Raw genomic sequence first — 126566 nt, 5'->3', positions numbered from 1 at the left:
GCAGAAAAAAAAAATATATGCAATGTACATCTACAAATGAAATGAGATATACAATTATTTGAACAGATTACCTATCCACTTTAGGAACATCAGGGAATGGCGATAATCAATATTCTTTATACTTCAAATACATCGAAGGTAAAACATAAACAAAGATATACTTTATCAGCACATCTATCGTCTATCTGTCCATTCGTGTACTAGTACATTATGGATAATGTGCAGATACACTATATAATTTGTAACTGATTGGAATTACAGGAATATATAGTCATATCTTCTGGTTGTTGAAAAATACATTTCTACTTTCATCGACAATATGTTGAGAAATCTCAGAAAGATTTCCTGCACTACATCCACTGTGCACACTGAGGATACATTGTAAAAAGAAAAAAAAAAGGACCATAAAATAAAACCTGCTGTGTCCCGACCTTCTGCTATTAGGATATCATGTGCAAAAAAGGGGTTAGTTACCCCGGAAAAGGAGCATGCCATGAAGTAGATGATAGCCAGCGATGTTACCACAAGGAAAATATGTTGCTCATCTTCTTTTTCTGTTTTTTTTGTTGTTTTGTTTTGTTTCAGGAAATAAGAAATTCAAATTTGTAATCACTATGTAACACAGGGTAATCCAATTGATGTCTTTGGACAACAATGACATCTAAACAGTCATTGTTAGATATCACAGGCACAGTCAGCTGATATTCACATCACAAATAAACAATCAACAGTCATATAATGTGCATGCTGCAAGGTGAAAGCCTAATAAATCACACTATAGATACATAACATATCAATATGCTACACAAAATACATCTTGTTACATGAATGACTCTAAAACAGTATAATCTATTTAAAAATAGACAAATGATAATCTATGCCAATGAGGGGATTCTACTGAATTGTGACCACATGTATTGTGTAATATGTCAATACAGTTGTATCATCCATGCGTGGTATAATTTGCTTCCACAATTTTACAGTGTGTCAGACATAACGTACTATTGAAAGACAGCAATATGGGGAGCCAAGAGTGTAGAAATAACATAGTTTGGAGGGTCACCATCTACTTTTTGAACAACCTGTTCAATATGGGCAGAAATGAGGGTTTTCTACATGGGCCATACACTACAGGAAACTGTATCAGAATACTTAAAGGCAGACCTCCCAACCTCCCAAACTGAACAACAGGGATGATTTGGCTCAAACGTAGGAAAGAAAGAGCAGTTCCCATAGGAGTGTGTAGTAAAATTATCAAGAAATAATAAGAAACTCCTATTGAAACAAGCTGGGAAAGGTCGAAATTTAGATTTCTTCCTAAGAATTCAGAATGGTTGGGAGGTCTACTTAAGGTCACAGAAGACAAGAATCTAACAATTGTTGTTTTCATTAAAGGAGAGGCATGTAAGTCATCTGAACAACTTTTTTCCTCTCATATAGTAATACATACAAGGGGATGCTCTTAGATATTGAAGGAATAGGTGCCTCTGCTAATCGGATATACTGTATATGCCATATATTTGGCGAGTCTAATTTCTCACAAATCAGGACTTCTCAACAATTTTGCAATCTGGATGTACAGTAGTACCATGAGTGGATGGAGAAATGTATGCATGCATCTTGCATTTATGTTGGGATCAGAGATTGATAATATTTGCGTGTTGTTCAATTTGCAAATACACCCGGCTCATTCAATTTGGGACAATAAAAACCCTGTAAAATACGTGGCATACTGGTACACAATCATTTTTTTAAAAACTTTTACCAACATAATGGAATGCTTTCTAATTAACAGATAATTTGTACATACACTCATGGACTGGTTGCTCATCTTTACAGGCCTAGGAACCTAAAAACAAAGGAGATGATATTGAGTGGCAAGCTTCATCAATATCTGTCAAGTCTACTCTATCTGGCAAAATGTCTTGATAAAGGATTTTGGTTTATTCGCAATTCCATGTTTTACAACGTTAAGTGGGTTTCACTCTGGAAAGGACATGTGCTCTTTAAAGGGATCGTATAGTTGTTTTGGTTGAGACCTAATTTCAGGTTTCTAACATTTTTTGGTGAGATGATGAGAGACCTCTTGTAAAATACGAAAGAGCGTGTAATTCCACAAGGAATTCAACATTTGATGACAATTGGTTTTGAAATGGCTGAGATATCTAAAACAGAGCGATTCTAGTAAAGTGTGGGACCCACACTTTATTACGATCGCTTTGTTTTACCTTTGGTTTATTCGCAATTCCATGTTTTACAACGTTAAGTGGGTTTCACTCTGGAAAGGACATGTGCTCTTTAAAGGGATCGTATAGTTGTTTTGGTTGAGACCTATTTTCAGGTTTCTAACATTTTTTTGTGAGATAATGAGAAACCTCTTGTAAAATATGAAAGAGCGTGTAATTCCACAAGGAATTCAATGTTTATTTGATGACAATTGGTTTTGAAATGGCTGATATATCCAAAACAGAGCGATTCTAGTAAAGTGTGGGACCCACACTTTATTACGTTGCTCTGTTTTACTTTGTTTTTGGATGTTTCAGTCATTCCAAACCCGATTTTCATCGAATAAATTTGAATTCCTCCTAAAATGGTATGCACTGGACTATTTCATAAGTGTTTTCTTGTCAAAAAGTCAAAAGCCCAATTCTCATCTCCACCGATACTGTACCATCCCTTTAAAGTTTGAATGATACATTCAGTGACACACGAAAATCTTGACACATTAACTCTTAACGTGCCATGGTCGCCGAACGGCGACCTTAGTCCTGACGTGCCATGGTCGCCGATCGGCGACTAAGAAGAGCGAGAAAAGCATTGATCATTTAAGTTCTTGTGATACCATAATGTGTTACACCAAGAAACTGCCAATGATATGTACTGGTAGCTGATAAGCATAGCCATCGTTTCCAATAAAAATATGAACATGCTTACATTGGAAAATTTTGAGTAAATACATGATTTTTCAGCTAGATGTATTTTTTTCGCGTCGGGGAAAATCCGCAGCGAGCGCACCCTCTGCGAGATGTGTATGGATCAAAAGTCTCATTAGTAAACCACGCGTGTGTATGCAATTGAATCTGCGTGTATTGTCTATGCGGTTCCACTCGCATTGTTCCGCTTGGACGCTGTCCTGCGGGAAGCTGCTTTCATTTTGTCCCTCAAAGAGGGTCAGCTTTCGTTCGTCGGTCAAGTGTTTCATCCTTTTGTTTTGGTAAACGTCACTAATGGTCCCCATGCTAGCATAGGAATTGCACGCGGACAAAGGCCTGCCGATTTCAATAGAGTACCCCCCTCCCCCTCCCCCCCCCCCCAACCCACGATCCGCTTAGACAAAAGAAGGATTAGTAGGTTCTTCCTTCTCAAGTAGACAAAAGACACTCTTCCAGAGCCCGGGACAATTACTTTAGTGTCAAATACAGGATCTGGGACTAAAGGACTCAGATTTGGGAATGAATTACTGCGGCAGAAAGAGAAATTGCTAAGACAAAATAAACTGCTAGTATCCTTGGAATCATACAATTCTAGAAGGCAATTTTGTTATCATTTGAAAGAGGAGATGTTGCTCTGAAACTTTCTCACAGAGTCAAGGGAGCGTTCTATTGAAGGAAAAACACGACTGACTCTTTTTTCCATACTACACAAAAATTTTTAATAATTTTTTTGATGTATCAATTATTTCTGTAATATTTCAGGTTCAGATAGATATTATGGCAAACTGACTACATGACACGAAAGAACAAACATTTCTTGATATATGTTGTGTAGACCTCAATTCAAAACAGTCAATAGTTTCAGAGATATAGCGGTTTTAAATTTCATTGTCAGTCCAGTATCAAAACGTTCTGGCGTTAGGTAAAAACCTCTGGCACGTTAGGGGTTTTGGGCCTGGCACATTAAGAGTTAATGGACTCCATTTCAACAACTCTTAATTATAGAATGCATAAATGGGACAAACTTCTCATGATACAACTAAAAACAATCTCAGACAAACAAGTGGACACAAACAAATTATTGTCTTCACAAAGAAATATCCATGTAACAACTACAATTCAGAGGGGGGAAATTACTGTGTTAGGACAAATAGTCATGTGTGTGTGGGGGGGGGGGAAGGGGCTGTTATGATAAAATCAAACTTGCATTTCATTTGACATTGATGTGAATACTCAATGTGTAAGAGTGGCTGTAGCAAACACAAGAGGTTTAAACTAACTCTTATACTGTATTTTGATCCTTCAGCTTAGATTCTTAATGATAGGAAATATGTCAGGAATGTCCACACAATCACATTTTAATTTTCAGTACTGCATACTACCTTACAAAAACAATCATTTCATGAAGTTTAATCAGGCTCATTTGATGTTTAAAAAAAAAACTCTGCCTGTAGGCATACACCCATGTCAGCAAGAACCTACACTGTAGAGCTGACATGATTTAGATATGTACATGTGTATACACTCATGTCTGTATGAGAACATTACACTGTGCAATAAATATCACTGAATGAAGAGAATGTTGCAAGACATGATGCAAAATTATTATGCTTAGGCACACTAGGACTACACTAGACAATGCCTTCTTTGAATTCTACATGCAAGCAAACATGACATGATTACATTTCACCAAAAATTTTCTGAATTATTGCTTGTAAGGTGAAAGTTTGGCCTAAAACTTTGACCAGCAACCTCTGACTTCATGACCTCAAATTTCATTCCTTCACCAGTGTATGGTCAGTTAACTAAACTAAATATTATAACAATACTTCAACATTCGCATGTAATTTTCAAGTTTAATCATTACGACACAAAATACATAAACTAAAATATATTCCACATGAAGAGGATAAATCACTGTGTGACAGAAGCATAAAATGATAAAACATACATGTCTTTCATGATGATTCGATGCATACTTATAGTCTACACATAGGCCTTTATCAAATGTCTCAATATGAGCAAGGCCTACGGTGTCACAAACATGAAGCAATATTCCCTCTCAGACTAAATGTCTTCATCCCTGCACACAAATGGAATAAGCTTACAGTGAAGATACATGTCACCAATAATTGGAATCACATGGAACTTTGAAATACATGTACCACGGATGAGGATTCTTCTTGCCAGGTTCTAATTCTATCTGCCACAGGCCTTTCCTACACTTGGTGAGGAATTCAATAATTTGGAAAACAGAAAAGCAATGACTATGCTATGAAAACAGTGTAGTAAAAACATGCTACTCACTGTACAGACTTTTAAGTGCCCTTTCCAGTCATTTCATCTGTGAACATGTACACCAACCCTTTGTGGCACATTCAATACAATTACAAACATGTTTGCAATCTAAATCAAGAAGGCATGTAGTACATTGTATATATGCAGCAGGTTGATATAGATGGACACTGAATAAAGTAGTCAGATCTGTAATAATAACTCATGATTTGTATGATAGCATATAGAGCATATATAGCCAAGAGCATAGAGATGTGCTTGAGGTTCCATACACAAACCAACAGTAAAACAATGGTGCAACATACGTGTAGAAAAATAAACATGCGCATTCAATGCACACAGTGCAATATTGGAGTATATTTTATGTTTATTTGTGAAGTCTGTTATCAGATGGCAGACACAGTAGCAAATTTACAAAGATTGTATATACTAAGAGCAGTATAAAGAACACCAACATACAATACTGGCTGTGTGGCATCCCCACTGGGTGTATGGGGGCCAGTGAACTGGCCTAGGTGTCTAACAATCTCATTAAAAGAGAGAAAACTTTTTTGGGCACAATGATTCGAGGATCTCAGAGCAGTTCACGTGGCTTTGTGCATGCCATCTTACTATTCAGTATGCACAGTTTGATGTATTTCAAGCAGACACTGCATCTAGAGGTCAGCAAACATGACAGGCAGACAAACCCACCTTATACTGAACTCATTCACTCCAATACGCCAGTTTGTAGTTAGCCTATATGCATATTTTCCAAATAATCCTTCTTCTTTTTTCTCAGTTGGTTAGGCAATTCATTCATTTTCAAAATGACATAATGCATAAAGCTTGCCTAATTTCTGGAATTCATGTTCACACAAAGAATGAACATGCATAAATCAGGTGACAAGAACCGTCTGCCCATTTACACTTTTGAAAGCATCCATTTCATCATTTGCATTCAATGCATTAAAAAAACTTTTCTTTTCCTATTATCAATGTCAAATACTAGTCGTAAATGACCACTTTGTTGCTGTTAGCTGGATGTGCTGGCAAGCACCATTTATAAGGATGACATGCCAGCATACATGCAATCATTACATTACAGATGACTTACTCCGTGAATTTGAAGACCAACATGCCTGTTGTTACAAACGATCTTCTTCTGCTAATGCGTAAAGTGGAACTACGAACTGGCTTACTGTAACCGATTTCAATACTACACATCCAACTCACCGACACAGCCTCTTTCTCACCATAACATTCTGCACTCCACTGTGAATATTTTAATGCACTAGCAGTGATGATAAACAGAGGATTTACTTTTACTAAGAGGTGGACAGTGATGAGATTTTGTATTGTTTTCTAAAAATTCTGCATAAGTAATGTTTGTAAACTTATAATGCGCACGTCTCTTTTTAATTGGCAGTTTGATACATTAAAGGTTTCAAAAAGTACTTATAGTAATCAAACAAAACGTGGTCCCACATCTGGTGTACAATAAACACATGAAACTACTTCCCAATTCATTTCAAAAGTTTCTTTACACTTGATGACACTCTCTCCCACTGGTTAAGCAGGAGTGATAACATCAGGTTTTACTAAATTCTTGCATGATCCCAAGCATACAGGACAACTTGATTTTGATTTGTTTTAATTATCATGAGATAATTAATCAATAAATAATAAACAAACCCCTCCCTCCAGATATGCTACCTTCTGAATGAATATCTTTTCAAACATTTTGATATAAAAACCAACAAAAACCCTTCTCATACGTATTACATACTCTGAAAGCAGCTCGACATTGGATAAATTTCCTATTGTAACTGAACTACATTCACAAATCATTATTAAATGAATTTGATTGGTGCATTGAATAAAACAAAAAAAGCTTAGAGTCTGCATGGATATGCAACACTACTTTACAGGAAAACACATTGAAACATATCAACAGAATTTAGCACAGTTCAGCTAGGCTCCCAGAACTACCATGTACTTTACACAGAGAGAAATGAACACAACTGTCCAAAACTTAAAATTAGAACAAAAGACAAAACCAAAATCCAGCGGAGAGAAATGTGCGAAACGCTAAAAAAAACTGAAACGAGGCTACGTTCGGTCCCATCCAGCTCCAGATTGTCGCTCAAGTCTACGTGGTCAATACTTGCTGGTCATTATCAGGTTCTTTGGCTCCCAAATTCCTACAGTAATGAGGTCACATCACTAAAGCAACATTGTCACACAGTGCCGTCTTTTCCTCCACAAGAAAATACGGGGGAAAATAAAGGAAAATGAAGAATGTCCACTCACATGAGTTTTTAAAGAACACTGAAAAGTACCCACAGGGAGAGGAGGCAGTCCTGCTTTTATCCAACTAAGCAGCCTTCCGTGTTGTATAGCGACTGTTGCTACGGGAGATGGCCGAACATCGCTCTTCAGTACTTGGACTCCCTGTTGAGTCAGGCTCTCTGTGCAGGTTATGAGGACAGTCAGAGAAGTGGAAACAACGTCAAAATTAAACCACACATTCACCTACACTTAGCCCGGCAAACAGACAAAGTTCTATATGTGTGTATGTTTAACTATCACAGGAAAAAATATTACATAAGAGAGAGATAGTCCCACACATGCTAAAATTCTGAAATACACCTGGTCGTAACAAATGGCACACTACATGTATCTATAGTCATGTTCACAGTTTGAATTGTCCAATTATCTATGAAATAATATGGCTGATGAGCATCATTCTATTAGCGTCGATTGTGAAATCAACGATAACTTTGATCAACTTAAAGTCGGCTACAACTTTTAATCAACTATAAGTTTCCGTTTTATGAAGAGACTTGATAGTCGATTATCGTTATAGCTGATCACCATGACTTATTATTGATTTAGTCAAAATAAAAAATCACAGGACGAGGCTGGTTTCCGGTACTGTCTGCTTCAAAACAATACAATACATAAAGCAAAACAATAAACAAAAACACGAATGTACATGATTGTTTGCCACGGCCACGGAAGCCTAGTCTGCTAGTGTGCTGCAGTGTAACACTACAGCCGCTGAATTAGAAGTACGTTTGGAACAGAACCGCAAAATACGCCGTTTTGTGTTGCATTGACGAAAGTACTGAGTAGGTCGATAGATCTAGCACATCTCGAGCTCAACGAAAATCTGCGTACGCAAGAACCGTGAAGATCCTGCACATACATAGGATCTTAGATCTAACGTCATTGATGGATAATCTGACACAGAGGATTTCTGCAGTGGGACTGTCCAAGGTGAAGGTCGTGTATGCATTGTGTCAAGTCTTGTGTGTTACGTGTAGGATAATGGAAACTTGTGAGAGTGTGGTGACTAGCTTTCTATGCTTCTGCCACGAAGTGGTGCCGGAGGCATTATGTTTTTTTTTTTTTACATCTACGGCGCAGATCGGCTTTGTAAAGAATAGATCTCCAGTCTACATGTCGAAATTCTAGACCTAGTAGACGCTCTAGTCTACAGTGTATGGTAAGTACAAACGACCCGCTGTAACGTTACTTACGCCTAACTGGTTAGATAGATCTTACTGTTGTACTAGGTGCTATAGAATTAAACTCTTTATTTTTTGTATAGGCCTACTAAACTATCAATTAGTATCTATTGACGAACTAGCTCTATGTAGGCCTACGCGCGTCAGAAATCACTGGTTTCCTCGCATATTCTTTGGCAAGATATGCATTGCACGCAGACGCAGTTCCAGCGCTCGGTTACTTGCCCTTGCTGGCGATGGCTTGATGGGCGGGCGGGCCGAGGTGCCGAGCGCGCAGGGTGGGATTGAGACTGCTGTCTAGGTGTCTGCGTGCAGCAGTCGCATAAGCAATGCATGCCGATTGTGAATTTCATGCAAGAAAAGACCATAACTAGATGAAAGAAACGTAACTAAATGTTAACAGACAAAAATTTGTGACAAGACCCCAGCTAGACTAGGAAAGTGTGACACTCATCTTTCTTCTGCAAATTGCCTTACAATTGAGTCTACCTAGACTGTCTATACTTATAGTTGATTTTTAATCAACTATAAAGTTATCATGGATTTGGAGCGGTTGTGAAAACTTAAAGTTGATTGGAGAGGAAGTTAAAGTTGATTTAAGGACTTAGGGTTGATTTGAGAGATAATCATTGATTATCTCGACTTAAAATTAATTTCATCTTTTGATAAAATGGGGCTCCTGATCTCGGCCGTCAACTGCGTGATCGCGACGAAAATTGGCACACACATTGCCTATGACGTAAATTTTTTGAAAAATTATAATTTATGCTAAATTATGCTAATTTATGCATAATGATGTATGAAAAAAATTGTGTAATCGCAAAAATTTCTTTAATAAGTATTTTATTGTTTTCTAAATTATTAATGTATTTCTCTGTATTTTCGACTTGATGTTTTCCATTGTTTTTTCAATGAAATTTGTCTGCGACCTTGTTCCAAAAAAAGAAAATATGTTATTAATTGATTTTAATCAATAAAAACCCAAAATAATCATGCTTTTATGAAATTTGCCTGAAGCACAGTTTGCATTGAAATTGTACACGAATTCACGTTTTCGAGCAATTTTTGGTCTGACATGCATGTACATATTTATGTGCAACTTCAGAACCGCGCATCCGGGCATCATAGATTTGGTGTCAAAAGATGCAGGAGATTTGAAAGAAAAAAGTCATGTAACATCTCAGCGATAGCTTTTCGCAATAGCGATACATCGCATGGAACGTCGACACCATCTTAAGAGGAATTTAAAGTTTATTTGATGAAAATCTGGTTTGGAATCAATAATAAACTTTAGCCTGTCAGTTGAGTCACCTCTACCACACAAGTTCAAAAAAGACAAATAAATTTTATCCCTTCTACTACCACACATTTATAACGGAAAAAAGATCCAATATGTCATACCATATAAATCACATGTACTTGGTCACTACACAGATATAGTTGGTTTAGAACTGGACCCATCCACCACCATCTGCAGACCTGGTGCAGAGAAAAAAAGAGGGAGAGAATCAAAATAGTTGGACAAATAAAACAAAACAACAAGCAGTGATATCCACTACTTAAGGACAGTTAACCCGCTGAGGACGGACTGATTTTGCTACAACACCCATTTCCCATTCACACCTGCCCGAGTATACTTGGACTCACCTCGACGGGTTAGTAAGTGCTTCAGACATTCAGTAGATCAAGGACTACTATGTGACATGCACATGAAATGGCATCCACTTACAAATCTAAAGAGAAATGAGCATCAGTGCACACAGCCACACTCTTATCTCTAGGTACTTGGTATTGGGTCTATGGAATACTCCTAATAATGTTCACATTCCCTGACTTGTGTGCAAGTGAGCAGTATCAACCTTGGGAATATCTAACATGGCATTTTTGCATACCTTGAACTGTGTCACAAATGCATTTCTGTTTCTTTTAAATTAAACTTGGTGATATCACATTAAATATCAAACAATAAAAGCTGTAAAGATCTCATCATAAGACAGCTATAAACAGGTATCACAGTCAGATAAGATGTTTACTGACACTTTATGGTAATCACTTCCTTTTCATTTGATGATGCTGTATCACCTCTTTTGCTTTTGATGCCATTCATCTACTCAGAGTAACATTTTTGAGGGAGAAAATTTCCCTTCCTTCCCTTCAGCATTTGAGGCTCACATGCCTTCTGATGCATCTGCGATTGTGTTTCTCATTCTTACTGTGAAATGGATTTTAATGTTATGACTTTGGAGAAGGGAACAACTTTCTGAGCTTACTGCTGTGCGCTTGTGAACTCGCCCCACTCTGATCCGGCCGTGTTTGTGTGTTGCTGCTGCTGGGCAGCTGGGGGTGGGGCGCTGAAGCCCCCTAATAAATTTGCTCCTTGCTGCTGGCCCTGGGAAGCACCGAATCCTGCTGGGAGATTAGAAGGGAATAGTCTGGTAACAATCAAAAGACAGTGTAGGAAGCAATATGTAGGGCCTACTAACATGCTTATGGTCTAGCCAATTGAAATACTTCACTCTACTTACTGCTCACTGAACACATTACACACATGTAGGTATGATGAATGTACACCATCTTTATACCCTGAACATAATTCCTTGGCTGCTCTCTTGGGCTTGGTTAAGATGAATCTGTGCAATACCCATGCGTTCTACATAACTATGTACACACGTACTGGTATATGCCCGGGCAGAACGAAAGAAAGTGTGTACTCACTGAAAGAGCTGGCAAATTTGTTGCAAAACCCATTCCTGATGAGGTGTGTATTCATTGTACACTGTAATTACTGCAGTTACCTAGCAATCAGTCTTGGTTGATTGCCTGTCATAAGCTGTGCTGATAAAAATAAAAATAAAAAGAAGCAATCTTTGCAATTTGTCATTGCTATAGAGTGCATCATGTAATGAGGCTCTGTACCTCTTGATGCACGTACAGCTTTAATATTGCATTATAAGCAATTGCCTGACCTTGCTAAATGACATACTCATTAACACAGTAGCACTTTAACCACAAAGTCAAAGTCAGTAGCAGCATTGCTCTGGCCAGGGTATTGGGCTACCAGTGTCCTCTGAAAATATGCCAGCCAGTACTACAATTCTACTTGTGCCATCACAGTCTATCACATTCGTCAAATGAGCATACGTGGTCACTGCCTACGTACAACGCAACCACTGTGCTGATGATCACGATGTGTGAACTGGCTAGCGCGATCGCAATTGACCAAGTTCACGTTCATTTTAGTTTTGTTCAGTACATAAAACAGATATAGACTGCTTTTATTCAGGGTATGATTGATATGAGTTGTCCCTCGGGATCTCAACTCCATGCTATGACTCTTGGAGCAAGCTCCTCGGGTCTTAGCATGGAGTTGAGATTCCTTTGGCAACTAATATCAACCATGCCCCAAAAAGCAGTCTACATCTGTATAATATGGAACCTCTCTACTCTGGTACAGTAGTAGCTCCAGGTGTATCTTATTGGCAGATGAATCATTATAAAATATTGTGGCCAGAGGGTTTGAGGGAGAGAATTTCTGCTCACCTGGTACGTTATTACTGGACTGAGGCTGTACTGGTTGTGATGGTTGGGCTGCTGCTCTGCTGGGAGGAGGAATGACTGGTACCCTTGCCCCTGCCCCTGGGGGTGGTGGTAGTAAGACAGGTGTGCCTCCACCCCCACCCGATGGCTTTGGTCTTGATTTGGCAGGCTTGTTCTGTTCCATTCAGTGTCAAAGGGGAAAAAAATAAAATAAAACTCATCATGAAATACAAATGTATTATGCCCACCAGCTGAATGTGGAGCACTAATGCTCCATTTTCAATGTGCTGTCTACCATGCATTGAAGATCAATCATGCGCTGAAAAACAGTAATATTTTTTAAAACCCTTGTGTTGTGGTATAATAGGCCTAATAGGCGCGGACTACATTGTTCATCGCGCATTTGTACTACTAAGTAAATGGTTTCACAATGTGATGTGTCCGACTTGGACACACTGGATCCGGCAGTCAAACAATAAAGCCTTACATCTCCTGTGCTCCGATGTTTTAACCATAAACATCCTTGTACTTGTGGTTATGTCCAGTGTCTTGTAGTTATTGCCAACCACGAAGTACGACATGGTGGCAGGGGTGGGATCAAACAGCTCAAAAATTTGAGGAAATGGACATTTTCCGGCAACGAGTTTACACTTTGACCGCCCAACGCAACTACGCATAGCCCGGGTGCAAAGCTGCATGTACGTAAACTGTGTGTTGTAGCTCAGCAGGTACATACACGGAATCCAGCGCTACTGATATGCACTAGCGCTAGCACAGATCAACTCTATGCCTACCTGGCGGCTGAGATATCGCAACTAACTGTTACAAAGCAATGACACAAGGTGATTTGGCCCAAGCCATTACTGTATTCACCTTCACTAGGGAGAGGATGGATAGCCACTTCATTTCTCTGACAATGGTCCACAGTTTGCAGGAGCTGCCTTCCAGCAGAAGCATGTCTTCGCCAAGATATCCACAATCGAATGGCTTGGTGGAAAGGACAGTATGCACTGTCAAAAGCATCATCAAGAAGACTACGGCAACCAGACAAAGCACTGCTGCTGCTCTGCTAAACTTTCGGTGTACACCAATCGATAATACACTTCCTTCGCCTGCGGAGTTGATGTTCGGTCGTCAGGTCCTAAGTTCACTTCCAACCTGGATTCTAACACCATCTACAAAGGGCAGAAGAACCAGGAGCATTTGGAACAGCACAGGAATCGTATGAAAGAGGACTTCGACTTGTCTGGACGCAGGCAAGATCTACACCCTCTCCGGATTGGACAGAGGGTCCGAGTATTGGATCAAGTGTCCCACATCTGGATCCCTGCTAAGGTGACAGACGTATGCAATGCCAGATCATACATAGTCACCACTCCCAATGGCAACACGCTCAGGAGGAACAGAGTGCATTTGAGGGATGTTCCGCAAATGCCTCTGTCGACCTCAAGTCTGCAAAAAGACGACCCTGAGCAAAGTGAGGGTGATGCCCCACTAGAGGAAGTGGGAGGTAAGGTACAACATCGCCAGACTTTAGACACCAATGGTTCCTACATCACTCGTTTCGGACGTGTCAGCAAAAAACCTTCTCAATATCAATACTAGCAAGCAGTGCGACCAAAACAAAAACACCTTGATTATAAATTATTTACTAGAGATGTGTACTTTCAAAAGTCCAGGGAAACTATTGGTAATTCTACAACCTTGTTTGATTCGGATCTCTAGAAGTGCAAGAATTCTATTCATTTATGTCTGGTTATATGTACCATCAGTTTATTTACAGATCTGAATGAGGCATAGCTTTGTATGCTATATAACATGCAGTTGTGATCTCCCAGCACACTATATATTTATTTATTTGTTGTTGTTGTTGTTGTTGGAAAGACAAGGGAGATGTTGTGGAATAGGCCTAATAGGCGTGGACTACATTGTTCATCGCGCATTTGCACTAAATGGTTTCACAATGTGATGTGTCCGACTTGGACACACTGGATCCGGCAGTCAAACAATAAATCCTTGCATCTCCTGTGCTCCGATGTTTTAACCATAAACATTCATGTACTTGTGGTTATGTCCAGTGTCTTAGTTATCATCAACCACATAGTACAACACCTTGTATCCAAAAATGATTTCACATACTCATTCCCTTGCACACAAAGAAATCACACAACACTTCAAGAGTATGCGATCACATCAGAACGTCTTAGATATAGCATACTTGCAACTACTACCCCATCCCGACTATCCACAGCTTGTGTACTTACTCCGATGTTGATTGTAATGGTTTGACCTTCTTTGAAGCCAAGATCCAGCTTTGGTCCTGGGTTTTTGGCAGCATCCTGCTCTTCTTTCTCTAACTCTTTCTGCTGTTTCAGCAATCTGCAACATACAATGAGTAATACAAAGACAAATTGGACATTAAGAATATACAAATACGAATATAAAATATTCATAATCAAAACAATGTCATTGAGATAGAATTACTCTTTAACATATTACGCTTGCTGCTCCTTCAAGAATATAAAAATCAATGAAAACAGGTATTTGCAATACATTTTGATGCATGATGTACTAATTCATTTTTTCTCTCATTAAATTGAGATAGACATCACTAATGAAGGCTCAACAATTCCCTTGGTATTTGGGACTAACAGACACTAGGATGCAATGTACTCACTTGAAATGGTCTTGAAGGGCTACATTGAAGTCAAAGGAATCCCCGCGATCTTGGAAACCGATACCGATGAAAGCTTTGCGACCTTTGTGTGGAAAGCACAGAAATGAACATGCTGTGAATCATCTGTACTAAAGGAGAGGATATATGTCTTCAGAATGTGAACAAAAAGCTTCTTGTACATTTTGTCAGTTATAAAAGTTTAACCACACAAACATCATCTTGTAAGTTCATCAACTAAAAGGGATATACAAACCAAAATCTTGAGAGATCTAATGGTAATGACAAACAATATGAGTCTTCAAACGAGAACATTTCATTGAATTGAAGTATTTATTCTGCTAGAATATCCAAGGATCATACCATGGTCATCAATCTATACTTCTGAATTACAATCCCTTTACATTTTTTTTTTTTGTGTGTGTTTGTTTGTTTGTTTGTTGTTGTTTTTTTTTTTTTTTTGCATGCATGCAGTCGTGTTTATCTGGCATGTATTCCTTGCACTTAGAAAAACAAAGTAACTCACCGGAATCATCTTGTATTCTAATCACAAAGTATCGGCTTGAGTCGAGAACTGCTTCCACCTCAATTCCAGGATATGACTCAATGGGAGCTTGAGCAAACAACTCCCCTGTCACAAAGGAAGGAGACATTTACTCCCATAAGTGAGGATATATATTATACATATATATATATATATATATATTTTTTTTTTTGACTGTCAAAAATAGCAGAATGATGTGAAAGAGAAATACACATGTCCCTGATGCTTATGCGAGAGATTACATTTGAATTGATTCAATTATGTGATGTGTCAGAAGCAGAACCTTGCAAACTAGTTGAAAGTGGGACCAGAGTACAAAAGCTGTAGGACAACCCTACACAATAAAAACTAACACAGTATCAACGCTTTCATGAATCAGCTAATACATCTCCCTTTAGATAAAATAGGAGATTCAACTGATCATAAACTTACATACTGTATAGACAAGGCAGTGTCATTCTGCATGTACCTGGTAGCAATATTAGAATGCTGTTCTGCAGCCCTACCACTCATAAACTAGAAACTAACCTGCTTTGTCTTCGAGTTTGATAAACACATTGTTTCCTTTTGTCACGATCCGCAGCCTTCCTGTCCAGTCTGGAGCATCCAACTTCCAGTCTGCTGCTCTGTTAGGGCAAAATGGGAAATACAAGAGCTAAATGTCTCATGAAGCAGAACAGTATGTTTTCATTTCTCTTTTCGGTGGTGGTGTGTGTGTGTCACTGTGTATTTCCCCTTCCTTACTTGCTAGATACAGCTGTACCTGGAAAACAAACATCTCATCGAAACGCAAGGCAGTGTCAATGAGGCATACTTTAACCCGTTGAGGACAGGCTGATTTTGCTACAACATGCATTTCCCATGAACACTTGCCCGAGTTTACTCGGGACTCGTCCTCAACGGGTTAACGTGGACATAACTGCATCATTACTATATTCACATGATTTCTGTGGAACATTAATACTCTTCTCTGCATTTCACAACGTAATTCTCCTTCTGTTCAAATCTGCCACTGGCTGCCATTTTGCATGGAACAATCAGACCATATGAGGTTATTCAACCAATCATGCAAAGATTCATGACAAATATGCATAGTGTGGAAGACAGTGAGATACTACCAATTCACACAAAAAGTGATAAATGAATATATTATAAGATTGTAAAGAAAACATACAGAAAGGAGGAAGAACAAAAATCAAAGTTAGCAACTTTTCTAGCTTACTTTTATAACTCACTCATAGTATGTTTTATCTAACAAACACTAATTGTTAGATTGAGTTGGGAATCCCCCTTTCCTTCCGTAATTATTAAAAAAAAAAAAATCACGGCGAGATTGCGTCCGTATAATAGAGAGATCCGGATAAAGGGAGGCCGGATAAGAGAGGTTCAACTGTACTGCAAAATTTTGTCTCCAACAACAGTGAAAGTAGGAATGATTCTCAGCAGCTCAATGAACTCAAGAAAAACTAATACACTTCAATCAATAAAAATGTCTGATGGCGCACTTAAAAAAGGATCTTGACACCCAACTGCTCATCATGCGACATTTGCCGAAGAGAAGGCCTACATGTACATTTGTATGTACCACTGCATGCTATCAAGAGCACAAGTAACATCAAGCTGTTTGAATAGTGCATATTATATAGTGACCTCGTCTACAGCCACTATGTCTATTTTCCAATTGGTCTACTGGCATATCGTCTATTACCGATTCGTCTAATACCCATTTGGTCTACAACTCGTTTTGTCCAGTACCCATATTGTCTAATAGTCACTTTGCCCACTACCCGTACTGTCTAATACCCAACTCGTCTAAGGAGCATTTCGTCTACAAAACAATTGATCTAATAGCCAAATCGTCTACACTCACAATGTCTATTTGCCATGTCGTCTAATATCTATTTTGTCTACTACTAGTTAGTCTACTCCCACCTCGTCTACAAGTCATTTAGTCTACATTCACTTTGTCTAGTAACCATATCGTCCAACCCTTAGTTTGTCCATACCCAATATGGTCTATACCCATCTGGTCTACTCCCAACTCGTCTACTCCCAATTGGTCTACTCCCAATTGGTCTACTCCCAACTGGTCTACTCCCAATTGGTCTACTCCCAACTGGTCTACTCCCAATTGGTCTACTCCCAATTGGTCTACTCCCAATTGGTCTACTCCCAACTGGTCTACTCCCAATTGGTCTATACTCGTCTATACCCAATTGGTGTACTCCCAACTGATATGCATGTAGTTTTACTCTCAACAATTTACCCAAACTGATCATTTCCATCTGGTCATGCTAATAATGAATATACCACTTTGTCTAGTGTCCAGTCCGTCTCACTGTCATGAACTATTCATATTAAACCCTGCCCTTGATTAGCACAAAAATCAATATTAGACTATTCTAGTTGTTAATTATTCCGCACATGCTGAATATAAAGACATACTAATCAATGGTGAGACATGACTATCCAGTCTACATTCTGGCCGTAAAATAACTAAATGATGATAAACTAGCTCAGTTACAATCCTCCATCACAAACGAATTGTCAGTCATACGAAACAGAATTACATTTCGACCGACCACCCCAGCCCAACCGTACCTCCGTGCGCATGCATGCAGCGATCTTGGCGGGATCCCGAATGAGGAATTATCGAGTACGAGTGTAATTTGATTTTCATTGCGTTTGGTAGTAAATTACACATCTACCACAAAAATAACAGCAAGTTTTTCACACTGTGACATCTTTTTTTCCTAAAAAATTGTCATAATTAGAACATAAAAATTCAAACCAAATGGGGCACCAAGAGCGTTCAACCTATTTCACTGGGAAAAAAGAAACTGGATGAAGTAGACTTAAATAACAACAAAAAAAAAAACTATAACTAGTAGTAGACCAGTTGGGAGTAGCACTTTTAGTTGGCAGTAGACGAGTTGGCAGTAGATGAGTTGGCAGTAGACGAGTTGGGTGTAGACCAGTTGGGTGTAGACTAGTTGGGAGTAGACGAGTTGGGAGTAGACCACTTGGGTGTAGACGAGTTGGGAGTAGACCAATTGGAGTAGATGAGTTGGGAGTAGACCAATTGGGTGTAGACCAGTTGGGATTAGACCAATTGGGAGTAGACCAGTTGGCAGTAGACCAGTTGGGAGTAGACTGACTGGTTATTAGACTAATTGACTATTAGACAATGAGTTGTAGACCAATTGGCTATTAGACAAAATGACCTGTAGACTATTTTATTCATAGACCTTATGATTAATAGACGAAATGGTCAATAGACATAATGGGTGTTAGACGAAATGTGACTTAGACAAATTGGACATTAGATAAAATGGCTAGTAGACGAAATGACAATTAGACTAATTGGCATATAGACAAAATGGTTGGTAGACGAGTTGGTAGTAGACGAAGTGAGTTTAGACGAGATGGCATTAGACTAGGTGGACAGTGGACAGGGTGGTTGTAGACGAGGTGCCAATTTACCCATATTATCAGGTATTGTTAGATAACTGGCAAGCAATATTCATGTAAATCTGTGGGTCTTAACCATCTCCCAAGATCTGAAAATTGTACATTCCACCAAACACACACACACACACACACACACACACACACACACACACACACACACACACACACACACACACACACACACACACACACACACACACACACACACACACACACACAAAGGCTTTCAGTATTATGAATGAGTACAAAGCCTGATAGCTTTTGAAGTTGGAAAAGTACACTTCAAATACATGCCAAAGAGGAATAATACAATGTGGCTATTCGGCATGGTGCTAATCTTCCACAGGACTTTTGATTTAAAAGAAAAATGTTGGTGAAGTGCACTCTCACTAATAAAGTATCCCGTTTGGTTTATCAATGTTAGCTTTCATCCTGCCTCACTGTGTGCCAGAGGTGACTGAATTTTAAAATGATGCATGGAGACTTGAAGGAGACTATTTCAAATGTACACACAGTGTGTGAATAAGAGGAAACAATAATAGTGTCTGACCAGTTTTGATAAAATCAGACAACTACAAAAACGTAGCAGGAAGTTATGACTACATGATATCGGAAGCCAATAAAAAGCACTCAGTGGGTCAGAGTATTTGTGGTCATGGGACTGTGATGGGTCGTTAAATCAACTCGCCTATCTTGCTTTGTTTATTTGAATATCCGTCAGTTTATTTTTCATCAGAAGACAATGTCCTGTTAACACTGTTTTGTTTTGAAATATCACTCATTTTATTCATTCTCAAAAGACATCTACACTCATCTACACTCTGTTTTAGTGGTGAAATAGTTTATCTAGATTACTTTAAACAGACTCAATCGACTAATACTGCAAAAGTGGAAATTGTGTGATGTGGAAATTTCAACTAGAAACTAGCACTAAAATAAAAGCATGTGAATATTTTTGCGTGCCAAATGTTCCAGTAGTTAATGTCATGCACACACTCAATTCAAAAGCTTTCACCTCTTATCGTGAAGTTAATTGCACCGTATCGCTGGGCCTGTAAAACAAATATACCAGGCCATTGTTCAAGGCACCAGTTTAAACTGTGTGCCTTTGGTGACTTCAATAGTACTATTTTCTTTGGGGCTGTGCCCCTCAGAAAATAGTGCGATTAAAGTCATGTACTCCTGCACATTGTTTTAACCAGAACTGCGTGAATTCTCAGGCATGGTATATTTGTATAGTGTATTCATCCAGAAAAGATTTTTTCTTAATTTTTTTAAAATTTATACAAGTGTATTTGTACACATTTTTCAAGACAGCTGCAGAACACAATGATTTCATGATATAAATGTACCGAAGAAGATGTGTGTGTGTGTGTGTGTGTGTGTGTGTGTGTGTGTGTGTGTGTGTCTGTGTCTGTGTCTGTGTGTGTGTGTGTGTGTGTGTGTGTGTGTGTGTATGTGTATGTGTGTCTACCACCTCAGAGCAATTCTGTGCAGGAAACGATGGCCATATTGCCCAGACAGCGTACATGGAGGTTGCAATCAATTTAGACTATCATTTGTTACGGGAGGTTAACTTGGCTTAACGAACCATCATAACCACCAAAAATACCCAGACTCTCAAACAAGGTGTTTGGTCGATCTCGGTCATCTTGTCGAACTCCTTTATTTACATATTCCTCCGCGGAACGATAAAGTGCCCAGAAATGATAATACAATGCACATGTATCCATAACACAAGGCATCTCATTCCATTGATCACTCTCTTCAGCCTTGAATTGGAAAGCGAAAGCCATGCCTAATCTTGTTTGAGATGTTCTTTATATGTTTGTTCCTTGTTTGCATGAGCGTTTAATAGAAATGCTACATGGAGGTTGCAATCAGTTTAAATATTAAGGTGTCTCATTCCAGTGATTGCTCTCTTCAGACATAATTTGAAAAGCGAAAGCCGTGCCTAATCTTATTTGAGCTGTTCTTTATGTTTGGGTGAAGATCTGCAGTGTTTACTGTAATGCCATGGAGAGAAAGCTCTCGATCTGTATGCCTCCATCCATATTTGACTAATGTCCTTCGAAACATGATCACACATTCTTGATTAGGAGATATAATACTAGTAGTCTGCACAAACATCTGTGTGTTACTATATTCCATCCTAACTTTGCCATTAATAATCACTTGAGTTATAGGTCTATGTTACCCAAACTCCAAACAGATGGCAAAGGACAGTCATGCACACTTATTACTTTGATTTAAAAGTGGTAATTGTAATTACAGCACACAGAAACAAAAAAAGAAATGGTTGGGTTTCTTGCGTGTGAGTGTTTGTGTGTTTGTTGATATAGTTCTGAGAAATCTTAGTTTATTTGATGGCAGTTTTGATGTTTTTACGCAGATACTCCCAACCTTCACTTTTTTTTCTTCAATGAAGTAAAAATCATCGATGTTGATATATTATGTTTCTAATCACTACCATCATCTCCTTTTAGGAAGGGTGGAACTGTCTGCTCGATTAGTGACTAATTAGTTTTTATGCCTCCGCCACGAAGTGGTGCCGGAGGCATTATGTTTTCGGGTTGTCCGTCCGTCCGTCCGTCCGTCCGTCCGTCCGTCCGTCCGTCCGTCCGTCCTTCCGTCCGTCCGTCCGTCTTTCCGTCCGTCCGTAATGAATTTTGTGGACAAGGTAACTATCAAAAGCTGTTGAGGTATCCTAATGAAACTTGGCATGTATGTGTATTAGGAGGTGAAGTTGTGCCTATCAACTTTTGGGTGCACGTGCTCAAGGTCAAAGGTCAAAAGGTCAAGGTCAAATACATAAAATTTCACTATCTCCACCATATCTATGCAATGCCTGAAGATATTTTCTTGAAACTTAGTGCATACATGTATTACCCAATTTAGATTCTCTGGTAAAAGTTTGGGTCATGAGGTCAAAGGTCAAAGGTCAATAGGTCAAGTAAAACTATTAAAACTTCTTTTTTTTCTCTGTAAATTGGAAAATTGTTCAAGGTATCTTCATGGAACATAGTATATACATGTACTGACTGGCAGTGATTATCTAGAGAATGTAGGGTTCATGGGGTCAGAGGTCAGGGGTCAAAGGTCAAGTGCGACACTTCAAAATTTTACTATTTCCCTCATGTTCATGCAATGCCAGCAGGATTATTTTTTTTTTTTACACTTGGTGTATGCATGTGTAACCTAATAGAAATTCTCTGGAGAGTTTTTTTTTTCTTTTTTTTTGCCTCAAAGGTCAAAAGGTCAAAGATCAAGTGAAAGTGCTGAACTAACTTTTTCCTCCATATCTCGGAAGTGGCTCAATTTATCGTGAAATTTACTGCATATTTATGCATGTTCTACCTGAAAGTGATTATCTTATGAATTTTAGGGTCAAAGGCCAGATGAACATGGTAACAATGTACTATTCAGTACAGAAATTGCACTTTTTCTCCATACCGGTACCATGAAAATTACTCAATGCATAAATGTATGAATGGGTCAAAGTCAAGTTAAAGTCCTTAAATCCCCAAATACATGCTCTCCTATTCATCCAATTAAACCAAGGTCAAGGAAGGTGAACATTCAACACATTTGTGACAAACTTGTCATTTCAATATTTTGCCAGTTTTGTGAAAGTGTAATCACACATTGTCCACATGTACTATCTAGACCTATTAGGAGAATCATGCATTATGGCGGAGGCATACCAGTCGCCATAGCGACATTTCTAGTTTCCATCATGAAATGGATAATGCCAAAAGGTCACATGTATGCATTCCATTTTTTTTTTTTGTGGTTGTTCTCCTGTATGAAATGTACAGAAAGAATTTGACATCGATCACAAATCTATACAGATGTCATTTCTTTTAATAGTAACTTCAGTTCAGCATACAGGGATTGTATAGTTTTGGTTGAGGCCTAAGTTCAGGTTTCTAACATTTTTGGGTGAGATAGTAAGAAACCTCTCATGAAATATGAAGGAGCATGTAACTCGAAGTGAAATTCAGCGTTTATTTGATGAAAATTGGTTTTGAAATGGCTGAGATACCCAAAACAGAGCAATCGTAATAAAAGATGGGACCCACCTTTTATTCAGACTGCTTTGTTTTACTTTGTTTTCGGATGTCTCCGCCATTCCAAAACCAATTTTCATCAACTAAACTTTGAATTCCTCCTGGAATTGTATGCTCCGTACCATTTCACAAGTGATTTCTTGATTTCTCGCGAAAAGTTGAAGGCTCATTTTTTATCTTCACTACTGTACCATCCCTATAACATTGGGGGCCAATCACACAACAGTGATTCGATCTGTGTGCTATTTTTACCATGAAGAATTTTGATATTGATATTCATGAAGGCCCTAATTGCGCTTGAATATTGTTGGCAGATGTAAAGACCCAATGCAGTCATCACCATCAGAAAATTCTTCTTCACACAATGTCAAAAGCATTTCGAGATGTACAAGGGTAGAGAGTTTAAAGGCATAATTTACCATTTGCAGATGAAACAAAATCCCAGCATTAGTGCTTCAAAATAGTTCTAAAATGTGAGATAGGGATAGAAACAAGCACTGTAAAAATTTGAATCCGTATAATCGATGATAAGTACTGTTGAATATACAAAATGTGAACAATAGATATAATAACATTGTTTCCAGACTAAACCGTCTACAGTTATGATTTAATGAGAAAAACAGTGATATCTACCTATTTTTAGATTTTATTGCAACATTTTCATATGATAGGATGTTTTGTGATACAACTGACCTCCACATATGCATTAAATGTGATAACTCAAAAATTTTTAAAATCACTGCTCCAAAATGCACTGTCTCTTTAACCCATTCCATACTGGATTCTAAAATGCCCATAGACGTAATATACATGCCACCAGGTTCCTGTACGGAACAGATTAAAGGGATAGTACAGTTTTGGTTGAGATGAGAAATAGGCTTTCGAATTTTTGCAAGATACCAAGAAAACACTTATGATATAGCACAGAGCATACCATTTTAAGAGGAATTCAAAGTTTATTTGATGAAAATCGGGTTTGGAATAACTGAAACATCCAAAAACAAAGTAAAACAAGGCGATCGTTACAAAGTGTGGGTCCCACACTTTATTAGAATCGTTCTTTTTTGGACATCTCAGCCATTTCAAAACCAATTTTTATCAAATAAATGTTGAATTCCTCATGAAATTGCATGCTCTTTCATATTTCATATGAGATTTCTCATTATCTCACCTAAAACTGTTAGAAACCTGAAATTAGGTCTCAACCAGAACTGTACGATCCCTTTAAATGATATAATGACCACTAGGACTTCATTTTTTTATTTACAGGAGCTCGTTGCAAATTGGCACCACAAACAGCTGAACACCTTTGACCCTGCGTGGCTGAGGGACTTCCAGGATTCCTCTCACCAGGTCCTGTCGACCATCAACCTATCCCAGAATTCCCTCTTCTCTGTCCCCGAGGGGCTGCTCTGGGGGATGCCCAACCTGCGGCGGCTCAACCTATCCCAGAATGCTCTGTGCAGACTTCCGACGCCAAAGAGCCACCGAAACTTGCAGGAGTATCGGTAGGTAATTTTTAAGTGAGCAATGAATGAACGAAGGAAGGAAATAGGGAAGGAAGAAAGGAAGCATGGTTTTTAGATTAGTTGCTTGATTGATTGATCTATTGAATGGCTAAGTGATTTTATGACTGAATTGATGGAATAATGGGCTAATAACAGGTAATTGATAGAAAATTTATAGCAAGGTTAATGTATTAGTAGGTACTGGTACATGAATACTTTGATTTTCTTTTTTTTAATAGTAGCTGGGCAAATAAATCACATTAGTATCAGCCCACATATCATTCATTTTGAAATCAAATATTTTGCAACTTATGTGCTATCTGCCGACATTTGAATATATACAATGTAGTCATTTATACTTTCAAAGTTTCATCTTTGCTGGAGCAGTTTTTGTGAGACAAATTTTATACAGTTACGCCAGCCGCAAACTAACGAGGTTACAAAGACTACAATATGCAGCAGTGTGATTGATAAAAGTTTGTAAATGCACAGACTATATGTGATGGTACACAGTCCATTACAGCCTCAATTGAACTTTGGGGAAGCAGTCAATTGCTTGCATGTGCTGGATATCTCTTTGGAATAGAAAAGATATATATGTTATCATATTAAACATGAGGAATAGCCAAACTGGAATTTTCAGATCCAATTGCATGACACATTTATTGGGACTAGTTTAGGATCAGACAATATATTTCTTTCACCTTTTCTATTTATTTGTTTTGGTTTCATTTTTGTTCTCCTTCATTTGCATAGTTATGCTCTTATCTCATTTGTTGTAGCACTTTTTAACGAATAGGCTTTGCATTTTATTGCACTAAGGTTAGTTAGATATAAATAACAATACTAGTGAACACTGCTGTGGCACAGCAATCCATGAAAGAGATGCCCACAGTGGTTTTAGAAAAGACAGGATTTTTCCTATGGCATATCAAACAGATATGTTTTTAGACATGTTTTAAATGATTCCACTGAGGGTATATTGGCAAACAGTGACAGGGCTATTATTCCAAACATTTGGTCCAATGTGGGAAAATGAGCAAGTTCTCCATGAATGCTTAACTTTAGGTACATGTGTATTAAATACAAAAGAACTGTCTGGATGATTGAAGCTTGCCTGGAGTGTGATAACAATACCAAGAATTCTGAGATAGTTTGGTGTAGTTGAGTGGCATACATGATGAACAAAAAGAGCAAATGTGAAGATAATTCATTTTTTTTTTAATGGGAAGTCAATGGAAAGGATATAACACTGGTGTGATTTGAACAGTATTCCTTGTTTTGGTCAGTGATCTTGCAGCAGAGTTTTGAAGACATTACATGTAGTTACAAGTATGTTCAGATGGTTATCCTTAATTGTGGATAAGCTACCTTTGAGGATAAGCTGCGCCTTGTGAATGCGCATAAAAAAAATCCAAAACCAAAAATATGTGCATGTCACTGCATGACTCAGTCGGCATTACTAAAGTATGCAATTGTGACATCATTGAGCATGATTACAGCAATTAAGCCTCAGTCACGCACATATCTCCGAGTGGTCATTAGTCTGTGGTCAATGGTAAAACCATTAGGCAACATGAAAGACTGGTTACGTGGTTGCTCTCAGCCAGTTATTTGTTTGATTAGGATCCATTATAACCATTTTATAAGTGTGTCTAGATCAGCATCCATTCTGTTGTTTCCCATCCCATTCAGCCTGGCTTCCCTCAGTCTTTACCAAAACCAACTAGACTCTGTGCCAGTGGAGGTTTTCATGTTGCCAGCGCTGGAATTTCTCTCCCTTGCCCGCAACTGTATCACCGACCTTATCCAGCACACCAAAGGAACAGGTGGAGGTGAGTCTAATTCTGCATTTACTTGGACAGCACTTTTAGCAGGGGCAGCATTGTGTGGCTCCCAGATCTATCAACAGTCCCCTCCCCCCCCAAAAAAAAAAAAAGAAGATGCATTGTTTTGCTATAAATGATATGTTAACCCCCTGACAGAATTTTGCCTGGGCAAATTAAGAACAATATTCCGTATCTAAATAATAGGAAATTAGTGGTATGTCATATGCAATGTTTTGTAGACTCCCTAAGAGAGACTATTTTCCCATAAAATTTGTTATTTTTGTCATCATTTGAGAGAGTATAAGACTTGGCTTCTCTTGATTTCAATAAATTAATTTTGATGAATGTTTTATGCCACCAAGACGACAATACCAGGATATGGCGGTGTATCTCCCTGGGCAACCTGGATCTTTCCCAGAACTCACTCTCCCGCCTGCCAATGGAAATTGAAGCCTGCACCGCACTGCTCACCCTCAATCTGTCTGACAACAAGTTTGAGGAGGTGCCCCACCCATGGGCGTGTCCACTGGTAAGCTTATGACATCATCATTCTGGTATCCTGTTTCTTTCAGGCTCTAAAGAAAAAAACAAACAACAAAACACCTCTTTAAACTCAAATATCATGAAGTACGTGGATTAATAAATGCTAGATAATGTCATCTCCCTTCCGTGGGGAATTCATCATGAATGCAAGCATTACCATGGTAACAGTGTGTATACAACTGGAAAATAATGTGCCGGCAAAACAACCTTCACGGAGATCTAGCCATTGTTTAGAACAAAACAAAACACACATTTTAGCACCTTCGGCTGTTTTTTATTTTTCTATGTCTTCCATGCTAATTTTTGGACTTGTTTACATATAAATAATCATACTGTCAGTGCCTGATTTAAATCCATGAATGGCCATGATATGAAATGTGAAGGCCAAGACAAATTTAAAATCTTTTGCATCTGGACACTGTCACCTTGATTGTGGTCATGGTACAGATCAAATTGAAGCAAATGACAGTAGCGGTCCAATATCCTTTGTTTCGGCGATGAGAATTTACACTGATGGAGATGATGTGGTTAGAAATGCACTGAGAAATGTAGGGAGTATCCTGTCACTAATGGTATTGTATCAAATGTTAAGGTTTGATGTAAGAACTTGCTAATCTCTCTGATTTGCAATAATTTTGATTGGTGTGCTTTCAATATCACAGGAAGTCCTCAACATCTCAAAGAATAAAGTTCAGTCGGCCCCGCCGGATCTCCCCAAGTTCTGGCGACGTTCTCTGCGCTTCTTGAACCTGAGCAACAACCGGCTGACAGAAATTCCGCCTTCGGTGTGCCGCCTGGGCAGTCTGTCCGAGCTGGATCTGTCGCGGAACTTTCTGCGCAGCTTCCCGCTACCCCAGGCGTGGGATATTCGCCGCCTCCAGCACCTGAACCTGTCTTATAATCAGCTAGTGCACCGAGAGGTCCAGAAGGAGCAGCCAACAACTAGGATAGACATGTGAGTAAAGGACTGTACTTTGTGGAAGGAATGCTGTATACATGTATGTCATATATTAACCTGTTGAGGATGAGTCCCGAGTATACTCGGGCAGGGGTCTATGGGAAATGTGTGTCGTAGCAAAATCAGTCTGTCCTTTATGGGCTAACCTGTTACGATGTTCCCTGACAAGTCAGAGACACCAAAGCCAGGCAAGATGCAAAAATAAGAGATATGACTGACAATTAAAGAAGAAATTTGATAATTATTCACCAGTAGAAAAAATATAATAATTCTTTGCCTCGTTTTCAAACTACAAATTCTATGAATAAATTGTAGATTAAAAGCTGTTCGGGTTTGGAGTGTATGACTGTGATGACATGATTTGAGTCCAATCTCGTGCATACAGTGAACCGATATGGCTGCTCTCCCCAAAACTGCTGTGGTAGTTGTTTTTAATATTGAAGTGGAAAAAATATATATAGCACTGGACGTCTTTCATTTCATTTCAATTATTTGTTTGTTTCCATATCCAAATAATACAAAACAGAGTCTAAAGAATTAAATCAAATAAGAGTCTAAAGAATTAAAATAATTATTATCAAAATCAGGAAATCTGTGTCCTGTGACTTCTTTAGGGTTTGAATGACATTTGATTCCAGCATCACCACCAATTCATGAAATATCACTTTACCTTGCATTCTGTCCAGGGATTACGAAGATGAATTTGTGAAGGAAAACTGTGAACGTCAATATTTTCGTGGGACTAATTTTTCGTATTGAGCAGCTCAAAAACATATTTGCGGGTTCGTGAGTTTGCGGTGCACAATTGTCAATCCATTCAAAATGTGCAAAGAATATAGTGAAGATATTTTCACTGGTTTTAGAATTTGCGCTAGCCAGAAGTAGCATCAAATACGCGAAAATTACTGAACCACGAAAATGTCTGTATTTACAGTACGAGCAGGCAGATATGAACAGAAATGCTTGGATCTTGGTTGAAGTGTTGCTAGATACACTTTGAAAACTGTGATATGTCATGCTGCTGTATCAATTACGTTTGTTTTCCCAAATCATCTTTTTCTTTTTGTATCAAACAGACCTAATAGAAGCCCAGTGAAGAAGAAAAGAGGTAGCGATCCACCACTGCTCGATTCCAAGGCACCAGCACCCCGGACAAGCACTGCATTCTGCACAAAGATCAGGGGTCAGGCAGCCAAATCCCCATCGAAAATTATCGATGCCCACAGCAGGAGCGTCTTCTATGCCACACCGCCAACCGTGGCCGACAGGGGCCCCATGCTGTGGGAGCGGATCGAGTTGCCCGACAGCTTCGCCCAGAGCCTGTACGTGCTGAAACTCTCCCACAACGAACTGGAGGACGTGCCACCGAGCATCTGCAAGATGGAGACTTTGTACGACCTGGATCTCAGCAGGTAAAAGTCATGTCACGTGTTGCCAGATGACTGATTTCTTGTGATGTTTTCATCATTTAGTCTGTATATTGCATTCAGTTTGATTGCAGTGTTCTTATCGGCCCATTCCATGTGGTGTTTCTTTTACCTTCCCCAATCTTTTCCCCCTCCTGCTGGCAAACAAACAATCAGAAACCCAATATTACACCAGGCATGCTTCCTACTTTTACCTCTCCCCCACCCCCTCTCCCCCACCCCCCCCCCAAAAAAAAAGAAAAAAAAATGCACATAGTTTATTTACAGTGTTTTGATTGACAAGCACAATTTCCGTTAGGCCAAACTAGGTTGATGACTGAACCACGGTGAAGGAAACATATAAAATGAGAATAACCCTACCAAGTTTAATAGCAAGTAATGAGAACGCGTTCAATTTGCCAACCCAAGAGTTGAAGCCTTTTTATGGCATATGTGTCAATCATTCTATTGTATTTGGGCCAGATTAAATGTATATATTATAATTGTTGATATGAATGGAAGGAGGTGTTGGATTCCAGCCCCCTACAAAAGTGGCATACACTTTAAGACTGCTCTCCAGTTATTCTTATGACTAAGTGCTGCATCTTCGTTGTGGATAAAGAATGCTACAAGTGGCGACAAGGATGTTTTTTTTAACATTTGCTCGATTATGTTTACTGTTTTGATTGCTTGTATTGTCATCAACCTTTTACTATCTTAAATTACCTCGATCTTTGCCTTTAATCAAAATTTAAAAATATGCAAACATCTACACATAGCAGCTACGGCATAGTCTTTGATAGGTAAATATGACTCCTTTACATTTTTTTTTTTAGACGTGTATTTGTTTACTCATTGGAAAAATCACACACATGACTATCAATAAAGGCAATATCATCCTATCAGATCATCCTTAGACTCTATCTTTAACAAAAATTGAAATGCATACAAAGAAATCTACATCAGATCAATCATACTGTGTATTTTAGAGGGTCTAGTTCTTTGCAGATTTGGACTTCTGAAAATTTCCCGAGTGGTTAAATTTGTGATCATGGAGTACAGTGAAATGATAGAGAAATGTACACGTGCATGTCGCAATCATGTCGGGATCAGAGTTGATATCTATGCGTCTTGTAAAATTTGTAAATAGCACCCAACTTGCAAAATTCAGGAAATTAATAAAACCACTGAAATATGTGGGGCATACAGCAGTCTGCTATAACATGCCTTAAATTCATTCATTTTGGAGTGCTGTCACAAAGCAAGAAATATTGGCAGCACGTAATTTTGCGAATTGGAGCCAAAGGCCTCTTTTTTTTTTTCCCCAGAATATAATTTTTGAAAATTGCTACTGGCATCCAATGCATTATAGTGTAGACAGGAACTTTCCCATGCATTTTAATTTTGCGAATCTTGGTTCTCAAAAGAATGTGGGTTTCTACAGTACCTTTACATGTCAGAGTTGCTTTATAAAAATTGTCAATGTGAATGTCTGTATACGACGTCTGTCTTTTCGTCATGCTGCAGCAACCCGGATCTTCATCGTCTCCCTGAAGCGCTCAGCACCCTCAAACATCTTTTCCACCTCAAGATAGACAGTCTGGACATCACCAGCCCGGTGGAGGTCAGCCAGTTGACCCCAGATGAGAGGTCAAGGTCAGGTCTCGTCCTGAGAATCCTGCGAGAGAAGCTCCTCGACAGTCAGCCGTATCACAGCATGAAACTCACGATTATGGGTCCTGCAGTGAGTCACCATTTAAAGGACAAGTCCACCTTCATATACATAAGGATTGAGAGAATGCAGCAATATTATTAGAACACATCAGTAAAAGATTGAGGAAAATTGGACAATCCGTTCAAAAGTTATGAATTTTTTAAGTATCCGCGCAGTCACTGCTGGATGAGAAGACTACTACAGTGTTTGATGTCACATGCGTACAACGATATAAGGAAAATGAAAAGAGAATTTCACAAAACTTTACCTTTTGAATAAAGTGCACATTTCTTCAACTTGTTACTGAAGTATAATATGGGTGATATTATTCCCCCTGCCTTCTGAAAGAGAGAAGTTGAGTGTTCTTTTGTTATGCAAGAAAAATGGAAATATGTTCGATTTTCTTCATTCTTTCTTTATGTCGCTGTACACATGTGACATCACAAGCTATAGTAGTCTTTTCATCCAGCCATGACTGAGCAGAAACTTCACAAATTAATAACTTGAACGGATTGTCCGATTTTCCTCAAACTCTCACTGCTGTGTTCTACTAATATTGCTGCATTCACTCAACCCACATGTCTGTGAAGGTGAACTTGTCCTTTAAATATATTCATATGCTAGTATATCATTATCTAGTCATATATACGTAAAAAGAGAGATAGAAATAGATAAATGAATAGATAGATAGATAAATAGATAGATTGATAGATAGATAGATAGACAGGTGGATAGCTAGATGGATTGATAGTTGTAGGTGGATAGATAGGTAAATAGATTGGTATTTAGACTGATAGACTGATAAATAAATAGATGGATGGGTCGACAAATAGAGAGATACAATGAAGATGAATAGATGGATGGACAGAAAGACGCACAGACTGACAGACAACAATACCGAGAGAGGAAAAGATGTATGCACTAAGATGTTATAGTATGGATATCGTTATTCATGCACGTATTCACAATTCCATGTGTGTATTTCTGCTTGATGAATAGAAGTTTTCACATAAGAAGAATTTGGTATTATTGTCAAATGCAAAAAGAATGGGTGAAGATACTGGGGTTTACTTGAGAACATGACCTCAATGAGTTCTTTACATATCTTTAATACTTCAATATGACTTGGTCACATGTGACAACCTTCTTCACTAATGTACACCATCTCCACAACAGGGGGGAGTACCCCCTATCTGATGCCAAGGGTCAGATAAATTTTGCATCCATACCCGAGAAGGTATTTACTGATGTACCTAGATAGAGAAAATTAGTATGGATGAAGTTTTCATTGGAACAAAGCTCCTATAAACTTCTGTCTAACAACTTGCTGAAATTTACCTCCTCCTTCTCAACCATCCCCTCCCCCCGGAAAATGATGTCATTCGTCGCACTTCTTGACTCACACATGACATTTGCCCATATTGTGTGTTTATATAAAGTTCAGATACAGTAAGCTACGATATAGGGCTACATTTGAAGGTGTGAGGTTTTTTGGTTATTTGCATGGCAGAACATATTTATTTTGTTCAGCATTAAAAAAAATATCTCTCTTCTTGCTCAGTCAAAACATTGACCTGTCCCCAGGGACCTGTCCCCAGGGACCTGGTCCCCAGGGACCAGGAAACGGTCCCCAGGGGACCGTTTCATGAAACTTTTTGTCAGTGATTTACACTGACAAATGTTAAAAGCTACTGAAATCCTTGCGTCTGATTGGCTGATAGCAAATTTGTCGGAGAAAACCTCCGACGAACTCGTTGATGAAACGCCCCCCTGGAGACTACAGTCATACAAGGGCTTAAAAACCAGCATGATATCAACCTTTATGTAGTATGAGACCAACGTCCTGAATCACTAGAGGCTAGACTCGTCCTCATTCTCGCCCTCCCAGAAAAGCGGCAAGACGACCCTCCTGAACAGCCTGATGAAAGTGAAAGACACTCGTCTCTTCGACGCGGGAATCCACGTCACGGAATGGGAGCTGGCCGATCCCTTGGAGGAAACCAAGACTCAGAGTCTCACGGACAAGTTTATGAAAAACTTCCTCAAGGTTTGTCTTGCCATTTTCTCATCCTTTTTCTTACCTTTTTTGGTGGTATCACATCATGTACAGAGCTGCCAAATCTCTCTGATTCTGCAGGTGTCTCCCTGAAAATGTCAAAATCTGTTCATGTCTCAATAAGAATATTAAAATTGCCCTGATTTGGGAATTATTTTCGCCCATTGAAATGCATGTAACACACAGATATCTCCCTGATTGCTGTGCGAAATCTCCCAGATATGAAAGTGGGAATGTTGGCAGACCTGCATGTATTTTGCAGGATTTTATTTTTATTTTTTGCAAATTTTGCATGTGGAGTACTATTTGTGAATTCAAGAACATGTGAAAATATCAACTCTGATCCTAACATGAATGCGACATGCACACATACAATGTACTGGTAAGGCATGCTTTACGCAGTACATGAATACAGTACAAATATGTGTAGTACTAGTATCATAGAATGGGAAGTGAAAATCCTGCTATCTCATTGGTCGAGAGCTGTGTATTAATTTTTACTGGCCACACACTGCCTCACAGAGGACAGCCATTGTAAGCATGTTATCCCACACTTGTAGGAAGAGTTCGCGCACTTGGCAAGCATTCACGCACTCAGCAAGTGACGCCTATTGGCTAGCAAACCATGCATCCAGTAAATTTGCCATGTATCCAGTAATTACTGTATGCATGGTTTTTAAGTAGTTGATGCATAGTTTTTGTCTCTGGCAAGCAAAAGGAAAATGCATCATGTAAATTTGCTTCGATACATATAATGATCAGAAAATGGATTTCTGGTAAGAAAACAAAAATGTCCCTTGTTCTATAAAACAGATGATGCACATGTATTTTCATGTGTCAGTAGGAATAGTGTGCATACTATATGGACTCTAGCCTAAACCCACTCATCTTCGTCTCGTGGGTTGAGCATTCCATTGTTGACTTGTTCGCACAATTCTGACTGATGCATCCAGACCTGTGCATCATTTGTATACTGTACTCCACGATGGCAAATTTGAAAACTTGGGAAATTGTCAGGAAATCCCAATTTGAGAAAAATTAGACTCTCTACATTTAGATATGTGGCATATATACAGTAAACATATTTTCCATCCTTGGTGAGTTAATGGCTGAAGAAATAAGGTGTAATGTGTGATTGTGTTTGAAGATATACACGTTGTAGGTAAACCTATGTTTGTGGATGTACTCCTCAGTAATTCATATGTTGCCTGTTTGTGGATATAGAATGCACAGGATAAGGAAGTAGTTGAGAGGCCGTCGATCACATTCTTTGCGTGGGACATGAAGGGCGGCGACCTCTATGAGAACGTCCAGCAGTGCTTCTTCACCTCCAAGACCCTCTACCTCCTGGTGTGGAACATGACCGAGGGGCTGGAGGGGGCCAAGAAACTCTCCTCTCTCCTCCTCAATATCAGCGTAAGTAGTAGGAGAGTGGATCGTATCACCAGACGCTTTTTTTGTGTGTGTGTGTGTGGCTCTGAATTCTGTACTCAGAGGATGAACTTTTGGCCAAAAATAGCACCAGTTACTCACAAAGTCCTGAAAATTACGAATTTGGCAAGTTATGATAACAATTCACTCCGATTTTGGGAAAATAGACTTCAAATACACCCCTCTTAAAAAAGTTATCTTTTTGCGCGGTGTAAAATTGCATAATAATTCCGGACACGATTTTCGTAATGGAATAATCAACGTCTTTCGCACCTTGTCCTTACACCAGAATCACAATTCATACCTACGATTCACTGTACACATTCTTACCGAGCGGACGACAAAGAAAAAATGGGCAAATGAGGCTCAAATTTCGTATTTTACGGTAAAATGTTTAACTTGAACATTTCGAACAGTTCCCCAGATAAAACCTTGTGATAAATCGTCATCTTCTTCTAAATCTGAGGTGAAATGTGAATTTCTCAGTGTTTTTACATTTTTATGTCACATTTTTTGCGATTTCGGTCCATTCAACGCTCTGTGAGGCTAATCTATGAAGTCCCGCGCGTATTGAATGTCATTAGTATGCAAAAATGTGCACATCTGGAATTTTCATGCTGTCCGGTAATACCATATCTGTACATATCCATGTCACCTAAGCATCAAGGCAATGTGCTTGTTTGTTTCATTTTCCATCTGAGAAGATGGCTGGATAGCCCATTCAGCTGCATTTACTGGTCTTCCATGGGGTCCAGTTGGATGTGAGGTTGACCACTTCACTGGGTTATGCACCCTGCTCTCTTTTGATGAATAAATAAAAGCTGGATCTTGAGTGCTCTGGCTCTCTCTCACACGGGATCTCCATTTTATGTCCTGTCCAAGGGACAGAGTGTTTTACCTCTTGCTAGAGGGGATGGTATATAACACACAACATTGCTCAGCTAGACTTGGTAATCAAAGCCGGGTCATTTGGATTTGGAGGCAGATGCGTTACTGACCGAGCCAAATCGCCGCTTTCACCAAGATTGGTTTAGGTGACATTAGTCATTCCGCAGCACTGCAGAGTTAGTTCGGTCGGTTGAGTTGATTTACACACTTGTCCAGCCACAAAAGTATTGTTGTTATACTGCCGTGACATATGAAGTTTTGGCCTGGCACCCATTGCCTGTTGTTTTCAGTATTCAACATCCTTGTGTGTACATAGGACATTAAATCAATGGAATTGTTCCAGCGCGCCAAGAAAATCGAGAATGGGCGGTTGCATGGGAGAGTGAATTAATCACTAAAATCAAATGCTATGTACTCTTTCTTGCATTTGACTGCATACAAAGCATTCTGCCAGAATGCATGGTCCCTACACACTGGTTTATTCAAAAGAGCAGTGCTCCTCTCTTGGCTCTCACTGAATGCTTACATTTTCTGTATTTAAAGCAGTAGTGTAATGGAGAACTGTGAGTGTTAGTGGAATCTTTCCCTCTTTGAAAATCCTGGAGGAGTTGAATTATCTTTATAGATTAGAGCATGTGATTATGTCGTATTATTATCATAATTCATCGCGTTCAGTCACGAGCATCAGACTTTGGCATCATCATCATTGGGACCCACTCCGACAGCCTCCAGAGCTCCCCCTTAGAGACCGTCGATCTCCGCAGCCAGCTGCAAGAGATGCTGGAAATGGGGCCGGGGTTTCCCCCCGTCGCAGGAATCGTGGAAGTGGACGCCATGAGCAGCAGCAGTTGCGGCATGACCGAACTGCGCCGCATCATCTTTGAGACGGCCCTGCAGATCAAGATTCGCCACAAGCGGCCGACGTCCACCGAGCCACTGATTGGGAGAAAGGTGAGAGAGATAAACGTGTCCAATGTGTCCATGCTGCTGTTGTATGATATAACAACCATGGCCTCCTTTGTCTATGCTGTTTTTAAATCAAGCATTTTTAGTGATTTTTCTCAGAAATATATTTCTCATCCTTTGTAGTGAGTGCGGTCTGAGGATTGACACTTAATTGACATTTAACTGTATCTAATATCTCAGGGCCTCATTTTATCAAAAGATATAATCGACTATAAATTTCCTTACTACAGTTATACAGGCTGCCATAGACTTAACATAGAAATTAACTACATAATCAATGATAACTCTTCAAGAAACAGGGTCCAGGTCTATCAAGCCCACTATTGCTTCTCACTTGCATTTCACTCTCCTAATTTGCCCTGACTTTTTGCTCTCTCTCTCTCTCTTTTGCCTTGTCGCTCAACAGGTCCCGCTGTCATACTTTAACCTCAAGAAGCGCATCTTGAAGGAGGTGGAGGTGTGTCGCCGATCTGTCCCACCTCTCCTGCCCATCATGACTGCCACAGAGCTGGCCAAGATTGTGCAGCTCATCCCACACAGCTTCCTGGATTCGCCTGAAGACTTACAAGGAGGTGGGGCTCTGTGCCTTTTGTTGCATTGTAGGAATACTTCAAGGAGAGTTTGATTTCCATAAAATTGGGTTTCAAATGGCTGAGATATCCAAAAAAAGTAATAGTAATAAAAGGTGACAGGCCACGCTTTTTATTAGGATCTCTTTGTTTCACCTTGTTTTTGAATATCTCAACCATTTCAAAACCGATTTTCATCAAATAAACTTTTGATACCCCTTAGAATTGCATGCTCTTTGACATCTCATAGAGTGGTTTCTGAATGTCTCGCAAAACGTTAAAAGCTAAATCCTCACCTCAACCAGAACTGTACAGTCCCTTTAAAGTCTGCAAGTTTGTTAAGGGTAACATGGTGGTGGGTCAGAAGTGATTATTTCATCTATTTCCTTTGACCTACCTGTTTCCTTTTCTGACCCCAAAGCCGTGGACTTTCTGCATGAGATTGGCTGCATCGTCCACTTCACTGACCACATGAGCAGTCTGAGTGACCTGTACTTCATAGACCCCGTGTGGCTGGCAGGAACATTGCAGAGGGTCAGCATGGTCAGCACCAATCGCATGAAGGACGGCAAGGTGCACCTGGACACTCTGAGGGAGCTGAGTCGTGAGAGCGACATCCACGACAACCGCTTCGACCAATACCTCCAGCTCCTAGCCCGCTTTGAGATTGTGGTGCCCATCTCTCAATTCTGGTGAGTATATATGTGACCCAACACAACAAAAGGATCTGAAAGTCGCTGACGGCTGAGCCGAGAAAATAGAGTTTGAAGTCAGATCATCAAAATCGGTCAAAACCATTGAATTTCAGTTGTTGGTGTACTGTTTTAGTCTATCATCTGCCGAAATTTTGAAGCTAAATGAACAAAGGAAAGGCAAGATATTAGGGTTTTTCTGGGCCATAATTTTCTGACTTTCAAAGGAACAGCAAGGTGTCCAAAGATTAAGATTTAGCGCCACAGATAGACTCCGACCCTAGCAGTGAGGGAGTGATCTTGTTGGTCAGTGCGTCACATTCTGGTTAATGATTGGTCGTGCGTAGACCGCTGGCGCTAAGCTTTAATGAACATCACGAAGGTTGCTAGGAGCGAACCTTCTATTGTCAAGAGGGGAAAGCTGACATGCCTCCCACTGATCACAATTGCGTCGAAAAGAAAACTTTGAAGGCTGTTTTCTCAAAACGCTGATTACCTAGACCACTCAACATGGTCTCATAAAATCATCAATATCCATATTACCGCACACTTTTATACATCATGAAATTAAAGTGGAAGAATAGGGGAATAATGTCTTGTCAATTTCAGAAAATCGACCTCCCTCGACTTTTGGATCCTTTTGTTGTAGCAGGTCATATATTAGCAATGGTGAATGAATGGCAGCATCATGAAACCTTGCCCTGCATATATGCACAGACTATAAGAGCAGTGGAAAGAATAGAGTTTTGTAGCTTTTATTCTGTTTCGATGGCAAAACTCTCCTTCTCTCCTTATCTCAGTTGGATTAAACCATTGTGAAGTGACTCTGAATCACAGTTCTCGATCGGTTGCCTCTCCATCAAAGTCTCTGTTGTGTTAATTGTCTGCAGACTGACATTCTATGTGCGAGGACTTTCGATGAGTTTCTAATATGTTGGGTCTGTGCTGCTTGGGTACTGATCCCAACCCCAAATCTGATGTTGTTTACTGCAATAAAAATGAATGAAATGTTGTTGATGTGATAATTCACTGGCCTGGCCACACTTCTCTTTTCTCTAGCTTATTTCAGTCTCATCTCTTACTCTTTGGCACTGTGTGTCAGTAAGGTGTGTTTATACTGTCAATACAAATCGATGTGAGTTAAATTGGTCAAACAAAAGTGTTTTAGAAGGGTTGAAGTATCCTTCAGCATTGTGCCAACAATACATATCAACCACAAGAGCAAAACCACTACGAAAGTTCTCTCAGGAGGACACATACCTTGGTAGTCCTCTATAGAAAGGAAGTACATCAATTATTATGTGATGAATTGAAGTACCTTAAAGCATTATCTCAACAATACATATCAATCCTTAGAGTGATACCACAATGAAAGTCCTCTCAAGAACACACACTATCCTTTACTGAAAGGAGGTACATCAAAGCTTCAAGTGATGACATTTGCCTTGTAATTAACGTTAATTCCTACACAAAACCTGAATGCTCTTAAATTCGTGCCAGTGTCACGCCCAATAAGTGTGTGCTCCCTCTCGAAATGATATGGTGCTGAAACATGTAAGAAATATGAATCAATGTCATTCCTTCTTCATGGTTGCGTTCAGTTTGTTTATTGACTCTTTCTACTCCCTCTAGGGGTATGAGAATATGGACAAGATCATATTTAAATCATATACAGAGTTACATGTAACATAAAATGAGATAAAATGCATCGACTTTGATATAATCAGTCAAAAAAAAAAACACTAAAACTAAAGTACACAATGCTAACAGAACATATGATACAAGTTTAGAATTTTGGATGAAATTATAAACATGAATGATATGTTATGTCAAAAACTATAGACTTCATTTACAAGTTGGCTACTCTACCACTGTAAGTTAAAGTTGAGGTATGAAAGGTACATACACATAATTATACAAAACAAATTATACAAAACAAATTATACATGTTCATGAGGCGAGTTGTGAGGTTAGCTTACCTGCTCTAGCACTACAAGTAACTGCTTCCTTGCATATTAAAGAATCTTGAATTGTACCTTATTCTGTTTGATAGAGTATAATCCTGAGAAATATGTTGTACAATATCTGATTAGTTTTATGAGTTGCTTGAAATTGCAAGTTTTTATTGGCTTTGCCCATGTCTCCAATTGTTGCTCCCATTTTTAAAAGGTTCCTAGTTCCATCCCGGTTGCCAAGGGACAAGCCGGGCATCATGTCCACCAAGCCAGCATCGTCCCCTGCCCCATTCCACTCCCTGCGCAGGGTGTACAAGATGCCCTACCTGCCTCCGGGGTTCTGGATCCGACTGGTCTCGCGCCTCATGGCGGACCTTCACATGCACGACAGCAGGGTCAAGCTCAGCCCGAAACGACTCACCAGCAGAAGGCACCATGGACACACGTGAGAACTGCTGGGGTTTTCAGAGAGGGCTCTAGAATAGAGAAATATTGAGATGTGAATTCTCATTTCAAAAAGCAAAAAGCAAACAAACAAAAACACTTCAGAAGTACCACTGACAGACCAAATAAACTGGACAATCTGATCGGTATCATTGGTGAATTTGTCAATGATTCAAGGATACAACCTTTATGTTAAATTTTATAATACTTCATCTACAGTGCTTTTATGTTTTGTCTGTTTCACTGAATATCAATGCATGCTTATCACCGAGGCATTGAGTCCTACCCATAACCTGAGTACCATCTATTACAGGATAAGCTTAAATAGCAATTCCAACAAAATGTTTGATCTGATGACACAATGGAGTAATCTCGACAGTTCTACTTTTGAGATTTCGATACCTGTTCCATTTGTTTATTCCCAGTCGCTATTCATACATTAGAAGAAAGATTATTATACATCATTATGGCAGTACCAACATCTTGTGTCACAATTCTGTGTTAGATTATCACCTCTGATCAAAGGACTCTTTAAACGTCTTTCTTCTCCGCTCCATAATCGTCAAGGGTGAGAAAGAGCGTAGACCGGGGCATCAAGTTCCACGACACAGTGCTGTCATACTGGCGGGAGGGGGTCTCCTTCCGCCACCGAACTGGTCACATCCTGGTGCGCTCGGCCGTTTTCCCGCCGTCGGAGCCGTCGCCGGGCGTCGACATCTCCATCAGCTGCCAAGAAGGCCATTTCGCTGCCATGGGGTGTGTGGTGGACCACATCGAGGGACTCATCAAGGACTGGTATCCAGGTAGGATATTGATAGGATGTCAAACTCTACGAAGGATTAATGGTGGGAGGAAAGCTATTGGCAAAAACCATTGATATTAAAGTCAGAGAACATATTCTTAGCCAGGAATTGATAACTTTATTTTTTTTTTGAGGGGGGTCACTCTGGTGTTTGTTCTTATGGGGTATCTGACCAGTTCCACAATCCCTGTATCATATATACATGTCAGCATGTTCGTCTGATATAAGGGAGTTATCGGTTGTGATTTGCGCATGTGCAAAACAAAGGTCAAATGAGACTGTCTGTGTATTTGCCACTGACTTTAAAATGAATAGAATCCTTGGGCAACTGGGAATCTGAATTATGTCATTACAATGTATGTGTTTTAGACTGAATTAGAACGTACAGGTGTAAGTAATTCATTCATCAACACTTCAACAAGGAATTCTTGATCACAACACATGTCCATGTTTGAGAGTCTGTGGTGTAGGGGTCAAATGAGACACGCGCTAACCATGAACTCCCTTATTGTGCTCATGTATTCATGACCGTCCATGGGCCCTACATCTGTGTGTTGTATGTGTAGGTACACTTGTATATGTTTGTGTGTACAATGTATGTGCGTAATCAGTTTAATTAACATTTGAATCTTTCCATTGTATCTTCACATACTACCAATTTATGAATTCTTTTGGTCAGCGAAGTATAATCTGGTAAAACAAGATGCATTATAATTTCTGTTTCCAGTTTGGTTTGTGATAAAGACTGCGCAGTAGTAGCAGAAACTGATGTTAAAGAATCTGTCTGATGGCAGCGTAAAGCTCCAAGCCATTTCTGAAATCAATTTTCAATCACAATTTTCCTCTGAAGAATGACATAAATGTGCTCATTCTAATGATATGCTAAATACCGTAACTTGTTGCCCTATATCTGCTCTGGAGGAGAATGCAAATGTATTTCTTATATCTACAAATGCAAGTATTATGAGCTTTTTGTGAAGTAGTGCTAATGCCTTATTAAAGATCACAGTGAGTTCCCCACATTTTAACAACAATACTTCTTCTCACATGATTATGCCAGGACTGTGCTCATCGTCCTGTGACACCAACGTTCCCAGGATCCAGAGGCTTGTACCGTGTCCCGTATGTCTCAGTCACGGCATGGACGACGTGCTGTGCGAAGCAGCCACTGAAACACTGCCCCACTGCTACACGGTGGAGGAACTGGTGCACCGCCTGGTCCGTGGGGAAACTCAGCTCCCGGCCTGCGCAAATTCACAGGAGAAGCTGATTCCCATTGACATGCTGATCCCGGACATGTTCATGAAAGACCTCCCTGTGAGGCACCTCAGAGAGGAAGACTTTGAGCTGCACATGGTGTCCAAACACTCTCTTGGCCAGGGTGGCTTCGGTGAAGTCTTCAAGGCCAAGTATCTCAAAGAAACGGTGGCTGCCAAGACAACGCTGTCATCACGCTTCCTCAGCTCCATCTCCTTCCAGAGCGAAGGATATGGATCGGGCGGATCGTCAGTTTCCACGTTGTCGCTGGAGCGCAACGATTCCACGTCGTCGCAAGACAACCTATACCCCGACACAGAGGCGTCCATGCTGATGGACAGCTTCCACAAGCTGCGCAGCGAGGTTGCCATCATGTCCAGGTTGAACCACCCCTGCATCGTGCGACTGGTGGGAGTGTCGATACAGCACTTGTGCTTCGCAATGGACTTCGCCCCGCTTGGGGACCTCCAGAGCTACTTGTATTCTGAGCAGCGCAATGCCCTTCCCTTCTTCCTGAAGAGCAAGATTGCCCTGGAGCCAGTACTGAGCAGGACTCTCACGCACAGGATTGCACAGCAAGTTGCCTCGGCCATCAGATATCTGCACGGCAAGGACATCATTTACTGCGACCTCAAGACAGACAATATTCTCCTCTTTTCTGTGGACGAGAATGCAGATGTCAACATTAAGCTGACAGATTATGGCATCTCCAGGACGTATGACCTCATGGGGGCCATGGGACTAGCAGGACCACCCGGATTCTGTGCTCCAGAAATCCTCCAGGGGCTGGTGTTTGATGAGAAGGTACTAGCGAGGGTGTTCTGTGGATGCACTATAATGATATTATATGCATTTTTCTTTTCACTCTTCAAATTGCCAAATGCTTAGTTTGATTCATCACTGTCTGTTCATGAAATATAAGATGTGGGTAAACGATGAATGTTCACATAATAGTTGAAGGTATCTTAAGGGTTTCCTGCTCCTATCCATTCCAACTCGGCTTTCTGCAGGATGATCAGGGTAAAACAAAGAAAAAAAAATAGCAAGAAAACAGGAAGAACAGAGATGTTGTGTAGAGTGTCAGTCATACTTTTGATGGTTTAAACCCACTGCGGATGGGCTAATTTTGCTACAACGTGCATTTCCCATGGACCCCTGCCCGAGTATACTCGGGACTCCTCCTCAATGGGTTAATACCTCTAGTGACACTGATGAACTCTTTGTACATATCATATTAGGTTGACTGGTTCTCGTACGGGATGTTCCTGTACCACCTACTAACTGGCCTGTGCCCCTACTACGACAAGCACAGCCGCCTGGAGATCCAACTGGCCGTCAACGAGGGGCGCAAGCCCGCCTTCCACTTCCAGGACTACTCCATGCCCCCTCAGCAGGTGTTCCCCGCCATGGGCGCACTGATGGAGGCGTGCTGGCAGGACCACCCCGGAAAGCGCCCTCACGGCAGGACCATCGAGTACCTCCTGCACGAGCCCAGTTTCCTGTGCCTGCGCAGGGTGGTGGAGGTGGAGGACAGTGAGGTCACCACTGCCGTTAGTGTTGGGGAGAGGGATGAGGTAAATGGACTGTAAATCCTGCTATTATGACATCTGATATTTTAATGTTAGAATTCTTCCCCAGCCAAATTCTCAATTTTTTTTCTTCACAAAAGTCCATCTACAGATTTGCACTGGCTTGAGATCACTGTTGAGTCCAGTCACGCCCAGAACTGCTGCGCTTAATGTGGTCACAAGATACCAAGATCTTTTTAAGGGCTACCCATGCATTATACAGAATTTGTCTGAGTGAGAATTTGGGTTTAAATTAACCAACCATTCCATCTAGTGAAGTGGAAGAGATACATTTGAAGATGATTCGAAGGTGAATTGTTACAGATACAGATTGGATGCATCCCTTGACATTGCTCTACCAAGCAGCACCATAGTTCTCTCATGTGAGAACTGTCTTTGTGTGTGCACTGTTACAATCAACAGTGTACTGATACACATCATTTGGACTCGATGAGGAGTGTACTGTGTACAACACTTCTTCCCCCTCTCAACTTGCTTCCTCTATTCCTTCTGTTTCGTATCCTCTCATCCCATCTTTCTGTCATCATGTGGAACTTTAGTTTTAGTTGTAAGTTTTTTATACCATTTTGGTTATATATTTTGTTGTTGTTATATATTTGATTGATGGTTTATTACGATGTGATTTATTTTTTCATTTTTTTGTTGTTGTACATTTGTAAGTAATACAAGCTGTGCTTTTGATTTAGGCTCCCCCACTTTGGTTCTTGTGATTACTGTTTATTTATCAATCGTTGCAAATGTGCTGAATATGTTATCAAAATATGTGTCCTGATTATTTTTTGTACATGTATGTCAAATAGACAAATTGTTATTGTATGATCATTGTATTAACTCACTTATGCTTGTTTTTTGTTCCTGTGAACACAAAGTTTAAATCAAATCAAATCAAATCAAATCAAATCAAATCAAATCAAATCAAATCAAATCAAATCAAATCAAATCAAATCAAATCAAATCAAATCAAAGGTATTTCATCATACTGCATAAGTGGACATTTGCGCAGTGTTGAAATTTTCGTGCATTTGCAGATATTTTCGTGCATATGCAGATATTTTTGCTTGCCATATGTTCCAGTACGTGATGTCTTGATTCTGTGGAATTAAAAACATGCAAACTCTTCTTACCTGTCTGAGCACGAAAAATAAGTCGCATGAAGATAACTACTTTTACAGTATTTGAAAATGGATAACACACATCATTAAAAGTTCATGATTTTTAGCCAAATAATTTGTGGTTACCCTATTTCCCTCACTCTAGGAGAATGTCATACATCTGATAGCAGAGACTGGTCAAGGTACCTCGCTGAGGTCATTCTATGTCAATGAGGATGGGTCATACAAGTCCAGCTGCCAAAACGACCTTCGGTGCCCCATAATTACGACTGCCACTTCAACTCCATGCGGCACAAATCTCATAGTTGGAACAATGGTGAGAATTAAGTCTCCTACAGGATCTAGAATTTGTTCTTTTGTCTAATTCTATATATTCCTATGCTCCATTCCTGTATCTCTATATTTCAGTCTGTTACCCATTCTCATATTCTGATGTATATATATAGTGTCTGTATCTACTCTGCCAGTAGGCAGCTGTGCTAATTTCTGGATTGTATTAAATGGTGTGTCCATTTGGTTCAAATCTGCTTAAAGAAGATATGTCTGCTGCACATTTTCCAGAAACACCAGAGCCTGTCATCCTCCCCTAGAGTATCTGAAAATGTTGATATATTGACATTTTTTTTTTTTTAGCATTTGGTATATGAACATAACTTCATATGAAGAATATATGACATATTATTGAATACATATACATGAGGTTATTTGAAGATATTGATTGATTAAAAGAGTGGATTATTTTTTTGACCAAACATATATATGCATCCCCCATACTTTGGTACTTTGGTACATGCTGTACAGTGTAGTTATTGTCAGTGAGTGCTTGCATTTTATAGCAAAATTCTGCATGTCTCACTGTACATTGCTCAGCAACCCTACATATTTACAGAAATAATGCAAGCCAATGTATGATCTGTAAATTTAGACATTAAACAATGTTTTTTTCTATCCAAATGTGATGGGAAGAGCGAACTCATTCACCTACAGATTGCTCATTTAGGTAGATTTGCAGATCGGCCAAATATGTCATAAACCAGGGAGAGTGACCTCAGCTGAGCCAGTCTAGCTGTTGCAGCAAACACAAACTTGTGACCTCTTTTCTATTAACATAATATGGTATTATCATTATGTCTCTTAGCAATAGAAAAAAAAAGAGCAGAGTCATCAAATTTTGATAGTTTGATGAAGATAGTTGTCGTGTTATGTGTTCATCTCTTTCTGTGCCAGTTGATGAGCTTTGAATGTGTTGCATTCTGAATATCTCTTGAATATACCCACAGGGTGACTTTGTCCAGCTGTACCACCTACCCAGGTCTCAATCATCCTACCCCAGCCTCCTCCAAGAGTGCAAAGTCTCCGCCCAACCAACATCTTTACTCTATCTTCAACAGGTGGGTTATACTAGTCTGGACTACAGACAAGGTGTATTGTACTTAAAATTTTCCAATATAAAGGCAAGTTCACCTTTAACATACACTGTACATGTGGCCTGAGTGAATGCAGCAATATCAGTAGAACATGTCGGTGAAAGTTTGAGGAAAATTAGACAATCTATTCAGAAGTTATGAATTTGTGAAGTTTCTGTGCTGTCATGGCTGGATAGAAAGACTACTCCAGTACATGCTTCAAATGATGTAAGGAAAATGTGAAGAGAAATCCATGAATTTTCATTTTTTGAAAAGAAATAGACACACAACCCAGGTAGATTTGGAGCATTACCACAGTCATGAACTTTCCTATAATCTCAAGATCAGGGGGGCATTTCATGAAGGAACTTGTCGGATAAAATATTTGACAAGTCAATTATATCCGACAAGTTTTGAGAAATTCTTTAGTCTGATTGGCTGATTTCTCTGAACTTGTCGGATATAATTGACTTGTCGGACATTTTGTCCGACAAGTTCCTTCATGAAACGCCCCCCAGATTACCAAATATGGAATAGCGTAGTGGTACTTGTCAGGAAAGAGTACCGACATGAAGACAAGTTATATTACCTCACAAAAAGTGTCCTAATTAATAGACTCAATTTTGTATATGGCAGAGAAATTATGAGAAACTTTCATGTGTAATGAAAATTGTACAGGGCTTGTTTAAGAGAAGACGCTAGAGTGCAAACATGTCATAAATGCTATGAAAAGAATCTCCGTAATGTTCTGTCTCATGTTTTTATTCTCTGCTTATACCCAAAGCCCACCGGCCAAGAGGACCCCATCCTTCTAGTGGGTCAGGTCAATGGGATGGTGACTGTCTTCAGTCACCAAAAGGAGGAAACCCAAAACCACGAGGTAGACAAACTGAGACTGTTGGCGAGATTGCAGCTCAGCAAGCATGTCCTCCCGACCACCAGTCTGGTGGAGGTGGTAACCAAGCGAAGAGGTCGTTCCGTCTCCCGGCTGAGAGGGCAGTTTGAGAGCAGCGCTCCCGGCATGGGGTCTGGCATTGAGGAGAAGGAGGTGACGGAAGGACATAGGTCTATCGATGAAACAAATGGACAACCCAATGGGGAGAGATCAGAATGCAATAGGAGAGAAGGACACAGACAAGAGATCTGGGTGGGATGCGGTCCCACCATCTGCATCATCTCCCTGCCAAGCCTGTCGCTTGAACCCGATGTCATCCGTGTTGCGGCAGGGGTGGACGGGTCGGTGGAGAAGTTGGTGCTGGGCCACGGAAGCATCTGGTGCTCCACGTCCAGTGCGCACCACATATACCAGTACGACGTCGAGACCAGGCACTGCATGGCCATCCTTGACGTGCGTGAGAAGATCATCAGCCCCAGGGCCCTTCTCACTCTGGAGGCAGAGGAGAGGCAGGAGCTACGTAAGAGCTGGGAGGAGAAGGAGAAGGCGCAGGAGCTGGCCCATGCTACGGCCGTCTGCGAGGCCAATAGCAACAGGGACGGAAGGTTCATTACAAAGGGTGAGAAGGAGTTTCAGGAGGAACTCAGTATTGTGGACGATCACTTCAAGGCTTCTATCCTCGAATCACCCTCACAGACAACTCTTAGCATGCAGAGGAGCAAAAACACGAGGAGAAATCGTCGCAACATCCAGAGCATTGTGTATTCACACCCATGTGCCAAGCCCCAGGGTGTCCAAATGACATCACTGCTGGCCGTGGACCGGCTTCTTTGGGTGGGGAGGTCAAGTGGCGACATCCTGCTGGTGAACATTGAAAATGGAGCTGGCACTCCGGGCGATGCTTCACGCTTCGACTTTGGCGAGGTGGTGACGGTGCTAAACTCCAGTTCCATGGTCAACAAAGACTTTGGCAAGGTCCGAGAACTGCATCGGATCGGGCGCGACAGGGTGGTTGCATGCCACTCTGCCGAGGGCAGCATGGGCCAGACTGGCCAGATTGGACACCTGCTGCTGTGGGCCAATTGGGCCCAAGAACAGGTGGTGGAATACCAGGGCACCAAAGACAGACTTAGGCACTCCTCAAAGGACCAAACAGCTGGAATGGCATGATTGTTGCTCATACGGTCTTGTCAACTTTTTTTGTTGTTGATGAGTGGACAATGTGAACAAGCACAAAAAGACAAACTGTACAAGACAGCTGCTCTATGAGAGGAGTTTGTATTCATGTGCTCATTAAAACTTAATAAACTCACATTTGGCACTTGCACTCTCAAATCTTGGCTAGAATTAAACAATTTCATGTTCTAGCTCACCATTTCTTTTAACTACATATATTGTCCAGCATTACCTGAATTTTCCCAAACTGGTTTAATTTCTATGTGTAGAATTTCAGGTAGTCAGTAGAGGCGGTGTATACATCACACCGTTTTCTGGGGAAGTGTGTGAACTGACTCTACACATTGTAACACAGCTTTGTGTTTCGTAGTACTGTATATGAACATTTCAGTAAGAGTCCAAAAAACCTATCATCTTTTTGTTTTCATAAAAAAATGAGACATTTTATCGTGTTGCAACATTAACACTTGTACAAATTGTAGCATTCAAAAAAGAATTTAATGAGGTAATCATATCAATTCAAAATTTTGTTTTGCCTTGTGAGGTGAATTACATTTGGAAAGCTAAAGTTTTGCCTCTAGTTGACAGTCATGCACTGAACAGGTTAAACAAAAAACAGCACAAAAACTGCGACTTTCGGTAGCAGTGGTTTGTGAGTGTCAAAATGTGATTCATAGTTCTTTATGTGTAGCATCATTATGCAAGAGAGTGAAGCGTGAGATTTGTCAAGAAGTGATGTACATTGTACAATCCTACATTCCACATCTTGATAATATCATTCCTAAAGTAGTCCATCCTATGATTGTTCATGTGCATGCATGAGGTCTTGTTAGACAATTTTCCAGCTCAGATAAACAGGGACATCGTGTAAGCTTAACCTGTTCCATTCTAAAATCTGAAATCCCCATAGACTTAATACACAGGCCACCAGGTTCCCGTATGGAACGGGTTAACAAAGGATAAACCATGATTTTCTTCTTTAATCTTTTCTTCTTTTTGTTTATTGAACTTCATGAAGTGCTCATTGTATTGACATAGATTCTTTGTGACACAAAAATACCAAGGATGGTGAGACCAGGGTCCCCTACTTGTATCAAACAAGGCAATCAAACATAAATCAGAAAGTCAAATGTACATTTGTAAGTCGGGTATCAGGCAATCAGATTTGAATATTCAGAGACTTATGTTTGATTTTCTGACTTACAACTGTATATTTTGTTCTCAGCTTTTATCAACAGGGCCCAGATTTCTGTTTATAACTTCCAATATCCCACAATGCACCTCACAGTTTGACCTATCCTGTCTTCCAGCTCACTTTATACACCTAGGATGTAAGCACACAAAATGTACCTGGTGCCACTGGTGTTTAGCATGTGTGTATTAAAGCCTGCTCACAAACTGTGTACTGTATCTAAACCTGTGAAATGTGAATTGATTTTTATCAGCCTGTTGACATAATGCACATTAGATAGAGGATGCAAATGTATCGGTTATCTTTCTTTTTCCTCAAGAAATTCATCTACCTGCTTAAATTGGATGCTCTAATGTATCCAAAATGCCTTGATAGAAATAATTTGTCATAAATCATACCAAGAGTAACGTCCTATCAAAATGTCTTTTGGATGTGCCTTATACACTTTTTCCCTAAACTCCTTAGCAGTTGTTTGTGGGACATTAAAAAAAATACTGGTAATACTGATAAACTTGCAGTTTATGTATTCAAGATGTCTCCTTTCATAAAGATATGTAATGAAAGCATCAGAAGTGTTAATTTCAGTAAACAAAAGTTTAGATACCCAGGTATTGCCGAAACCAACCAGTATTGTAGTTTAACTGAGCCTCACATGTCTTCTTAATGGTGATCCTGCCAAGTCAGTGGTGGATTGTTTTTTGAAAAATGACACAGTTACTGTTTTGCTGGTTTATTCTTCAGTGATGAATTCCTAGATACCCTCTCATTCTTTGCATTTCTCTTTCCCCAAGAGAAGTAAGTCGCCAAAGTTTAATGTATCAAACAAATAGTATATCCCAATGCCAGTATTTGTCCTTGCCATGGGTTTAACGCTCCAGGACCTAGGGTACTTATTGCCATGTATTGCGTGTAATTAATCTGACATGCGCCATGCAGTGTATTAGGACCCAGGGAGTGAAACATATGGAAGGCATGCATGCATATGAAATATAGCACCAGAGCACCATTTTTTTTCCAGAAAAAAAAGGCACTTCTAGCACATTGCTCAGAGTTCATTTGACTGAAAGCCAGTGAGATATTGTAAACTCATCCGAAGAGGGACTAAACAAAATGGAAGATTTGCATGCATGCTGATGCCAAGATTATCTGTGTAGGGTAATAGTCTCTCTCTTTCTGTATGTGTTCCTAGGACCATAAACACAGTGTCAGGTTAAAATGATTTCTGACAAGGACTACTCCAGTGGAAGTGAAGGTGATGCACCAGTGCACATGCAGTGAAGGGAACTTAGATGTAGCGATAAATGTCGGAATTAGGGTTGTGTTCGTGAAGTGCTCCAGGCAGCACCAACAGTACTTAAAAAGCGCTTAACAATCAAGAAAATATCGTAAATGTGTCATCATGAATGTCTTAATCAGAACAGTGATGATGGCGGTGATAAAAATGACTACCATTATCATCTTTTTCATCAGATTCCAGTTTTGAAGATTATATTTTATCATCAACAAAGTAGATAGTAGTACCAATGTTTTAGTCCCCAAAATATTCTATTGATAAAAGTGTAAATGAATACATTTTTTTATAAACTGCTAATTGGACAGCACACTTTTTATCTATTTTTTAAAACAAGTACATGAGTGCCAAACTGCCCATATGTGCCACATGAACAATTTGTATCTATTGATCTTGTGTGACAAGCTGTGGACATACACATACACTTTTTGATTCTCTTCTTCTGGAATGATATGAAATGTTATGAAAAAATGAACCCAGAATTTTGCCTTGTATCAGTCCAATGCAAACACACTACAGTTCGACCTCGATTATCCGGCCATGTCGGGACCGGCACTCATCCGGATAAGCAAATTGGCTGGATATGGGAGACACAATGTTAACGTATATAGCTGCCGTCCAAGCTGCCGTCCAAGCTGCCGTCCCAGTGCACTGGCAGCTAGGCAGGTAGCGTACCTCGCAACGGTGGTCTAATCTATGCTAGCCTGCGCAAAATTGTAGTTCCTTCTTCACAAAAGTAGAGTATATCTTTATGTGAAAATCATACATGTTGTACCTCATTAGATATTGAGAAACCTATCATGCACATCTTATGAAATTAGTGAAATAGATCCATGAAAAGATGTTAAAGTCACTGTTTTTCTGAATTTTAGGATGAAATAAAAAGTCCTTCACTGCGTGAACATGTCCGGATAATAGAGATTTCCGGATAAAAGGAGGCCAGATAATCGAGGTCGAACTGTATCTGTAATTTGCTGTATATATATATGTGGTGTGATCTGTCTGCCAACTTATTTAACTGATCCATCTACAGTGTATGTATATATATTCACATGTATATATACATACATTCTTTAAAATATCTGTTATAGCAATTCCATCAGCAGAAATACATGTGTATATCATGCATCCTATCTACAGTGACAGTGACAGTGACAGTGGCAACTACAAGATTCTTTCACATCTTGAACTTGTATTCTTGATAATACAGTGTAGTCCTTCATATCCATGGGTTGAATTCTGGACCATGGTTGAAACTAAACGTACTAAATTTGCACAAACCTGACCCTCATAAATTGGTAGTTGTTTGTGATATTTTAGGTCTGACAAATAAATCTTTTTTAATTCAAGTTTTTGAATGGATGTTATATTCTGAAATGATCGAAAATGCATTTTAATATTTGTATGTTGTGTGTTACACTGCCTTTAATATCATTTATAATTTTGTAATGTTTTTATAGATATCATACTGTACATTAGCATTGGAATAAAGAAACTGTTCTTTATCTGCCGAAATAAATACTTCTCTCCATTTCTTTGTTATGTGCAGTAGGAGTTTTCTTCTCAGTCTATACCAGAGGCATTATTTCTTTTTGAATGGTTGTAATATATAGAGCTTTATATCTCAAACCATTTTGGGGTCAGGACAGTGCATCCTCAATTTACTCTATCAAGTGTCTTTGGCATAAATCTCTGTTGAAAAGTACATTATTCGTTACATCCATTCACACACATTTTTTAGCTTTCTCCTTTTTACTGAGATTTTATTGAAAATGTGAGAATCATGGAGATAACATAGCAGGAACCCAAATGATATATACTCCTGGCACTAATTTAGCATAATAAAAAAAAAAAATGAACGCTAGGTACCACACACAGACACGCACATACATGTACTGTATATGGCAAATATTTTGCGAGGTTTTTATATTTGCAAATTTCATGAGTTGGGCGCTATTCGCAAATTTAAAAATGCAAAATACTAACTCTGACCCCTACATGACTGTGACGTGCATGCATACGTTTCTCCGTTCAGTAACTGTACTACAACATCACAAATTTAACCACTTGGAAACGTGAAATTGTCTGGAAGTCCCGATTTGCAAAACAATTAGACTCGCAAAATACATGTATATGGTGTATACAGTACACACACTCACAAACACATACCAAAACATACGATAGACGTCACACAGCCACAACAATACATAAGAAACCACAGAGATTCACATTTACTTAGTATACTTAAAAATGTTTTAATTAAAAAATAGCTGTTCCATGAATAGGTAGTGATAACAACGTGCATTATTTCTCCACAAAACCAGCACAATGTCATAAATGTACCGTTGTGTTTAGTGTCAATCAATACTAGCACTGCTGTACAGGCAGAAAAAAAAATCCTTATAAGATATGAGACTTCCCGTGCCTGAGTTGCAACAGTTTAAAGGGATAATACAGTATTGGTGGAGATGAGAATTGGGCTCTTAACTTTTTGTGAGATACCAAGAAAACACTTATGATATAGTACAGAGCTTACCATTTTAAGAGGAATTCAAAGTTTATGTGATGAAATTCGGGTTTGGAATGACTGAAACATCCAAAAACAAAGTAAAACAAAGTGAGCGTAATAAAGTGTGGGTCCCACACTTTATTTGAATCGCTCTTTTTTGGATATCTCAGCCATTTCAAAACCAATTTTCATCAAATAGACGTTGAATTCCTTATATGATTACATGCTCTTTCATATTTCACAAGAGGTTTCTCATTATCTCACCAAAAAATGTTAGAAACCTGAAATTAGGTTTCAACCAAAACTGTACGATCCCTTTCAGCTTTAACTCACATGGCATACACATACATTGCCCTACAATCTGTACTTCCATGGGTGTGTAAACTACACGCTATATGGGATGCATTATATTCAACTTCAAAATTCAGGACATGTTTTAGAGGAATATTACGGAGAGCGTGTGATGTACACAATTTCATTCACAATTTTGAATATTTCATTTTACTTTGCACTTTTAATATAAAATGAGAAAATTGACAGTGTAAAATGTGAAATACTGAGAATGCTACTGTTGGTTAACCATTAGCATGGGGAAACATGTGCGGTCCGATTGAATCGGTCTCCATTCGCTGCTCACCGGGGTACATTTGAATCCATGAACAGCACCTGTCAGTTACCTGTCAGCGAATATGTGCAATGAAGCACAATTTTAAAGGGGATGGCTAGTAACTGATCAGTAGGAATCATGCAGTGGGAATCCTGGGGGATGATTGTTCCAATTTTTTCTTGAGGGATTCGTTTAAGAGTACATTATATATCTAACGTTGTGTGAACATTTTTTGCTTCAGAAATGGTCTCATATTCAAGTAATGTGCAGTTTAATGTTTCCAGGCTAGGATGCCTGTACAGTGATGGGGCATTAAACTGCATGTTACTTGAATATGAGATCATTCTGAAGCAAATAATTTTCACACAACAATACATGGATTATCCCACAAGAATTGGAACAATCATCCCCCAGCATTCCCACTGATTCCCACTGATCAGTTACTAGCCATCCCCTTTAATTTGGTAACAGTCAACTACAGTCAAGATTCTTCGGCTGTGTGTGTGTGCTTACATAGAGATCAGTGATGAAGGTCTACACAATCTGATATAGGGATTCTAGAACATAATATGCAAACTAGGCCCACCTTCCCACTCGATAAATCCCCACGCTATGAGGCCTTTATAACATTCAACCAGGATGAGCGCTTGTTGCAGCACCTAAAATTGTATGCGGATATTTAATAATTGGATTCTAATATTATCATTTAAGATTCTATATATACAGCTGCAGTGAAAAAAAAAAAATCCACATTTATATCACAACCAACTGTGTCATATTGTGGAATGCCATGATAATATTCATTGGGAGTCACTCCATGCATTTCTGAAGAACAAGAGTGCTGTACATGTAGGTCACTGACCTTGACATTGATGCACGCAATATACCTTTGGTGTATTCAGTACTTTTTGTATATTCAGTAGCTCCTTTAAAAGACTTGAATTTGCAGGTTTGAGAAAGTCAAAATACACCCATATTCACCCCCCGCTGTGCTAAGTTTTATTTCTAAATTCACTGCGAATCCCAAAGAATCTTGTCAAAATAGACGAGAAAACTAATGTCACATCTACTCCAGTTGCAATCAAACACATGCATGATTGGAACTGTAGGTACACTCCTACGGTGTAGTTTTCTTTGAAGCTCAGCTCGAAACTTTGATATTCATGCATAAACTTTCACAGATAAAGTTAAGACTTACATACTACAGTGTACCACCTACGTGAACAGACTCATTAAAGATGAATACTATAGTAAAGGAGCTGTGCAATACTGATATCAACAAGACGTTTAGATGGATCACGTATGAGACATCCAGTCATGTTTATAAAATGATACAGAGTTCATGGGACAAAGATGACACAACAACATCCTTACACTCCACGAATAATTTGGGCTGATCCACCTCTTCAGCTGTCTACCAGTATCATGAAAAATGTGTGTGGGAGGTGTGCAAGCATGTCTAGCCCACCCATAGCTTTATAGTAAATAGGTCAAGGATAGTATGGGCTGTGATTGGTTAGATTGCATCACATGATCGTGCAAAAATTTCAGTATAGTGTACGGTCGTGATGATACCGAAACACTTATGGCACAACGACAATTTAATCATCTGTGCAGCAATACACAGCGGGGGGACATGGGACTACGTAAAAGCCTTTCAGGGTATGGGTAAAGCACATCACAAAAAGTACAGTTTATACGCAAGTCCGCTCAGCACTAGGCATACACGGCTGTACGTAAGCAAGATTATTGTTATACTCTGCTTGCACAAATTCAGCAGCAGAGTCTAGATCTAGTAGGGCCTTGACCTACGCAAAATGCATGCACATAATATAGATCAAAGGGTCTACTGCACTATAACAATCAGTGCACGTTCTATTCATGCGTCGGTACTGGACTCCAAATGCTAAATTATTCCTTGTGCAGTTCTATTTCACCTTAGCTTGTGGCCTCGGTGAAACAAAATGACACTCGGGATAATTTAGCATTTGTCATTCTACAATCCAGTATAGTGCACCATAGAGCATGCCCTATTTGTATATTATAAAATGGGTTCAAGAATGTAGCCAATAGGAAGCGCTGAAATGAGACACACCTCCTTCCTTTACTTCAGTACAACTGCACTGCCTGTAATCCTATGGTAGATTGCCGATCGTCTGTGCGCGCGGCGGCTCCTTTGATGAATTGCATGCATACGCGTACGCGCTGTCAATCCTGTAAACAACTTCTAGTTCGGGCTGCCGGCCGGCCGGCCTGTCTTCCCTTGTGCATAACATAATACGTGGCGTACGTACGTATACTGTACTATACGAACACTTTGTACAGTACAGTAGACCAAGCGTTTTGGGACCGGACGCGTACATGGAGTCACTTTGAAGAGCAAATCCAACGATTTAGCAGGTTAATTCTCACGCCGTTTTCAGAGTATGTTGTCTAGTAGGCCTATATGAGGAGTCTATATCAAGTCTTTAAGGTAAAGGGTGCATATTCTATGTAAAATAAGTAAGTTTTCATGCGGGTGTCCGGAAACCCAACCCCCCATTATACTTATACTGTATGTGCGGGACTTCCGCGAGTGCGACGTGCGTAAAAGTTTGGGACGAACATCTTCGGACGTCTTGACCCACAAAGGTACGTGAAAAACGCTGAAAAATGATGTTAGTTTTCGAATTTTCGACCCATTTTATAAAACAAATGATGCACAGGATTATTTCGTGGCGTTAGTGTAGGCGTAGCTCACTCTCGGGTATTTACAATGTAGTGCAACATGCACTCGGCTTCGCCTCGTGCATGTTTCACAATTGTAAATACCCTCGAGTGCACTACGCCTACACTAACGCACTCTATCCTGTGCATCATTTGTATAATAGTAGTCAAAAGCTGGATCATGGGGATCGGGGGGCTTCTCGGCTGAGATGTCAAAAATAGGCAACATAACCGAAGATGTGTGTGCAAACACCAATTCACATAAAACGGGCATTCTTGGTTGACAATAGGACATACCTGCTCTTGCTTGACACTTGTGGCACAAACTTTGTCCCCCAAAACCTCATCACCTTCACTTTCCTGGATCTCTCACTCTCATCCACCCTTGACTCATTCCTCCATCGAAATGTTCCATTAGCTACATGGCAAAATTCATATCATCCTCCCTCTCCCCATCTTTCTTCTATCTACTCTCTCTCTCTCTCGCTCTACTCTCCTCTTTTCATACCTTTTCCACTTTCTCTCTCATTCTCTCTATCTCAACGGACACAATTCATCATTCTTGGCCTTCAAAGACACACCCGTTTGCATGGACTGCAATGGAGGGTTAAAGGTCAACTTACCCAAGCATGTCAGTCACCCACGGCTTATTTCTGACCAGCTTACATGCTTGCTATCATACATTTGGCACAAATGTAAATTTTTGTACATTAAATGCTACATGCACAGCTACAGTGTATGCAAGCTATGATCCCCACAGATTTGTTCAGAGAAGGTGGACACAAAGCATGTCTGGAATCTACTCAGATCTGTGCCTTTGAAGCAGAGTCAAAACTTGATGAACGCGCCGCGTCCGTGCTGCTACAGTTCCTCGAGCCTGCTTGCTAGGTCCGCCAGGCTTGGACGGTTTGGCTTCTTCACTACCCCCTCATGGTGGACCACACCCGACAACCCTCTCCCCCTGCCCCTCCCTAGGGGGATCCCCTGGGGTGTGCACGGTCTTGGGACGGAGGTTTCAGCCCCGGCAATCCCGTCTCTCAAATGCGCTGGCCCTACGGTCTCAGCATCCCACGACTCCAAAGATTCACTTGGGGCAACGTTTCTCTCATTCACATTGAATTTGAGCCTGCTTCCACCTCTTCCCACTAATTCCGGTGAGATACTGTCAATTGATTCTGCATCTGAGCTGGATTTGTTAGCGTTGCTGCCTTCATGATCCTTGGACAAATTTGACTTGGACTGTGCATTTTTTCCTTTGCCTGAAAACAACAACAATAACAAAAAAAGAAAGAAACAAAACAATGAAGATGTACATGACAGTGGAAAAAATAGCAATTGCAAATTTCACTTCCCCTTAAAAGGCTTTTGTTTCTGGTCTTTGCAAGCTGTCTACCCACATGCAACATGCACGGAGGCTTTCATGTATGAAAGTAGAAACGTTTGTGCTCTAAATGTTCATTCACATGATCAGGGCAAATTTCACTGATCCCCACTTGTTTATAATTTCACTGACAACAGTATTTCTGTTCAAACATAAACATCTGAAAACAACAACAATTCAAGTACTCACATTTCCATTTTCACAATAATTCAGTTGAGTGCAAAATTACACAAATTCCCTCACCACAAAATATTTGAGGTTTATAGTAGTATGAAAGCTACACAAATTCCATGTCACAGGACAGACACTTGAAGATCTTTGCATGACTGTCATCAAAACTGATGAAAAGAGAACTTCATGAGACCATCTACTGGTTTGTCATTTTCAGTTCACTTCCATCACTAGAAAGTATATTGTCTATTATATACCTCATATATACTGTAAAACATGATATATTCGCGAATTGGAGCCGACAGCCTTTTTCGTGGCATGACATTTTCGCGAATTGCCACTGGCGTTCAATGCATGTAGTGTAGACAAAAACTTTCGCCTGCATTTTAATTTCGTGAATTTTGGCGCTCGCGAAATTCGCCAAATTAAAATGCACGCAAAAATTCCTCGTTTTACAGTAGATTGCTCTCATCTGATTGGTTAAAAGTGGAGTCATGAAAATAGCTGTGCCCCATTTTTGATCAAAATGACGTCATGATTTACTGTGCCCAGGGCATAGAATCAACTGTGCCCTGTAAATAGGTTTGGAGACAGTCGCAACCCCGTACACATAGATCACTCATATGTACGCACCAATGATACGACCGCCGTGCTGTCGATCAGCGTTGATTACGAGTGCTGTAAAATAGACTAGAATCTATATTTTCGGTATCTATATTTCGGAATCTATATTTTTGGTATATAAAACAAATAATGACAGCTCGATATTCGGGGCACAGTTAAAATTATGTAGGCCCTCGGTGATGTGAAAACCACATCACCTTGGGCCCATAATTTTAACTGTGTCCCTCATAGCAGTCATTATTTGTATACTGACATACAGCTCACTGTCAGAAATATGTATACCATCTATTTTACTCCCCATTGCTAAAGATAAAAGGGGCATGCAGAAAGTATTCATGTTTTCCCTAGGGCAAAGCCTTGGATACAGACATACATGCACACTAACTGATACACAGATATATTGCATACATATTCAAACACTAAAGTGCAAGCAATGATTGCAAACAAAGAAAAGATCCAACACAAAGAATGATGAAATCAACAAACACGAAAAACATAACTATAACTCAGCTGCCTTCCCCACCCCCACCCCAAAAAAGATGTGTCTGTGAAGTAATGAAAATTGCAGATACTTGTATAGGCTGTTATTTTCATGTAAATATTTTTGCAGATTTCACATGTGAAATTCGCAGTCCAACAGTGATTCACAAAATTCACAAAAAAGAAACCCTTACCAAAATAACAGCTCATACAGTAAGGTTTTCTTTTGGGAGTGGGGTGCAGAACTATAACCCTAGCACCTTCAAATCCCAGAGAACATCCTTCTTTAGATTCCTAAATATCTTGAGACAGGCACTTTTTAATTCTGCAGACCTTTTTTCCAGCTCCCGTTCTTCTTCTGCGGTGATGGACTAGCCGTTGGGATTCCATTGTTCGCTGGGCGCTCCTCTCTTCCTGGCGTCTTGCGCACCTCGTCTCCTCCCTGCACGGACCCCTTGAGCTCAATGCGGAGCTTCCTGTCCCGAAGGTAGGAGCCATTCATCGATTTCATGGCGCAGCTGGCATTGGTGATGCAGGAGAAAGAGACTGAGCCCTGGGTGCTGGCGAGAGAAAAAGAGACATTCGTTTCTCTGCACTGCAGTCTGCATCATGGCAAGTGGCGTCCAAGCTTGACACAATACAAGAGAGATGATTTCTTAGACTAATCCACATGTACAACCTTTCAAATCTTTTACATACCCCGACAAATCCACCGAGTACAAATTGGACCCAATGAAAATCATCTTAATCAATGCTGCCTTCAATGCTGCCATTAAATCAGATGTGTACATGCCCAGTTTTTGTCATCAAGAACATGGTATGGGCAATATGGGTGATTAGCATGAACTCGGACTTGTGACTACACCAGTCCCACATACTGCCTTTTTATGTTGAAAAAGCACTAGCACCCCTCCCTCCCCCCCCCCCCCCCCCCCCCCCAATATGATGCATGGTCGGATACTCACCATTCGTTCCCATCCTGAGCCTTGCTGTGGTAAACATCGGCCCTCACTGGTTCAAACATTGAAAAGTGTTTCTTCAACTCCCTCTGTTAAAGACCAAGATGAGCGAAATATCATGAGCATGTCATATACTGAGATGAACCCATATCAAGATGACTTTACCCTTTACAGCAAAGATATATCACAATCTCACAGACCTTCAAAACAATGCGTACAAGAAAATGATTTCATTTTTCAAGATAATGTGGATCTCTTTGAAAGATTCACAAAGTATACTCACAGAAGAAATGGCATATATACTGAATATCACCGGCTTTGACACAGACATACATATATATATATATATATATACATATATATATATATATATATATATATATATATATATATCCACGATGACTACAGACTACAGACTTTAAGACTGTGTTCACTTGTTTTGATTACTTCTTGATATCAAAGACTCTGTTGCCTCTGAGAATCGTGAGCTGCCATTTTTTTTTCCATATCTTTATTTGATGCTTCAAAAATTCCAAAAATATATTGAAGACAGTTCACAGTTTTGCTTTGTTTTTATTTCAGTATGGTTAAAAAAACAACAACACTATCAGTCTCAGGGATGTTTTTCAGTGAAAATGTATATTAGTGTACAGCACTTAAAACAACGATATGATACCGTGACATTCACAACAAGAGAAATAACATATTTGAAAAAACAAACAAACAAACAAACAAACAAACAAACAAACAAGAGGTTGATTAAAGCAAAACAAAAAAGTTGTATTAATAAAAAACAAATGAAGATAAAGAAAGGAACATAATTATTTGAGTCCTGACGCACTATCAACAAAGGTTTAAACTAACTAGTTGTAAATGATTGAGCCTCTGCAATAATCATCCACACATGGAGACAAACATCTTCAAATGTCAAAATCTGGAACAATCCAAACTGGAAAAAAAAGGTGACATTATGCTCCTTTCTAAGTGGCTTCGCTTTGATGAAGATTGTATATCCTTCTTTCAAACATAAGACATAGCGGTCACTAATTCTTACACAGGTATAATCAACACACGCTCAAACATATCCACGCTGAAAGAATTTACTTACCCATGTCGTTGCCTTGTCCAAGTTGCTGACCAAAATGTCAACCAGCTTGCTTTGCATCGGCGGTTTTTCGAAACCTAGCATGAAGATTATGGACATGTTAATACCATATGGTGGATTGTCTTATTATTATTATTTTTTAAAATATATACCTTTATCCAGGGGTGGATCCAGGATTTCCGTAAAGGGGAGGCTCCTTTACAAAATTAAAGGGGGGTGAAAGACCCCCCCCCCCCTATTTCTTTTGTATAAACAAAAAATAAAGAGGGGGCGCATGCCCGGTACGCCTCCCTCTGGATCTGCCACTGCTTTATCTACATATTGATATTCTATAATAAAAACAATGATCAGTATTTGCTGCAGCTTATTGGATGTGTCATAAAATTAATCGTCAGTCGACGAAATCGCGAGGAGAAATGAGCTATTTTTGTCTAGAAATGAGCAAGAAATTAAAATTGCATAATCCGTCTGTACCATTTTGCAAGATGACCTCCCCTCCTTGATCTTTCTCCCTCGTTCTATCCTGCAATCTGTTGTTGTTCTGTCCATCCCCCATTCTGTTGTTCTGTCTATCCGCCATCTTGGGATTGCCACCTTGACCGCGGCTGGGTGTCTCCTCTGACTTCTCTTTCGCTGGCAGGACGTTGATGACGGTGCCGCTGCGCAGGAGGCGGCCGTTGTACTTTTTGATGACGGCGATAGCTTCGTCCTCATTGTGAAATCGGAAGAAGGAGAATCTGACGAGGGGATGGGCGTGGCAATTTGGATGAGAGGAGAATAGTTAATGTAATAGCAGGTCGTGTGTGCTGTCATCCAACTTGGCATCTTTACGACTGAGCAAATTCTACGCTTGGTGATTGAAACTGTAACTGACCTGTGATTACAACACGTTTTAGCACACACAAATGCTTACAACTATGAAGATCACGAGTTGAAATCACGCTGGACTGTCCAACTAGGATCTTACCATCAACGACTTGTGATTTTTGATCAACATCTGAGTGCCTCACTTTAATAGTAACAGAGGCTGACAGCATTGTGCTGCAGGTACAACAACAGCCTATCCAAAACACTGTACAATTTGCGTTCCTCTGACTTGTAACACAACCAGGGCAATGCTTAGCCATGAGGATGCTGGTGAGGAAATTAAAATAAAACCCAACAATTATAGACTATTACGATTTGGATTTCAGTGAAAGGCCAGGAAGACGTCACATGGTATCAGATAACTCATCACGCTTCATACGGGAAGTGTGTAGCATGAAGAATACTTCCAAATGGGTAAATTCCATGATTCAATGTCATTAATGTCCACCACAGCAAGGCAACGTTTTTAGACAAGAACCGTGATGTAATCCTAACTGGAAAAGAATCACATTTAAACCTATTCATGTAACAACCTTGCTATTAAAGTAGCATGTGTCCCTTTGACCACCAGAGAAAACCTAAGAATCTCAATACATACTTTTAGATGATATTTCTAAATAGCATGATATTGTGCTGAATTTATCCTTCTGGGAATTTCATTAAATGTTACTCCTCATATTTCACAAAGGAAGAAAGCAAAACTTCATACACTTAGAGAAAGAGAGAGGAAAAAAAGAAGAAGAGAGAAGCAAAAGAGATATTATCATTTGAATTATGGTGAGACATCTGGTATAGAATTCAATAGGAACATTTAAATAAAGAAGTAGCAGTCTGAGTCACAGGATTATAGCACCACTTGGAGAAATAGTCCTGGCATGCTCATGCATATGAAATGGCATCTTATTTCACATCTTCTTGAAATAAACAGTCTTGTTTCCAGACTCACTTTTTGGATATACTTGTCTCAATGACATCCCCTTGCTCTGCAAACAGTTCCATTATTTCCTGGAAGGAAGACAATGTTGGCATGGCACATATCTATGAGATCAACGACCAACAAATGCATCACACAGTGACTGGAATAAAGACTAAATATAATTATGTAACAAGCAGCACCCATCCTTTCTCTAGCCGTAACAAAAAATACAAAATGTTTGACATGATAAAATTTGGGTGTATAGGTAGGTGTATTTAATAGGTGCAATTTGGGTGAGATGTACTTTAGCACCTTTTTGGCTGTGATATGGTATACCCCAAAACTCAATATGATTTACCATAAATCTTACAAAGAACTCTCTCTCACTGATATTCTGACAGCAGGTTGGATAATCCTTTTGGTTGCCATTATAGCATGGATTTGTGGAAATTGTATGACTGTCGGCTGAGCTCTGATCAAATTGACCCTGTGGAAATGTCATGACATGAAACTGTAGAGGAGGTTTTCAGGAGCCTTGATGTGAATTCAAAGCTCTGGCAAATGGCAAGATGAGACATCATTAGATGTTAAAACTATACCTGGCCACATTTCTCGGTGATGCTTTCACATAAGAGATGTGTTAATATCACATACTAATGCTGCTGTAATGACATTGAGGATTTTCAAGGTAGGATTTGAATTTCTCTTCTGTGAAGGTTAACCTTCCTGCAGTTACACTAAAGTAAAGTTTTCTCTCGATCACACCTTATACCCAACAGTATTCAATAAAAGAAATCATCACATCATTACCTCCACCAAGGAAGGAGGAGGTTAATTGATCATCGGCGTTGGTTTGTCTGTTTGCAAAATAACTCAAAAAGTTGAGTACGGATTAAAACGAAACTCGATACTGACACAAGGAACACCTCTTTCAATTTTGGTAGTGATCTGGGAATTTTTATGGATTTTTGAAGGATTTTTCATCTTTTGGCATATAAGGTCAACAAACTTGGGGTTCAAGCTGTGCGTACTGGAGGTTTACATACGCGCACTAAGGTGCATGCTCTGCTCCGGCAAGGCACCGTGCAATGACGTAAACAAAAAGCTTCTGTTTGGGGAAATTTCATGTGTGTACGTGTAATGGTGGAAATGAGTTGCTGGCTTGGCGGAAGTCTGTGCTCTCCGAGTGCTTTTCTAGTTCGCATAAGTCATCACGCTCACATGCTATTTTCTGACCTATAGTGGAACATGAAAATAAGCTCTCTGACCTGGAAATGTGTTGTGTAAAAACAAAGAAGCCCATGTGAAGTTCAATGAGAGACAAAAATAGAGGTTGAACAATGACTTGACTATGTAAAATCATGAAGAGAGGTTAGCAGTTCACCATGTGGATAGTCCAGGGCGGCATTTCATGAAGCATTTTGTCAGATTTTTTTTCTGACTAACTGTTATAAGCTACTGAAATCCTTGCATCTGGGGTACTGGCTGAGAGCAAATTTGTCCGACAACTTTGTCAGACAAAATGCTTCATGAAATGCCCCCCTGATAAAGACTGGAGAAAGAAGACAAAAGGAAAGCGAAAGGATAGCCCTAATGACATCCTTATTTAACCTAGATTCTGATGGTGATCCATCTTTGCAGGACTCATGACATAAGAACATTTGAAGACTCTAATCTCCCTCTCTTATCTTTCCACCTTTCTTTTTGCCTTCACCATTTCCTCTCTCTTCATTCCTTATCGCGGCTATCTACATGGTGAACTGCAAACCTCTCCTCACCTTATTCTCACCACCATGCAAACCTTAATGATCACAAAAATAACTAGACTATCGCTCATGTTCTCCGATCATGCAGTAAATTTAGAAGAGGCAGAGAGAATTGCATGGGATGACCTTCTCGACTTGTATTATAGCATGAATCCATGAATGAAAGTAATATTCCCTTTTCACACAACAGGCAACACATTGTAGCTTGCCTAGCAGACAAGCCCTAGAAAGGATTGAGGGCTCAAAAAATCACACACACAAAAAAATGATGATCACATCATATGACAGAGCTTTCAAAATATTGTCAAATTATGTCACAAACAAAAATTTTGTGCTAGGGCCCTTCTGCCGGGCAGGTTACAATATGTGTATCCTTTTATCCGTCTTGGATATGGAATACCCGCATATTCTTTAATACCTATTCCACTTGAACACTAAGTGGTAAATCTCAAATGCAACATACTGTAAATGGGTTCCATTCACCCAGGCAAACATATGCATGCACTGGAACCATGCATGACACACTATTTGATGGAGAGATTTAAAAAAAAAGGGGGGGGGGTAGCTGTGGATACTCTGTTTCACACAACAGTGAAACTCAAGGTTTATATATATATATATATATATATATATATATATATATATATATATATCAAGAGAGAATAAATGAAATCAAGACCAGTTTGAATGCTTACTTCAATCGTGTCTGGTACTTCATGCTCGTACATGGAGCCACTGTACTTCACACAGACTGTGTAGAGACCTTTCTTGTTTTTTGGAACTCGCAGCTCTTCATCTGCTCCACAGCTTTCTCCATCATGTCTACCATCACCAGTCTCCTGGGAGTTGTCACTTTTAGCCTTTTCCTTGCCACTTGAATTATCTGGGGAAAATTAATACATATAGATATACATATACATACAACGTGTATATACATTAACATTGAAACTTTGCTCCATTATTGCTCTTAAAAAAACTACAACAAACTTCAAACACAGAGTAATTAAATATGTTTATGTACTTGTCCCTAGTAACATAACTTAATTCCTCAGCAATTTAGATTCTAAAACACAAGATTATATCAACAAGTGAGGAACTACCCGGTACTTAGAAATTAAGAAAATAAGTTGACATTTAGACTACACAATACACTTAATAATCATATCAGCCATACTTGTAGTCATTGTTAAATTTATAATTCTTGATATGATTACGATGCAATTTACATCAACATACAGGCTGCAGGTTTGTAACAGCTGGGGAAAAAAAAAATGTGTTGATGCAGTTGCAAATCATCCATGTACAACATGTGGTGTGAAAAGGAGATCCATGAAACACCATGAGCTACTAATCTAAAATCATGCATCAAATAAGATATCACTATTTGAATTAGTCACAGTAAACTGCTCTATAATCTCCCCATCAAAACAAAATACACTAAATCGATATACTGCAGCACAAAACCTGTTGTTTTCAATATGCAATATGCCATCAACTGTTTGAATAACAGGAAAACTGCTTAGCCCCAAAGGAACAAAATACAGTATGTACTCACCGTGGTCATTACCTTGATTCTGCTTATTTTTGTTGCCTTTCTTTTTATTTTTCTTCTCCTTCACACCTGTTCAGGAGAGAATAAAAAATGAAACAACATAGGGTGATCATTTTGAGTGCCAACAAACATGACGACTCTTCATGGCAACCAATCTGAACTTAACATTTGAAACCTCATTTTCAATTATAGATCTTATAGATGTAGCTTTAGATACTTATAGAGAGCAAGTTGACGAACATGGAAGTGCGATGGCATCAACTTTCTCAGAGGTGCGAACTGTAAAAAAAAAAAGATTTATACTTGAACGTATCAAGGGAAAATGACTGTTGAACAAAAAAATAAAAAGAAGATGATAATGTTACATACTTTTTGAAGGCCAATATTTGCTCTTATAAATACTTCATCATGAACAGTAAAATGAATAATGACAGTAATTACACAAAGTGGCGAGATGTGTAAAAGTCATCACCATCACCATCACCAAGGATGATGCAATACTTCTATTCAGTACTTCACAAAATTGACTATGAAAATTTACTTCATGGTGACTTCTTATTACTATCTTTACAACAGAAACACAAAGCAATACTATCTTAAATATCTCAGTAATGTAGAAAAGCTCATTGCTGAATATTCAAACTTGTACTCACTTATACCCTTTTTGAAGTGGCTGCAAGATCACACCACAAAGTGGTTAGACAAGGTTTCTTTCCGTCAGACACGCAATAAGAATAAGCACAATTTCAACCATTTAAGAGATTTATAACTAAGCATGCTTTTATCATGGTTTGTCAGAGTACAAATGCATAAACATGTGTTTAGCAACAGTGCAGCTGTAATACTATATACACTGTACATTTATCATAACAAACTGTAGCAGCTTGCTGTTTCAGTCACTAGACTTAAATCATCTTTGGAAGAGCCTTGAAATGCCATTTTTCTACATGTCAGGTTCTTAGGAAAGTACACGCATGCTGTGAAATTCATTGGATACATTTACAACATGAGAAGCAGTACATGCACAATACTGTCTCATCCCTCCTCTCTTCAAAAGCAAACATTTTTAAACACTTCTTTTGCCTTTCACAATGTTGTATTCAGCCATAAAAAGAGATCCACTGCATCACACACATATTTATCTACATCACACAATCATTTATCTATTATGTCCAACCATGGTAAGAGGACTAAAAATAATAATTTCCATGTTGTCAACCTATGAGGTGAGCCTACTGCCTTCTCCCAGTATGATGCTGGTGACACATCAACTTGCGAATGAAATATTAAAGAGACAGAGAACTTGCCATCATGGGGCCGTGGAATTTGAGCCTTCTTGGCAGCAGAGCTCATGAAGGAGTTTGGGTCTCCGATTCCGTATAACATCCAAATACCTGCCTCCTCGCTATACTCAAACCTGTCGGGAAAAAAAATATGAATAGTGAACCAACCGGTAATCAGTGATAGTTCATCTCCTTGGAATGTAACAGAACTTATATGACTCCTTACAACAATGGAGGAGAAACTTCACAAGTGGAAGGCATGTGATATGTACATGTCATTTTCTTCCCGTGTACCCATTTGGAATTTCACAAACACAAATAGAATATTTTCAGCTCTACACAACTAAAATCCCCTCCCCCCCCCCAAAAAAAAAAAAAAAAACAAAACAAACAAAAAACAAAACCTGAATTTATTCATTTATGTATTTATTTATTCATTCATTCTTCCATTCATTGATTCATTCATTCACTCATTCATTCATTCTTTCATTGATTGATTGATTCATTCATTCATTCACTCACTCATTCATTCTTTCATTCTTTGATTGATTCATTCATTCACTTATTTACTCACTCATTCATTCATTCATCCATTTTTTTTTTTTTTTTTGGGGGGGGGGGGGAGAGGGGGATATGCTTTTGATCATTATCATTAGCTGCAGCAGCATCAGTAGCAGTTGCATACCTTTTCAACAATGCAAAGGAAAGAATATAATAAGGAAACATGAGGGCAAAAAAAGATTCTGATTCAGGTGAGAAGGGTGCCCGAGTGGCAGGTAAGACCTAACACACAATGTACCCAATGTTCATGACCTGCAGGTCCTCAATCCTCGTACACCCCCTCCCCCATCAAACTCCATGCACTGAAACGCAAAACAGAAATGATTGAGGTTCAAGTACAGGGATTATATTGAGGTTTGTTTAAAAAATCGGAAATCAAAATTTTCAGGTGATTTTGAGAAATGGAAAGAGCAAAATGTGTGTAGACTTGATTTAAAAAAAAATCTGAAATCAGATCTAAATCTACAGAACTTCATGCCTGAAGTAGCAATAGACATGAGGCCAATGGACAGGGAAAACTGATGATGGCTTAAAAGTCAAGGTGCCCCAAGAAAACATTTTAATCTCACCTCACTGCATCTGGTATTGACCTCAAACACATCTTAAGTGAAGGGAATCCCAAGTCACTGTATACCAGGGGTTTCCCGGCAAGCCTTCTGTAGTCCCGGCAAAAATTTTCCAGCGACACGCCGCCGATTTTGGACAAGAGAACAGCCCGGATGTATTTCTTTATCTCTTCTGGAACTGTGCAGGGTTTAGGTGAACCTTCCGCCATGGTTTTCTCACAGACAAGCTTCTCTGCCCTTGAAAACTTTCACTTGATGCATGAAATAAGCAACAGAAACATGAAAACCATGGAAGTCAATTAAACACAAAGTCCATTCTTTAACTGTGTAATTTTGGCTAAGATTGTATGTTGAACTTTAGAACTTGATGTTTGGGGTTGTATCATCAATAGCCATAGGCTAGTGATGAATGTCTATCATGTCTTTTACTAGTAAAACAAGATGGCCGTAATTCGACTTCAACTCTGCCCAAAATGTGACCGTCTGCTACACATAGAAATCTGTGGTGTAGAACCATGCCCTTGCACATAGTCAAACATTGGCAAGGGGGGTCAAGCCTGGATTGGTGCGGGTGATGATACTCACAGGAACTTTAAATAGATTTCCAAGTTCAGAAAGAGTCAGTGCACTGTAAACATGAATTTCATCATGAAAATTGCTCCAGTCTAGTAGAACTGTTTTTTACATCAAGAACCATGTTAGAACCTAGAAATGTACAATCTAGTCTAGGTAATGGTCAAATTCTTGGAATCAGTGCCTCTTCCTGTGACAATTTTATGCACTTTACGGCCCCATATTATCGGCACCTCATTCCCCGTGTGCCAAGGTGATACCCCATCAACCACCACACACTGAGCAGCCGGCGGGCTCCTCTTGCTGTATGGAACGTCATTTGACAAATTCAATTTAATTGTGATGACGCCACCAGAGCCCTCCTCATCTTGCAATTTTGGGCACATTATACTGCGCGATATCGCATATCTTTGTTCTCTGCTGAGGGATTATTGAGCTTTACATACAATGTTGCATCACAGAAAATTGCCATGATCACGGCGTAAAGTGTGACTCTGTGAGGAAGTCTACTATAGAATAGCTTCCATTTTGAACATCCTAGCTACACTTGTAGCCTAAACAATTACATAAATACAGTGTTTTCATCAATATAAGGCCACCACAAATCGCGCAAAATACACAGCCCTGGATGCAGGATAGAGAGGCTTGTGATGGTTGTGTGTGTGTAGTGGCTGCCGTAAGTAAATCGGTAAACTGTTGAACAGTAACAAACTGGCGGATCGGAAAAAATCTTTTATGTGGTTTTTTTTTCCATTACTATTTCACAGAATTTTGCCTAGGACAATGGTCATACACGCTCTGCAATAGGATAAGGAGATCCCCTGCTTGAGATATAACAAGGTATCCATTAATTTAAAATGATGACTGAAGGACGAAAGGTAACTACTGTTATTTGAGTTGCGTTGCATGCCATGACCCTGTCCGCGTAGGGTATCAATGAGAGCATACCATAGAGTCGTGTGGTGTGGCGTACCTAGGTGCTTTTATAATGCACACACATTGACACAAGCAAATCACCGAAACACTCACTGACACACATCTCAATGCAACGAGAGATCCCACCCACATGCACACACTGACGCAGTACCACACCGACACACGATGTGACATCGACCTGCGAGACGACTACGAAGTACTCTAGCTATTGCACTACGGTTTGCACTCCCACCGTTCACGAGCGATGACGTCATGTCTCCCTCAGTGCACTGCACGTACCATGCCGTTGATCCCTACAATAGCAGACGACAGCAAGCTAGTTTCGGTTGATGATCAGCTTGCTATCACTTTGAATTATGAAAGGTTTTCCCTCATTGGTCGGCATGCTCTCCCACAATGCCTTACGAAAATGACATCATCGCTTTCTTCCATTCATAAGCTTTACGTTGATACAATTTTTACCATGTACACCTCAGTGGCTTATTGGAAAACAACAGAGATTTTCCGTATAATTTCGCCCTATATCATGGAACTTTCCAGCAATCTGTGCCAGGAATATGTCATCAAAGGAGTAATTTTGGTCATTATACAATTTTTTTTTCATCTTTGTTGTATTTTTTGATGAATTCTCGAGCGATTTATCTGTATTTTGACTACTTTTAACGTGTGCAAGTATGTGCTATGTATGTGCGAGGATGTTTGAAGTGCATAGATCAATGTTTATAATGTTAGATTTCAGTAGCGAGTGACATACCCGATACCAGCGGTGCGCTGCGAGGCTGTTTGGGTACATACAAACGGGTTACGAGAGCGGGATAGCGTGCAGTGACTACATGCACTGTGCATGCGCATGCTAGCGATGCAGCAAGCGAGACACAATGCTCACAATACACATGGCCAATGCAGTCGTGGCTCAGCCAATCAGCAACGAGGTAAGACCTGGCAAGCGCATCGCGGAGCAGAGAGAGCCCGCGAGAGAAGAGGCCAAGATATTTTTAGCTCTCTCATTGCTGCGATCGCACAGCTGATAGATTAGTCGAGATATCAATATTCTGTACGCAATCCGGAGTTGAGTGGTGGAGCGGCAGGCATTCTCAGTGGGTTCTGGGCGACATGAATTATGCATGTCAGGGATCTGCGCTTGCGCTGTGTTGACTGAGGCTAACTATACACAGCCCAGTCGCTGTAAGTAGCGCGACAGGGCTGTACCAACGGACCAACAAACACAAAGAGAGTTCAACAATCGCAGGGCGATCGCTATGAATTTTGATACTTTAGATCATTTTTTGTCATCTCAAACTCATCTAACGAACAGAATAATAATGAGACTTCATACCTATGCTATCAATATTGAAATTCACATTTAATAACTTACCGAAAATGATGATTTTATAATATGCAGCATGTACGAATGGTACCAGGTACATCTGATAATCGGCAGTTCACTCGATCTGTCGACCGTGCGTGCTGCTACCATAGAGCGCACGCACGTAATAGATCGCTGCACTTCCAGCCACGCATACGCACGCATGATTTGCTGAGTAGTCACTCGCCATTTTTGAATTCTGCAACGATGAACCCCGACGGTCGGGGACTCCTTCGCTGTTCTACTGCGCTAGAAAGTGTCATTTTTTTGTTCAATGGACTTATCATGAGGGCTCTCTATGGACTTATGAACCTTCTGTAATACAAGCATGCACTTAACGTGAGTAACATATACATTTTTTTATAAGAAACGTATAAATTTTAATAAGTTTTGTAGTCGTGTTGTGGTTCCCCACTCTAGAGTAACTGCGTCAGTAAGCGGCCGTGCAGCCGTTCGCGGCAGGTACAACATACACGGTAATATACAGCTAAACACAGCATTGCACTGTTACATGCACTCTACACATATACTAACACACTAGCAATCAACAAAAACCAACCGATAAAATGGGCACGATCTCTGACGAAAGTGAAATTTTCTCACCTAAATGACAACATATCGCATCCAAAATGAAATTTTCGGTACTTCTTAACATAACAGTTAAGAAACAATGGTCCAAGAAACTGGATTTTTTGTCATTTTCTCGATGTTCCTCGATTTTGAAAACATATCCTCACGTAAAATAGAATTTTCGCGAGCCGATGTGGGCCGCCATTTTTTTCGGAAAGTGGATGTTACCATCGAAAAAAAATGAGAAAAACACGAGAAAGACATCAACAACACCGCCAGAATAGCGATCTTGTTTGCGGCCAAATGCATGTGCGCACGCTATTTTCACGTGCTTTCGCAATGGGAATTGGCGCTTACGCAATGTTCGCGAGACATGTGAAGGCGTTCAGCCAGAGATCGCGGGGCACGCGCGTATTGCATAGGGATTGTACATCGTGCCGCAAGCAGAAATACTACGTCGCATATCGCCTTTATCGGCGAAAATTGTGCCGGGTTTTGCCCTGGTAAATCATGAAAACTGCGTTGGTCAATGGTAAATTTCTTTCATGAAAACAATTGCGTTAATGAATAATCTTGTCTATGATATATGAAATGGTTGAAAATAATTTGCCTGATTTGTTTACAAGTTGGAAAAACTCTTAACAATGCTTAAACTGCCGCAAACGGGATATTTTACTCTATGCCTCGTTGCGTTGGTCAAAAATGCTGTATTCGCACAGCGTACAGCGTCTGGTCGGGCTAACTGAGGCGCTGCTTAAACTGTGTACATGGCCTATGGCAGCCAGAGCGTAGCTAGTGTAGTGCCAGTGGTAGTGACACTATAATATTTTATATGGCTATGTCTAACCAGATGACAGATCGATCCGGCAGAATTCAGAAGATGTGTCAACAAGGCCCGTTCTACGAACATGAAATTGAACATGTGGGACCGTTGTATTTCACTCGTACCTCGTAAGTAAACTTATCAACTCACCTTCCATCGAGCAAACCAGTCCCATTGATCCAGACCTGTGGACCTTTGCTGCTCGCTCAGTGATTTTCAGTATACTATCCAGCTTAAACGCTGTCAGTAACAGCAATCATAAATAGTTTTATTCGTCGGTTTCATGCAACTTCCAACTTACTGCACATGTTTCTCGCAGGGGTACGACAATGTACGGGTACGGGTATATACGTTTACAGCAGTTGATAGCAAATTGATAGGATACTCAGCATGCAGAAAGCCCAGCATAGCGCGCGCCCACCATGTGAACCACATGATATGAGCAGAGCCAGCATGTGCGTGCAAAATCATACACAGTCAGCATTGCATAAATGGCATGCAGCCATCATACTCGCTCACAAACTAGCGTGGGTAGGGCCGCGCACCTGGGCTTTGTAGCTTTTTAGCAGTGCCTTGGAATATCGCATGGAAAGGTATAACTTGGCTTTCAACCTGTATGTCAATCAAAAGGGAAACTTTACGCCCGAGTGAACATCTTTGTTCTTTTCTTTCAAGGAATAAAAGTAAAACTTGCACAAATAAGCAAGTTGTCATTTATGAGTTTAAGTGCTCTCCCATGTAACGATAAGATCAGAATGACAAATTTGACGCAATAATAAAAAAAAAAAATGCAAAAATAATCCTATGATCTCTTAATACTTTTGGGGCCCAAAAGATCAATATAGGTTAAAAAATGACGGAGGGAAATGAAGAATCTTTTGTTACATTCAAATTCAAAGTCAAATGAAATGAGAGAAGAAACAGTGTTAACAAAAATGTTAGGAATTTTGATTGATATCTCGAATTGGGAAAACTACAAATAATATTGGGTTCTTGAATTTGTCTCATGAATTCTTCAACTACTGAACTAAAAGAAGTATAATGTAAAAATATTATGTTCATTTAATCATCTTCAGTACTTACTCCCTATGTCATATGAATTTGAGTTGACAGAAAATTCTAATTTTCCCCCTTTGATTTTATTTGAGGTTATAAAGAGATAATGAGAACGGAAACTTATCTTTGCTATTTCTCTTATATCTCTCATTGTTTTAAACAGGTCCTTGTTATCATCGTTACCTTGATGTGCATTAGAAAATGAAAGACACGGCAATTTTTGCAACTGTTATTTTTGTGCCTATAGGAGGACAAATATGAATGTGTTCACTCATGCATAAAGTTTCCCTTTATATTAACCTACTAGGTTGATAGCCAATAAAATTACCTTTAAATGGTATATAAATACTTTCTTCTTTTTTCTTTGCAGAGTGTAGGCCTATATGCATAACTTGTGTGTGTGTGTGTGTGTGTGTTTGGTGAATGTATGTGTGTGCATGTCTGCACCCATAGATTCATTTTTTGTGCATATATGTGCGCACATGGTCATGTATGTACATTGCACGCACTTCCGAAGTGTTCCAGAATAATACATACGGTACATGAAACAACTGTAGGCCTACTGGAAAATATACTGTACTTAATTCAACAAATCAAACAAAACGCAAGTAATGAAATGGACGTTTATTCACATACGAATCATAATACATTTTATCACACATCATATACACTATATACAGTTTCAGAGAGATTAGTGTACAAATTTATACAAAAACGTTCAGTTCCGCATTCACTTGGAGAATTGCTGTGGTATACTTTCAGATACTAAAATATACATGAATGTGCTGGAAAGTTGTGAATGTTTCAATTACAAGCACAGGAATAAATGCTTTTAAAATGAGTAGTGGGCATATTCCAAAATTTCAGCAGGTACATCCAAAAAGAGCCATTTATTATGCCTTCAGAAATACAAAACATGAAACTCTCTGGTAGCTATTCTTTGTTGAGTACTATGACGGAGAATGGAATTTCTTCCACATTCTCTAGGTCACTGATCACACTGAAATAGAAAAAAATGAAAAAAAAAAACTTACCGCCACATCTAATGCTATACCCTCCTCATGTCTTCATTTGCCTTATCCATTATTTTACCAGTATTCTTAGCTAAAACTTTTCGCATTTTCACACAACTTTAAAACCAGAAATATCTGCGGTGTGATATTTTTGCAAATTGGAGCCGATGGCATTTTTCGCGGCATGGAATTTTTGCAGATTGCCACTGGCATTCAACACACATAGACAAGAGCTTTTGTGTGCATTTAAATTTAAGAAACTTGGCTCCATGAGAAATGTGCAAAAATTTCTGGTTTTACAGTATTTTCCTTTACTCTCTTAACCCTGATGCCTAATTCAGTAAATCTCCAATATGTAAGCTAAAACACTGGCTTTTATTCATCTTTTACAGGTAAAATAGAAGGATGTAGTTTCCTAAACTGCTTCATGAGTGTATCATAGACCTGGAAATAGATCAGGGAAGCTATTTGATCCTTGACTTTAAAAATTTGTAATGCAAACTCATTTTTTTTTTCAAAATTTACATAACTTAATTGAATCTCATCAAATACATCTTTGCTCATATCACAACATACATATTTTGGGGCATTCATCTCCAATTTCATCCAATGCTTCAATCAATTAAGTAATGCATGACGAGTGAACTTCAATCATTTTGATAATCTTGTTCAGACACGTTCATTCAAAAACAATTGGAAGAGCTTTCTCTCACATTGTGAGCTGCTTCTGCGGATGCAATGGATTTCATTGAAAGAACATTTCAACATTGCACACAAACATCTGAAAAGTATTGCACTTCTAGTATTGTAGCAAGGGAGATGTGCTGAACACGTCCTTAAAATACACAAAGTCAACACACACTGCCTCCTCCTTTTGACATGTAGTAAATAGGACAAGAAAGATGGCAAAATAGGAAAAGAAAAACAACTCACAAATAATGGGCATAAGAAATTACCAAATGTAACTTTTATTACCATTTGACACCCACTCTGTATGGAGTAGTTATGGTCTAGCAGATGGTGCCCTGCACTGTAAGCAAACATTCCAGGTTTCAAGCCCTTCAAAGGTACATGAATCCTTGAGCAAAACACTTTGTCCATATGGCTCTTTTGTATGCAGATGTATAGATGGGGGCAGAAACCACAGTATTTCTTTTAACACGTCCCCATGAGCATTGTTATAAGATAGAATAATGCCTCACTTATTCCCTTTTACCATCATTACCTCCACCAAGGAAGGAAGTTATGTTTCATCAGCACTGGTTTGTTTTGTTAGTTAGTTTGTCTATGTGCAAAATAACTCAAAAAAAAAGTTGGGGGCAGATTTGGATGAAACTTGTGGGGAAAGCTGATAATGACAGAAGGAAGAGATGATTAAATTTTGGCAGTGATCTGGGATATTCTACGGATTTCTGAAGAATCTTTTTGAATATCTTTTTGGAGATACGATCAATGAACTTGGGGGTTCAAGCTGTGCGCATTTGAGGTTTGCAATTCCTATGCGCTCTAAATCACATGCTCTTCTCTGGCGAGGCGCTGCGCAGCTGGAAGCTGGTGACCTAACAAAAGGCTTCTTTATTGAGGAATTGGACAATATTCAGCATGTGTGTATGGGTGGAAATCAGCTGCTTGGCAGAGGTCTGCAATCTCAGATTGCTTTTCTAGTTACCATTGTTTTAATAAAAAAAGACATGAGGCACGATGACATGGAGAAGGTGCTTTTTTAGGACAATTAAACTGAGAGCAAGAGACTTTCTTTTACCATTTAGAGATAGTCTCCACATCTAGTGTGACTATTACAAACAGAAAGAACTAGATATGTCGCTATGGCGACTGATGCCTCCGCCATAATGCATGATTCTCCCAATAGGTGTATAGTACAATGTCTTCACAATGTGTGATGACAGTTTCACATAACTGGCAAAATATTGAAATGACAGGCTTGTCAGAAATATCTTGAATGTTCACTTTCCTTGAACTGGGTTTGCTATAATTGTCTAAGAGTGCAGGTACACATATTTGGGGAATTGAGAATTTTTACTTGACTTCTGACGGACCCTTTTATAAGTTTATGCATTGAGTAATTTCCAAGGTATGACGAAAGTGTAATTACAGTAAAAAATAGATTTTTTTTTTTTTTTTTTTTTTGGGGGGGGGGGGCATTGAAACCTGGCCTTTGACCCTTAACCTTTGACCTTTGACCTTCTGGCTGGAAATTTCCGGGAGAATCTCCATTAGGTAATGCATGCAGGTATATATTAAGTTTTAAAACTAATAATGCAAGCATTGCATATACTAGTATATGAGGGAAATAGTAAAATTTTGAGGAGTTGACCTTGACCTTTGACCCCTGACTATTGACCATGACCCCTAAATTCCCTAGATAATCCCTGCCAGTCAGTACATGCGTATGTACCAAGTTCCATGAAGATGTACATTGAACCATTTGCGAGAGAAGTGATATTGCAACATTTTCACCTAACCTTTGACCTTATGACATGAAACTCTCTCTGGAGAATCTTTACGCAGCAGTACATGTCCACACTAAGTTTACAAGAAAATACCTTTGGGCATTGCATAGATACGGGGGAAATAGCAACATTTTCAGCATTTGACCATGACCTTTTGACCTTTGACCTCTTGCCAATGTCACTTAAAGCTACTCAACTAATTGCCCCATCATACATCATCCTTGGACCAAGTTTGGTGAAAGCTGCTTCATCCAGTTTTGAGTTATCACGTGAACAGATAAATTTTAGGATTTGACCTTGATCTTTGACCTTTGACCTCTGTCCAATTTCACTAAAAAACTAATCAAGTAATTGTCCCATCATCCTCCGACAAAGTTTGGTGAAATTAGCTTGATCCAGTCTTGAGTTATCGCTTAAACGGATACAATTTCATGATTTGACCTTGACCTTTGACCTTTGGCCAATTTCACCCAAAATCTAATCAAGTAATTGCCCCATCATACTTTATACTTGGACCAAGTTTGGTAAAATTCCGGTCAATATTATTCAAGTTATCATGTAAACGAAAGCGGACGTACAGAAGTACGGACGTACCTACGGACGGACAGAGAACCCGAAAACATAATGCCTCTGGCACCACTTCGTGGCGGAGGCATAAAAATTAGTGGGGGTTAACAAAGTGATATACATTTTATCATCATAGGTCCTTTCATGCGCTCTCCTCATAGTAAGCTGGGCTGGGGGGCAGTCGTAGGCATAGGTCATAGGTCATCATCTGCCTGAAGATCCATTGTCCTGAATCGCTGCAGCAAGTGGTAGAGACCAGCGCCCTCGCTTGACTGGCCGTACTTCTGCTTCAGGGTCTTGAGGCTGGACCCCAGGACTTCCACGTCATCCTTGAGGGTAACCAGGGAGTTGAGGGGGCTGTCTTCACTCCACTGTCTTACCTCCTGTACGGCAAAAACCCAAAGACAGCTTTGAATCGCAAGAACTTCATTCTAAAACATCATACTATTTCAGTTCATTCCTGGGCGTTGTTTCATGAAAGTTGCCAACCCCGACAAGTTGTCTGCCTCTGACAATTTCCATGAAATCTTTGGTTTTGATTGGCTGAGAAGCTCTGGTCACTCATTGTTACTATGGCAATTGTCAGGGCAGACAACTTTCATGAGACGGTGCCAAGTTATAAAGTACATGGCTCTACCGAAAATTTTGATACAAAGAAACAAAAATCTTGATGCAATGAAGTAAAAATTCAGGTCTTAAAATTATCATCAACATATTCTTATATAATTTATTGTTTAGCCAAGACTAAATTTTGATATAATGAAAGAAAACTGCTGTTACCAAGGACTTAGTGGTTTAATGGCACTTGCCTGTATTTGCCCATAAATAAAACTTAGTGTAAGTGGAATGTGACATACCAGGGTATATCAATTCACAAACCATAACCATATGCTCACTATTTTTGAAAATATGAGAAGATTTGTATTTCCACCATTCAAAGGCTTTGAAATTTTTGACAGGATGTGCTGAAGATATCAAACTTTTAATTTTTCAAGCAAATGCAAGGAATTGCTGTTACAACAAAACAAAATTTTGGCACATCGAAGTACTAATTCAGTTCACAAAATTATTATCATTAAAGTCTATGGTGCAAAGTTCCCTTTGGTTAAAACGAAATATCAATATATCATAACGAAAGAAAACTGTCAGTTCCAAGGACTTTGTTATAATGGGAGTCACCTGTAGCTACCTTACAAGTTTCCAGCCAGTTGTCTCATCTTGGACGTTTCTCTGCTGTGAAGTCTGTGACTTCATCAGGGCAGCGTGTTTGAGTTACAATGTATGTATAAACATTGTGAAAAACGTAAACAGGTTCTCTCACCTGTACAATATTTGTCTGCAGTGTGCTGCCCTCTTCTGTCCCCGCTGGGCCAGTGCCTTGGTGAAATGGACAATTTGCTAGAAGTTCCAGTCGAAGGGTGTGGGGGTGGGCCCGCGATGTTTGGATTGAAACGCCAACCTAGTGCAGGAGGGAATGATTACATATCATATGCAACATCTAAATCAAATCTGAGTCAAGTTTTCCCACATCAATATAATGATATGACAAATGAGGGAAAAAAACGTACGTTCAAATCATAGATACCCCTCCTATCTGATGGGTTGAGAGTTAAAAGTACACAGTTGGTTTGTTTTACTGACCAAAAAATCATGATATCTGTGTCAATGCACCACTGATGTAGTGACTGGAATGAAACAATGCCATAGCAATCTGTTGAGAGCAGGACAGAGGCAATGTGAACTGTTCTGTGATATGGATTGCCCTCTGGGGGTAATTGCCCGGATACGATAAAGAGAATTCAGACGAGTAAATGGGTAGATAAACACATGAACACAAAAACACAATATTTCCGGCAAACTTCGTAAGAGGTCAATGTTTGGTTGCTATTTTGATTTGTGACTGGTTCCTGTTTTACATTGGAATAAAATACATTGCCACTGTTTTTCTACAAATTAGAGACAATTAATGCAAATACGTTCATTAAAAAAAAAAAGGTTGAGAAGAATCTGAGTTTTGTTATTTTAGTTTTTGTTATTTTATGACTTTCCACGGTACAGCTTTCAGAAATGACAATTCAATTTCATCATTTACTGCCCCTTCAAAAATGCCCACAAGGAACACAAATAAACATGCAAGCAGAATAATACATTGATAAGCACACAAATGCATGCAACAACATTTAAGAGATTCAAGCGTCCTCTTACCGTCACATGATCAAAGAGTCTGAAAACAGCTTGGCTTCCAGCAGCTTGCACAGCAACGGAGTGTTCAGACCTTGCCAGAGAACCTGAGTGGCAGTAGGAACAAAAGAAATGCATGAGCTGTTGCTGTTTCTGTTACAGCATCTAACATCCACGAAAACATAACATATCAACACTTTCTATGATGGCGTTTACAGCAAAAGATTCATAAGCAGACATGGAAAGAGAATAGGCACCTGTTTTATAACTGCTCAAGATGACAATCTGTACGAATGAAAGAAACAAACATGTATTTCATTTCTCTTCTGTGAACTGAGATGAAAACAAAACTACACATATGATTAGTATGTATTTTATGTCATCACAACCAATTACTATGTCATCATAATCAAGTCACCACCACACAAATATGAACAAGAAAAACATTTACAAAACCAGGAAGAGGTAAAAGTCATATCATTCTGATGCTTATGAATAACTGGATGTTGTGCTGGCACACAACAATACCAAATAAATGATAACCTTTCATCCATCTCGGTTTCATGGGTGATGAGCTGTCACACACGAGGCCTTCCTTGTCTCGTAGGTACACTGCTCCCTTGATGCCGTACCTTGAGGGAAGACAAAAATACATCTAACATCAGTTTTTACTTGACTATTCATGCAATCATATTGAAAGAGAAAACTTAGAACTTGAAGCCAAAACAGCAAATCATTCGGGTTACTTGAGTTATCGCTCATTAAGATGGGTGATATCACACCTAACACAATCCTGCGTGTAGTTTTAAATAACAAGATTACAGGTTTATCTGGATCTCAACATCGGTGTGTTTGAAGTACATTTATTGTGACAGCATCCTTTGTTCCCATCTTAACCCTAATCAGGCCGGGCTTTTTTTGGCTATGCTAAAACCAGGGGGGCGGATTCTGCCCCCCACCCCCCATGATCTCGGCCATCAGTGGTGTGATCGCAACAAAATTTGGCAAGCGCGACATCCACGTCATAATCTATAAGATCATGTCATGAAATTGTTTGAAACAATCAATTTCTAATTTTAATCAATTAATTATGCAAATTAAGGTTAAGATCATATTTTAGCCTAATTAAAAGCATTGAGAGTTTACTTTTTGGTCTGTAAATCTGTTTTAGCATATTCAACAATTGTACATCACAAAAACTTCCAAAAGTCATTTCAATTCTTATGTAGTTCATTGTTTTCAGAATTTTTTATATATTTCCTTGTTTTTGAATTTTTCTTTTTTCCTTGTTTTGTATTGGAAATTGTCACTAACCACTTTTTACTATAATTAGCATAAAATTAATAAATGAAAGTGATTAATTGTAAAAATAATCAGGTTTTTATGACTTTCATGACAGAGCACTGTTTTCCATAGGAAATGTACACACACGTAAGCACAAAATTGTGCCCGTTTTGGGGCGACATGCCGTTACAAAAATGGGCGTGGCTTTGAAAAAGAATGCGCGGACATTGTAAATTTGGTCTCAAAAGTTGCGCGAGACTTGAACAAAGAAAGTCAAGAAGCCTCACGATGAGGCCTTCTCGCATTATAGAATTATAGCGCGAAACGTCGACGGGGGGGGGGGGGGGGGGGCAGATTCTGCCCCCTCCCCCTCGACGTTTGGGTTAAGCTTTGAACACAATTTTTTGTTAACAAATAAGCTTCGACATAAACAATCTCAGAGTGGGCCATTTCTACCATTGCCACTAGTCACAGCAAACACTAAGCTACCAACCTCTGTGAATCAAAGCACATACTTATTCATAGTAAAACAACAACTACAACATCATCAAACCCAACATATCTTGAAAGCAAAAAATCACACTTTAGTTTCGAAATGGTAAAATGCACATACTGAGTAGTAATGAAGTTTGAAAGGAGAGAAACATGGTTTTTATTTTTTTAAAAAACATGATTTCTATTTTTACTCAGAAAAAAAATATGATAAGCATTGTGAAAGCATAGGTAAATCAGCAGCCTTGCAGCCACAAACTTCAAGGACAAGTTCACCTTCATGTTGAGTGAATGCAGCAATATTAGTAGAACACATCAGTGAGAGTTTGAGCAAAATCGGACAATCCGTTTCTTCTCAGTCACGGCTGGATGAAAAGACTACTATAGCTTGTAATGTCACATGAGTACAACAATATTAAGAAAGAATAAAGAAAATTCAACATATTTCCATTTTTCTCGCATAACAAAAGAACACTCCACTTCTCTCTTTCAGAAGGCAGGGGGAGTAATATTACCCTTAACATACGTCAGTAGCAAGTCGAAGAAATGTGTACTTTATTAAAAAAGAAAAGTTTTGTGAAATTCTCTTTTTATTTTCCTTATATAGTTGTACGCATGTGACATCATACACTGTAGTAGTCTTCTCTTCCAGCAGTGACTGCGCAGATGCTTAAAATATTCGTAACTTTTGAACAGATTGTCCAATTTTCCTCAAACTTTCACCAATGTGTTCTACTAATATTGCTGCATTCTCTCAATCCTTATGTATATGAAGGTGGACTTGTCCTTTCAGTACCTGGGAATGAAGACTAGGAAGCCGTTTGCTCTAAGGTTCTGTATGACAGCGTCCACAATGCAGGCCTCGTGGCTGGGATCCTTATCCTGAAAGAACAGGGCCTGGAACAGTTCCTGCGAGTCCCGCTGGGCATTCTGGGCTGCCTGCACAAAGGAAGGTCATAAACTTTTTTACACTGAACTCTCCTTAAAGTGTGTCTGTACACAAAAATTAAGTTTCTCACTTTGTAGTTTGTTGTATTGATTCGCCTGCATGTATGTGCGAGCATCTGCAAGTTGAAAAGCGATACTGAACATCGAAAATAGTACAGAACGTCGCAGTCGAATGCAATCGATAATGCGAGACGACTAGCTTTAGATCAAGGCGCCTGCAATTTTTGGTGTTTGAGGACTGAACTTTTTAGTTCACTATCTCTGAATGAGGGCAACCTCACATGCTCAGATTTCTCAGGGATTTTACCAATATACAAGGCGATACTGACGGAAAGCATGCGACAAAGATGTTTGCTGACAGTGGTAAATAAAGGAAACGTGCACACGCCAAATGATATGCATGGCTGCTATCAATCAAACTGGCTACTAATACAACAGGCATGGTCAGGCACAGATATTGAAAATTAATAATTCTCAACATTGGGCAATTTTTGCAATGAGCAAGAACTTTCTCTAGGGTACTAAGGCCATGCATGTTCTTACACCTTTCAAATTTAAATTTCAGAGTTAAGATACATTTCAAACACAGCATTTCTCTGCAGCTGCAATGTCTCTTGAACAGGAGGAACAATTTCACTTAGAGGCCAATCTGGGATGCCGCTAGCATTTAAGGGAAAACTAAAAGACGAGGTACCGTGTTCCCCTCCAAAACAGAAGTCAATGCAATCCCACATTTGCTATTTTCCAACACATTGCAATAAAATAATAAATTATATTAATAATACTTCATCCCCAAGTTGAATTATCCTTCAGGTTTATGTCAGGTTCAAGTGTGTGCATGTGTGTCACACACATACACACTGCTATAGCTTCTAACCATTCGAGCACTGAGAATTACGTGTTTCTGGGACGAACACTGTACTAGGGCTTTCTATAGCTCAGTCGGTAGAGCACCGGGCTAGCACTCTGGGTGTCTTGGGTTCGAATCCCAATGGAATCCAATTTTCTTTGCTCATTTTTCCACTAATACATTGCAATAAACATAGGTACTGGGAAATATTTCAAAAAGAGGCTGCTCCCATAATAGATTGTTTAAATTTTGTTTCTATATCAGTGAACCATCAAGATCAAAGGTCAGATTTTTCTGTGCACCTACTCTGTTCTGTCTGTTGAGATGACCACACAACATCTGCAGCTCTTGGTTGCTAGACAACAAAGTGTCCTCTTCTGATGCCCTTTCAACAGCAGCTAGGAGGAGCCGGTGAACCTTCAAGGGAAGCAACGTCATGAATGGACAGCAATTTTACCCACAAACCCATTACATTCAGCTATATCTTCATCTTATTTCACTCTGGCAGTCTGTACTTTCAATTAAAACTCAAAAGAGAAATATTTCTGTCAAAAATATGTTTATACCAAAAGAAAAAGTATTAAGGATGAAAATACACAATAGCAAAACAAAAATTCTAAATGGTGAAAAGCAACCAAAAAGAAAATAAAATAGCATGGTGCTGAAATTTGGTTTGTTGGATGAATTGAAGTAGAGACAGCACAGAAATATATTCTGGCACCATCAAGTTTAAAAGACCTAGAAAGTCTATGTTTAATTGAGATTCCCACTACAGCTCAGGACAATTCAATTCAATTCGATTCAATTCAGCAAACATTTATTTCCAATCAACTAAGTATAACATTGATGCTTACATAACTGATAAGTGAGCAACAGAGCAGTATAAATGACATCCATGTTACAATATTTGTAACACCAGTATTTAACAAAAGATAGTAAGTAAATCACACAAAATACAAGATATGTACACAAAATTATCAAAAAGAAAAGAGTTAGAAATGAGAAATCCATTTGGAAGCAGGGCTTGTATTAATATGGATTACTAAAAAAAAAAAATTAGTGAAGTTTGTGTATGATATATTATCAATGATTTACATAATGCATTATGTCAACTGATTACTCGCTAGGGACTTACAATCACATCAGCGTATCTGCGTATGGGGGAAGTGAAGTGAGTGTAACGATCCAATGCCAACCCTGAAACAAGAGGAACGGAAACCACATCGAACAAAATTTTCATACATCATTGCATTTCTAACAACTGAAACAAGATAAAAAAGAAGAAAAATAATGATAAGCTAGACTGCTGAGGCATAAGAAAATATGTTGATATGTGCTATTCTGTCCATGCCAGTTGCAATATTCCGAAGAACAGTTAATAACTTATAATTCTTCTAAAAAATCATAATAATAAGTCTTCTCAAAACTCATCCGTTTAATCAGTTGTAATTTTGTTTTTTTCTGGAGGCGCACACAGTCAGTTATCAATTATTGTATCACTGTATCACTTGTATTGTTTTGGGGTTTTTTCTTCTTCTTCTTCTTTTTGTTACTGCTATTTTGGTTTTGCATTGTCCTAATGCTATTATGTTTCTAGTCTTCTTGTAAGAATAGCACCAGTGCGCTTAGAAACACCCCTATAAAGTGCCATATAAATGCAATTATTACTATCATGATGATGATGATGATGATGATGATGATGATGATGATGATGATCATCATCATCATCATCATCATCATCATCATCATCATCATCATCATCATCATCATCATCATCATCATCATCATCATCATCATCATCATCATCATCATCATTACTATTATTATTATCATTATTATTATAACAAGCAGTTTATATTTTTGTTCCATGAAAATGCCGAAGGATAATAAGTGTCAGATACTGAATCAAACCAACCATTCCTCACTGCAATTTGGGTAGCAGAAATCAAATACTATTCAAAATTATTTGAGAAGGTGATCTTCCACTAACTCCCTCCAATGATATCCTTGATACTCTCTCCCAAGTTCAGCACACAAACCCACCATAGTGGAAGAACTGGTTGACGTCTTCGCTGCCGGTGGAGAAGTAGAGGGCATTGGACATGGCCTTGGTTGCTAGGGAACGCAGGATGCGGTTGAATGTGGGATCTTTGACATCCACACATTCATCCAAGGATTCTGCAAGCTTCTTGTTGGAGCTGGAATACAGGAGGAATGCGAGCAATCAAAACAAAATAATTAAGTGTTAAAGCATACACAGACAAGATCTTGAAATTACATTTTCTAAGCAAAAAAATTTTGATATGACATCTGCACACAAACCAAAATCACATTAATATACCATTGTATACTATAAACCAAGAAAATCTCACTGAAACATCAGATGACATTTGATGCTCAACTGTTCCACATACTCTTTAATGTGTGCAGAAAACAATATCAAAGGTATTTATCAATAGTCAAATAATGTCAGGCCACAGAGCAGGCAGTCATGATCTGGTGAAAAAATGAATATGATAAGGGATGTCTTATTTCAGTGACACTTTCTTGATTGCTGCTGTTTTTATTTGCTCACTAGGGTGTACTTTTCTTTGCTTTGTTTTGTTTTGCTGTACTCCTTTGTCTGTATGTGATATTCATTCCTTGCAAGTGTTAAAAATGGTGAAATGCAAAGTTTTTGTTCAGTAAGCTATGTGAGACAGAAAAATAAAAAAGATCGTTCCCAACCAAGCATAATATATTGCAGTACCTGGTATCTACAGCGAAGCCCTTGGACTTGGCACAGCCAATCAGGTCCTGGAACTGGTCCTGTCTGGGAAGGGGATGGCGTCTGAGCTAAAGCAGGAGCAGGAACAACATACATGAAAGAACCGGAACGCAAAAATTAGACATAATCATGGGGAAGGGCCGGGAGCAGGAAACAGCAAGAAAACAAAAGGTGCACTACCGGGAAATTCATCACATCACATAAAGCATGGACTCAAAGAGCGAAGCTAAGATTATGCTGGTAGATCTAAGGTAATGCATTTCATTGTAGTTAAACTTAATCTTTCTTTCAGGGTGCACACTCCACACCATTTTCAAATTGGCTTTATTGAACTGAGTAATCTTAGGCAAACAGAATTGTAGCAGTTCCATCAAACTTCATCCTCCTCAGCCAATCAGCACACATATGATTGCAGTCAATATCACCATTCCCTGGAAACATTAAATCTACATACATCTAGTAAATGTTGTGTCCACTATGGTGAAACCTGTACCATTCTGATTTACATTTAAATCTGTTTACCCAAGTCAACTTTAACATAAAGTAGAATTTTAAGTTCCTATACCATCTAGCCAACCCAGCATACATGGTTCCAGCAACACTGTGAGGCTAGGACAAATAAAGGCCTCTCCCCTTCCTCTAGACTGAAAAGAAAAATGCCTTCCTTCGAAACAAAAAAGAAAAAGAAAAAGAATTTACTCACAATCCGGATCAAAATATTTTGACTTGCAGGAAATATATTTGTTTATCAAAATGGAGCATACATGTATTCTCTTCATCCCTGCTCCTACATCTCAAGACTTGCAATTTATGGAAATGCTTGCTCAATTGTTTTTGTGTATGTCTTTCCATTGGTTCTCTTTATCTTCACTTTTTTAATGTGTGTATGTGTGTGTGTGTGTGTGTGTGTGTGTGTGTGTGTGTGTGTGTGTGTCTGTGTGTCTCTGTGTGTGTGTGTGTGTGTGTGTGTATGTGTGTGTGTGTGTGTGTGTGTGTGTGTCAAGAGTACAAAAAACAAAGATGGGATTTTTGTTTGTAGCGTTTCTTGCTATGTCAAGCTAATGATCAGATTCTGTAATTTTGTTACTGCGTATGGCAATACCAGATTATATTGTTGTCTTATACATTAATCGAATGGGACTTTAATAAAAACAACAACAAAAACAAAAAACAAGTAAAAAAAGTATGAGTGTGTGCACGAACACGAATTCTTATTGCGCCATGTACAGTTAGTTCTTACCAATGCAGCATCAGGGAAGACCTGTGCAATCTTCCTGGCCACCCAGTGGTTGGCAAATATCATGCACTCCGCTATCGTCTCATGGATCTCCATCGTCTAGTTTCAAAACCGAGAGACGAGAAATTGGCAACACAAATCTGTCAATATTTACTAGATCTTTAGCTCATGGCACCACCATGTTTGATCAACGGTATTAGATATAGAATGTATGTTTAATAGTTGTTCAGTCCAAAAGAGGTTGCATGTTCCACCAGTGTTTGAGGCAATCTAAAGGTGTAGTGAAAAGTGGACCAGCAATTGTCACCTGATATTTAGGCTTAGCTAATAACCACATCTATGTATACTTTACAGGTGCCCGTGTGCTTGGTATGCACTTTGTGCAAATCAGCGCACAATCGTGGTGCATATTGTACTGTGTAGATCGCATTGTGAACAGGAATGAACATAATGTACATTACACGCATTGCTCCTCAACTTTGGCAGAGCAAAGGTGAAATTGATATCAATAGTGGTGATTATGTAATTCTTTATATTTCATTTTACATCTCTCTGGGCACATTGTGGGTCAAGGAACTTTGACCGTTGGTCACTTGCATCATACAAGACAAGATTTCAATAAGAACTGCTGACAATGCAACACAAATGATGGCTATGACTTGACTGCCCCACCCCCCTTATCTTGTTGTTTGTTTGTTTTTGTTTTTCAAATTCCTATCTTTTGGTCAAATCAGGGCACTCGAACTGTATGCCTCACACATTTCAAAGGTTTCTTGTCATCTGTAAAACATCAAATAGAGAATAACAGAGTGGATCATATCGTGTAGACTACGTCACGACATATACCTGCTTTGGCACCAAGTTCTCAATTTCCTGTTCTTCGTTCAGTTCAACTTTGACCTCAGTACCATCAAGCTGGATGGCGCCCCCAACCTCCCTACGTGCCTTGAGATGCCTGGCTACTGTCATCAGATTGTCGATCGCCCATTTCAATCTCTCCAGTCTGTGTGGGACAGAATTTTGAACCAGAGTCAGTAATTTCATATATCGTGGCATCATACACTATTACGACATCCTCAAATCAGATAGAAAGGAAGAAACTATGATAAACTAGAAAAACCACAGGCAGTAATTTCATATAATGTAGTATCATATACTAAGATATCCTCAGATCAGATAGAAAGGAAGGAACAATGATAGATAATGATAATCATCATAGAAATCAAGATGATTCACTTCATGTTATTACCCGAGAATTGATAGGGGATGTTGACATTGTGATAATGATCCTACTCTTTCTATTGATGATGATGATGATGATGATCATGATGATCATGATCATGATCATGATGATGATGATGATGATCATGATGATGATGATGACAACAATGATAGTAAAAGTAATTATAATAACAATGATGACAAACTAATAATTACAATAACAACTAGAAGAAGACAAAGAAGAAAAAGAAGCAGCAAAAGAAAGAAATGAAGAGAAAAAATATGGAGAACAAGGAAAAGTAGAAATTACGCGGTGCGTAATATATGTCCCCGCCGGAAGTAGCATTTTGTAACAAAATGTACAATACAGGTCAAAAAATCAAGGTCAAAGGTCAAAGAAGTCAAAGGTCAAAATTCTGTGTAGAAGTGTTGAAGCCCTCACCTAGTGCCATCACATAAAGCAAACGGAATCAAAATCGGGTTAGAAATGGCGAAGGAGTAGCATTTTGTAGCAAAATGTACAATACAGGTTAAAAAATCAAGGTCAAAGGTCAAAGAAGTCAAAGGTCAAAATTCTGTGTAGAAGTGTTGAAGCCCTCACCTAGTGCCATCACATAAAGCAAACGGAATCGAAATCGGGTTAGAAATGGCGAAGGAGTAGCATTTTGTAGCAAAATGTACAATATAGGTCAAAAAATCAAGGTCAAAGGTCAAAGAAGTCAAAGGTCAAAATTCTGTGTAGAAGTTTTGAAGCCCTCACCTAGTGCCATCACATAAAGCAAACAGAATCGAAATCGGGTTAGAAATGGCGAAGGAGTAGCATTTTGTAGCCAAATGTACAATACAGGTCAAAAATCAAGGTCAAAGGTCAAAGAAGTCAAAGGTCAAAATTCTGTGTAGAAGTTTTGAAGCCCTCACCTAGTGCCATCACATAAAGCAAATGGAATCGAAATCGGGTTAGAAATGGCGAAGGAGTAGCATTTTGTAGCAAAATGTACAATATAGGTCAAAGGTCAAGGTCAAAGGTCACGACTGAAATTCTGTGTAGAAGTTTCAAAGCTCCCATGTACTGCTATCATATAAAGCAAACAGAATCAAAATTGGCTCATAAATGACAGAGAAGTAGCAAATTGAAGATTTTGATCACACACGGACACACGGACGGACGGACGGACGGACACACGGACACACACACGTACGGAGCCCGTTTCATAGTCCCCTGCTCGAACTCATTCGGCGGGGACAACAAGGGACAAGAAACATAACAAGGAAGTGAGCAGTCCCATCCAAGCTTCACTTACTATGCTTTCAATGAAGCAATGTCAACTATGATCACAGATTTCCACAACACAGCCTATAACACACCATTGGTTCATATCATTTAGAATTAAAGGGATCGTACAGTTTGGGTTGAGACCTAACTTCAGGTTTCCAACATTTCTTTGTGAGATAATGAGAAACCTCCTATGAAATATAAAAGAGCATGTAATTCAAAGAGGGATTCAACATTTATTTGATGAAAATTGGTTTTGAAATGGCTGAGATATCCAAAACAGAGCAATCATAATAAAAGGTGGGACCCACCTTTTATTAGGATAGCTTTGTTTTACTTTTTTTTCAATGTCACAGCCAATCTTAAACTGATTTTAATCTAATAAACTTAGAATTTCTCTTATAATGGTGTGCTCTGTATTATTTCAATAGTGGTTTCTTGGTATCTCGCAAAAAGTTAAAAGCCGAATCCTCATCTCCACCAATACTATTTCATCCCTTTAACCATCCCCCCCCCCAAAAAAAAAACAACAACACAAAAACAACAACAACATTCAGCTCATTCTCACTCCAAGTTCTTGGTCACTTCATCCATCCCTTTCAGTTCAGGAATATCATCTGGAGAGAGTTCCTTCCCATCATGCAACATCTGGGCAGCCTGTCAGGGAAAAAGAGCACATCGGGTAGCTCCATTCATTAAAGGGCCCCTGAAATCCAAATGCACGTTGATTTGTGTTGATTTATGATACCCTCAACATCACTTTTGCGGTGAAACGAATATCTAGAAACATTCCATATATTCTTAATGATTTTTTCTTCTATTTTTCTTCAGATTACTTGGGAACGCCCACAAAAAATCCTTCCAAACCAATATTCCTCAGATGACCTCATCTGTCAATCATGGGAGGTGGGGGTGTGGGGAAGGGATTAATACAATGGCAAGCAAGTACGGTTCCCTACATGGATGTTCCTTGTTATGATTAGCATTTTGTAATACTGTTATTAACATTATCATCATCCTTACAAATTTCACCATAACCAATGTTATTATTGTAATCATGACTGTGTATAACACTACCAAAGGTAATAGCTATAATTAGGGCATATTGGTTTCCTATCAATCCATTACATAAGTTCAAGGCAATAACAGATGAAAACGTCACAAGATACAAGGTTAGAATAAAAATATTACAGACATAACACAGGACATCTACAATTGTATATACAAAATGAGCTAATGGAGAGCAACTGATTTCCTTTTGGGTCATCAAAGCACATGTTCTGTTCAATTTTGAAGGACTGGGTTCTCGTATATCACCTCATAGAACATCTTGTATGCCGAGCGAATGATCGTCCGGCCATACCAAACTTTCTCCTTGACCACCTCGTAGTTGGACTGCTTGAGCACCCAGAGGACACTGACCGCATAGCGGTCAACTCCGCCAACTAGGGAACAGAGATCTGCGCTGAGGATCGCTGGTAGCATGTCGTAGCGTCTGTCAGCCAGGTACACTGTGGTTGCTCTACTTAGCAAAAGTTACAAAGAAATATTGAAAATCACCCCAAAATGCAAATCACGTATCAATCAAATCAATGAATAACTATAGTATCTATAAAGTTCTCATTTCAACTATCATTAAAGAGACTATTATTTTTTTTATCCTGATAAATCACAGTCTTAGAAGCCATGAACTTTGTGAAATAAGGTGATTGGGAGAAATAAGAAATCATATCATATCTACAAAATAATAATAATAATAATTTAATAATACCTGATCTATCTCATGTTTCTATGGAGTTCTGTGATGATTGGGAACATAAACCTCTTGGGCTTCTGAGAAGCATGTTGCCATGGTGATATTTGTACTGACCTAATGCACTGGAATGTCTATAAATCTCTTGCACATTGATAACATCAAAACCTTCAAAGCCCTTTTTTTTTTTGAACTGTGTTCAGCTGGTAGTTTGTCCTCTGAATGTTTCTAGGGAAGACTTTAAAGGAATAACGCAGGACAAGATAATTACCATTGCAAAGTGTAAAGTTAGAAGAATTTTCATTTCCAAATCAGCAAGCCGATTCAAGCCAATTCGATATCAGATTTTCATGGTGATGGGTCACATATGTTTATTAAAATCAATGTTCATTTACAAGTGACTCTGTCATAACTCCTCCTTCAGAATATGCTATCCTTGAAATCATTTTTTTTACCTCTAGACTTATAAATAAAAAGATAGATCTCACAAGAATTCAAAATTATGAAATTACACTGTTAATATTTGTATCAATTTTGAATGATCACTGCGAAATATGGACTTGATAAAACCCATCATTTTTCCAAAGGCTTCTGAATGTTGTGCTGTCAGAATCTTTTGAAGAAAGTTGGTTTTCTCATTTAACCCGATGAGGACAGACTGATTTTGCTACAACACGCATTTCCCATAGACACCTGCCCGAGAGTACTCGGGACTCGTCCTCAACAGGTTAAAAGTGAAAAGAAAAATGTGTATTTTAAGCAGAAAGGTGTCACACATTTCTGATCAGATGTGTTCAGCCAGTCACACTCCAAATTCTAAGTTGGAAGTTGCAAGATATCTTAGCAGTACCTTGGTGATTTATGAGAAAGAAAGATAAGAATATAGACGGACAAAGGGCATGATCTTCGGACACTTTTGGTGATGAGGGATTAAGGAAAAAAAACAACAAAGCCATCATATTATTTACAAGACCACTGACCTCTGCCTTGCCTCCTGGTCAGTTAGTGACCCCTGGTGCACAAAGTAGGACACATCTGCAATGTGCACACCCAGTTCAATGTGGTCATTGTCCAGCTCTCTGGAATGATAATGACCAATGGAAGATACATATTAACATAAAGAGAAATGCTTTATGCGAAGCCACCATAATAGACAGACAGAGAGAAAAAAGATCACTTTTATTCTGTTAATACTTTGAAATAAGACTCTATGCATTATATGTTTAAAGGGATGGTATAGTATTGGTTGAGATGAGGATTCAGCTTTTATCTATCTTTTTTGTGCGATACTTAGAAACCACTTTATGAAATATTAAAGAGCATACAATTCAATGACGAATTCAAATTTTATTTGATGAAAATTGGCTTTGAAATGACTGGGATATCCAAAAACAAAGCAAAACAAAGGGATCCTAATAAAAGGTGGGTACCACTTTCAATTAGGATCACTTCATTTTGGATATCTAAGCCATTTCAAAACCAATTTCCATCAAACGAACTGTGAATTCCTCTTAGAATTATATATGCTCTTTCATATTTCATTAAAGGTTTCTCATTATCTAAAAAAAAAAAAAAATGATCATAAAAAAAGCTAGAAACCTGAAGCCCCATCCTATCTGAAACTATACCATCCCTTTAAAGTTCAGGCTTACATAAAAAGCACTTGTGGCCTGTTGCATAAAACTTTTTACCTGAGAAAAAAACTCTTGTAAAAACTGAAAACTCAGGCTAGAATAATTCAGCCATTCATTTTAACAAAGGAAAAACTCTGTGAATAAGTAACATGAGATTTCTTAGGAGGAAAGTTTTGTTTTATGCAACAGGGCCCAGGAAACCAAAACTGTCACAAGGTGAAAATGACACTCATAATTTGTTTGTATGTTTGTTTGTTCGTTTGTTTTTTACCAACTATTGCTGTCTCACAAAGATTGCTAGACAAAGCTTGGCTACCTGATTGACAGAGTGTCGTCCACATCTTCGCATCCCTTGGGGTCGATGCTGAAGACGAGGTGGGAGTGGCGGAGATCCCGTCGCCTGGCAACCTCCTCCACCGACATCTGCCAGGGGGACTCCGGGGAGTTGGTTGGCATCTCCTTCATCTGGGTAAATCATTTGATGAATATTGATGAAGCAAACAGCACGGGGGTAGTGAATGATATCTCTGGCATCACAAAATGGTGGAGGCATATAGTGAGGTAGCTTTTTTTTTGGGGGGGGGGGCAGGGGGCGGCAAGAATAAAAATGCTAATGAGGAATGCACATGATGCGAGGACTGATCAAATATTGTCAATTTGGACAAGTTGTCTGAATGGGTACATTACTGTAAAACACATTATTTTCACGGCATGAAATTTCGCGAATTGGAGCCGACAGTCTTTTTCGCGGCATGGAATTTTCGCGAGTTGCCTTTAACATTCAATGCATATAGTGTACACAAGAAATTTCACATGAATTTCAATTTCACGAATCTTGGCTCTTGCGAATTTGAAATGCACATGAACATTCCTCGTTTTACAGTAATCTTTTTACAGACAACTTCAAGTTGCAGAGTTAACCAGAGGAATTTCACTATGTAATGTCTTTCCCTACTGCTGAACACCAAGAGGGTATGTGATGAAAACTGAAAGAAAATTTTTTTAAAAAATTCTATATTTAAATGCCATCTTCAGAAGATATGTGGTGGACACTGAAAATGGCTTGTAAAATAGTAATTGAACATTTCTGGTGACTATTAAATTCCCTTTGAAGTACACAAAACTTTGCAAAGAAAAAAAAATGAATCAGGTATATATTTTTCTTGTGTGTGTGTGTGTCGTATTGTCAAACTGAAAGGCACAAACATCTAAAACTTTCAGCAACTTGCAAAGAGAGTTTCAATTGTTCAGCTCTGTTGAGCTCTTCAAAACTTTGCAAAAAAATAAAAAGAAAAAAATGAATCAAAAGTAATTTTTCTTGTTTTATTGTCAAACTGAAGGACACACAGATCTAAAATTTCACATGAGTTACCCAATTACTCTCTTCAGACAAAGTGAGAAAGAATCGTGAGTCATAGATATTCTGGATGGGCTACAGAAGGCCTCGGCATCGGCCCAAAATCTACTTACAATTCCCGCTGAGAAAGGGCCCACAGAGATACGATTCTCAATCAAAATGGCTGCCACTTCTGTCTCCAGTTGACCAATGGGGCCAAGGGCTCGGACAAAATGGCCATTTGGGTACTGTGAGTCTGCTGGCCAGTTGTCTATTCTCACCAAAATCCTGAAAGGGAGCGAAAAACAGAATAAAAACTAGTGATGCTCTTCACATCTTCACTGGATAAACAAATTTGTTTTGTTTTCATAAAGACATTTGTTTTTTTGTTTTGGGTTTGTTTGTTTTTTTTGGGGGGGGGAGTTTTTGGGTATTTTTTGCTGGACGTATCAGAAGCTAATTCATGTTGTTTCCTGTCACTCTCATTTTCTCTCATATCTGTACAAGTCAGTCTGGTGCTAATCGAGGTGATGAACCAGGTTTCCTACACTTGTGCACCCGTACATAGGAATATATAGGGTGTCACCACTTTGGCCCCCCACTTTTTTTACCCCGGAAATGGCAGTAGAGAAAAAAAAATGAAACCTTTGAGCTTGGTAAGGCTTTTGTTTTTGCACTGAATACCATTATTTTTTTTTTCTTTGCTTGTTAGCTGAAGAAACCCAGAAGTGGCACCAAAAGTTGCCCTGATGGCCTTTTTTTTTTGCCTGTTAGCTCATGAGATCCTGAAGTGGGCCCCCCCCCCCCCCACTTTTGAAAACGTGGTGCCGGCAGAGCTATAATATTATTACAGGTAGTTTTTAATTATTTAGGGTGTTGAAAGTCATTTACCAGTTCTAGGAGTCTTTGTGCGTACTGATTTCTAAGTGTGAAACATTCACAAACCACAGTGAAAGTCTCATAATCTTAACAGTCACCAGGGGTGGATCCAGGAATTTTGTAAAGGGGAAGCACCTTAACAATATTAAAGAGAGGCGCACAAGTCCCCCCCCCCCCCCCATTTTTTTTCCTTCTTATTTCTTATGTTTTAACAAAAAATAAAGAGGGGCACGTGCCTGGTGCGCCCCCCCCCCCCCCCCTGAATCCACCACTGGTCACAATCAAGTATGCAACTAAATAAAATCCTCTCAGAGAGAGGTACATGTATACAGAATCAAGCTTGATTGCACCACAGCCTACATTAATTTGTATATTTTTTCCTTACACATATGAAGACAAAGAATGATGTTAACCATGGACTCAGACATGACCTTATCTATCTAGAATGGTCAATATGGGTGAGACTTGCAGCATCACACGATCATCACTACCCTGGGTCGTACCCAGCGTGCTGACGGGCTGGAAATTACCTGTGGTTTCTGAGGGTCTCAGCCTGTCTTGTGCTGATGCGAATCTTTGGGATCCGGTAGTCCCATGGGATGACTAGAACCTTGCCTCCTCTTTGGTTGTCAGTCTGTTAGTGGTGCGGAATGGTGGTAAAAACATTCAATGAGTACGAAATTGGTCGGAGTAAACAGCTTGCTCATTTGCCAAGTTCATTCAATCATATTAAGGCATACAAAGTACATGTAGCTGCCAACATGTCTGTATAAAACTCACTAATCATTCTAATGAAAATTACTAATAGTGGACTGTTTTGCATAGAAGCACACAGTATATTAATTATTAAAAAAATATACTAATATGCAAAATTGCTTGAAGCTAAATCAGTGTACTCACGTAATGAAATTCCTAATAGTTACTTAATTTTACTAATAGTTTGCAGCTATGATAAGGGGTAGAAAGATGTTACATATATTATCTTTTTTTTTTTTTTTTTAATCACACTGGCAAGATGGCTGAGTTTGCCCCCACGGAAATCCCATCTAAGTTACACCATCATAGTTAAATCATAAAATGATGATAAAAACCAAAACAGCATATCACAAGGTAAGTATGTAGAGACACTAAATTGTTTACCTTTTACAATGAACTAATCAAGATGTCAAGATTGACTGAATCACATCAAGGACTGATTACTGACCCCGTTCTGTTCTGGAAATGTTGCGACATAATCACGCCAATTTCTCTCCAGTATTCCAATCACTCTACCGCAGGGGTAGACATCACCCTTCTCTTCCTGGGATTCATCTTGGGGGTAGGGGTGGGGAATACAAAACAACAAAATAAGACATCAGGCTAGATAATTAAAACTGAACATCACCTATGTACTCTGTTGGAGGTCCACTGCAAATGACAAAGATATCAGTGATGCAGCATACTGTATACGCCATATATTTAGCGAGTCTAAATTTTCACAAATTGGGACTTCCCGACGATTTCACAAGTGGTTAAATTCGCGATCGTGGAGTACTGTACTGAGTGGCGACGTGTGCGTCATATTCATATTGGGATCAGAGTCATTATTTTCGCATGTCTTTGATTTCGCAAATCGCACCTGACTCGCGAAATTCGCGAAAATAAAAACCTCACAAAATATTCGGCGTATACAGTATGAAAATGCAGCCTTGAAGTCCAAACAAACAGAGATGGCTGCTCTCATGTGGTAATTTTCTTGTTATCAGTTATGGCACTCAAATGGTTGCCATGGGCATTCTGTCTCCCCCCCCCCCCCTAAAAAAAAAAAACAAAACAGAAAAAAAAAGAGTAACCATTGATTTGAGATAGATCAGTGAGAAGAAGTATGGAGGAATTAACCTGACCCTAGTCATGTCTGGGTGTAGGATTGTGTGACACAACCATTTGCATGCAAAACGTAACATTTTATTTAGTTATGATGCCCTTATGAAGACTATTACCACAGAGAATCATGATATTGTACCCACACAAACATGATTGAATACAAGCATATTTTAGATTCATACCACTGCAAAATCAAACTAACAGGAGGCTTTTGGAAGGAGAAAAAAAAATGACTCCTTATTAGGTCTCTTTCAATTTTCTTTTGAAAAACTTGACTCAAAATTCAATTTGTATATATGAACTCCTGCACTGCACCATCAATTTGATATAAGTTACATATTTACCCACTTTACATTAAAGGGGCATAGTCCCGGTAGTGTAGATGGCGCTGTTGATGATACTGCCGATCACCGTTAGCATTGATACGAAGATTACCGAAGTACAGCTGTCATCAAGAGTACAGTGCGTAGGTGTTGCTAAGTAACGTTGCCTTTGTTGTCTTCTCTGCGCATCGCGCAGTCTGTAGTAATGCCAGGGTGCGTGCATATGTGCTTGTTATTATGACATCACAAAAGAAGTTTGCTAAAGCTGTCATCCCCCTCAGCCGAATCATGAGCCGAACTGTGATCGGACCACTGACTACAGTGAATCGGACTTCTTCGGACTCGGGAAAGTGGGCCAAAGCGTAAGCGCCAAAGAGAAGTCGATAGCGTAGGTCTCTATAGGAAACTTGCGCCGTGCGCCCGCGTACGCATTTGACTAAAACACGGGGACCATGCACCTTTAAGCTACATTCAGGCTACTTTTATTCTGAATCTATCCCTACAGATGATTGAAAGGGAGCACGTACCTCCAGATTTCAGTGCAACTATTCTACCGGTCCACTGTTCCCGGGGCAGCAGCTCAACCACGACAGAGTCCCCGTGCACTGCTCGATTCCTGCAAGGCAAAAGAGTTGACATGGTATCAGGACAAATATGGCAGAGTTCTGAAACTCAAGGTTCACTTTCTGGCTTTCATTGGGCATGTCACTATGGTGTATGGAATTGACTTGTTGTGTCTATGATGTGTCTGGTCTTACAAACGAATCACTCTATCTGGACTATGAATGTGATATTCTCTAAATTATGTGAATCAGATGGATGTCTGAGTTCCCTATTTTTTGTGGTAGGTTTGAGCAAATGAATATCATGGTGGAGTTTACAGGTCACAACTAACCAGTTATTTCATTACACCAAGGCAAAGAAGAAGAAGAAGAAAAAAAAAAAAAAACCTGCGTTGTCTGCAACCTGTAATTGTTCTTTCATGTTGAAGAGTTATATATGGATATTGTATGTATGTGTACATGACAGAAGAAATCACATCACTCTGGAACTAGCACTCACCTGTTTTTCATGCCCGATATCAGAATGTCAGAATGCATCTGAACATCTGTGGAGACAGATCTGGTGTTGAGAAGAAAAAAAAAATGTCAGTAATGGTTACATGACCACCTTACTATGATCACAAAAGCATATATAATACAATGAGTTACTTGACCATATTTCATCAGCATCACTGAGCCCATTACTTAGTCACTCGACTACTTCCTTCAGTTGACCATGACTATTTCCACCCACTTTCGCTGAGCCTACTCTTTACTCGTGTCACTATCCAGACACTTTCACAAAGTACTGACTGTTTTGTTAAAAGACCACTCCCTTCTCTTAAATATAACACTTACACCACCTTGCCATCACTGAGCCTATTTCTGTCATTAGTTAATAGTACAATGATAATTCCCTGCATCTTATTACACACGTATGCTCTCTCTGTGATCATACAACCACGTCGTTCATGATATTAAGCCTCCTACAGGGCCAGCAGAACCGGCCTTTTTTTGCACAATATACAGGAATACATAGGGTGTAACCACTTTTGCCCCCCCCCCCCCCACACACACACACTTTTTTTTTTTTTTTTACCCTGGAAGCGGCACCAGAAAAGAAATAGAATGTGGTTAGCTTTTGCCATTTGCAAAGTGTACCAGATCGATTTTTATTTGCCAGCTGATGAAGCCTTGAATTGGGAGCACGGGTAATTTATAAGGTCTTTTTTGCTTGTTAGCTGATGAAACCCCGAAATTGCACCAGAAACATAAATTGCCCCCCCCCCCAACTTTTAAAAATGTGGTGCCAGCTGTGTCCTACATGTTGCATGGCCACCTCTTTGGTTTTACTATGCCTACTTGTCAGTGACATGACCATTTTTTTTAGAATCAGCACAAGACCTCTCTCATGACTACTTTCTCCTTATTTCTGCAGCCTGAAAAAGTAGATAGTAGTATGAGTTGGGAACAGATCCATAAGTGAAGATGATTTCACTGTAATATGATAGTTGACTGTAAATTTCACTCCTTGTATTTCTTTGCATCATAGGAAATAATTAGAAACATAGTGAGCCAAAATGTAGCCAATGATGCTTGATGTAAACATTGACTGCCTCATTCAAGTAGACAGCAGTTTGTGTTGGTGACGAAATAGGCGAGCCGACTGGTCTTTCTGCATTCTGCTGATAGAGGACGTAGGAATGCGTTGCCTCATAGACACACTTAAGCCAACCCAGTGTTGTCACTGAAAGCCACTATTGTTTTGCTGATTCAAATCTCCCTACCATTCTGCACTAATACAACATTTCAAATGTATCCAGCTCTAAGCTAACTGAACCATAACACACAAACAACTGCAATGCATTTGTAACATGCAGACGATGCAGCCAAACATAGACGAGTGGTAGCTAGCAATGGTCATTAGTGATCTGACAACTGGTGGAAAGTGATTTTGAGACTTTGGGCAAAATAAAAGACTGGTCATGTGATAGCTCTCAGCCAATCATTTGATAAAGATCCATTATTACCATGATCATATTAAAAACCTACTCTTTTCTCTGCAAGAAGGCTTCTTGCTGGGAGTGATGCTTGCTGACCCGAAGAGTGCCCTCGATGAAGCGTCCCGACTTTATGCCAACCACCAGCTTCTCGCTGTTCACATGGTCCACATACTCCTTACTTCCATCTGGAAGGTGCACACAAGATAAAATTCATACATATAGCAATCCGAATCGCCATTAGAAATGGCAGCAGCATTTTGATGCCACTTTACAACACTTTTTCATGGTGATAAAAACAACAGTGATGATATAATAGCAATTGCATTTCTAACAACATTCATGATACCTGTAGCAACCATTTCTTTCCTTTGGCTCAACAATAAGAATTTCCATAACATTAATGAAAATGCCAACAGTTCAATGTTATATCTGTTCATGTAATATGTCTGACAACAATCTTCACGATAAATCAATACTAGCATAATGTATCGGTAAACTTTTAAAGGTAAACCAACATGAAATGTAACTCATATAACTGTAAATGAGATCTGTTGCACAAGACCCGCCTGTTTTTACAAATGTAAAATGTTAGTAGAATTTTCCTTTGTTACTGCCTTAGCAACACTTGTAAAAAATGTACTCTAAAGGACAAGTTCACCTTCATAAACATAAGGATTGAGAGAATGCAACAATATTAGTAGAACACATCAATGAAAGTTTTAGGAAAATTGGGCAATCGATGCAAAAGTTATGAATTTTTAAAATTTTTGTGTTGGAACCGCTGGATGAGGAGACTACTACAGCTTGTGAGTCATATGCGTACAACAGTATAAAGAAAATGTAAAGAAAATTCAACATATTTTCACTTTTTTCGCATAATAATGGAGCACTTGAATTGCCTCTTTCTAAAGGCAGGGGGAATAATATTACCCATAACATTTGTCGGTAACGAGTCGGGGGAATGTGTACTTTTTTCAAAAGATGAAATTTTGTGAAATTCTCTTTATATTTTCCTTATATTGTTGTACGCATGGGACATCTAAGTTATTCACACACTGCAGTAGTCTTCTCATCCAGCGGTTACTGCACAAAAACTTCAAAAATTCATAACTTTTGAACGGATTGTCCGATTTTCCTCAAACTTTCAATGATGTGTTCTACTAATATTGCTACATTCTCTCAATCCTTATGTTTATGAAGGTGAACTTGTCCTTTAAGACTTCCTCATCTCTACGATAGTAATCTCTTTAGGGCTGTTAAATACCTCCATGACTTCTACAACTTACATATGAAGTGCACAAGGAATTGATTAATCATTATGTATTACATAAATCAGAATTATTATTATCAAAGTCATCTTTAACCCTAACCACGCTAGGCTTTTTGGCCTGTTCTGTGGCCGGGGGAGGGTTGATTCAACTCCCCCCCCCCCCCCCCCCCCCCCCCCCGAGATCTTGGCCGTCGATCACGCAATCGCACTGAAAATTGGCACATACATTACTAGTCGCATAATCTACCAAACTCGAAAAGAAAAAAATTTATCTTTTATTTTTTTATATTAATTAATATGCGTGAAATCATAAATTTTGCTCTAATTCAGAAAAGAAAGCTAATGGCATCCTAATTTTTGGTGACATTATTCTTTGTAGCATTCCTAACAAATGTACTTGAAAAAAAAATCTGGTTTCGAAGTTAATTTCTTATGTATTCTATTGTTTTATGAATTTCTTTGTTTTTCTACCTTTTTTTTCATTTTTTCCGAAAAATTAATTATAGAACCTATTTCAAGCATAATTATGCTAAAATTAATTGATTTCAGCCATTAGAAGTGAAATAATCATATCTCTTTTGAATAAGGTGAGAAAACTCTACTTGCACGTTTTTGAGCCATTTTCGGTCTGACAAGCATGTATAAAAGGTCGTGCAGTTTCGTAACAATACATGGCCGGCGGAACCGTGGGGGCCGTGGGGGCTTGGGCCCCCACACTTTTTGTGCACCATACAAAGGAATACATAAGGTGTCATCACTTTTGAAAACGTTCCGCCGGCCCTGCAGTATGTCCGATTTTCGCGAAAATGGTTTCATAAGATGTGCGAGACTTGAAAGTAAAAAGTCAGCGAGCAGCGCAGTCAAAAAATTTCGCGCGGCAGAATGGTCACGGAAAATGTCAAATGCCCTTTTAGGGTTAAAAACACACAGGGCATAGTCTGCTGATTATGTGAAAACCAATTTTTGATGCAACTGTCACTGTTCCAGTTGTTCTTATTTTACACATCTTTCATAAACAGGCAACTTGACTTTAATAAGGAGTGGAGATCCACCATTTTATCTCAATCAGTGCGGTCACCTTCACTCTCGGCCGCCGCAATCAGGGAAGCCTTTACAGACTCCAAGATATCCTGGGCCTGTGTAACATGTGGCCAGAACAGATTCAAGTACTGCTCCATTGACATCACATGAACATTCATGGTCTTGCTGCCGCAATTCTCTAGTACCTGGTTTGGAGATCACAAATGGTAAGAACATCATATAAGCGCGTCAGGTGTAAGACATTAGCAGGCATCAGGTTAATGTATTTTAGTAAAAGATCACCATGACACTTCAGTAAAGTGCAATTGGCTGCAACATTAACTGAGCTTCCAGGATATTTGTCTGGTTGCCATGGTAATTTGCAGCAACCCTTGATGCAATACAATTATAGCTCAAGAGTAGGACAAATATTAAACATGTGTATTTGCAACGAAGACATGCACACCCTAAACCCAAACACAAAAATAACTTTTGAATTCCTGTTATCAAAATTCTTTTCTTTCTTATTTAAAGATCCTCTATAAGATTGTTGTAAATGTTGTCAGACAGCTTGACACTATCTCACTGCAAAATCATGTAGGATCAAACAAAGGCACATGAAAAACAAAAAGTACATAATAATTCAACCAACAAACATAAATGATACTATGCAAAGAAATGTGCATGCAAATAACATGAAATGCTTTTTTTTTTTTGGTAAAACAATTCAATGCATGATGAAGACATCTTTTACTTAGTTGAAATGGATAGAGAGATCTTAAAAACCTACCTCTGCACAAAACAGATGGTAAATAGTACAATGTGTACATGTGTATGTCATCTTACAAAGAGACCTAATCAACACAGATGTCCCTTGATTGATAACAATGACTAATCTTACAGTGGAGTTTGGCGGGCATTGGCATTAGTGGCCCTTGAGATCCATAGTACTCCATCAAAGAGTGTTGCTACATTAAATATGCTAGTGCCACCACACACGTAACTTACTGACTGATCGCTGGTGAGAACGATAATTGGTATCTGCTCATCCAGATGGTGATAGTACCACACTGCAGCATCGTAGACAAGTCTGCAATACAAGAAGGGTTGAAAATGATTTTGATAGAGGCAAAGCAAATTTGAGACCAGAGTTGATGCTGTAAATCATAGCTAAACTGTACCGGGTAAATAAGCAGCTATCTTGATAATGAATTACTTTATATGTTTTGTATGATGTAAATGAATATATACGGACTCACTGAAAAACAGCCCTGAGGCTGATAGTGGGTTTTTTTAAACTGCATTGAAATAAATAAAACAAACAAACAAACACACAGCTGCATTGAGGAGTGAGGAAGAGCATATTTTGTCTCATCATTGTTATTTGTGTTTATCATATTAAAACATGAAAAATTAGGTACATTGCGTTTATTCTAAGTGTTGGGATGCAACGCTGGTACTTGTATGATTTTGTGCCTTCATTAATCTGCTTTCAGACACAAGTAACGATTCAGGAAATCCATGAAGTCCATTCTCTGATAAAATTCAAGTATGCAGGGCAAATTTCAACAGCACTTTTAGACGTGAATGCTTGTTGGAAGACTAGCTAAAACCTCTATCAGGCTGGTCAAAAATATGAGATGACGAGGCCATCTTGCTGGTTACAGCATGACCACTGTTGTGGATTTATAATTTGAAAGATGAGATTGCATCGAAAGAATGAGACACTCAAAGAACACTCTTGCCCATACCTAGTTTGCCACTGTTCTTCGCTCTCCTCCGATTCTCTGGCACTGAAGGCACCAAGGCAAAACTCATTGGCAAATACCACACAAGATCCCGAATTGTCGTTGACCCTGCCACGCAGTCTGTTCAGCAAGCGCCGGCTCCCATTGTGCTTGACCTTGTTTACAGAAAGTGATGGGCACTCTTGTTATTTTAGTCAATCCTAAAAGTTACACTTCATGTTCTTTTTTTTTTACATCACATAATTGTTTAATATCCTTAAATTAAAAGAAAATAATGCCTAATAATATCAAAAATGTTCCAGACAGACATGTTACCATAAAACATACAGAAGCCCAGTAATTCCCTGCACCAGACTTTTTGTATGTAAAACAAAAAACAAACAATAATTGCTGACAAAACTCTCCATGTGACGATACATTCTGTCTGACTCTTCAATAATTCCATTAACCTATTTCACTGACCACAGACACCGAAGACAGCACAGGGAAGACTGAAGAACCCCCCCCCCCCCCCCCCCGAAGGGTATGCGACTGTGTATCACAAAACCAACAAAAAGTTGCACACATTGATTTTATGTAAGGGCTCAAAATAGATAAAATGGGTCAACCCAGTCAAGCTTGAGTTTTCCATGTTTTCTGAAAGAGCAAGTCTTCTTCTTCATTACACTGAAGTTTGGGATCAGGAAACGAACAGGATATTGTTTTCAGTAGTTTTTCTACAGCATTTTTTTTTTTTCGTAGAATAGTGTGATTAGGTGTGTCTCAATTAGTCATGGAGTTCCCTTTTCATTTCTTAAAAACCCTTTCCACACTTTTCATTTCCAACTCTAATAACTTTTGAAAGAATGATTCTACGGCTTTGAAAGTTTATTTACGTCATGAACAGAATGTGTTGATAGAGCATGATCAATTTCAGCTTAATCTGACAATCCCTTCATTGTTGTTGCTAAGTAGAAGTTTCACATTGTGTTTTTTGTCCTATTCATTGCACACAGCATGGCTCATGGTCAGATTAAGCGATTGTATGAATAGACCCTATACTTCGGAGCCTCTTTTCTCAGTACACACTTTTCCACAGTTTGTGCTTTCTTTCCAAAAGTATGACAGGTTTAATAGGAGTTATACAAGTACATCATTTCAAAGCTTAGGAGGCTGCTCTTTCAAAATTTGCTCTCCACTAAAATCCATGTCTGGTGGCTTTTTGTTGGTTTTGTGATGCGGGGTCACATCATAATACAGATATAGACTAGAAATGTCGCTATGGCGACTGGTATGCCTCCGCCATAATGCATGATTCTCCTAATAGGTCTATAGTACATGTGGACAATGTGTGATTACATTTTCACAAAATTGGCAAAATATTAAAATGACATGTTTGTCACAAATGTATTGAATGTTTACCTTCCTTGACCTATGTTTAATTGGATGAATAGGAGAGCATGTATTTGGGGATTTAAGAACTTTAACTTGACTTTGACCATTTCATAAGTTTATGCACTGAGTAATTTTCAAGGTATGGAGAAAAAGCGCAATTTCTGTATTGAACAGTAAATTGTTATCATTTTCATCTGGCCTTTGATTTATAAGAGAAGCACTGTCAGGCAGAACATACATAAATTCAGCATGTACTAAGTTTCAAGATAACTTGAGCCACTTCCGAGATATGGAGAAAAAAGTAAGTTCAGCACTCTCACTTGATCTTTGACCTTTTGACCTTTGACCTTCTTGGCAAAAAAAAAATCCCAGAGAATCTCTATTGGGTTAGACATGCATACATCAAGTTAAAAAAAAAAATATCTTGCTGGCATTGCATAAATATAAGGAAAATAGTAAGATTTTGAAGTATTGCCCTTGACCTTTGACCCCTGACCTTTGACCCCATGAACCCTAAATTCCCTAGATAACCACTGCCAGTCAGTAGATGCATATACACTATGTTCCATGAAGATACCTTGAACAATTTCCAAGATACAGAGAAAAAAGTGAAATTTTAACATTTTACTTGACCTTTTGACCTTTGACCTTTTGACCTCATAACCCCAAACTTTCACCAGAGAATCCTAATTGGGTAGTACATGTATACACTAAGTTTCAAGAAAATATCATCAGGCATTGCATAGATATGGGGGCAATAGTAAAATTTTAAGCATTTGACCTTGACCTTTTGACCTTTGACCTTGAGCATGTGCACCCAAAAGTTGATAGGCACAACTTCACCCCCTAATACACATACATGCCAAGTTTCATTAGGATACCTCAAAAGGTTTTGGTAGTTACCCTGTCCACAAAATTCATTACGGACGGACGGACGGACGGACGGACAACCCGAAAACATAATGCCTCCGGCACCACTTCGTGGCGGAGGCATAAAAACTGAAGCGAGAAACTGTACCAGCTGTATTGACACATGTACCAGGGAGAGAGATGCTTACAAAGTGTAGAACAGTGTCCAGGATCACAATCCCTCCTAGCTCTGGCAGCTCTAGAATATCTAGGAAGTCACGGGACGTCCTGCCATCTGGAACAAGGTAGTGGTTGTAGCCTCTTCCTAGTTTGCTTTTGGGTGCTGTCACAGAGCAAAAGAAATGAATACCAAGTATTTCACAGTGTGTTTAAGGGACAGTCTGAAGAAGCAAAAACTATAGATCAGAGCTCCATTTCATACTTAAGAAAGTTGACATGATAGCAATTCCTGCTGCAATGGCAAGTGGCATGCTAATAACAAGAATCCCTTTGCCTGATTGGCTGCTGTTACAAGAAGTTGCTATTCTGCGAAAAATTGCAATCTTAACATCTTTTACGAAATGAGGCCCCGCAGGCATCCTTTATATATCGACACCCGCACCAAGGTTTGACCTACCATGCCAAGATTCGACCGTGCGCAAAAGCATACAAGGTTTCTACATGTAGAAGGCAGTCAAATTTTGGCCGGCGTTGTGGTCGAATTATGGGCGGCTTGCATTAACATGACGTTTTTAGCAGATCTCTGGGCTGTTTCACTGGAATTCAAGAGCTTGACTGGGAAACTATGCAATTGCTCTGCAGAGTGGAATCAATGTCAAGTTGACATACCAATTATGAATTACAGTCAGTAAAGAAACTAAACAGTCCAACATTTTCCAGCTCTAGCAAGTTCATGGTGGGCAAAGGGTTTTAATAGTCTATTTTTGAGTACCAATGTTGAATGATGCACAGTGACATACCAGTAAATTTGTAAAGTTTCTTGTTCTGTTCTGTGATAAATTCTAAACAAGGGAAAAATTGAAATGTAGCAAATCTTTAATTTGACGTATGATTGAGACACTCACATGGGGGGCAATGCTGACAGAATTCACTGTTACAATGCACGTCTTTCCGTAGGTAGTGCTCCCTCACCACCCGCATGGGCCTCCCTTGCTTGTTCTTCAGCTGCAAGACCTTCTCTGTCTTCAACATGCTGGCTCGCTCAGTCATTCATTCCAACATTTTGAATCTTTCCAACTGGGCAATCAGGTCCTGGATCCTGGCAAAGACAAGCAATAACAACTGTAATACTTTAGATCTTTTCATTCCCAGAGTTCTCAATCTCAGGTGAACCATCGATCAGCATGAACAAACATTTTCTGCATTTCTAAAAGTGACAAGCAAGCCAATTAATTAAAAAAGAAAAAGAAAAAGAAAAAGATACCTCACCTGGTAACTAGTTCAGCAAAAAGTTCTCTATCTATGCGCCCTATAACCAATTAAATAACCAATTAATACACTAACCCCAGGGCGGGGTCGCTGGTGCGGTTACAAATACACCTGTTCATAACTACAAGAATCAAACTAGAGTGTACAAGTACAACTAGGTCTAGTACAAGAGGTCTACTCAAAATGCTCACTGTATTTGGCAAGCATGACGGGGCATGACACATCATTCTAGGAGTGGGACTGAACTGACAAATGAATGACTTCGAATCTGGCGGCATTTCATTCACGCAATCACATGTAAATCTAAAACCCTTCTAGGAGCATATCAGAATTTATTACGGTCGGATGTGGTATATCTTCAATAATCCGATATGTAGACTCAATAGCGACAGAAACAACCACTGAAATAAACTTACGAGTCGCAACAGCTAACCTAACAGCAGCAAGTCACCAACCAAAACAACACGGAACTCAGATAGTAGGTAAGTCGTACACGTCGTTCTACCGCGCTAAATCGCAAACCGCCAGCCAGCGCTGCTGGCGTAGAGTTTGCTGGCGAGCGGGCCGCTGGCCGCTGGCATGTCCGCCGCCGCCGCTGTACGCCACATCGCCGCACACGTTTTGTGTCATGTTGATGCTTTGGGGATGAGACGCTATCTTGAGACGAAGAGCCTGTTACTGGGACCAAAAGACATCCTTGTCAGTAACCGTGTTTAGTTGCTGGCCGTTAAAAAAACTCCGACGTTCTGATATTTTAATGTAAGTTCAAGCATCAAAGTGGTATTCTTTGACTTTCCGACAGTGATCAGCATCAGTTTCCAGTTCTTCGAGCTCCAAAAGAGAAACCGATTCTAATTGTTCAGTCCCATTCAATGCTTTTTGTGAAAGTTACAGTTTATGGCACACCTGCGATGGGTGATTTCGACTGTACCTGTGTGGCATGGTGGGTAGTTCAATAGAACCTTTCTGTAAGGTGTAACAGTTCATGTATGTTTCTTTTCCTACAGCGTAGTAATGTAGCATTTCATTCACCCGATCCCATTATAAGTTCCTTTTGCATACTCGTGAAATAGAAACTAGGCCCATGCCATGCACCATCACTGCTGCGTGTCCGTACTAAATTACTAGACTAGCTAGTCCTACTATGGTTGGGTGTTCATAATACCGGACACCTAACGTTTTTCTATCCATAGAAACGTGAAAAATCTCACAATTTGCCTGAAATTTTACTCACGTGTGGAGAAAATACTCCGGATTCACAGGCGCGCACTGAAAATGCGATCTGAGGTACGCGCTTTTAGATGGCGGCTTCGAACGCGTGGGGTGTCATTTTTTCCGCACTCAGTTGCCCTGCTCATTTCTACCGACCACCCTGACAATATGTATAAAGGGCACTTAAATGCGTTTTTTTTCGACAGGCCGCTGTTTTTTTCTAGCCATCATTTTTTCCCCAATAATATTTGAATATATTTTGAATCCTTCGATATTACTTTTGAAGGACTGTTTGATGAATTTGACTTGATTTTCATTAGGAAACTTTTCATCGTAATTGAAATAAATTAGATGAGTCGGTTTGTTTTTTTTTCACATTCATTTCTCGTTTCTGCATCAACTCGTACGGTCGTAGCGGGCGACAAAATGTTTGTCATGTGTATGTGTAACGTGTGTGCACGATCGTACAAGCGGCGGTGACAATTTTGTATGGGGAAATTTGTACATTGTATTTTCGGTCAATGTTTATTAACGCAGGACAACGAACATCGAAATTTGAGCAATTATTACGTAAATTTGAGGTAAATTACGTTTTGTTTTGTTTTTTGCTGCAGTTTAGCAATTTTCGGCACTGGCTTCCCCTGTGAGATAACAGCACGTAGTGCAATAAATGCGTATTCGAGTTGTTGTACGCGCTCCATTGACAAAGTACGCGTTCAGTAATAGGATACCGTTCGGTAATAGGATACCTGACTATATAATACTCATGAATGCGGCCCCACCAAACAGCGTTTACGCTAGCCTTATTATTGGCAAGGCCTCGTGGCTGTGAAAGAGACTAACTGCGAGAGAATGGGTGAACGTGAGACCGAGCGGCACAGCCGCAAGGGCTTTTGAAACCTGACATGAATTTCTTGTCTTGAGCCTTGTTTCTCGCTAATTCTGCTACCCTATAGGGTAGCGGCCAATCAGCGACCGCATTGCTCACCACGCCGTCGCATTATGAGTACGCATAAGTATGCATGTTGGCGGCTCGCTCATCCGTAGCTGCCTGCATTGCCAGCGCAGCATTGACATGTCCTCATTAGCATACCAACTGTGCTCTGACTCATGAATATATGAATAATTCATATTCGCCTTCGTCGGGAGGCGGTAGGGAAAAAAACCCAGGTTTCAAAAGGCCTCGTGGCTGCTCCACTCGGTCTCGCGTTCACCCGTTTCTCGCAGTTCTCGATGTGGCGAGTTAGTCTCAATCTTCAGCCACGAGGCCTTGTCAAAAGGCTACATTTACGCGAGATTGATACAGCGGTAGGGCCGATTTCCACAGCATAGCATCTTTTGTCCTCCCTTTCTCCCGTTTTTTTCTTTGATCTTCAACTTTTTATTCCCGGAAGGACTCCCTAATGTCCCTCGACTAATTTAATGCCCAATTTAACCATTAATACAACCCTACCTAACCCTAACCCTAACCTAACCTTGCTTGCTAACGCACGGGTGCATGCGCACTACGGTGGGGCCTATTTCACGATTTTGCCATTCCTTTCGATCCTAATTAATTAATCACTAATCAACATACCATAGTCATGGTAGTTGTGGGTAAAGTCAGCCTAGTGGGTGGGTAAACTCGGCCCCCAGCGCGACAGCGCGCACCGGTATTCACTGAGTTGTTGCTATATGCTAGCTAGGTTTAGAATCGAATCTAGCTAACTATACACAGCTCTGTTGCTGTATTTTTACACAAGTGTCGCAAGGTGTCTGGTATCAGGGTAGCGGTAGTAGGATGGGCAAGCCTGGGCTGGGGTAACTCACACCTACCTGTAATCTATTGAATGTGATCAGTTTTGCTTCGTGTTTTTGATTTTAACTTAACAGTTGACAACTGCCAAAAACAATGATTTATTACTTGGTCTGCAGTCTGCACACTGTGGTTCACTTTTCTCCGCTCTGATAGTAAAGGCAGAAGTTACAAAGATGGTAATCACTGTGCAGCTATTGAAAAGTTATGTCGCAATGAGGTATTTTAATACACTCAAGCAGCGCACACACAGAAACAATTGCTGGACTCAAGGTGACTCACACGCCATGCTCACTACAAAGCACTTTGAAGTAGTGCAGCGATGGACAGTTTTTGCAGTCAGACATGCAAATTTTGGCTGTAGGCACTGCTTAATGGCACTCCATGGATTGTAATGCCAAATTAAAGTCTTAATAGGGATCAATTTCATGTAAGTAAAACATGAAATTTGAGGTAAAAAGTATGAATTTTTAGCATTTTGTAGCTGTTATGAAAGATGTCTCAATGAAAGTGTATGTGTCTTTATCAGACTAGCCTCCGGCAAGCTTTGTATTTGTTGAGGCCAAAATATGCATAGTATTTGAATATACATTGCTGAAACGAGTCTATTCAATACAGTGTGTGAAAGTGACACAAATTCTTAAGTGCAAATTTTTTTGTGAATATTTCCCAAATGAGATTGCATCAAACCCCACTTCTTTTGTTTTCTACTTCTAGAGTTGTTCATTGGTTGTCATCAACAATAGTCTTCCAACATGAGCAGAGGTTATTGGGGAGAGATGCCATCTTCAATGGCTGCAGCAGGTACCGCATCAGCAGGTGTGGACATAGATGCTATGGCAACAAAGTCACCAAGCATTCAGGTCACTGCCCCTCACTTACACCAGCCTTCAGCTCAGCAGAAACCTCAAGTTCTCTTGTAAGTATACAACGTAGCTCCCATATAATGGTCAGATGTTCTGCTTATTTCCATTGGATTAGATGCTTAGATGCTTAGATGACTTCCACTTTGTTCAATTGGCAGATGAGAAAACAGTAAAACTCTTGTTAGCTTTTTTTGGTGATGATTGGACAATGCCAATATAAACCAAAAATCTTATCTGAAATCAATAAAAATTCATGTGAAAGACAAAAATTCATTTGAAATTAGCATATGACCACTGCGTCGGTTTCTCAACAAATTTCAGCTGCAGGGCTATTTGACTCTCAAAGGCCATTTTTCATTTTCCTCTTTCCTGTGGGAATCAGATAATCTTCAAGACCTGATGAGAGGTATTGTGTTTTATTTGGTAAGACCTTTGATTCCACTGCTTGCAGCAGCAGAAGAAGAACTCTTTATAGGCAAGACACTGTATTGTCCTTGGCTAGTTGTTCTGAGGAGGGGGATACATGGTGTTGGTCCAGGCAATGCCTGCTTGTGAATTGAATTCTTTGTATGGATTTGAATTAATCTTATCTGCATTAATTGCAATCTATATTTTTCTCCAAATGAGGATCTACATTGTCAAGGTAAAAACAAGTAAACAAACAAACATTTTTCACTATTTCATGCTGAATTGGGGATTTGATAAGAATTTGGGTCTTGCTTGCAATCACATTTGTGTGTGTGTGTGTGTGTGTGTGTGTTTTCCGTGTCAACTTTTATCCTGTCTGCAGACTTCAGCCCGAGTTATGTCGACCAGACCGGACCAGCCTTCACACCATTGATCTGCTGAAACACTGCAGACAGATCAGAGGGAAAATGAGCACCTTCCAGAATCAGCATGAAAGCACTGTGAGTTTTCAGACAAATGATCACCATACTACATAACGAGCACTTGCATCAATTAAAAGTATATATTTATATATGCTCTATAATATATAATCAATTTCCTTCTTACACAATTTCTTTTGTGCTCATCCTTTGATCCTCTCTGGTCAAACAACTAACAGATAGATTATGACCATCAGTGATGAAGCATTGGTGCATTCAATATTTGAAACGCTAGTAAATAGATTTTCAAATTAATCCACACAAAACATACAGAGATGCCAAGGTCAGAGAGCAGCTAGGTGTAGTATGGCTTATCAGGCGTGTCAGAGGAAGCGAAGTGACCGAGTTAGTGAAGGGTGTGGGAGAGGGATATTTGCCCTCCCACAGAAAGGAGCTCTATCTTTTTTAAGCTGTTGTTATCTGGTACATACTAAATATGATAAGTTTGGCTTTTTCTTATTAAAAATGGTATTGTCTCAAATAGATTGTTCCATTGTGGTAAGTCTTGAGAATTGTCATGGCTTGGATGAAATAGATTAGATATGAGTGTGAAAACCTTATGTAAAACAAATGTCCTGACGTGCAAGTTTGCAGTTTCTGGTGTGTGGAGTACATAGATAAATGAAGCAGTGAGTCAGCGTCTCCCTAATGACATCTTACACTTCTTCAACTTGTACATCTTACTAGATGGACGTAGCACATTGTAGATTGTCATGAATACTATCATTATCACTGTTTAATGATTACTGTTCGATATGTATTTATGTCAGATTTATTTCATTTGTGATTGCTTTGCATCTTCTCTCTTGGTCTTGAATGCAGAAATCCGATGATGGGTTCTCCCGCCCTCGATTGCCACCCCTCCCGGCCCAGCCTCAAATTGTGAAAGATGAGAAGATGGCATCGTCCATTCCCGTCATCACAGGGATTAGGCAGAGACCAGGGTATGTCATAATAGAATTTGAGGTAATATCACAGAAATTTTGACTCTTTCATTACTGGCCAAGAAGATTTCAATGTGTTTAATCTGCTCACTTTACCAAAATCGTTGCTGGTAGGTTGACGTCTTTCTCTTCATAATGTCAATCTCAAGCTTTGACATTATAGTAATGCTGATATATTACTGATACTTTTATGTATCTAATTGTCAAATAGTAAAACTTGACGGTTTTCAGTTGTATTTCTTATTCTGCTTTTACCACTGTTCTTTTTCACATTTTAAAGACATTATGCTTTTCATGCGGCAATGAATTGAAATTATCTACCAAATGAAAGATCAATCTGTGTCAGAATTTGACAGTGATGTATTAGAGCTGAAATATTCCTTACTCAGACCTACCAAACTGTCTCATGTAATAGGCATGAGACTTTTGCCTCACAACAAAAAAGAATAAAAACCCAAAACATAGATTTCTAACCACCGTAAAAGTCACATTTTTGAGACAAGATCAGAATAAGACAAAATATTATATTTGGTATGTACCAGACCACCCATTTTACAGCTAAAATAAGCTCTTCAACGTAACCCCCTCCTGCATCCTGCCCTCATTCAGTCGCTTCATTTTCATGGATGGCGCTGACATGCCAAAACATCTCATGCCTTGCTGCTCTCTGATTTTCTTGGCATCTCTGCTTACCTTTTCCTATTTCTCTGATATGTGTCATCTGCCAGACAGATTCAATACAATGTCAGTATTCATATCGTATGTATACTCGCGTAAAACACGATATATTCGCAGCATGAAAATTTCACGAATTGGAGCTGTCGACCTTTCTCGCGGCATGAAATTTTGTCGCGAATTACCACTGGCGTCCAATGCATATTGTGTAGGCAAGAACTTTTGCGTGCATTTTAATTTCGCGAATGTTGCTGCTCGCGAAATTCGCGAAATTAAAATGCATGTGAACATTCCTCGTTTTACAGTATGTTGCATTTCCATGCATCATGTGATTTTGTATGAAAAAAATAGTTGAAAGGTCTTAGCAGATCATTCTCTCATACGCCCATTCCACAGAGATTTTTTCTCATCGGTCACTCGTCAGAAGCTAAGTTTATTGCTTCCAGCCACCCACTGAAGTGTACTGGATCACTGTCCGATCAATCGGACTTGTGTTGGTCGACTATCAAGTCAGTGTCAGACATGTTGGGCTGTGATCCGATGAGGCAAGATCATCAGATGAGGATCACGCGCAACTTGTCTGACACTCACCTGATACTCGATCCAATACACTTCAATAGGTGGCCAGAAGCAACAATCTTTGCTTCTGATGAGTGACCAATGAGAAAAAATCTCTGTGGAATGGGGGTATTAACAATCATTTAAAGTGGAGTCACTGCTTGAGATTTTGCATCCTACTCTTTGAATCTCTGATTCTTTGATATTTGTGTCATCATAACAGGTGTCCAAGGTTACAGCTGAGAGATGGAAACGTAGAAATTGATTCCAGTGTTGCTAGGCAACTCACCCGCCGAGCAGCAGCCACTATTTGTGCTCACAGTGGTTATGACAGTAAGTGGATCAGCTGATAAATGTACACATCAAACTTCTACAATATGCTGTAAAAGTGGACAAGTAAAAGTTGAAAAGTGGAAACGAAACTAGTGCGAAAATAAAAACATCCAAATCTGTTGCTTGTTTTATCATTACTATCTTATATTTTGATTTCCCTTGATAAAAATCATTCAAAATTTGTCTTACTCCACCGAGCGTGAAAAATTACTTGTGTGAAAATTTCCACTTTTACAGTATTTGATTGCGGGTATTACCAAGAATAGTGCATACAATGTATGTATCAAACAAAGATCGCTTGAATGTTGATTGCAATATTAAAATTGTTCTCTTCCTGTGGGTTACGGTATGCAATTGAAATCTCTAGTTTTATACAGTTTGAATCTTTGTGATTTCCTTTGACATTTGTGCAATACTTTTGTTCTTATGTGCTCTGACAATCCTCTAAATGAAGATGGTGAGCTGGTAATGCCTACCAGTAACAAAGACAGCAACTTATGTCAAGGTACTGTTCTAACATAGTTAATGAGGTCCCCAGGTTAAGTATGTTGGCAGCAGAATTACCGATAATGCACTTAAGGCTAGGTGTGTTACCCCCCTCTGCCGAGTTATTCTAAGGGGGCTTAGGCAGTCAGTCCCATATTTGTTTGCCTGTAAACATTTAATTCTCTCTTGACTGCTGCTTTCAACTACCGTTTCATATCTCACAGTGCTTTAAATAGATTTTCCTGTGAAAATGACGGGGATAGTTTCTTCCTCTGAATTTTTAAGTACAGTAAATGGATCAAAATCAAATTCCAAAGTGCTGATCCCAGTTTTGGTTCATCCCAAATAGCGAGCCAAGAATCCTCATTGGAAACCCTGACAGACGTTCTGCAGGAATTTCTCGCAAACACATGCAAGCTGCTGCGAGTGGCCGTTGACCGGGAGGCCCACACCGGCCAGACGGGATTTCAGGTATTTCTCCCACGTCGTCTGTTAAGCCACTGCTTACCAGCTGATATCAGACTCTGCATTTCCGGCAGAATCCTCCGTGAGACTGTCCAAACTTGGTTTTCAGAGGGTTAACTTGTATAGTAGCTGGAGTGATGAATCTGTAATGTGGTGTTACTGACAGAGAATGAATGTAGTGCAAACTTTTCATCTTCTTCATCTGCAAAATAGGTCCAATGCGAATCTTTAGAACAAAAATCTTGATTTCTTAGTTGTCAATGGATGATTATGATGAGCTGCCATAATCAAGGCAGCAGTTACAAAATCAGTATTACTGCAGTGTATCATATAAAATGGTTAAAGAATGTACCCATTCACAAGTGCCAAAATGAGTCACGTGTGCTCTTTGTGTGTTTTTTTTTCTAACATGCGCAGGAGTGCAGTAAGTGCGCAATAATAAAGCATTACAGCACATCATGCTATCTCTTGTGTACGCAGCCAAACAATTGCATTGATTTACACAGTTGACTGCTCAGTGGATCGAAAAGTAGGCCCTTTGTATTGCAATACAAAGTTTTACTAGCGGTCATAGACCGCTTTTATAAAACAAATAATGAACATGTTTAAGTTTGAGATGTCAGTGGAGATGCAGCACACTCTTGGGTTTTCACAGTGTCGTGCAGCATGCACTCGCCTGTATCTGATGCATGTTGTAACTTTTGTAATACCCTCAAGTGCACTACATGTCCAATAATGCACTCTCACCTGTGCATTGGTATACTGCAAAACATGATGTATTTGCGGCATGAAATTTTTGCGAATTGGAGCTGACGGCTTTTTTTTGCGACATGAAATTTTCACGAATTGCCACTGGCATTCCAGTGCATATAGTGTAGACAAGAACTTTCGGGTGCATTTTAATTTCGCGAATCTTGGCACTCGCGAAATTCACAAAATTAAAATGCATGCGAACATTCCTTGTTTTACAGTGCACAATCACATTATGCGTCCGAGATGGATACTGCCAGACTGTTAATGTGCAAAAGGTCGCAACTGTGTAATTGAATCATTTGCTTTCATGACCTGTTTTTCCAGGATCCCCTCACGCAGGTCTTCTATGAAATCGGCGTTGGGAGCAGGGAAACCCTCTTCAATTTTTGGAAGACGCGGATAAGGGACTACCACGACCGCGTCACAAAGCGGACAGAAGAACTGAGAGAAAAATATGAAGAAATGCAGGTGAGTCAGAGTAAGGTTGTAAAGATACAGATATATCCTAAATAAATGAGACTTATTATCATTACCACCACCAAGGAGGTTATGTTTTTGCCAGCCTTGGTTTGTTTGTTTGTTTGTTACTTTGTCTGTCTTTTTGCAGAATAATTCAAAAAGTCATGAATGGATTTTGATGAATTGAAAATGAAATGAAAACTTGGTAATGACACAAGGAACAGATGATTAAATTTTGGTAGTGATTCGATTCACCATCTGGATCCAAGAACATTTTTTTTTTTTAAAGGATTCTTTATCATTGGCAAATTGGGCCTGTACCAGGGAATCCAAGCTGCATATATTTAAGGTGCACATACGCACACTGCTGAGTGCGCGCTCAAAGCGCAGCAGGAAGCTGAGGTGGAAACACTAGAAAGGATTCTTTATTGCTGGGAAATGGGGCCATTTTAATCATATTAATTATGTGGAAATGAGCCGCTTGGTTGAGGTCTGTGCTCTCCGAGTGCTTTTCGAATTGATGTTTTTGTAACCATCATCTTATGCTGTGTTTGAGGGATGGAGGCAAAGTCCATCACGATATTATGTTGCTTTGTACGAAAACAGCAAAATCAGAAAATTATGTCATTGAGAATTTGGGCAAAAAAATTATGACTTGTAAAAGTTTAGAGAGCAGTACAAATTGGCAACTCACTTTGATATAAGTGTTGAGCACCTCTTCATTTGTTTTGTACACAAAAATTTGCTAATTTTCATTTTCCTAAGACATTTGGACACTGGCAGAACTTATCTGCTGAGGAGGACATGCAAAAATGTAAAAAAAAAACACAAAAAAAAAACAAGAACACACCCCATACACATCATTAAAAAATCATATTTCATTTTTTTCAAAGTGTAGAGTGAAAACAAAGAACAAAATCTAGTCGAAGTATTAGCCTTTCTTACTAACTAGAAGTAGTTGTGATTTGTCGTCTATCATCAATAAAGCATTGGTTGAGACCTTTCAGTATGTCAATAGAATTAGCACTTCATACATGACTTTTTTCTTGCAAATGCTATGCAGCAAAATCATATGTGGGTGATGTTGTATATCTTTTTTTTTCCCTTTCAGAACCCAAATTATCAAATGCATGCACATGATGAGAAGTCACCAAGGTCAGTATATCTTAGAGAGATTTTTATTTCTGATGTCATAATAATAATAATAATGATGTTAATATTAAAATCAATAATAATAATAATAATAATAATAATAATAATAATAATAATAATAATAATAATAATAATAATAATGACAATTGTTAGTATTATTATTACTATTATTATTATTATTATTATTATTATTATTATTATTATTATTATTATTATTATTATTATCATCATCATCATCATTGTTGTTGTCATGATCACCATCATTATAATTATGTCATTTTTCACCTCAGGATAGTATTTGATGTTTTTGCAGTACGTTATCTAAGAATGTCTATGAAGAGTAAAGTAACAATGTGCTCCAGTTCTATCAAGTTGTTACAGGGCATGACTGTAGATATCTGGGAAATGTAAGCATGCTAATTGCAGTATTCTTTTATAGAGTCATTACACCACATCAGTTGTACTTTGCCAGAGATATACTTATTCTGTTCTTAATTCTTTGATTGTACATTGATTTTATGCACTGTTGATCCTTATGTTATGAGTCAGTATATTTTCTATCAAACTTTTTTATCCACACACACACACACACACACACACACACACATACATTCTGTATTGTTTATGACTTCAGTTTTTGGTCAAGTCCTGTAGATGAATGATAATTTCAGTAGCAGTACAGCAGTAAATCCTGCTATGGCTTGGTGTGTGTCAAAGAGATATACATCCAGTGCTGTAGTGTGTTCATAAATACAGCTAAATCACCAATAACTTACCTGGAGCCATCTACTTTTGTTGACAACTTTTATCTGTACTGACCCTTTTGAATTAGCAAGAGGTATGATATTTACAAACCTTAAGTTGATATCAGTATATCATTGTGTCTTTTCTCTGAAATAGCATGTAGGATTTTGACTTTCCTGTTCATTCTAGTGCAAGCATTCCATGATTGGTGGAATGGGATTGATGATGCCTGTATGCCATCTTCTTGTGTTCTTCTTCTCTGATTCGCCAGGGTTAAGGAGGAATCACTGTCAGACGCATCTTTCTACGACCCTCAGTCCCACTCACAGGACGAGGTGTTGGAGAACCAGAGTGAGTCATCCTCTTCCGAGGTGCCTTCCAATCAGCCGCTCTCCTTCCACAGCCTCGGCAACATGGAGCTGGACGATGCCACCGCGGCCGTGCCGGGCTCGGCGATCGGAGGTGGTGGAGAGAGCGTCGAGGTGGCGGAGGAGGAGGAAGGGGGCAACTGGTATGGTGTGAAGGAGGAGGATGCTGGGGAGGCGGTTGGTAGCACCGGTATCAAGAGGGAGGTGATAAGTGGTGACGAGTCCTCTCAGGATGTGGTAGGTCCTCACCTTATAACATAACACAAAAGTTTAGCTTACTGTAAAAGTGGAAATTTTTAGCACATGACACTTATGCAAAAATGAAACCTTATGAATTTTTTGCATGGTGTATTTATGGGTAATTCTCTTTCATGTTTTGATCATACAGAGTTAAATTGTGTGACATGAAACTAGCGCAATGATAAAATCATGAATGTTTTGCTTGTTTAATGTGATACTATTTTATGTTTTGGTTTTTCAGAATTAAACACATGCTAAATTCATCTTACTGTATACGCCGAATATTTTGCGAGGTTTTTATTTCATTAGGGGAAAAATGAGCAAAGAAAATGGACCCGAGACCTCCGGAACGCAAATTTTGTGAGTCAGGTGCTATTCAAGAAATTAGAAACACATGAAAATAATTACTCTGATCCTGATGAATGTGACGCACATGTATACATTTTGCCGTTTAGTACAGTAGTCCACTGTCGCGAATTCAACCACTCACGAAATTGTCGCGAAGTCCCGATTCGTGAAAATTTAGACTCCCTAAATATATGGCGTATACAGTACTTGACTGAGCGTGAAAAATAACGCGTGCAAAAATGTCCACTATTACAATATACAGTGGGATCTCATAACAAATCCAGATATCCCAGGATACCTGATATAGAAAGGGACTTTTGCAGGTCCCGTTTCTTTTCTTTTCTTTTGCTTATATCCCTGATTTAACAAGATGCCAATATAATGAGAAAATTTCAGCGGGTACAAGCAGCTTGTTATAAAGGAGGTCCACCTGTAATAGGGTAAAAGCACTACAGTGACCTATTCATCTAATGAATTTGTGTCTTGCATTCAACAATATACTTGGGGTTTTTTTATGCCTCCGCCAATGAAGTGGCCGGAGGCATTATGTTTCGGGTCGTCCGTCCGTCCGTCCGTCCGTCCGTACGTCCGTATGTACGTCCGTCCCGTTTTGTTTTTGTTGATATCTCAAGAACCGTGTGGTGGTTATACATCAAACTTGGTATGAGGGTATATCCTGGGAGGATAATACTTTGTTTGGATTTTAGGGTCACGGGGTCAAAGGTCAAAGGTCACAGGTTATTTTGTGAAAAAAAAAACTTTTGGTACAGTATTTTACATACTATGAGTCATGTACGTTTAACTTGGTATGAGGGTAGAGTATGACAAGACAAATATTCACTGGTATTTTGGGGTCAAAGGTCAAAGGTCACAAAGGTCCTTATGATATGACAAAAATAAAATGTTTTTATAATATTACAGATGTTAGACCCATAAACTTCAATTTAAAGCCACTGATTAACATTGTGTTTGATCGATTTAAAAAATTCTAAAACTGAGCTGCCTGACCAGTCTAATTATGTTCAGATGGATGACAAAACTTTTTCTCCATACCTTGAAAATTACTCAATGCATAAACGTATGAATGGGTCAAAGTCAAGTTAAAGTCCTCAAATTCCAAATACATGCTCTCCTGTTCATCCAATTAAACCTAGGTCAAGGAAGGTGAACATTCAACACATTTGTGACAAACTTGTCATTTTAATATTTTGCCAATTTTGTGAAAATGTAATCACACATTGTCCACATGTATTATCTAGACCTATTAGGAGAATCATGCATTATGGCGGAGGCATACCAGTCGCCATAGCGACATTTCTAGTTACTGTTGTTGTTATTTTTCTTTTAAATGCATCACAGAAAGCAGAGGAAACAATAATTCAAGGTTCTCCATCACTCGGAGGTCAAGTACCAAGCCACAACCTAAATACAGATTCCACCTCACCTACAGACAAGAAGATCCAACTCCAGATGCCTCCGAGAAAAAAGTAAGTCTTCTTTTTAAAGGACATGTTCACCTTTATAGACATGTGGTTTGAATGAATGCAACAGTATTAGTAGAACACATCAGCAAGAGTTTGAGGAAAACTGGACAATCCATTTAAAAGTTATGCATTTTTGAAGTTTCTGCTTAGTCACTGCTGGATGAGAAGACTACTACAGCTTGTGATATCACATGTGTACAACGATATAAAGAAAATATAAAGAAAATTAGACATATTCTCGCTTTTCTCGCACAATAAAAGAACACATGACTTGCCTCTTTAAGAAGACAGGGGGAATATTATTACCCTTAACATACGTCAGTGACAAGTTGAGGAAATGTACACTTTTTTTCAAAAAGTAAAATTTTGTGAAATTTTCTTTATATTTTACTTAAATATAGTGTTGTACGCATATGACATCATACACTGTAGGAGTCTTCTCATCCAGCAGTGACTGTGCAGATACTTCAAAAATTCACAACTTTTGAACGGATTGTCTGATTTCCCCCAAACTTTCACTGATGTGTTCTACTAATATTGCTGCATTCACTCAATCCACGTGGATACGAAGGTGGATTTGTCCTTTAATGTGCATGAACTTTTACATCTGACATCAGTGAATATGATATGTGACACTGAACAAGCTCAGAGAGTACCTAAAACTGTTGATTGGTATCATTTGTATAGGATGATAGATATGGTCTTTTTCATGAGCAAATTTCAAACAAAGCAAGTATTCAAATTTCCTTTTTCTTTCCTCCCATGAATGTGTTAGGGGTTCTTTAAAGTGCTCTTTTCCAGCAAAGTCTTGCAATGTTCTGTAGATTTTCATTGACCCTTTCTCCTTTCATGTGTTCCACCATACAAGGAAATCTACTCTTATGTGTTGCAATCTTCCGATCATCGCAGACTTTGGGATCAGAAAATTCTGTGATAGCAAACTTGCTGTGTGCTTTGCAAGATATGGAATATTAGTGAAAGCTTCTATCAAACTTGTGTAAACATAGCTGTATTGTCTCTTTGTCCACACAGGAAGAAGAAATGATCACCATACAGGACGATGGTGATGATTCTGGTCATCAGTCCAGAGCGCACTTCAGATCTTATCAGCCCTTTCTAGAAGATACTCTACAACTCTATCCTTGCGTATATATTTTAAACAAGTTTGCTCGCATTGGCCCAGCATGAAGAGAAAATAATGATAATAATAATCACTTAGAAGGTTCCATCTTGACAGTGAGATGATCATATCAAGACAAATACGAACCACTGCATGACATGGAGAAAAAACTGATGCAAGGAGGAGGATGTGAACATATCTTAGGAGTACTGTGGTCCAGTGAAGACTGCTGTGGGCCCCACGGAGTACATAGAAAATGTTAGGATATCTATTCTTGCTAGAATGGCAAATGCTCTTAGCAACAGTCAATCAGGAAGTGGGATTCATTGCAGCAAGACTTGCCAGCATGTCAAGTTTTTGTAGTGAAAAGAGCCCGGGACTGTTACGCTGGAGTCCCTAAAGGTGATTTTTGCTTGAAGGCATACATACTTGCCTTGGATAGTTAGCTTTGTCCATGCTTTCCCACTGGACACAGATGTAAAGAAAGGATAGCCAGCAAAGCTAGGGTAATAATTGCGATCTTCTTCTCGTCTCGGGAAGAGCGGTAAAAATGGTTTGGGCAGGTATTAAGCCATGTGCTTTGTGTAGAAAGTACACAAAGTACACAACATTTTTTATGCCTCCGCCAACGAAGTGGCCGGAGGCATTATGTTTTCGGGTCGTCCGTCCGTATGTACGTATGTACGTCCGTACGTCCGTACGTCCGTCCCGTTTTGTTTTTGCCGATATCTCAAGAACTGTGTGGTGGTTTTACATCAAACTTGGTATGAGGGTATATCCTGGGGGGATTATACTTTGTGTGGATTTTAGGGTCACAGGGACAAAGGTCAAAGGTCACAGGTTATTTTGTGAAAAAAAAAGATTGAAATTTTCATGTTTTTCTCCATATCTCGCAAATGGTTCAAGGTATCTTCATGGAACTTAGTATATATGCTTGTACCGATGAGCAGTGATCATCTAGGGAAGTTGGGGGTCATGGGTCAAAGGTCAAGGTCAACTCCTCAAAATATCACTACTTTCCTTAGAATGCAATGCCTGAAGGTTTGGTTTTTTTAAAACTTGATGTATGCATGTATTACCCAATATATATTCTGTGGGAAGTTTCTTGCCAAAAGGTCAAAGGTCAAAAGGTCAAAGGTCAAGTGAAAGTGCTAAATTGCACTTTTTCCTCCATATCTCGAAAGTAACTCAAGGTATCATCATGAAACTTACATATTTATGCATGTTCTACCTAACAGTGATTCTCTTTGGAACTGTGAGGTCAAAGGTCAAAGGCCAGGTTTAGATAATGCTATTTTACCATTTGATACTGAAATGATACTTTTTCTCAATACCTTGAAAATTACTCAATGCATAAGCTTATAAAAGGGCCAAAAGTCAAGTAAAAATCGTCAGTCCCCCAAATACCTGCACTCTGACATTTTAATAATTCATCAAATTGTACCTAGTTCTAGGAAAGTGAACATTCAGCACATATGTGGCAAACCTGTCATTTTAATATTTTGCCAATTGTGTGAATCTGTCATCACACATTGTCAAGACATTGTACTATAGACCTATTAGGAGAACCATGCATTATGGTGGAGGCATACCAGTCGCCGTAGCGATATTTCTAGTTTCCTTTTTTTTAACTCTCTCTTTGTCTATTTTTCTTTCAATTTCTTTCCCTCACTTTTCTTTGTTTCTCCCTCTTTTTCTGCTTGTTATTATGTTCCAATGAAAGACCATGAAAGCTGATCAATTTGTGTGAGGGCTCTGTGGCAAATGTGTGCCAGTACCATACCAAGTCACCAGCAATCATGATTAAAAACCCTGTGTGAAGAGGTCCTTGGAGCAGGAAATTTGATTCAGTATGTCATATCATGGAGCTACACCTCCGTGGTCATATGTTTTGTCTTATCATAGTCATATACAGTGAAAAACTAGAGAATTTGTGTATTAGGACCAGAGAAAAGAGCATGAGAAGGTTCTTGTTTAATTGGTCCATCAGTAATATTCAATGACTTAAATCCTGCATTAGATGCATATCCGGGAAGAAAAACCTTGAAAGATCATGTTCAGAGTGGCTACACTTTGGTCACATATACATGTTTGTTTGTTTGTTGTTGTTTTTTTTTTTGGCAGTTAGGTTACTTGTAACTGTTGGTGTCATTTGAAAATTAAATTTACCATCTCATCAGTCTTTACTGCAGCATTGTTGTAAATTTTGTACATTAAACAATTTTTTTTTACAACATGTCAATTTCTGCCAATGTCATGAAATCTATTCCAAATATAAGTTAGTCTGATAAAAAAAGAATAAAATCTTATGAGTTCAATGGTTAGAATTTGACTGAAATCAAATGCAAAATAAGGAAGTTATGGCATTTTGAAGTTTTGTTAATTTCTACAAAACAGTTCTTGTACAGTGGATATGAATATGCAAATGAGTGAGCTAACGATGTCATACCCTCACAATTTTCCACTGATCGTGTACAAAAAAATGATGAAAAGTCAATGTTTCTGGCATTGAAGTGCAAAATATGATGTTATTCCTGGTTGAATAACTTCAGAATAATTATCAGTTAGATATACCAGGATTTGAGCCACGGGCATAATTGTGTTTGAATGAAGAACTGGAAATGTCAAAATTCTGTGTACAAATTATATAGCAAGTTGTGAGGGGATGACATGCTTTCTTTGCCATTTCATATTCATATTGACCAATCAAGAACTGTTTCCTGAAAAATCAGCGTTACTTCAGAATGTCAAAACTTCCTTATTTTTCACTCGATTTCAATGAAAATAATTACTGTTGAACTCATAATATTTTACTCTTTCTTATCAGACTAACTTATATTTGGAGTCGATTTCCCCTTTAAGCCTTGTGTATCTATGAGTTAATTGACAGCTGAAGAGAAAAGGTTTGTATATGAACTGTAAAGAGGGAATGGGAGGTTGACATTAAAGGGGAATTCCAGTGCAGGTAAAAGTTAGTCTAGAAAGAAGGATTATTATTTTTTTTAGCACAACTATGAACATTTTATCAAAATGGAATGAAAAATAAGGAAGTTATGACACTTTTAGATTTTGCTAATTTTTCATGGAACAGTTCCTAAACAATCAATATAAATATGCAAATAGTGAAGTGATGATGTCATCCCCTCGCAACTTGCCGTATAGTTTGCACATAAAATTAGATTTACAGTTTTCATTCAAATGCAATTATGCCCCACCATCAAATCCTGCTGTATAACTG

General features: G+C 39.1%; 6 protein-coding genes and 1 long non-coding RNA gene across 7 annotated transcripts; 2 read left to right on the top strand and 5 right to left on the bottom strand.

The window, feature by feature from the left end:
- Nucleotides 1–6164: 6164 nt before the first annotated feature.
- LOC139722172 (adaptin ear-binding coat-associated protein 1-like) lies at nucleotides 6165–16518 on the bottom strand. The gene is made up of 9 exons (XM_071633488.1): nucleotides 16460–16518; nucleotides 16024–16121; nucleotides 15478–15582; nucleotides 14955–15036; nucleotides 14542–14656; nucleotides 12281–12452; nucleotides 11011–11146; nucleotides 10142–10219; nucleotides 6165–7678 (listed from the first exon to the last, which is right to left on the bottom strand). Exons 1-8 carry the CDS (start codon nucleotides 16516–16518, stop codon nucleotides 10186–10188), a joined length of 801 nt encoding a protein of 266 aa, XP_071489589.1. The 3' UTR covers nucleotides 6165–7678; nucleotides 10142–10185.
- Nucleotides 16519–24145: 7627 nt separating this feature from the next.
- LOC139722160 (leucine-rich repeat serine/threonine-protein kinase 1-like) lies at nucleotides 24146–48845 on the top strand. The gene is made up of 18 exons (XM_071633475.1): nucleotides 24146–24544; nucleotides 26240–26379; nucleotides 26736–26902; nucleotides 27579–27871; nucleotides 28951–29286; nucleotides 30808–31024; nucleotides 32883–33041; nucleotides 34275–34466; nucleotides 36045–36320; nucleotides 36742–36907; nucleotides 37326–37596; nucleotides 39766–39996; nucleotides 40563–40798; nucleotides 41858–42858; nucleotides 43293–43628; nucleotides 44901–45071; nucleotides 46036–46146; nucleotides 46946–48845. Exons 1-18 carry the CDS (start codon nucleotides 24186–24188, stop codon nucleotides 48224–48226), a joined length of 5943 nt encoding a protein of 1980 aa, XP_071489576.1. The 5' UTR covers nucleotides 24146–24185; the 3' UTR covers nucleotides 48227–48845.
- A 7849-nt stretch (nucleotides 48846–56694) lies between these two features.
- LOC139722149 (uncharacterized) lies at nucleotides 56695–59741 on the bottom strand. Its single transcript, XM_071633459.1, has 2 exons — nucleotides 59527–59741; nucleotides 56695–57796 (listed from the first exon to the last, which is right to left on the bottom strand). Exons 1-2 carry the CDS (start codon nucleotides 59702–59704, stop codon nucleotides 57399–57401), a joined length of 576 nt encoding a protein of 191 aa, XP_071489560.1. The 5' UTR covers nucleotides 59705–59741; the 3' UTR covers nucleotides 56695–57398.
- A 413-nt stretch (nucleotides 59742–60154) lies between these two features.
- Nucleotides 60155–67297, bottom strand: LOC139722171 (uncharacterized). The gene is made up of 7 exons (XM_071633487.1): nucleotides 67234–67297; nucleotides 66362–66427; nucleotides 65502–65689; nucleotides 63071–63129; nucleotides 61732–61994; nucleotides 61261–61334; nucleotides 60155–60241 (listed from the first exon to the last, which is right to left on the bottom strand). Exons 1-7 carry the CDS (start codon nucleotides 67295–67297, stop codon nucleotides 60155–60157), a joined length of 801 nt encoding a protein of 266 aa, XP_071489588.1.
- A 370-nt stretch (nucleotides 67298–67667) lies between these two features.
- Nucleotides 67668–73344, bottom strand: LOC139722148 (uncharacterized). The gene is made up of 3 exons (XR_011710268.1): nucleotides 73187–73344; nucleotides 68772–69019; nucleotides 67668–67775 (listed from the first exon to the last, which is right to left on the bottom strand). It is a non-coding gene; the product is annotated as an uncharacterized lncRNA (long non-coding RNA).
- A 4993-nt stretch (nucleotides 73345–78337) lies between these two features.
- LOC139722170 (DIS3-like exonuclease 1) lies at nucleotides 78338–108300 on the bottom strand. The gene is made up of 26 exons (XM_071633486.1): nucleotides 108076–108300; nucleotides 107200–107333; nucleotides 104771–104922; nucleotides 104028–104109; nucleotides 103078–103225; nucleotides 100779–100914; nucleotides 99247–99306; nucleotides 98712–98800; nucleotides 97192–97309; nucleotides 96529–96618; nucleotides 95254–95407; nucleotides 94100–94248; nucleotides 93130–93228; nucleotides 91714–91918; nucleotides 90965–91053; nucleotides 88749–88905; nucleotides 87906–88001; nucleotides 86648–86733; nucleotides 85942–86096; nucleotides 85034–85095; nucleotides 84205–84315; nucleotides 82897–83039; nucleotides 80868–80956; nucleotides 80349–80431; nucleotides 79465–79602; nucleotides 78338–78526 (listed from the first exon to the last, which is right to left on the bottom strand). Exons 1-26 carry the CDS (start codon nucleotides 108218–108220, stop codon nucleotides 78338–78340), a joined length of 3159 nt encoding a protein of 1052 aa, XP_071489587.1. The 5' UTR covers nucleotides 108221–108300.
- Nucleotides 108301–112177: 3877 nt separating this feature from the next.
- Nucleotides 112178–123883, top strand: LOC139722147 (STAGA complex 65 subunit gamma-like). Its single transcript, XM_071633458.1, has 10 exons — nucleotides 112178–112365; nucleotides 113103–113220; nucleotides 114022–114143; nucleotides 115600–115709; nucleotides 116545–116666; nucleotides 117738–117881; nucleotides 118984–119027; nucleotides 120040–120373; nucleotides 122084–122211; nucleotides 123241–123883. Exons 1-10 carry the CDS (start codon nucleotides 112202–112204, stop codon nucleotides 123251–123253), a joined length of 1299 nt encoding a protein of 432 aa, XP_071489559.1. The 5' UTR covers nucleotides 112178–112201; the 3' UTR covers nucleotides 123254–123883.
- Nucleotides 123884–126566: the final 2683 nt, after the last annotated feature.

This window comes from Diadema antillarum, unplaced genomic scaffold, assembly GCF_040938485.1.
Source record: "Diadema antillarum isolate AM-2024a unplaced genomic scaffold, OU_Dant_1.0 scf00000159, whole genome shotgun sequence".
NCBI lineage: Eukaryota > Metazoa > Echinodermata > Echinoidea > Diadematoida > Diadematidae > Diadema > Diadema antillarum.
The sequence above is the reverse complement of the archived record's forward strand: the minus strand, read 5'-3'. Positions and strand labels throughout refer to the sequence as shown.

What these genes read in the sequence shown, in the direction of transcription:
- LOC139722170 (XM_071633486.1), bottom strand. Translation starts at nt 108,220, where the DNA reads ATGACTGAGCGAGCCAGCATGTTGAAGACAGAGAAGGTCTTGCAGCTG. An exon ending in GCCTTCTTGCAGAGAAAAGA is followed by an intron (nt 99,307 to 100,778) that starts GTAGGTTTTTAA and finishes TCTCAACACCAG; the next exon opens with ATCTGTCTCCACAGATGTTC. An exon ending in GCAGATACGCTGATGTGATT is followed by an intron (nt 84,316 to 85,033) that starts GTAAGTCCCTAG and finishes CTTCCCTTGAAG; the next exon opens with GTTCACCGGCTCCTCCTAGC.
- LOC139722149 (XM_071633459.1), bottom strand. Translation starts at nt 59,704, where the DNA reads ATGAAATCGATGAATGGCTCCTACCTTCGGGACAGGAAGCTCCGCATT. An exon ending in GAACGGGAGCTGGAAAAAAG is followed by an intron (nt 57,797 to 59,526) that starts GTCTGCAGAATT and finishes TGTTGTTTTCAG; the next exon opens with GCAAAGGAAAAAATGCACAG.
- LOC139722172 (XM_071633488.1), bottom strand. Translation starts at nt 16,518, where the DNA reads ATGGCAGCCAGTGGCAGATTTGAACAGAAGGAGAATTACGTTGTGAAA. An exon ending in GTTGTGAAATGCAGAGAAGA is followed by an intron (nt 16,122 to 16,459) that starts GTATTAATGTTC and finishes TTGCCCTAACAG; the next exon opens with AGCAGCAGACTGGAAGTTGG. An exon ending in CCATTACAATCAACATCGGA is followed by an intron (nt 12,453 to 14,541) that starts GTAAGTACACAA and finishes TGAATGGAACAG; the next exon opens with AACAAGCCTGCCAAATCAAG.
- LOC139722171 (XM_071633487.1), bottom strand. Translation starts at nt 67,297, where the DNA reads ATGGCATTTCAAGGCTCTTCCAAAGATGATTTAAGTCTAGTGACTGAA. An exon ending in GAATCAAGGTAATGACCACG is followed by an intron (nt 65,690 to 66,361) that starts GTGAGTACATAC and finishes AATTTTCCCCAG; the next exon opens with ATAATTCAAGTGGCAAGGAA. An exon ending in GAGACAAGTATATCCAAAAA is followed by an intron (nt 61,995 to 63,070) that starts GTGAGTCTGGAA and finishes TCCCCTCGTCAG; the next exon opens with ATTCTCCTTCTTCCGATTTC.
- LOC139722160 (XM_071633475.1), top strand. Translation starts at nt 24,186, where the DNA reads ATGAGATTTCTCATTATCTCACCTAAAACTGTTAGAAACCTGAAATTA. An exon ending in ACCCATGGGCGTGTCCACTG is followed by an intron (nt 26,903 to 27,578) that starts GTAAGCTTATGA and finishes TCAATATCACAG; the next exon opens with GAAGTCCTCAACATCTCAAA. An exon ending in GGCTGGTGTTTGATGAGAAG is followed by an intron (nt 42,859 to 43,292) that starts GTACTAGCGAGG and finishes ATATCATATTAG; the next exon opens with GTTGACTGGTTCTCGTACGG.
- LOC139722147 (XM_071633458.1), top strand. Translation starts at nt 112,202, where the DNA reads ATGAGCAGAGGTTATTGGGGAGAGATGCCATCTTCAATGGCTGCAGCA. An exon ending in CCGGCCAGACGGGATTTCAG is followed by an intron (nt 116,667 to 117,737) that starts GTATTTCTCCCA and finishes CTGTTTTTCCAG; the next exon opens with GATCCCCTCACGCAGGTCTT. An exon ending in ACGAGTCCTCTCAGGATGTG is followed by an intron (nt 120,374 to 122,083) that starts GTAGGTCCTCAC and finishes AATGCATCACAG; the next exon opens with AAAGCAGAGGAAACAATAAT.